This window comes from Bubalus kerabau, chromosome 22 (assembly GCF_029407905.1).
Source record: "Bubalus kerabau isolate K-KA32 ecotype Philippines breed swamp buffalo chromosome 22, PCC_UOA_SB_1v2, whole genome shotgun sequence".
Taxonomy (NCBI): domain Eukaryota; kingdom Metazoa; phylum Chordata; class Mammalia; order Artiodactyla; family Bovidae; genus Bubalus; species Bubalus kerabau.
In genome coordinates, this window is record NC_073645.1 from 15,082,886 (window position 1) to 15,194,594 (window position 111,709).

The 111,709-nt window shown below is 40.4% G+C and overlaps 1 protein-coding gene across 1 annotated transcript; it reads right to left on the reverse strand.

The window, feature by feature from the left end:
• Positions 1-5,762: 5,762 nt before the first annotated feature.
• Positions 5,763-102,696, reverse strand: HTR7 (5-hydroxytryptamine receptor 7). The gene is made up of 2 exons (XM_055560988.1): positions 101,720-102,696; positions 5,763-8,066 (listed from the first exon to the last, which is right to left on the reverse strand). The coding sequence occupies exons 1-2, from the start codon at positions 102,262-102,264 to the stop codon at positions 7,304-7,306; spliced, it is 1,308 nt and encodes a 435-aa protein (XP_055416963.1). The 5' UTR covers positions 102,265-102,696; the 3' UTR covers positions 5,763-7,303.
• Positions 102,697-111,709: the final 9,013 nt, after the last annotated feature.

Genomic DNA, 111,709 nt, shown 5'->3' on the forward strand with positions numbered 1-111,709 from the left:
TTTCTAAGGGGATATGAGCATCTAAGGGGGAAGAAAAAGTGCTATGACTCTTGTCGTACATTTTGTAACATCTACAAGTTGCAGAGGCCTTAATATATTTGCAAATCAGCTCCAGATAACCCATTTAGGAGTTCATTTTTTTTTTTTTTTTTTTTTTTTTAGGAGTTCACTTTTATAATATAGCCCCAAATGGCTCTATTCTCAATAATCCTTTCAAAATACTACTGCACTTGCTGTACCCGAAAAGAATAATGATAACTACAATGGGAAATGTCCTCCCCTTCAAACTTAGAAGGATGCATTACAGTAAACCATGTGTGCAGAGACCGAGAAGCCCCTCCTTCCTAGCTCCCTTCCTCCCAGGTTCACAGAAATGGCGTGAGTCAGGAGAAGTCTTGGCCAACAGCTGAAGAAAAGTCCCTTTCTCCTTAGTGCAGAGCCAAATCCCTCTAGATAAACGCCTCTAACTCAGTACCTTCACAGGACGTCTCAACTTACCAAACTACATCTCTGTGCTTGAGAGCTGGGTCTAAGAGGGTTCGGGGCCTCTGCCTCCCCGTCCTATTGAAAGTGCCTCCTCACGTGGCTGTCAAGACTTGATGAGTGAGTCTCCCTGGTGACAGGATCAGTTTCTCCATAAGACACCAACTCAATTTGTTCCTCACCCCCACCACGGTGCCTGAGGGGAAGCACCGTGCTCCGGCTTTGACCCACGGCTCCAGGCTGCTGGGTAGCTAGGAAAAGGCACTGAGAAGAGGCTGTGTCCCCCCCGGGGCTCCACACTTACTCTTGTCCCAGGGCCTCTGCCTCCTCCCCACAGAGGAGACTGCAGTTCCCCTGAGGCTCACAGCGGCTCATGAGCTTTACTGAATGCCACCAGGCTCCAGCACCATCTCTGAAGCTCCGCTTTCCTCACAACCTACCTGTTAGTTTCCAAATGTCCAGACATTCTTGGTCTCTTTCGTAGTCTGAATGCCCACCATCCTCGGGCAGGCCTCATCACTTTTACGTTGGTCTCCTACCCGTTTCCCTTCTCCTATTGTGAACTCCTATTTATCCAGTAGATCTTTTCTCACTCCAGCTCAAAAACCTTCATTTTTCTCCCCGCCCACTTTGCCCACATGCCCTCCAAGTTGACCCCAATCTACCCAGCTTCCAGGTCCTACTGAAGACACAGCCAAGGGTCTTACTGTGTCTCTGTCCACTTCTAAGTCCCTCTGTCCATACTGTCCCCTCTTCTTGGAGTAGTCCCCAACCCACCTCCACCCCTGCCATCCCTTAATCCTACTCTTTATTCAAGACCCACCCCAAAGATCATCTCCTTCATGATGATATTTCCTTCATCATGGATATTTTCTTCCTAAGACATCCCCCTGAGGCTTATTTTTCTTGTAGACATGTTTATACTACTTGATTTTATCTTGTGCTGTGTGTATTTACTGTTTATTAAGAAAACAAACAAAAATATTAGAAAGAAGCAAGTGAGGTCAATTGCCTGCCTTTCTTACTTTAAAGAGATGCTGCAAAGTTAAAATGTAGGCAAGTACAAAGCAGGAAGTGAACAAGTTATTATTAGTACTAATTGATGATTTAATAAAAATAAAGAGCTGAATTCCAGCTAGTCAATGATGAGGAAAATACTACTCAGGGGAAAGAAAATTAATGAAACAACCAACTTTTTGTTTGGCTTTGTCTTTAAGACAACATCCTACCACAGACATCCAGGGTTTCAAGAGCCGTGATGTATCTTCCCAATTTTCAACAGGACCCATTTCATCTTATTTTTTTTTATAATCACTCCTAAGTGATTCGAATCACTCCTAAGTGTTTCCTTGCCCATAAAGACAAGGCAGATTCACTCTGAATGCCTAAGCTTCAGTGCTCACCATGGAGCAGCATTCAGGACAAGAACTCAAGATGACCCCGCTACAACTGCAACCGTTAGGGACTGTAAGGGTCTCTTTGCTAGGAAGAAGGGAGAAGGGGAGGCAGAGCTACTTGAAAACAATACCATGAAATTTTTTTACACGGAAGTATTTTAGAAATTGCTGTTCAATATTGTTCACAGTAATGGTGTTGAAGAACAAAAGTCATCCAAATGTGACACTTAAAAGCCATTTTGCTTTTTGGCAATTCAAAGCAAATCCATAAATAAAGTCATCAAATTAAAAAAAAAAAAAAAGCCCCTGCTTCTATCACATTATCACATTTGGTTTTATATTATCAGTATTTGAATACTTGTGAAAAGGTGACAAAGACTGTAATTTAGGGTAGTACATTATAATGACCAGGGAAGTATTTATAGCCTTTTCCCTCTATTCACTCCCTAGCCAAGGAAGACTCCCGAGTGCCTGCCAGACTCCTGAGCCTCTCGTTATGCGGATCAAAAAAATGGGGAAATATTTGGAAGTAGCAATACACAGGCTAGTAGATTGTTTATAAAGGAAAGGAAGAAAGCTATTATATAGGAGGAAAAAATAAAGCCAAGAAGATGGAGTTGGGGCAAAAGTAAAAGAGACTAGAACCTAAGCAGCCAGGGGAGGTGGAGGGGTGGAAAGAGGGCTGGAGAGATTGGAAGGAGCAGCCCAGAGTCTCTAGGTTGGCCAAGAAATGTGTGTGCTAGAAAGACAGGGAGGGGGAACAAAAGCTTGTAAGATTTGCTGTGAGCTATGGACTGGATGCCAGATCATTATTCCAGAGACCCAGGTAGAGTTAGAGTTGATTTGGGTTCTCCAGCTGGTGTTTACTTGAATGCAGCTGTGCAGAGCATGGACCATAGGGAGAGTTCTGGTCACTAGTCATTTGCTAGCCACCACTCCCACCACGTCTACAGCCACCCCAGCCCACTGGCTCTGTGAGCTTCCAGAGGCAAGGACTGTCACTCATTTGTCCTTCTATCACTGCCATGCCTGGTGCCATGCCTTGTACAGAACAGGCTCTCAAATATTTTTGGAGAAAACAAGCCAATGAAGAGATGCCTGAGTTCCAACCTCTACCTTCTAATTCATTGCACATGATACCACCAAATCAGTCTCATGGTTTTGGTGACTCCGTTTTCCTTACTTGCAGAGATTTGGCCAATGGCTTCCTTCTGCCCACAGGAGGATTTCTGAACCTTAGCATTATGGACATTTTGGGCTGGGTAATTATTTGCTGTGGGGGCTGCCTGAGTAAGATAGGATGTTTAGCAGCATCCTCAGCCTCTACCCACTGCTAGGAGGTCTTCCCCTTCCCTATCTGAGAAACCAGAAACATCTTCAGACATTGTCAAATGTCCCTGGAGTGCAAATTAACCCTAGTTGAGAACCATTTGCCTACACAAAAAAATCCCTAAAATTTCTGGGGCTAGAATGGAAGATCCTTCATAATTTAATTTATTTGATCTTTCCATTATGATCTCTAAATCTCCCCTACAACAATGCTTCAGTCAGCCTGTCCCTTGCATAAAGTCTCATATTGACACCTCTATAAGAAATGTCCCCTTCATGAGGAATGCCATCTCTAGTCTCCTGTAGACATAAATGCTTTGACCCTCATAGTCATATTTGAGCCCATATCCTTTAGGAAGTATTCCCTGGTCAGAGGTAAGGAAATCACTGAGTTATTTTCCTCTCCTTTGAATCTTATAGCTTTTCCTGTCTCCAACTTTCCTTGTGTTCTCAACACAAAAGAGTAAATGAGCTTGTGTGTGTGTTTACATATAGTCTGTACGATAGAAACACATGAGCGATAGCAAGAAAGACATCGTATGTTTTCCGTATCCTCCTCAATGCTTGACACAGTTATAAACAAGAATTTAAAAATGAGTCCTCCCACATTGGAAGAAAAAAGAAAACTGCCTGCCATAGAATTTTTTAAATAGCAGCTATTCCAACTAATTAGAAATCTCCTAGAGTTAATGAATACTTAGGTCCATCATCCCAAATAATTTTAACATTCCATAATTCTAAATAAAATCAATAATTAAACATTTAAACAGAAAGAGATATAATGAGGACACAATCATTTTCTGAGACCAGGGGAGACCAAACTATGACTTGTAGGCCAAACCCAGATTGCCACCTGTTTTTGCAAATAAAGTTTTATTTGTATACCACCACATTCATTTGGTTACTTGTGTCTAGGACTTATTGCTCACTACAAAGACAGAAATAAGTATTTTCAGTGGAGACCATATGGCTAGAAAAACTTAAAATATTCACCATCTGGCCCTTCAAAGTGAAAGTTTACTGATCCTTGTCTTAGATTAACAGGAAAACTAATACCTAAGACTCCACACTAGCTAAAGATGCAAAGGCAAATATCTTTTGACGTTATATTAGCTGATTTAAATACTTTTATAAAAGTCATAGCAGCATGGAAGTTAAAAATACATTTGAACACAGATGTCCTGCACTCAAATTCAGCTCCCCATTTAAGACTTTGAAAAATTATTTGACCTCCCCAACAGAATGAAGATAAAGGAAACAAACCTCCCATAAAGTTTTAAGAATTTAAATGCCATAATTCACATGGAGTGCTTAGAAGAATATCTGAGAGTGAATCATCAATAAATGTGGGTAACTATTATTTTAAACTGAAAAACCTATTTGTATGATGTTTGAAAAATTAGCATTTTTTGAATTATGTGTGGATTATTAGCTAAAGTAATCGATAAAATTATCCCCGAGTTCTTTGACTGTGTAGAAGGAAAACTAACACAGTGGTGTTTTCTAGTTCAGCACCTCAGTGGTTCTTTCCTAGTTTCTACACTGGCTGCTTAACTGGACCCCCTGCCATCAGTCTTTTTATTTTATCTGCCCTTCTCACTGCTGCCAGAGAGACTTTCTTCGAACACATCTTTCAGCATGTTACTCCTGGGAACTGAAACCAACACGCTTTCCTGCTCCTGTGCTGAACAATTCTGGAGCCAGGCAAAAGAACCCAGTCCTTGTTACAGGAAAGAGTTGCTTCTAAAAGATAAGACTGCACACCAACTGAACTAGCTTACTCCTCGAGACTGACAGTTTGCTCATTAAAAGTGGTTTCACGGTCCTCACTCAGCTGTACCCACCAATCCAAGTTATCACATCATAAACTCTGCCCAGTCCTCACTTCTCTGCCCTAGCACTACCCAGCCCAAGCTCTCAAACTCTATCAATAACATTTGTTTATTTCTTCATCAGAGAAGTGACCAAGACTCCGTCAAGGAGGTGTCCTCTTAAACTGCAGTAAGTCTAATAAACTTAACTTACTCCTATTAATGGGGTTTTCTAAACATCTTCTTAGTGAACTAACGGTTAAAATCCCCAGCTCAAAACATCCACAAGCTCATTGCTACTATAGACTGAAGTCATCTGACAAGTAGTGCTACCCAATAGTTAAGAGCACATGCGTTGGGCTGATTCATACCATATCTACCACTCAGACTATGTAATCTTAGGCCACCACTTTATGTCCCAAGCCTGTTATTCCTCTGAAAACTGGGGGTGCCAGAAGCAACTAGTTTACAGGTAGAATGATAAACACCCTGATAGCATCTGGTAGGTACTCAACAATTGTTAAAAATTATTACTTGGATTATCTATTATGTGTCAGGCACTGCACTAGAGTCTACAAACAGAAATTTGGCTAAGACATGGCCCTTTCCCTGAAGGAATTTAGAACCTGGTCCTGGTGGATAAACACCAGTGGTTGATTCAGTAAGAATCTTATAAACCTGGAAAGATCCTTGGTAATATAGGTCGCTCATTGCATACATTCTGAAGCCAAAAGACTGTATTCTTTTATAATGAAATTTTATTTATTTTTTGATGCAACATGGGGAATTTCCCCAACCAGGAATCAAACCTGTGTCCCCTCCAACGGAAGTTCAGAGTCTTAACCACTGGACCATGAGGGAAGTCCTTGTAGTCTTTCGAAAAAGAAAATCTAATTTTTTATTATGAACAAGTTATTATGTACAAAACAGGGTATAGAATAGAAGTAAAAATAAATACCTGCGAAGCTATTTCACAGCTCAAGAATTAGCATATCTGTAGTCTTACAACTTTGAGTTCCTAGGACAGGAAATGATGATCTCTGGTTTCCCTTATCCATATTAGGGAGATGTTTCTGCCTCCTTCATCCTGGTGATGAGTTAGAGAACAAGCTGAGTTCCTTGAGGTTTTCAGAGTCGTCTGGTGGGTATCCTAGTTGGGAGCTCTGGAGTCTACCGTAACCCATGAGGGTACTTTGGGACCCTATTCCCCTGAGATAGCTGAGAGCACAGAGGTCTCCTTGGCCACCTTGATTACACATAAAAGCAGTCTAGTATATGGACAGCATCTGGAGGTAAGGTTCACATGATGTGGGATCTAGACCCAGAGGTACCACTAATCACTGCTTGATAGCTCACTCGCCATGACCCAGTTATGTCTTCTGTCAAAGGAAGGGACTGGCCACGATGACTGGGAAGGTCCTTCTCAGCTACAGTGGTCCAGGGTTCTCTGGCCAATTCCAAAGAACAAGGTTCAGTGAAGAGGGACACGTCTTGTCTCACATTCAACACTGATCTATTCTCTAACCAGCACCTTCTATTTCCTCAATCTAGTTTATTTCCCCTCAGTTTTCAAATATGAAAATGTCTCCTCTACCTCAAATTTAAAACAAGATCTTCATTGGACCTGATGACTTTGCTATGCTGTCTCCTTCCTTCTTTACAATCCCAAATTAATCCACATGTGTGTTATATTTCCTTACCACCATTGGCTCTTTGCGGTCCTTTTCCAGATTCCAACGTCCTATTGTAATTGCTTCTTGAAAAGTCACTAATTGCTTCCTAGACAAACTCAACAACTCTCTATCAGTTCCCAACTCCTAAAGCTGGGTCATACTTTCTGAAAACTCTGTATCTATCAAGACTTTGCTCCACCCTGGCATTTCCCCACACTAACCACTCCCTACTGCCTCAGACTACTTCTTTTCTCTTTACCAGATGTAAGAGTAATAGCAACTAAAATGATAATGTTACAAGAATTAGAGCTATAAGGACCTAAGGTGAATGTTATTTTCAGAGAAAGGAGGAAAAACATCACCTTCCTTGTCAGCCATGGCATCAATTGCGATTCATCAGCAAATCAGTCTCTTCTTCCAATCCAACTGAATACCTATCTTTGGCTTTTGGAACTCTATGGGGCGGAAGACTACAGTATCCTGGACTCAAATCTGATACACTTGGGAGAAAATAAGCTTGCTACTGGTTCTGGAAGCTTTCTGCCATGTGCTTCAGAAAGGAGGTCCATGAAAGGGTCGGGGGGATAGAAGGGAACACTGATAAATGGCCTTACAGCAGAAGCTCAGGTCTCTCGGGCCTCTCGGCGAGCTTCAGGGCCTCATGCATGCCTGCGGCCGAGAGTTTCCGGTTGATATTCCGGTACTGGCATTGGAGCAGGCTGCGGTAGGTGGTCCTCAGGTCCCGGTTGAAGAAGGCATATATAAAGGGGTTAATGAGAGAGTTTGCATAGCCCAGCCACAGACATGTCCTCTCCACCCACAGCGGGATGCAGCTGCAGGCGATGCCGCAGATGAAGGGCCTGGCGGTCGAGAGGAGGAAAAACGGCAGCCAGCACATGGTGAAGGCCCCGACGATGATGCCCAGCGTGGTGGCTGCTTTCTGCTCCCTCTTAAAGATGGAGATGTTTTTCCTTTCGTGTTTGAGGAGTCTCGAAAGGTTTGCACACTCCTCTACCTCCTTCTGGAGCTTCACCATGCCATTAAGGGAGATGACGCTGTCGGGCTCCTCCGGCCGGGGGAAGCCAGGGAACTTGTGTTTGGCGGCGCTCTTCCTGGCGGCTTTGTAAATCTGGTAGTACATGAAAAGCATGACAGACATGGGGATATAAAATGCCACTGCGGTGGAGTAAATCGTGTAGCCGAAGTCCTGGCTGATCAAGCACACCTTGCCATCGTTGACGTTCTGAGCCCAGCCGAAGAGCGGCGGTAAAGTGATGGAGGCGGACAGAAGCCAGACGGAGAGGATCATCTTGGCCATGCACTTCCCGTTCTGCCTCACAGGGTACGTCAGCGGCCTCGTGATACCAAGGTACCTGGGAGAGAAGTGGGAAGAGAACACATGACTGCCGTGATCACAGCTGATCAACTGGGGAGCACCACTAGGCTATGAACCCAGGAGCTCCCTTCCTTACAGTCCCTTCTAGGCAGGCATCTGTCTTCCCATTTCACAGAATGGTAAACTAAGGCTCTGAGAGGCTGTGTATTTTATTCCAGGTCACACAGCCAGCCAAAGGCACTGCCAGCCCTCAGCCTGAGCCCTCTGCCTATAATGCTGGGCCATGCTCTTTTCATACCTTGCAGCCTCTCACAGTCTGTGTGGTCAAGGAACCAAAGACTCAACATCTGCCTTCGCCCCATGACTGCTGCCACTGAAATCAGTCAGAAACAAAATGTCAAGCCTGGTGGGATGTTGCGATACACGCTCACAGGCTAGCCAAGGTCTACCACACTCAGAGATTATTCACCCACTGATCTCCGCTGTCTGAATTCAGGCCAGCTCTGAATTCATTTTCACTTCCCCTTTGCACTGAAATGAAAGCACTTCTCTAAGATCACAGAGATTTGTGAGATATTTAGGAAATCCTAGGGTTTGGGAATGGAAAGTAGCAAGTGATCATTTTTTTTTTTTTTTATCCCCAGAAAAATTCTCACACAAGAGTAATGTCCTAGAAGTAATCATTAGAAAATAAAAACAGCCTGCCTTGTCTTTCCAGTTCTAAGGAGGATCACAAGGAAAAGCGTAATTCTGAAAAATATGAGACAAACCCAACATTTCCTCTGTGCTTAGTTCTATACAGAGAATAAATATTTCTCTGTGTCTGTTATCAAGGATTTATAATGCAAGAGAGACTCAGCAAACAGGGAAAACATAGTCAGCAAGATGTTCTGCCAAATGCTTGGTAGCTTTCAGCTTTCCAAACCTGTTTTCTTCTCTATATTTAATGGTCTTAGCTTCTATTTGAGAAGGGATTCAAAGAGCACTTGATAAGCCAAGATAGGTAAAGCCTGGCCATTCTGTTGGTTTTTTCATATATATATATATATGACATATTCTTGAAACATCAAAAGGAAAGGTACAGAGAATGACCAACTTACCAACATGTTATTTCCTGAAAGTCTGTCACTTGACGGGTTGGAGTTTAAAAAATAATTATTTTTGTGCTAGAAATACCCTCACACGTTATGCTTGAATTATCTCACAAAAGTCGCTTTCATAATGAAAATTAGCATCAATGCAACTTACAATAATGCAAAATCGAACTATAGTAAAAAAAAAAAAAAAAAAGGCAGCAGCAGCCAGATTTGCTTATTCAGTGACAATATTCATTCATTCATCCCTTTAACAAATATCAACAGAGCTCCTTCTATATGCCAGGTGCCATTTTAAATGCTGGAAATATGAAACCAACGAAAGAGACACAAACCTTGAATGCAGGCACATGGGGAAATCCTGCAGGGGTGAACGGGACAACTGAGCTTGTGGTCATGGTAAAGTGACCCCTGACCCCTCCCCCCAAGCATGCAGGTGTCAGCGGGACCAGTTCTTCATCCTCACTCCTGCCTTCCTTTGTCCACAATAAAGCTAGCCCACCAGCACAATCTCTAGGGTTTTCAGCTGTAACTAGGATTGTGTTTTGCCTCCCAGATAGAATGAAGGATGAGAAGGTAAGGGGTTTACCTGAGAACTCAAGAGTGAGAGCTGAAAAGGGAGGGAAGAGAGAAAGGAGGAGGAAAGGAGGAAGATCAAGAGAAGGTTAGTGTGAAGTATCTTTGGCCTGGAGAAGGCACTGGCAACCCGCTCCAGTGCTCTTGCCTGGAAAATCCCATGGATGGAGGAGCCTGGTGGGCTGCAGTCCATGGGGTCGCTGAGAGTCAGACACAACTGAGCGACTTCCCTTTCACTTTTCACTTTCATGCACTGGAGAAGGAAATGGCAACCCACTCCAGTGTTCTTGCCTGGAGAATCCCAGGGATGCAGGAGCCTGGTGGGTTGCCGTCTATGGGGTCGCACAGAGTCAGACACAACTGAAGCGACTTAGGAGCAGCAGCAGCTTTGGCTTTATGTGGAAATGTCTGAAATTATCTGAGTTTTAAGCTATGGGGGAAAAGTTAAAAAAAAAAAAAGAAAAGAAAAGAAAAAGAAAAGGTACATAAGGAAACCCCTGAAGCAAGATGTTAGAACTGACGAGAAGCTTACAATCAAGCTCATCTGTGTCTTATGGCTGAATGCAGAGGTCCCACTAAAAAATAAAACCTCTCTCTGTCTTTGCTTTGGTTCAGGGGCTCTCGCCAAGTTTTTCCTGCTAAAACTCTTTTGCAGACCTCTCTTTTTGGACCTAGTTTTTGCCCTCTACCAACTCCTGTGGATGGAGCCTGGGCTCTTTCCAAGCTTCCCTAGGCAGCCTTTGCTAGGACTTGGACTTTGATCATCTCCCTTTGACTGTAGCCACAGGCATAAAATGCCAACCAAGCCTGGAACTGGCTTCCAGGATTATTCTATCAACCCAGGCTGCAGGTCCAATGAGAGAGATTAGTTCATATAGTTTCTTAGGTGGCCACCAGATGGCACTGTCAGACCATCTTACTGGGGGTTGGGATGGTGGGTAGTTGGAGCAGTAAGTGCTGGAAGGAGGAAGGAGGATTACTCATGACAAGATGAGAAATTATACTGTATTTGTGGGGTCATATAAAAAATTAGCAAGCCTGGAACTCACAACCTGGTGAACTCTAATTCTTGAGGAAGTCAATTCAGTTTTCCCTTCCATCCTTCACATTTTCATTACTTAAAAAGGAACTTATACCTTAAGGCTTAATTAAATCTAGCTTCTCTCTTACATTAAGTAATATCAAATCCACAAAGATTAATCCTGAGAGGTTAATTAATTGAGTATCAAAGGACATCTCAGAATATTAAATAATCTCATAATAACAGCATACTTACTCATTCTAATATATTTAGTCTGACTTTATTACATTTCAGCGATGAGGACTCAGTCCTTCCTGGATATACAAATTGTATTCCATAAACTTGCCTATTTTAGGCTCTATTCTATAATCACCTCAAGTAATGTTCTACAATAAGGGAATTATATTTTCTTCTTTAGTCTCCTGGGTACCATCTAAGACTTCTGAAAGCTAAAACCAACCAAAAGATGATTAGGAAAAAATATGAGTGCTCATTAAAGTGTCTGGAAATAAAATAAATAAACAAAAGTCAATAGCTTTCTAAAAAAGGATTAACAGAAAATTTCATGGAAGAAAATAATTTCATTCACAACAATCAAAAAATTAAAATATCTAGAAAAATCTTTTTAAATGATCAGGGCCTATATAAAAGACAACATGAAATGCTACTGATAGACCTAAGAGAATCCCTGAATCCATAAGAAAAAAAAATTATAAAAAAATCCAGTACTATAAAAGTGCCACTTTCCCTTCAATTAATGTAAAAATGTCATAGAAGTCTAGTTGAAAATCCTAGCAATTCTTTTGTTAGCTTGACCAAATGATTCAAGTTCATCAAGTAAGTATACAAAAGTAGACAAAATCCAGAAACAATGAAAAATGAAGGCATATTTATAAAAAATAGCATAAATCCACAGACATAAAAACTGAATAACTATTCAGAAATAAATAGATCAATAGAACAAGATAGATCCCAGAAGTATATTCAAAAGTATAAGAGAATTTAATATCAGAAAGTAAGTAATTTTAAATCGGAGTATAAGATTAGATATTCATGAAGTCTGACAACTGGCTAGCAATTGAGGTAAAAAATAAATCTGAATTATCTTTCTTCTTATTCAAAAATAACTCCCAGATGGATTAAAGATTATCATATAAAAAAATTAAACCCTAAGACTGCTACAAGGAAATACAGATATTTCTGCAATCCTGCCAGAGGTCATTATTAACCTTTGGATACAAAAGCTTGATATTATAAAATGATAATATAAGCTTGAAACTATTGATAAATTTTTGACAAAAATTTTACACAAAAATACAAATAAATAAGAAACATTTATGCACAGAATTAAAAGTCAAATGACAAACTTGCAGTCCAAAGAACAATAGATCAATATTCACAGATCTCTTACAGGTCAGTAAGAAAAATACAACCATCCTGATAAAAATAGTGAAGCAATAAAACACAAAAGAAATAATATTCTATAAGCACTTGGAAATATGTATAACTTCATTAATAATTAAAGATATGCAAATTTTAAAATAATGCTAGAATTTGGAATCACTTGTCAATTTTTAAGAAAGACAAAACCCGCCACAGGTATACATGTGTTCCCCATCCTGAACCCTCCTCCCTCCTCCCTCCCCATTCCATCCCTCTGGGTCGTCCCAGTGCACCAGCCCCAAGCATCCAGTATCGTGCATCGAACCTGGACTGGCAACTCGTTTCATACATGGTATTTTACATGTTTCAATGCCATTCTCCCAAATCTTCCCACCCTCTCCCTCTCTCTCAGAGTCAATAAGACACATGTATACCTGTGGCGGATTCATCTTGATATTTGGCAAAACTAATACAATTATGTAAAGTTTAAAAATAAAATTAAAAAAAAAAAAAAAGAGACAAAACCCAATATTGGGAAAATGTAAAAAACAAGTGCGCTTTTTGCCAGTGGGAGTTTCAACTGAGATAAAAGTTGGGGAAGGCAGTTTGGTAATTAATATACATCAGCATTTGTCTTTTAGCTCAGCAATCAAGACTTCTAGGAATCTGACTTACAAATATAATTGTACAGATGCAAAATGATTACTGTGCAAGGATATTAACTAAACATATAAAAAGAGAGGAGAAAAAAGATGCAATCTAAATATCTAGCGATAGATATTTTTTTGTGTGTAGGTACAGACACACAAAATGTGTAGGTACATATATCATGTTACCATTAAAAATTATGAGATACATATCTATTTATTGATATTAAAAAGCCCAACAAGAAGTGGATAGAAAATGATGACTAGCCCTAAAAGACAAGTAGTAGAATATCATATGTTGTATTAACCTGTTTATATAAATCTAGGTGTTTTCATGAGTGTGTGTGCATGTGTATATACTGAGATGTCTAGAAAAATATCTACCAAGATAGTAACAAGAATTTTAACTGAGTTTTGGAGATATAAAAATTTTTTCTCTTTGCTTTTTATGCTTAAGTTTTAACTTTACATAATTTTTTTAAAGTCATTTTAATTCTAAGAACAAAATAAAAGATCTAAGAGGATTCTGTGATTCCTAAGTCACATAAGTGATTTTGGCAACAGAGATAATCTGGTTTAAAAGTCTGACAATTAAATCTTAGATAGTTTCATTTGATTAGCTTTTCAAAAGTGTTTTATTACATTCATAAGTTCACACAAAGAATACAGAACTTACTGGCATCTAAAATCCTATAATTACTATATAAAGTAATACTGGTATTCATGAAAGTGTTTGTCCAAATTATAAACTGATCCTCCACAATCTTGTATAATACAAATCTTACCATCGGTGGGGGGAGCAGCCTAGATTGATTCTAAATATTCCCTTATATGCGTGGCTAACATTTGTCAAACTAACATTTTATGCTCACTGTTAATTAGAAAGCGGGGTGCTTATAAAGCCTTCAGAATTTTATTTTTAAATGCATACAAATGTGAAAGTACAGTAAATCTCAAAGACAAAGGCAGCAAAGTATTATATAATTGAGAAATGTATGCAATTCACATTAGGGATTCTGTTAAAATGGGGTTTAGAGAAAAAGAGGATTAGAGAATTATTATATACATGGAGAGGGATTAGAATGCAAATTAACTCTGCTGCCTGTCTTCCATTCAAACTGTATAGAAATTATAGATAATGGCTCTTTAATTAAATGGCTTCTCCTGAGTTTTGTTAATATAGAATAATCATCTATGGGGTAAGGAAACTGGGTAGAATTACCCTGAAATACATTGGTTTTTTGTTTTTGTTTTTGTTTTTTTGGAATGTTAGGCTTTAAGAAGGTCTGTACATTTAGAAGACCTCTCCTGTGAGACTTCCTTCCTTACAGTAAGTGAAATTCATGGCAATCTCCAGCCTATATCAGTGGTTCCCCAAATTATCAGATTATCAGAATCACCAAGAAGCTGTTGAAACACAGACTCCCAGGCTACCACCCAAAGACTCCCTTTCAAGGTCTGGAGACCCTGGGCACTTTATTTGGGACTGATGTTTCTAGTTCTTTATCCCATGTACTTTTAGAGTCATTGTCCCTCATTCAGTCACAAAGACTTTACATGTACGGTATGAAGGGCTTTATTGTTACTTTATATATCTCATCTTAATCGTGTGCATCCAGTCAGGTCCTACAAAATCATCATGAATCACATTTCCAGTATCTCAGCCATTAGTTCTATCTTTTAGAACTGTGCTAAATGAAAATAAGATAAGCATGGTTTTTATGTCTTGATAAAGTTGTAGATTTTTTTTAATGTATAATACACAGCAGAGTTTTGTAAAATCTTTCTGACATGAATTAAAAATAAATATTTTTTTACAATAAGAAATACATTTTCCACCATCACACAGTACAAATATATATACTGAGTTGGCCAAAAAGTTCATTTGAATTTTTTTCTTAAGATTTTTGAAAAAACATGAAAGAACTTTTGGGCCAACCCAATATTTATTTATGCAAATTTAAAACTGATGAATGCACATGTATGTACATCTATGAAGGTATATAGATACAGATGCATATATTTATATATATGAAATTCAAACAAAAGTTTTACTAAACCATACTTACCATTACAACTTGCAAATCACTCTCTTCTACTGTATGCTATCCAACTTCAGATTTTTTATACATGGTCTTAATGTACTAAATTGATTTCAAGACCCAATAATGAAGCACGTCCTGAAGTTTGAAAATTGTGTGTTAGTTGCTCAGTCGTGTCCGACTCTTTTGCAACTCCATGAACCATATAGCCTGCCAGGCTCCTCTGTCCATGGAATTCTCCAGGCAAGAATACTGGAGTGGATTGCCATTCCCTTCTCCAGAAGTTTGAAACTTACTGACCTCCAATAAACATGGAGAGGCATTAAAATATTATGAGTCATGAGGGAAATGCAAAGTAAAAGCATATTGAGATACACCAGCATGTATCAGAACAGTTAGAATTAAAAATAATGATGATGATGACAATAAGAATAATAAATTATGATGCCAAGGGTTTTGTGAAGATAAAGAACAATTCTGATTGTCATGCATTGCTGGTGGGAATGTAAACAGATGTAGTTACTTCGGGAAACCATTTCTTAACATCTTCTAAAGCTGAAATAAATATATGTGTGTATATATATATATATATATATTTCTTTCTTTCTCTATGACCAGCATTCTTCTAAGTATACAATGAACACGCATCAAAATAGGCATATAAGAATGTTCAAAGCAGTAGTAATGGTAATAAACCCAAATAAAACCAACCCATTCTGCATGAATAAAATAAGTACAGTTCTACGACAGGAGAAGGGGTACATAAACTGTGGTACATTTACACAGTGAATTCTATAAAACAACAAGAACGAACCAACTGCTATATCAACATGGATGATTCTCACAAACATAACTGAGCTAAAGAAGCCAAACTCAAAAGAGAACACAAGGTTCAAAAATAGTCAAGACGAGTCTACGGTGACACGAGCCGGAAGTGTCACTGCCTTGAGGGGAGAGGACATGCTCTGGAGATGTTCTGTTTCTTTACATTCCTACCAACAGTGCGAGAGGGTTTCCTTTTCTCCACATCCTCTCCAGCATTTATTGTCTGCAGACTTTCTGATGATGGCCATTCTGACCTGTGTGAAGTGATATCTCATTGTAGTTTTGATTTGCATTTCTCTAATAATGAGCGAAGTTGAGCATCTTTTCATGTGTTTATTAGCCATCTGGATGTCTTCTTTGCAGAAACGTTTGTTTAGGTCTTTTTCCCACTTTTTGATTGGGTTGTTTGTTTTTCTGGTATTGACTTGTATGAGTTACTTGTATATTTTGGAAATTAATCTTTTGGCAGTTGTTTCATTTGCTATTACTTTCTCCCACTCTGAAGGTTGTCTTTTCACCTTGTTTATAGTTTCCTTTGCTTTCCTTTGCAAAAGCTTTTAAGTTTAATTAGGTCCCACTTATTTATTTTTGCTTTTATTTCCATTACTCTAGGAGGTGGGTCAGAGAGGATCTTGCTTTGATTCATGTCATCAAATATTCTGCCTATGTTTTCCTCTATGAATTTTATAATTTCTGGCCTTACATTTAGGTCTTTAATCCATTTTGAGTTTATCTTTGTGTATGGTGTTAGGAAGTGTTCTAACTTCATTCTTTTACATGTAGCTGTTCATTTTTCCCAGTAGCACGTATTGAAGAGGCTATCTTTGCCCCACTGTATATTCTTGCCTCCTTTGTCAAAAATAGGGTATCCATGGGTACATGGGTTTATTTCTGGGCTCTCTATCTTATTCCATTGGTCTAAATTTCTGTTTTTGTGCCAGTACCATAATATCTTGATGACTGTAGCTTGGTAGTATATTTTATCTGTGTGTGTGCATAGATCCATTCATTTTTAGCCACTCTTTTTTACATTCTTTTCCCATATGGGTCATTACAGAGTATTGAGTAGAGTTCCCTATGCTATATGGTAGGTCCTTCTAAGTTATCTATTTCATCACCCTGATGCCAAAACCAGACAAAGACATCACAGAAAAAGAAAATTACAGGCCACTATCACTTACAAACACAGAGACAAAATTCCTCAACAAAATACTAGCAAACTGGGTACTTCCTGTTGGTTAAGAATCCACCTGCCAATGCAGGGGACACAGGTTCAATCCCTGGTCCAGGAACTAAGATCCCACATGTTGTTGCAGTTGCTTAGCCACTAAATTGTGTCTGACTCTTTTGCAACCCAATGGACTACAGCCTGCCAGGCTTCTCTGTCCATGGGATTTCCCAGGCAAGAATATTCGAGTGTTTTTTTTGTTTTGTTTTTTTTGTTGTTGTTTTTTGGCACCACCAAGAACACTGGTGCCATTTACTTCTTCAGAGGTCTTACTGATCCAGTGACTGAATCCACATCTCTTGCATTGGCAGGCAGCTACCACTGAGCCACCAGGGAAGCCCCAAGATCCTACATGTTTGGGGCAACTAAGCCCATGTGCCATAACTACTGAGCCAGACAGCCCTAGAGCCCACAGTCCACAACAAGAGAAGCCGCTGCAATGAGAAGACCATGCACCACAGCTAGAGAGCAGCCCCACTCACCACAGCTAGAGAAAGTCCGTGCGTGAAGAGCACACACACTGCCAAGAAAACTCAGCACAGCCAAAACTCAATAAACATCTTTTAAAAAAAATACTAGCAAACCGGATCCAACAATACATTAAAAGAATCATATACCATGATCAAGAAGGATAAAACTATCTTTAAAACGGGGTTCTACTATACTTTTAAACCATTTTCATCAGTGTGTCCAAGCTGTAATTATAGTTAAAACCAGTAAACAATCTAAATTCCCCATTCTGACCTTAGCATTGAAGAAAAAAAGTGAGCGGACAGGCAGGGACAAAAAAGCAACAAAATTCAACAAAATTTGGAAACCGTAACAAAAGCTTTTTCTTCTTTGAAAAAGTAAATTATAAAACAAGATACAAGTTTCCCTTTAAGGAGAGAATCAGACAATTAAAGCAAATCACTTAAAAGTACTTTTAAAATATTCATATATTGTTGCTACATAATTAATTACCACAATTCAGTAACTTAACACCAATTCGGCAGTTCTCACAGTTCTGTAAGTCAAAAGTCTGGACACAGTTCAACTGGGTTGTCTACTCATGGTTTCATCAGGCTGAAGTCAAGATGTTGGCTGGGGCTGAGGTGTCATATGCAGCTGAGAGTACTCTTTCAAACACATGTGGTTGTTGGTAGAATTCATTTCCCAGTAGCTGTAGAACTCACAGAGGTTGCCACCTTCAAGCATACCAGGACAGCAGTGGCTGCAGGTCTCAACCTGTTTGATCTTTAGACCCACTTTGAAAAGGGCTCACCTGATTAGAGCAGGCCCACTAACATTCAAGGGGAAGGAATATACAGGGCATGCACACTGGGACCCGTCTTAGAACACTGCCTCCACAGATACTTGGTCATAACAGAAGCTAAAGATACAGAAAATGTCCTACCACAGGAGTTCACCAAAGACCTATTTCCTACCTACTCAAGTTGAGACAAGCCTTCCAGTGAGACTAATTTTGTCTGTAGTCTATCATAAGGCAGTGCTTTTCTACTGAATTTTTCTGTCATTCAGTGCAAAAATATAAATTATCTTATTGTCAACTCATTTATTTAGCCACCTGTTATGTAAAACTCTCTATGTCATCTATTAAAAACTATCAAAGGAGATTTTTAAACAATTACGGAAAGTCATGAAAATGAACAATACGGGAGATCAATAGTGATCTTTACATTATGCCTACTGCTAATCACTACAGTTGTATCTGAACTTTATTATATAATCAGTTCAGTTCAGTTGCTCAGTCGTGTCCGACTCTTTGCGACCCCATGAATCGCAGCACGCCAGGCCTCCCAGTCCATAACCAACTCCCGAAGTTCACTCAAACTCATGTCCATCCAGTCGGTGATGCCATCCAGCTATCTCATCCTCTGTTGTCCCCTTCTCCTTCTGTCCCCAATCCCTCCCAGCATCAGGGCCTTTTCCAATGAGTCAGCTCTTCACATGAGGTGGCCAAAGTACTGGAGTTTCAGCTTTAGCATCAGTCCTTCCAAAGAAATCCCAGGACTGGACTGGTTGGATCTCCTTGCAGTCCAAGAGACTCTCAAGAGTCTTCTCCAACACCACAGTTCAAAAGCATCAATTCTTCGGCGCTCAGCTTTCTTCACAGTCCAACTCTCACATCCATACATGACCACAGGAAAAACCACAGCCTTGACTAGATGGACCTTTGTTGGCAAAGTAATGTCTCTGCTTTTGAATATGCTCTCTAGGTTGGTCATAACTTTCCTTCCAAGCAGTAAGTGTCTTTTAATTTCATGGCTGCAATCACCATCTGCAGTGATTTTGGAGCCCCCCAAAAAATAAAGTCTGACACTGTTTCCACTGTTTCCCCATCTATTTCCCATGAAGTGATGGGACCAGATGCCATGATCTTCGTTTTCTGAATGTTGGGATTTAAGCCAACTTTTTCACTCTCCTCTTTCACTTTCATCAAGAGGCTTTTTAGTTCCTCTTCACTTTCTGCCATAAGGGTGGTGTCATCTGCATACCTGAGATTATTGATATTTCTCCCAGCAATCTTGATTCCAGCTTGTGCTTCTTCCAGCCCAGCATTTCTCATGATGTACTCTGCATAGAAGTTAAATAAGCAGGGTGACAACATACAGCCTTGATGTACTCCTTTTCCTATTTGGAATCAGTCTGTTGTTCCATGTCCAGTTCTAACTGTTGCTTCCTGACCTGCACACAGGTTTCTCAAGAGGCAGGTCAGGTGGTCTGGTATGCCCATCTCTTTCAGAATTTTCCACAGTTTATCTATTATATATTATATAATAGACTCTGAATTTTCCCACCAAAGAATTTTCCCACTCAGAGAAATAGAAATGGCAAGGCAAAGAGGGAGCCCAAATTTACTAACAACAATAAAGGAAAGGATGGCATAAAACCTTAGCTAAGAAGTATGAAGATTACAGGAAGGAAAAAAATATATATAGAGAGAGTTATGTGACTGTACTCAGTTCAGTTCAGTTCAGTCACTCAGTTGTGTCTGACTCTTTGCAACCCCGTGAACTGCAGCACACCAGGCCTCCCTATGCATTACCAACTCCTGGAGTTTAACTGAACTCATGTCCATTGAGTTGGTGATGCCATCCAACCATCTCATCCTCTGTCGTCCCCTTCTCCTCCTGCCCTCAATGTTTCCCAGCATCAGGGTCTTTTCCAATGAGTCAGCTCTTTGCATCAGGTGGCCAAAGTACTGGAGTTTCAGCTTCAACATCAGCCCTTCCAATGAACACCCAAGACTGATCTCCTTTAGGATGGATTGGCTGGACCTCCTTGCAGTCCAAGGGACTCTCAAGAGTCTTCTCCAACACCACAGTTCAAAAGCATCAATTCTTCAGAGCTCAGCTTTCTTTCTAGTCCAACTCTCACATCCATACATGACTACTGGAAAAACCATAGCCTTGACTAGACGGACCTTTGTTGACAAAGTAATGTCTCTGCTTTTTAATATGCTGTCTTAAGGGGCTTCTAATCCCACCTCACACCAAGAAGCAGTACTGAAGAAAGAAGGTAAGTGAATAAAATCCTTAAAATTATGTCTGTGCATACTGCATGCTAAGTTGCTTCAGTTGTATCCAACTCTCTGTGACCCCAAGGACTGCAGCCCACCAGACTCCTCTGTCCACAGGATTCTTCAGGCAAGAGTACTGGAATGGGTTGCTGTGCCCTCCTCCAGGGGATCTTCCCAACCCAGGAATCGAACCCAGGTCTCCCGTACTGCAGGCAGATTCTTTACCATCTGAGCCATCAGGGAAACCCAAGAATACTGGAGTGGGTAGCCCATCCCTTCTCTAGAGGATCTTCCTGACCTAGGAATCAAACTGGAGTCTCCTTGCATTGCAGGTGGATTCTTTACCAGTTGAGCTACCAGGGAAGCCCAAAATTCTGACTAGTACCCTCCTCTTTGGAGAGAAGCAAATTGGGGTGATAAGAAACTAGTGTTAAAAGAAAAAGTAATGAAAAACTATCATGTACCAATTGTACACAATTTCAGCAAAGATTAGAGGGGCCACCATAATTTGCTTTCTTTTAGGACACTGGGATGAACTGGGACACACCAAGGTTTGGAAGGGGTAACCCTTAGCTAACTGGAAAGTGCTCAGGCACCGGACATGGATGAGAAGTCGAATAAAGAACAGTCCTCTATTAAAGGCCACACGTGACTGCAGCGAAGTCCACTCCCTTCGCTTCCCCCAACTCTACACCTTTTTCAGGCTACAGAGAAGTCGATACAGTAAATAGTGGCCTAAAGGATAAAATTAACTGAAATCAAATAGGAACGAATATCAAGAAGAGTTCAACCACATTGTGTCAGAAGAAACATTAAGTTTTAAGTAACCCATGAATGAGCAAGATGGGGGGAAAAAAAAAGAAAACACTACAGTAACTATATAAACATGTGACAAAAATAACCCCAGTGAAAGAAGCAACTGAATAGGCCCAAGACTGTTGAAAATCAAAGTTCAAAAAGAAAACACAACTCTCAGAATATAAGCCATTTTCCTACAAATACTTTTCACTGTGAAAGACCTTAACAAGTATATGTTATCACTAAAGCAGAGGCTCAAAGATGAGATTTTAAAACAGAACACAACACAAAAAGGGACCATAAGGTAAGGAAATAAACTGAGGTCAAAACACCACCACTGTAGATCTAATAGATTAATTAGAAGCAACTGGGAATAGAATAGAATAGATGGGGAACATGTGTACACCCGTGGCGGATTCATGTTGATGTATGGCAAAACTAATACAATATTGTAAAGTAATTAGCCTCCAATTAAAATAAATAAATTTATATTAAAAAAAAAAACACCACCACTGTAGATCTAATAGATAAATTAGAAGCAACTGGGAATAGAATAGACAGGCTTGAAAAGCTAATCAATGGCATGAAATAAAGGCTTGAGGTAATAATAATAATAAAACGCAGGGGGAAATTTTTATTCAAGCAATTAAAGAGACGATAACTAACATACAAAGCGAATATAACATAAAGATTACTTATGCTCCCAAAGAAAAGAACACAACAAATGTGAACAATAAAATGTAAACAGAGGTGCAATATGTACAAAGTATACAAAGATACAGGATATTTTCCTTAATGCAAGAGCTGAATGTTATGATCTAAGCAACACATAAAATAGTTGGAAGAAATGACAATTATTATCAAGAAGACCTATCCAAGTAAAGTCACTAAACTTCGAAACATGGGAAGATGTATGCAGGCATCTGGAGTGAAAAAAGAAACTGAAAAATATGCAAGGGGAAAATAATCGAGCTCATTCTCAACAGCACCATCCCGTAACAGGACACACTCAAAGATATCCAGAAAGATATGAATGTATAATAATATTATACCTGCTATTAAAGGCTATGAAATCAACAAGGATACTTTCTCAAACATGAAGACAATGGTGGGGGGCGCAGGGTGGAAATAGTTCCCTTTTTGGGAGGAAAACCACAATTCATCCAATCAAAAGATGAATCAAATTAGAGAATTTAGAACCATGATTCTAAACCATGGTTATCACTAAGCCTGTTTAAATGTAGAAACTAACACCTGTGGGAATTATATTAGAAAAACAGAATGTAAATTTTACAAAGTAAAAATAATATAAATCACAAGAACCGGGAGCTGAGGGAAATGGCATATGATAGAGTGTTAGAGTTCTAATAATGTCCACTCTCACAGTAGGGCACAACTAACATTGTCTAAAATTTTAACATAGAGTTTCTATAAATCCAGTTTCTTGACAGTTTTCATATTTTCCCTCATACTCTTCATACAATCTTTTAGGAACTACTAGCTCTGAAATTAATAAAGGTCTTAAAGGTCTTTTTTCTTCATTTCTTTTCTTTTAAATTCAAGTCAACTCAGTTTTAATATTTTGTGAAAAAAATGTATAACATGATTTCATTCTTAAAAGTTTTTATCTATCAACTTTCTATCTAGCTGCCTGTGGAGTCAGCCAATCAGAGAGCCAGCCATCTTTCTAAGTGGATATAAGAATAGACAACCCAGACATAAAGAACAGACTTGCAGACATGGGCGTGGGGGATGAGAGGGTAGGAGATGAGAGGGTGGGACGAATTGATACAGTAGCATTGAAACATACACATTGCTATATGTAAAATGAGATAGCCAGTTGAAATTTGCTGTATGACACAGAGAGCTCAAACCCAGAGCTCTGTGACAACCTGGAGGTGTCTAATGGTGTGGAGGTGGGAGGAAGGTTCAAGAGGAGGGGACAAATGTATACTTATGGCTGATTCATTTTGATGTATAGCAGAAATCAACACAATATTTTAAAGCAATCATCCTCCAATTAAAAATAAATATTAAAAATTAAAAAAAGAGACAGATCTAAAGTGATCCTCACCAAATGTTAACACGGGTTTTTTTCCCCTCTGCAGAGGGAGAGTTCAGATGATCTGTTGCTTTATTTGCATTTTTCATTTGTATGTTTTACAACTGCTTGAAATTTTTATAATGAGCACATTTAATTTTCACAAAATTAAATTATTTCTCTAAAATATACCAAAGCCTTTTAAAAAATAATGATTTCAACCAGTCGTTTCATTCACCCGCCGGTTAGTCTCTTAAGAATCCCTCCAGGAACTTGGCAAGTTTGGAATTAACAGCTAATTTAACCATATTCACTTTCTGAGAAATTTTGGCAAATTATCTGTTCTCTTTGAATTCTCACTAACTTCTTGGACTGTGAAGTAAATCGAAGAGGAAGCCAGTTCTAAGCATCCTAACACTATAATCTCCTAATGAGCCGTGGTGGACTACAGACGGCTACATATTCTTTGCCCCTCTCTCTTTGAGAGGTAAACTCTTCCCCTCTCCTTTATTCTGAGCTCTCCCTGTGACTTCTCTTTACCATCAGAGTGGGGCAAGTGATAAGGTGTAACTTCTGAGGCTGAGCCTTAAGAGATCTGCAGCTTCCACCTTCACTGCTTGGAAAACTCCGTCTTGGGAGTCCACTATGTTGCAAGGAGGCCAAAGCTACCCCTGTTAAGAAAATCAGTGCCATGTGGGGGAGCACCGGGGAGTCAAACATCTAAGCAAAGCCTTCCTGGACCTTTATTTCCAGGCTAGATAGCAGCTGAGTGCAGCCAAGTGCATAATCCCACATGATGCCATTGGGAGTCAATAACTACCCACGTTCCTGAAACAGGAAATTAGGAAGAATAATAAATGAAAATAAAGTTACAGGGTAGTTTATAAGGCAACAGTAGATGCCCCCAGGTGGTGCTAGTGGTAAAGACTGCATCTACCAGTGCAGGAGACATAGGAGGCACGGGTTTGATCCCTGGGTTGGGAAGATCCCCTGGAGGAAGGCATGGCAACCCACTCCAATATTCTTGCCTAGAGAACCCCATGGACAGAGGAGCCTGGTGGGCTACAGTCTATGGGGCTGCAAAGAGTAGGGCATGACTGAAGCAACTTAGCACTCAGCACAGATAATTGAGACAACACAACAATGCCATATTCATCTAACACGTGACCTTAGAAATTGGATTGGCTGGCAAGCACTTCATCTCATTACTAGGAATGAGTCTATCCAAGCACTTTGACGTGACATCTGCAGACCCTAAAGTGAGCCACAAACACCAGTATTTGAAGCAACTCTAAAATTCATTCCATGCTTACTTTGGAAACTTTGACTCCATCTTGACTGATTCATTTATTCATTCAAAAACTGTATCCTAAGTGTCTGCAGTACACCAGGTACTGTTTTAAAGACTAGGGATACAGTAGTGAATGAAACAGACAAAAATCTGTTAAATATGAAGCTGACAATCTAGCAAGGAGGTGAGGAGACAACTCCGAAATAAATAAGTAAAAACAGAGTCAGATAATTATGAGTGCAATGGAGAAAAATGAAGCAGTGGAGGGGAACAGGGTGGGATTGGGGGTAAACTGCAACACGGACTTGCATTGTGATCGCAACGTTGAAGCCCTTTCACCTCTGTCTCCCAGGGTGGATGTCTAGACCTCAGCTTTTCCTTGAAACATGAGATTGGTGTGTCCCTTTAGGATGAAGAGCACCATTATCTCAAGCAGGAGTTTCCTATGCAAGTTTTATTCAACAGAATCTAAACTCTCCCTGTGCAAGGACGTACTTAAAGAAGACGGACTGTGGGCCTAAGCTTTCTTCCCTCCTCTAAGGACTGGCATTTAAATTATTTCTCTCTCCCTCTAACTTTTCAAGACTATAGGCTTATTCTGTTCCACCTACAGGTATAAATGTATGGGCGGGTACATGTGCATCTACTGTGTATATACATTAATAATGTGTATGTGGAGTCAGTCAGTCACGCCTGACTCATTGTGACCCCATGGACTGCAACCTGCCAAGCTCCTCTGTCCATGGGATTTTCCAAGCAAGAACACTGGAATGGGTTGCCATGCCCTCCTCCAGGGGATCTTCCCAACCCAGGAATCTAACCTTTGTCTGTTGTATCTCCTTCATTGGCAGGTGAATTCTTACCACTGTGCCACCTGGGAAGCCCTTGTGTATATATTATATTCCATCTAATCCTCCATTAGTTCTCATTCCTTTTCACCCCAATTCTATGGAACACCTCTATCTAAACTGCTTTTATTTTCTACCCACCTACTTCCTTCTGATTCTCCCAATAATCTGGTTTCCAGCTGCATCAAAAGCTGCTGCTGCTGCTGCTAAGTCACTTCAGTCATGTCCGACTCTGTGCGACCCCATAGACAGCAGCCCACCAGGCTCCCCCGTCCCTGGGATTCTCCAGGCAAGAACACTGGAGTGGGTTGCCATTTCCTTCTCCAATGCAGGAAAGTGAAAAGTGAAAGTGAAGTCGCTCAGTCGTGTCTGACCCTCAGCGACCCCATGGACTGCAGCCTTCCAGGCTCCTCCATCCATGGGATTTTCCAGGCAAGAGTACTGGAGTGGGGTGCCATTGCCTTCTCCGGCATCAAAAGCAGTTTACTCTAAAAGGTTACCTCCCTTTTAGACAAGTCTAATTGTGTTTTTTTTGCTCATTTCTAGTAACTCTTGACTTCTTTCCTCCCTGAACTGTGATTGCAGACTGCCCAGTCTTTCTCCACTCTCAACTTCTGTGGCATTGCCTTCCCCACTTCTTTATCTTAGCCTGCATGGACAGGTACCATCTCTATAGAGTGGCTAGATGATATTCAATCTAAAGAGAAAATGAAACCAATCTAAACCTTGCATTGGAGAGGTCTGGTTTGAATTTTGGCTCTGTCCTTTTAATCAGCTAAAATACTCCAAAAAAGCAACTCAGCCTTCCTGAGCTTTCTATGCCTCATGCATAAGGAAGAGGAAAAGAGTATCTATCTTGTGATTCACTATGACAATTACATGAGAACAGGCATGTAATTAAAGCTTTCACCCCACTTTCTATCTAACAGACATTCATAATATATAGCTGACTTCCTTTCCTCCAAATGCCCTTTTAAAGAAAGGAATGGGCAAATAAGGTGATCCAGTAAGAGAATTAAGAGGATTACAATACAAAGATCTGAGAAAGGAAGTAAGACTAGAAGGTGGTTATTTCTACATACAACAGAGCATACAAGCACAGAGCAGGTATATGAGGAATTCATTGGTGTGATTGGTGGCCGGATCGGAATTGGTGAAATGGTGCTATTAGCGGTGAGAAGAAGACAGAAGCAAGAGAGAATGTTGAAACAGAGTAACTAGAACTTGAAAATGGTTTAGTAAGGGTGTGGGATGCTGTGTGTGCTCAGTCCTATCTGACTCTTTGTGACCCCATGGACTGACTACAGCCTGCTAGGCTCCTCTGTCCATGGGATTATCCAGGGATAAAGATAAAGGAGGAACTAAAGAAGCTCACTGATTTTCCTGCTAAGATAACAAGCAAAATGGTTAGCCAGTATGTGAGGTAAGCAGATCTCAATCCACTGTAATCTGCCCAAGAAGCCTCTGAGATGGATCTTGCTGGGATCACTGATGCTCTCTCTGGATTCCAAGGACATTTCTCCATTCTCGTCACCCCCAACAGCTCTGCAGCCCTCAGTGTGCACTCACTGCCTCCTTCTTGAAACTTTTTCCTTGGTTCAGTATTACTGCACTCTCCCAGTTTTCCCAGTCTTCTGCACCCTCTTGCCCACTCCTCTTTACCTCCCTGTCCTCCCCTAGCACACCTTTATGTTCTGAAATTCCACAAGGCTGGGTCCCAACTCGACTTTTCTTCTAATTCTAATTTCCTTGTTGTCTTCAACAATTACCAGTTCTTCAAAATCTCTACTGGCTGATGATCCCCAAATTCAAATCCCGAGCCCAGACTTCCCATGGAGCCCCAAACCCACAAATGCAACTGCCTCCTTCAGGTCTCTATTTTACTATCTCTAAAATATCACACTCACTTCTTTGTTCTACAGACTGTCATTAAATACTCTGTATGGGTCTGGCCCCATCTAGACAGGTCCAAACACATTAGCATCTCCACAAACTGAGCCTCCTTCTGTTTCCTCAACCTCATGAATCCACCTAAGGGTGTATGTAGTCCAGACACCTGGGAATGATCCTTGACTCCTCCTCTTTCATCATCCTGCTCCCAGTTATGAACACACCCTGCCCTATTTTACCTCCTCAGTACCTCTAAAACCTATCCACTTCTGTCTGTCTCCACTGCCCCTACTCTTGAATCACTCTCTCCCCACTGATTACTGCAACGACCTCTAAATTTGCCCTCCACATCTCTTCTCCTTCCTAATCCATTCTCTTCATGCATCCAGGGCAATCTTTTCTTTTTAAATTTTTTAATGTTAATTTATTTCATTGATTAAGTAACATCTTCACATACCTCAACATTTTAAATTAGGTGTATATTAAGAAGTCTTACTTCAAATCCCATTTCCATCCTCCTCACCCTCGTCTCATATAGGTACCACTTTTATTAGAATCCTGTGCACTCCTCCAGCTTTTCTTTGTACAAATGCAAGCAAGTAGAAATATGTGTTCTTACATGTAAGACAGCATACTGGATACAATATTTTGCATTTTTCACTTTAAAATATCTCCTGGGGATATTTTCACATGGGTGCATTGTGAGCTCCCTCATGTTTTTTCAGAGCTGCATAGCATTCCATTGTATGGCTCTGTCATAGCTTACTTATCTAGTAATCAATAAATAAAGGGCTTCCCTGGTGGCTCAGTGGTAAAGAATTCACCTGCCAATGCAGGAGATACAGGTTCGATTCCTGGGTTGGGAAGATCCCCTGGAGAAGGAAATGGCAGCCCACTCCAGTATTCTTGCCTGGGAAATTCCATGGACAGAGGAGCCTGGTGAGCTATGGACCATGGGGTTGCAAAGAGTCAGACACGACTGAGCAACTGAGCACAAATCAATAAACAATAGGATGAACAAATTCTGATGGCATCAACAACATTCTCACCCACTTTCTACCTGATACCCACACTTCAGAGGTGAACACCCAGGTATATAAAGGATAAAACAATTATAACATCTTGGTGATACGAACCCTAAAATTTAGTGGCCACCAGTCCTTCAGTTCACCTTTGAAGAAAAGAAAGGATGCTGATGACAAAGGCTGGTATTCACCCACTCACATGGCATAGAACTGACATTCCTTCCTACTAGCCAAGAACAGCCCCGTTATCTGGAGCCAAGGGCCCACTTCACTAAAGCCCTGCAAAGGCTGAGGGTGTGTGTCCCTGACACATCCTTGTAGAAAAGACAAGAAAACAAGTTTCCTTAATGTACTCCAAGTTGCTGCACTATTTGAATATGAACATCGCCTTACTCCTATGTTAAGAATATCACACATAGCAACCTAAAGCCATCAATATTCAAGTTTTTAAAAAGCATATAAAAATATGGCACCTACAGCTTTGGGGAAGACATATGTCTCTCTATTTAATACTTTGAAAACACCATTTCCCCTTAAGTGAATTGTATGGAAAGTTACAAATTAAATTTATTCTACACTCTCTTTTCTATTCATTATTGTTGATAATTGTTAATTAATTTGCCCATTTCCATTAATCTTCCCCCAAAGCAATCAGCTAGCAAGTATATTTAATCTTCCAAAGCACATTATGTATGCATATGAATGCATAATTTCAGTGTGTTTTCTTTCTGAACTAAATTGCTTATCTGATCTAGGCCTATCACAAATGTTCATATATTTCCACTGAAATAGAGTAGAATATAAATCAGCATGTACCAAAATGCATTTTCTAGTTTAAAGTTTTAAACATAATCAGCTTCATACGTTAGAACTAACTATAACCAAATTCGTACCTTAAAATAATTATGAGAACAACGAACAAAAGATGTTTTAGAATTATAAAATCAATGATATAATATATTCCAACTTAGAAAGTAATTTAAAAAATTAAAGTCTAAAATCCAAAGCAAAAATACAACGGTAATATCAGAACCAGCTAGCAAAAGACCAAATGCACCAGTGCTTTGAACAAAATGAATAAAACTGAAAATCCCCTTTGTAGACTGTGAAGTAAGAAAGAAATGAAAAGAGAGAAAATATTATATGGAAAGGTCAATAATTTTCTAAGTAAATTAAAACAGAAAACAAAAAATGAAGAAAAGCCCCTTGGTAAGAACCATAAATCATTATATCTTTAAAAACAGTATTTAGAAGAAATCTCAATTGAAAACTGATGATAAAATTACTATAAAATAATTCAACAACCTCCTAAATTCAGCGAATATTAAAACAAATTCCTAAAAACAAAACTCTCACATCATAACAGCACAATTTTATTCATATCTACTTAATACTACAGAATAGCAAATAGGCATCAGGTGTGTGGTTGTTTATTCTCTTAATCCTTTATTCTCATATTTTTAAATGGTTTCTCTTAAAATGGCATTATTCAATAGTTTGAAATAACAGTCAGTGTTAGTAATCTATATGAGCCATCACAGAGTCTAATTGCTTAGCTGTTGTCTTGTCCTAGGATACACAATATACAGCAGCAAAAGAGACCCTCCCCTTCCTTTCTCCTTTAGCACATTAACCACTAAAAATCCACCACAACTTTAGTCCAGAGGTTATTTTTATTCTTCTCTTCTTACCTTTAGTCCCATTTTACATGACAAGTCTCTTTGCATGTATGCGTGTGTGCTAAAGTCCCTTCAGTCATGTCTGACTCTGCGACTGTAGCCCACCAGGCTCCTCTGTCCATGGGATTCTCCAGGCAAGAACACTAGAGTGGACTGTCATGCCCTCCTCAACATGTCTCTTTACACTAAAGCAAAAACCTTTCCAATTAAATATTATAACTGACAAACTTACTTTCTACTTGTGTGGGGAAAGAATTATGTTTATTTTATACATGTGTCTACCCAGAAACCCACTCTGCATTATGTAAGGTTAATGAAATACGGCATAGTTTTTTCTTTTCTCCCCAGAATGATTATGCTGAAAGAATAAGACGAGCAAAAATAATTCTGCCTCATGTTTTCATAGCATTTGAATAAAACTGGCTGATATTTACTGAGCATACAGCATGCCAGGCTCTGTGATAAGTGCTTACACAGAGTATTGGATTCAGTTCTTACAACCCTAAATGGTAGGTATTATCCCCATTTTACAAATGAGGAAATTGAGGCTCAGAGAGGTTAACTTACTCTCCCAATGTCACATAATTATTTAATAAGTTCAAAACTGGGTTTCAAACATGGATTTTTCTCCAGATCCTCCTCTTAACCAATATATACTTTTCTACTGAGTCACTTACAAACCACATCCATATACCTGGTCTAGTATAATCCCTGTTTCCTGTTTATACTGGAGAATCAATGGCAGTCTTGTTGGAAAGAATTTAGAAGACCTGACTCTGACTCAGTATAGAAATTCCCACTTTGAGCATCTCTAGCTTTTAGTTAAACTCATATACTGACAGAGAAGTCCTAGCTGTTTGACAGAAACATCTACACTGCTGGATGGTCACAAGTGTTTAAAAAGTTCTATTAAGTCCAGAACAAACGCACTTTTTAATGGCTTTCCCTCCCCTCGATGGGTGTCATTCTTTCAGAGCAACTAAGACTAATTCTTAATCTTTTCCATATGACACCTATTCAAATAACTGTAGCCATTTGTGACCTTTTCACATCTTTCATTCAGTTAGGTCCTTTCCTTTGGAAATGACAGAACCCCAAGCAAAAATCAAGAGTAAGCAAGAAGGCACGTGTTGAGGTTTTGCTTCAGGCATGCCTCAATCCAGAGGCTCAAATGATGTCACCAGAATCTGGGTACTCTCCAACTCTCACCTCTGTATCCATCAATATGGCTTCATTCTCAAGTTCAGTTATGGCAATATGGCATTCCAGCAGCACCAGGGTTATATTTTGCAAGGATCAATCTGATTCAAAAGTATGTGCTCTCACCCAGCACGCCCAGAAAATGTCTGACTGTGTTTTTCTGGCCCAGATCAGTTCACACGTCCACCCCAAACAAATCATGCAGGCCAGGAAAAACACCCCACCCTCCAGGCGGGGGCATCCATTCCACCCAAAACACATGGAATAAGAATGGGGGCAGGGATAGCTTCCTGGACAAAAATAATAGCTCTTCCAGGCATCATCCTTGCTTTAGGTAGAATATGTCAGTTATAACATGACTACAGAAATGAACTCAGGACTTCACATGTACATGAACCAGCATGGATTACATGAAAAGCGGAATCATTGTTTCACATTTCTGTGCTATATTTATAATTCAAACTTATATAATGGTAACTGAAGGTATTTTTCCTTTGTTGGAGTTTTTTGTCCCTCAAGTCCTGAGTACTCATTTTGTGCTAACTATGCCTCTAGCCTACTCCTTCGAGAGATTCTACTTATTGTCACTTACTATGCCTTCTGTACCTTCATCTGACAGGTTTATAATTTGGAGGCCGCTTCACTTGAATTGTATTATAACATAAGACCAGTTAGATACATTTGGCTGCGGAGAAATTTTTTTTCAGAAAAATCAGCTCAAAATGGCCTAAACAATGAGAATGATTTATTATCTCCCCAAGCAAGAAGTCATGAAGTTGGCCGACTCTGAGATACTTAATTTGCCAGCCTGATGACATCAGTGGGGACTGCGTTTCCTTCCATCTTTTCACTCTGCCATCCTCAGTGTTCGACTCAGCAGCTCCAACGGTCAGGGTATGGCAACTGCCAACCCACGCATCACCCACAAACCAAAATCAATAGGACTCTGACAAACCATTTCTTCATGAGCACCTCTTTTTAAGAAATACAGCCTTCCCAGATGGCCTTCTCCACAGCCTTCTGCTCATGGCTTGCCAGCTGTGAACCATATCACGTATTTATCCCTAAACCAATCACATACAGAAATAGGAGACAACCACGAGTGGTTGAGTGAAACATGACCACATGTAGAAGAGAGGGTGCCTGAACAAAATAAGGTTCTTTTAACAAGGAAGAAGAGGGGATGAGCTCTGAGAGGTAGCAGAAAAAAGTTAAGATCAATCATACTCTCATCACCCCAGAAATAGATCTGATTAACATTGTGGCGTATCTGCTTCCAGACTTTTCTCTATTTTTGTTGCTTCTCTTAAAAGGTTTTCATTCATTCATTTGCTTGACAAATATTTATTGAAAATCTACTACTTCCCACTAGTGTTCTAGGCATTGGAGATATGGTGGTGATAAAGGCAAGGAAACAACTGGATACGGCTTCTCAGACAGTGTTAGGTGCCAGGTAGGTTAATTAAAAAGGGATAAAGAGCGAGGAGGGTGCAGTGGGCAAAGAGAGATGGTAAGGTGAGGACAGGACTATCTGAGCAGAGTTCTAAGAGAGGTGAGAGTGAGTCACATGAGGATCCAAAGAAGGTGAAGCCTAGATGCAGAGGTTCTGAGACCTCTGTCCATGAGCACTCGCCATGTCCAAAAGCCAGCCAAAGGACCAGAGTGGCCCCATCATCAGGTGAGTGAGTAGGGGAGATATAAGTGATAACATCTGGTCAGGAATGAGTCCTTACGGGGCCTGAAAGGTCCTTATGAGGCCTTTGGTTTTATTCTTGGTGAGATGAGAAAGCCTTGGAGAGCTGAGTGGGAGAGATGTGGACTGACTTACATTTTGTGATGTTTTCTCAGGCTGCTCTTTGTAGAAGAGACGGTGGACACAAAATTCTAGGAAGTAGACTTTTTCAAGAAATTCTGCAGCTTTTTAATGTCTTTTTTTCGCCTGGTTTGCAAGAACAATGCTGTCCACTCACTAGCTTTCTCCTGTATCTCTGACAGTCTCTTTCAATTTTCTGTTTTAGACCATACCTGGCCAACAGAAATATATGATGAGAGCCACAGATTTAAAGTTTGTAGTAAAAAAATGAAGTAAAAAAAAAAAACAGATGAGCTTGAATTTAATATTTTACTTAGCCCATATTTCCTAAATAAAATTTCCACAATCAACTAATACAAAAACTTTAATGAAATATTTCACAAGCTTTTCCTTGTATAGTCTTTGAAATCTAATTATATTTTATGCAGATAGCACAGCACAATTCTCACTAACCACGTGTGGTCACTGCTTACCATATTGGACGTGGAAGTTTGGGACAACAGTTTCTACTTGTTCTATATTCCTTTTTTTTTTTTTTTAATTTTATTTTATTTTTAAACTTTACATAATTGTATTAGTTTTGCCAAATATCAAAATGAATCCGCCACAGGTATACATGTGTGTATGTACACAGGTATACCTCCTGAACCCTCCTCCCTCCTCCCTCCCCATTCCTTTTAATGTATCCCTTACGCTATATCATACCTTTAATATCTGTGGGCTTAATTTCATGAATATTTAAATTTTAAAAGGTCTAGCTAACTTTAATACCCTGTATCAGTCAGATATGTTGGGTGGATCTTGTCTCATTTATTGTCTCTTTAGATTAACTTTTTATTTTCAAATATTTTAATTCAAAAACACACTTATACAATTGACTGCAGGCTAGTAATAGTTCACGATATTTACCTGAAAAAGGCAGAATGAATACTGACAACCTTTATATCCTTTCTGTTCTGTTTTGTTCAGCTGCTCAGCTGTGTCTGGCTCTTTGTGACTCCATAGACTGCAGCACTCCAGGCTTCCCAGTCCTTCACTGTCTCCTGGAGTTTGCTCAATTTATGTGCATTGAGTTGATGATGCCATCCATCCTTTAATTAACTGGATAAATTTTATTAACCTTAGAAAAGATGTAACTCTGATTTACTTTTTCTTTCTTTTAAGTTTATGTGGGAACTATGTTAATATCCTCACACATCACAAAATTGCATGCTTCCAAAAGTGCATTCCTAGTCTTTTAAAAATTCGAGTATGGTATTCAGTACATGGTACAGAAGTGGCACATAGTAGGGGATGATCAGCGTGAGATAAAGGACTAAGTGAATATACACAGAGCAACTCAGAAGGTACCAGGAGCAGCGGGAGGCACACTGCCTTGGGAAATGGAACAGATTCCCATTCGGTGTGAAGATCAACCACCACCAAGAATGACAAACTCAAGTTCCCTGCATTTGTAAATCTAAGAAGCAAAATCTAATGAGATTATGGGAAGTTATCTGACTTTTGGTTTGTTTCTTAGGTGGTGTTATGGTTGTTTGTCCCAGCAAGAAACAGGCATAGCCCAGAGCCCAGAGCATTATAGGATCCCATATGTCTCACTTTCCTGTCTCTCCTAAGAGTACCATTGGTTTGAGGAAAACAACAAGGACAATCAAAACTCCCTGAGAGTCCCTTGGACTGCAAGGAGATCCAACCAGTCCATTCCGAAGGAGATCAGCCCTGGGATTTCTTTGGAAGGAATGATGCTAAAGATGAAACTCCAGTACTTTGGCCACCTCATGTGAAGAGTTGACTCATTGGAAAAGACTCTGATGCTGGGAGGGATTGGGGGCAGGAGGAGAAGGGGATGACAGAGGATGAGATGGCTGGATGGCATCACTGACTCGATGGACATGAGTCTGAGTGAACTCTGGGAGTTGGTGATGGACAGGGAGGCCTGGCGTGCTGCGATTCATGGGGTCACAAAGAGTCGGACACGACTGAGCAACTGATCTGATCTGATCTGAATCTGAATGACATATGACACTTCAAATTTTAAAATTGTAATTTTATAAAATTTTATTTTCATTTTTCATATTGGAAATATGAGACCCACAGCATTGAAATAATATGAAAAGGTATGAATTCAAAAGTAAAAGTCTCCTTGTCCATTTGTAACCTTAATTTCTAATACTACTCTCCAAAGAAATTTCTCTAACAGTATATTCTTCTTAAAATTATCTATGCATACTATATTCATACATGTTTATATGTAATCTTTTCATAAAAATGAGATTATACTCTACATATTTTACAACTTGCTTTTTCCCCTTCAACACATACACTGGACATGTCTCTGTCAGTAAATATAAATATACTTCCTTCATTTTAAAGCTGAATAGTGAGAATAAGGAATTTAAGCCAAATCAATGAGACAAAACTTTCTGGAATTTCACTTTTAAATATATCTTTAAAAGAGAAAAAGAGTTTAAGACATTCTCTTGCAGAAACAATGGGAAAACTGAGCTCATATTCCACAGAAAAATCAAAAGACCTCAGAAGGGTAATATATGGTCAATACAATGCAACCATTCACCTTTTAACTGAAACTAAGAATCTGAGAAAGTTAAGTATTTTACTTTCTCTAAAAAGTGTGTGTGATTCTACCGGGGAAAAAAAAAGAATGATTTCAAATGTCCTTATTTCAAACACAGTTTTGTTACAAGGCCTCTTCTTTTATTTTCTCATAAGCAGAGAATCAGAATTGAAGTCCCTCCCCAACACTTCCCTGGTGGTGGCTCAGACGGCAAAGCATCTGCCTACAATGTGGGAAACCCAGGTTCGATTCCTAGGTTGGGAGGATCCCCTGGAGAAGGCAATGGCACCCCACTCCAGTACTCTTGCCTGGAAAATCCCACGGACGGAGTATCCTGGTAGGCTACAGTCCATGGGGTCGCAAAGAGTCGGACACAACTGAGCGACTTCACTTTCACTTTCCCCATCACTTAAAAGCAATATTCATGCATCAAACTTCACACATCAAATCAGTATTTTGCTGGGAAAACTCTCTCAGCAGTTCTTTGCCCACTGTAAGGTTCCTGGCAGAACACTGCCTGTAGCCATAGGGAGCACAGACAGCAGTCAAGCTGCAGCCTGCACCTCACTCAATGATTGTTCCCCCAGCCCAGCTCCCTGCTTTGGACATGTTCTTCTTTGGTGCCAGACCTCAGCTCTCTCCCTCTTCTGTCTGGGTTGGATCACACTGCATTCCAGGACCAAGCACTGACCTCTGGCTCTGCTCTGGTTTCCCCTTGGGAGGTTGATTCCTGCCATTCACGAGATGTCACAAATACAGCAAGGATGGCTTCCTCCCACAACCTGGAGAGGCTCCTGGATACTGGCACTAGCAGATCCATGGCACCTCCAACTCCATACTCATGAGCAGGAGACAATGCACCCATGCCCCACCTCCTCGGGTACCACACTGGCTGCTCTGCTTCTCCACAAGGACATGGCGCAGCTTCCAGAGAAGCCAAGTCAGGAACGTGAGTGCAAAGGTCAGGCTAACTGGGGTCACACCCAACTTCTAATTCGTAAGCTAGAGTGAGCCATTTTTAAAAATATTTATTTATTTATTTGGCTGCACTGGTTCTTACTTGTGGTATGCGGGATCTAGTTCCTTGGCCAGAGATCAAACTCTGGCCCCCTATGTTGGAAGTACAAATCTTAACCACCAGACCATGAGGAAGGTCCCTAGAGTGGGACATTTAACCTAAGACTTCATTAACTCACTGATAACATTGGGTTCGGAGAAGGCAATGGCACCCCACTCCAGTACTCTTGCCTGGAAAATCCCATGGACGGAGGAGCCTGGTGGGCTGCAGTCCATGGGGTCGCGAAGAGTCGGAGACGACTGAGCGACTTCACTTTCACCTTTCACTTTCATGCATTGGAGAAGGAAATGGCAACCCACTCCAGTGTTCTTGCCTGGAGAATCCCAGGGACGGGGAAGCCTGGTGGACTGCCGTCTATGGGGTCGCACAGAGTCAGACACGACTGAAGTGACTTAGCAGCAGCAGCAGCAGCAACATTGGGTTAATGACAGCACTTTCATAATATAGTTAAGTAAAATCTTATTTAATAAGATTAAATAATCCCTATTATGTATTGTGCTCAGTAAAGTTCAGTTAGGTAATAACACTATTACTGTGCTCAGCACAATGCATGAAGCTTAGTATATGCTTTCTAAGTATTGTGGAAATGACAATGGTGATGGTGATGATGATAATGATGAAAACAGTGATGGCAATGATGATGCAAGACCTCGCCAAAAGACTTTAGAACTACTGGCTTCCTAAATAATTAGCACAAAGAGCAAGAAGAGATTAAAAAAAGCCTTCTTAAATGAACAGTGCAAAGAAATAGAGGAAAACAACAGAATGGGAAAAACTAGAGATCTCTTCAAGAAAATCAGAGCTACCAAGGGAACATTTCATGCAAAGATGGGCACAATAAAGGATAGAAACAGCAAGGATCTAACAGAATAAGAAGAGATTAAGAGATGGCAAGAATATACAGGAGAACTATGCAAAGAAGGTCTTATGACCAAGATAACCACGATGGTGTGGGCACTCACCTAGAGCCAGACATCCTGGAGTGTGAAGTCAGGTGGGCCTTAGAAAGCATCACTACGAACAAAGCTAGTGGAGGTGATGAAATTCCAGCTGAGCTATTTCAAATCCTAAAAGATGATGCTGTTAAAGTGCTGCACTCAAAATGCCAGCAAATTTGGAAAACTCAGCAATGGCCACAGGACTGGAAAAGGTCAGTTTTCATTCCAATCCCAAGAAGGGCTGTGCCAAATTAGGTTCAAACTACCAGACAATTGCACTCACTTCACATGCTAGCAAGGTAATGTTCAAAATACTTCGAGCTGAGTCTCAACAGTACATGAACTGAGAACTTCCAGATGTTCAAACTGGATTTAGAAAAGGCAGAGGAACCAGAGATCAAATTGTCAACATCCACTGGACCAAAGAAAAAGCAAAACAGTTCCAGAAAAACATCTACTTCTGCTTCATTGACTACACTAAAGCCTTTGACTGCGTGGATCACAACAACCTGGAAAATTCTTAAAGATATGGGAATACCAGACCACCTCATCTGTCTCCTGAGAAACTTAAATGTAGGTCAAGAAGCAACAGTTAGAACCAGACTTGGGACAATGGACTAGTTTAAAATTGGGAAAGGAATACGTCAAGGCTGTATATTGTTACTCCGCTTATTTAACTTACATGCAGAGTACAACATGCGAAATGCCGGGCTGAATGAAGCACAAGCTGGAATCAAGGTTGCCAGCAGAAATATTAACAACCTCAGATATGCAGATGAGATACCACTCCAATGGCAGAAAGCAAAGAGGAACTAAAGAGCCTTTTGATGAAGGTAAAAGAGGAGAATGAAAATGGTGTGAAAAAGCTGGCTTAAAACTCAACATTCAGAAAACTAAGATCATGGCACCCAGTTCCCTCCCTTCATGGCAAACAGATGGGGAAAAAGTGGAAACGGTGACTGACTTAATTTTCTTGGGCTCCAAAATCACTTCGGACTGTGACTGAAAGTGAAAGTGAAGTTGCTCAGTTGTGTCCACCTCTTTGCAACACGATGGACAGAGGAGCCCACCAGACTCCTCTGTCCATGGAATTTTCCAGGCAAGAGTACTGGAGTGGGTTGCCATTTCCTTCTCCAGAGGATCTTCCTGACCCAGGGATCAAACCCAGGTCTCCCACATTGCAAGGCAGATGCTTTACCGTCTGAGCCACAGGGAAGCCCTCAGACTGTGACTGCAACCATGAAATTAAAAGATGCTTACTCCCTGGAAGAAAAGCTATGACAAACCTAGACAGCACATTAAAAAACAGAGACATCACTTTGCTGACAAAGGTCCATATAGTCAAAGCTATGGTTTTTCCAGTAGCCATGTATAGATGTGAGAGTTGGACCATAAAGAAGGGTGAGTGCCAAAGAACTGATGCTTTTGAATTGTGGTGCTGGAGAAGACTCTTGAGAATCCCTTGAACTGCAAGGAGATGAAACTAGCCAACCCTAAAGGAAATCAACCCAGAATATTCATTGGAAGGACTGATGCTGAAGCTGAAGCTCCAGTACTTTGGCCACCAGATACAAAGAGCCGACTCACTGGAAAAGACCCTGATGCTGGGAAAGATTGAAGGCAGGAGGAGAAGGGGTGTGACAGAAGGTAAGATGGTTAGATGGCATCACCGACTCAATAGACGTGAGTTTGAGAGAACTCTGAGAGAAAGTGAGGGACAGGGAAGCCTGGTGTCATGGCGTCTCAAAGGGTGGGGCATGACTTAGCAACTGAACAACCACAACTAATTAACCCCCTAGAATCATGCCCCATTAACTTTCCTAGATATCAAGGAATGAAATGCCTGGATCCTTCCAGAGGAAAGGCACTCTGACAAAGCTATGGCAGTGCCCTGAAATGGCCAACTACACTTACCCAGAATCCTCCAAAACTACAAGGTAAAGCCTTGCCACTTTCCATGTTCTTGAGGCTTCCAAGAGTCCATCTGAGGCTTGTACAATTTTATAACACTCATCCTGGAGCCATTTTTCCTCTTCCCACAAACCTGCCCAGTCATTCTGTATTACTTTTGTTCCTTGCTCATACTTTCGATGCCATATTTAACCTCTTTAAACACAGTAAACTTGGGTATCTCAGGTTCAGCATTTGATAATTACAGCGAAAGTCTACAGGCCAAACTGGGCTGTGTGCAGTGTCTGTTAGTAGTGCCTGGCTTCCGAAGGATTTGATGATGTGTTGACTGTGAGCCCGGGTTTACTGGGACTTTAACTGTAGGGAGTCTGTGAAGCCTGTGAGGAAGATGTGTTTCTCCAGGGGCCATCTGCATCCATCTCTGCCAGGCCAAGCAGCATTGTCAATCCAGGATCCCTTTACATCCAATTCTAGTTTGGGCTTTTGGTTTGTTTTTCCTTACACCTCAGGAGTAGTCCCCAGAAGTGCCTGCTTCTGGTTACAAATTCTTAAGAGAGACTTTACACCACACAGTGCCAGGGTTAAGAAAGGCAAATTTCCCTGCTAAATCCCTTGCAAGCCCGCACCCCCACAGGTCACTCTTTTAAGGTCCTAAATTCCAATGGTAGCTTCAAGCTCACTCCCCCATTCTGTAAAAGCCCTGGGTTTCTTTCTTGCCTCCAGAATGCAGTCTTTATAGACCAGGTTCTAGGTCACCAAAAATCAGCAACTATCCCATGGGAGGCCACCAGCTTCCATGCTGGTTTTCCTCTCTGCTTTCTCTACATTTCAGGATTATAAGCATTTCTCTCACTTTTTAGCCAGACCAGCCTCGTGATTTAAATGACAAATATTTTTCACATTTTATCCAGCATTTCTAGGGTTTTACATTAGATAAGTTTTACAAAATAGCTAGTCCATCCATGATACAACCAGGAATAGCCTGGATTTTAATCTGATGTTAAAATTTACTCAGTATTTTGTTTCCAGGGATTAGAATGACTTGTCTGCCTCTCCTTGTCATCTGCTTCAATAATCATGGTGTTCCTGCTATACTGTGAAGCCCCCATGAACTCACCTGTCTGAGTTGTCTCTTATTACCTCCTCTCATTTTCCATTAAGCTCTGGCTCTTCACCACGAATTTTCCCAACCAGGTCTGCCCACAGGAGAAAGGTTACTGCATAATTATTATTTTATTCTGTGACTTCAAGCAAGATTTCTAGGAAATTTAGTTCTTGACAGGTACCATAAAATTACACAAAGAAAGATGGGGATTAATTACATTCTCGTTAAGATAAGTCCTACTAAAGAGATGATATGGAATAGTATGGCACTTTATACATTATCTGTCATAAAATACACCACACACAAAACTATCTAATTATGTTTCCAACCACCTCAGGGATATAACTGTCTACATCCTATAATGCCTTCATTATCTTAAAATTAATCATGAAAGACTCTGAAAAGATTCACTAATAGCCCCTGCAAAACACCCCCATATTGTTCTTTCTCTGAAGCTCAAGTATAGGGATTTCAAGCCTAGCCTCTGAGATAAACAACCTGGGTCTGAGTCCTTACTCTGATCCTTAGAGGTGAGAGCCAACAGCAGGTCACTTCGTCTCTATGAGCCTCCAGTCCTCACTTACACAACAGAGATAACAGCTCCTCCTTTCTAGAACCACATCAGGGTTTAAATAAGAGCATTTATAAAAGCCTTGGTACAGTTCCTGGTACATAGGTTGCCTTCAATAAAAAAAACAGCTAAAAGAATGAATTCTATTACTACCTAGTTTTTAAAAAATACCCAGCATTCTTATAAATGGAGTAGTAAGCACAACTGGACCAACATCAGTAAAGTGTAAGAAAGCCAAGAGATTTGTTTAAGGACTGGAGATTAATGTGTGCTGACCTGATCACTCTTCTACTTGTTACTCTGTGGAGCCAACCCACTCTCCAAGATGGTCAGTCAGGAGAAAGCCTAAATTCAGGATCTGTAATAGCTGGTTGTGTGACTTGGTATCATTAGCACAAGTACATACAGTTCTATACTATTGCCCAGTTCATTTATCAGCTGTTCGTGCACTTGTCCACTCTGGGGCAGATTCAAGCTCCCAGCCACTGTACAGGCTGCTCCTCTGCCTGGAATATTCTGTGGTCTTTCTTGGGCTGCTGCTGCTGCTGCTGCTAAGTTGCTTCAGTCGTGTCCGACTCTGCACAACCCCATAGACGGCAGCCCACCAGGCTCCCCCGTCCCTGGGATTCTCCAGGCAAGAATACTGGAGTGGGGTGCCATTGCCTTCTCCATTCCTTGGGCTAAGTCCTACCTATTCTCTAGATACAAGGTTGGATGCCACCTCCTCCAGATTCTCCAGAGTTACAAAGTGCCCTGCTCAGAGTTCCTAGAGCATTTCCTCTTCACACCATTAACCACCCTGGACTATGATTAAATGCTCATGTGTTTGGATCCTCAGTAAGGTAAGATATATTAGGATAGGAAGCATGTTTTTCCTTGATCAGAACTAAATCCAAACACTAGTACAATGGCTGACAGGCATTAAATACTGGTAGGATGAATGAATGAATGAAACTTGACAAACTATACTAAAGACTTCTTTTTTCCACAGACATCATTTAGAGGTATTAGAAATATCAAAGGTGTTTGATCACTCAGGCAGTGATCATTAGACCTAAATATCTAACAGAGGTAATCAAACTGAAGAAATGGCACAGACATACACTTAAAACACTATCTTCTTGGTGAAAGCCAAGTAGAGCCTAAAGGCAAGAATACTTCACCAGGGGATCTTCCCAACCCAGGGACTGAACCTGCATCTCCTGCATTGGTGGGCATATTCTTTATCACTGAGCCACTATGTGGTACACAGTCACTAAATAAACATTATCTGAATAACTGAATGGAGAAGGCAATGGCACCCCACTCCAGTATTCTTGCTTGGAAAACCCCATGGACGGAGGAGCCTGGTAGGCTGCAGTCCATGGGGTCTCTAGGAGTCAGACACGACTGAGTGACTTCACTTTCACCTTTCACTTTCATGCATTGGAGAAGGAAATGGCAACCCACTCCAGTGTTCTTGCCTGGAGAATCCCTGGGATGGGGGAGCCTGGTGGGCTGCCGTCTATGGGGTCGCACAGAGTCGGACACGACTGAAGCTACTTAGCAGCAGCAGCAGCAGAATAACTGAATAGCACCCTTGCATTTTTCACTCATCAACCTCAACACTTTGCCTATGGTTAAATCGTTAACTTTCAGCAATCCACCTCCAGCCTTCATTTTGGGGATGTACTTTAAATAATACTATAGTTGATCTTTCTTTTTTTTTCAGTGAATATATATGGTATTCTATTAATTTCATTTAGGAGCTTTTAAAAATAATATGATGGTCCAGTGGTTAAAACTCCACACTTCCACTGCAGGGGGCATGGTTTGATCCCTGGGTCAGGAAGTTCCATATGGCATGCAGTGTGGACAAAAGATAAAATCAATCAATAAGCAAATATATATCAGGTGATCACTAATATTTTACTAGTATGTGGACAGGTGGTTTTCTTTTCATTAATTGTAGGATGAGGGCTTTTTAATTTTTTGTTTTTATTGAAATATAGTTGACTCACAATGTCGTGTTAGTTTCTGGTGCACAACAAAGTGATTCAGTGACACATTTTTTTCCATATAGGTTATTACAAGGAACTGAATATACTTCCCTGTGTTATACAGTCAGACTCTGTTGTTCATCTATTTTATATATAGCAGTTTGTATCTGCTAATCCCAAACTCCTAACTTTCCTCTTTGGTAACCATGACTTTGTTTTCTATCTCTGTGATTCTGTTTCTGTTTCATAGATAAGTTCATTTATGTCATGTTTTGGATTCCACGTATTAGTTGAGTTCAGTTGCTCAGTTGTGTCCGACTCTGCGACCCCATGAACCACAGCATGCCAGGCCTCCCTGTCCATCACCAACTGCCAGAGTCCACCCAAACGCATGTCCATTGATTTGGTGACGCCATCCAACCATCTCATCCTCTGTCCTCCCCTTCTCCTCCTGCCCTCAATCTTTCCCAGCATCAGGGTCTTTTCCAATGAGTCAGCTCTTTGCATGAGATGGCCAAAGTATGGGAGTTTCAGTTTCAACATCAGTCCTTCCAAAGAACACCCAGGACTCATCTCCTTTAGGATGAACTGGTTGGATCTCCTCACAGTCCAAGGGACTCTCGGGAGTCTTCTCCAACACCACAGTTCAAAAGCATCAATTCTTCAGCACTCAGCTTTCTTTATAGTCCAACTCTCACATCCATACATGACCACTGGAAAAATCACAGCCTTGACTAGACAGACCTTTGTTGACAAAGTAATGTCTCTGCTTTTTAATATGCTGTCTAGGTTGGTCATAACTTTCCTTCTAAGGAGTAAGCATCTTTTAATTTCATGGCTGCAATCACTATCTGCAGTGATTTTGGAGCCCAGAAAAATAAAGTCAGCCACTGTTTCCCCATCTATTTGCCATGAAGTGATGGGGCCGGATGCCATGATCAGATCCCTGGGTCAGGATGATCCCTTGGAGAAGGGAATGGCTACTCACTCCAGTATTCTTGCCTGGAGAATCCCACGGATGGAGGAGCCTGGCAGGCTACAGTCCATGGGTTGCAAAGAGTTGGACACGACTAAGCTACTAACACTTTTTTATACACACACACACACATATATACACATGCACACACACAAATATGTGCTTTCCTGGTGGCTCAGTGGTGAAGAACCCGTCTGCCAATGCAGGAGATGCAGGTTTGATCCCTGGATCAGGAACATCCCCTGGAGAAGGAAATGGCAACCCACTCCAGTATTCTTGCCTGGGAAACCCCATGGACAGAGGAGCCTGGTGGGCTGCAGTCCATGGGGTTGCAAAAGAGTCAGACATGACTTAGCAACTAAACAACAACATACATACATATGTGTGTGTGTATACCTACCTCTTCTTTATCCATTCACCTGTCAGTGGGCATTTAGGTTGTTTCCATGTCTTGGCTATTATAAATAGTACTGCTATGAACATATAGGTGCATATACCTTTTTGAGTTACAGATTTTTCTGGATATATACCAGAGGGATTGCTGGGGTATATGGCAATTTGATTTTTCATTTTTGTGGGAACTGACATACTGTTTTCACAAGTGAACTTATTTATGAAACAGAAACAGACTCACAGATATAAAGAACAGACTTGTGGTTGCCAAGGGTTGTGGGGAAGGATGGACTGAAAGTTTGGGATTAGCAGATGCAAACTATTATTTATAGAACACATAACTCTCCAAAGAAGCCACACCAATTTAAATTCCCACCAACAGTGTAGGCAGGTCCCCTTTTCTCCACACCCTCTCTAGCATTTATTGCTTGTGACTTTTTTTTATGCACCATAGCCCACCAGGCTCCTCTGTCCATGGGATTCTCCCAACAAGGATATCATGCTCTTCTCTGGGGGATGATCTTGACCCAGGGATCGAACCCGTGACTCTTACATCCCCTGCACTGGCAGGCAGGTTCTTTACCACTAACATCACCTGGGAAGCCCAGCTGATTCTTTACTCAGTCTTAAAATCAGGTTTTTTTTTCCCCTAACATTTCCTACTACTCTTCAAAGTACACTGTAATGCTTGATGGTAAGGACTGAGCTCTGAATACAAAGCCACACAAACTCCTCCAGGAAACAGTTGCTGGGCAGCCTGCTAAGCACCCAACATGGGAATGTTACATTCCCACCAGGCGTGGGCTTCCCCACTGAGATTCAAGTGACCGCTGATGCAGCGTTTCTGTGAAGAGCTTAAACACCACCTCAGTTCAGTTCAGTCACTCAGTCGTGTCCAACTCTTTGTGACCCCATGAACCAGAGCACGCCAGGCCTCCCTGTCCATCACCAGCTCCCGGAGTCCACCCAAGCCCATGTCCATTGAGTCGGTGATGCCATCCAACCATCTCATCCTCTGTCCTCCCCTTCTCCTCCTGCCCTCAATCTTTCCCAGCATCAGGGTCTTTTCCAATGAGTCAGCTCTTTGCATGAGGTGGCCAAAGTATGGGAGTTTCAGCTTCAACATCAGTCCTTCCCATGAACATCCAGGACTGATCTCCTTTAGGATGGACTGGTTGGATCTCCTTGCAGTCCAAGGACTCTCAGGAGTCTTCTCCAACACCACAGTTCAAAAGCATCAATTCTTTGGTGTTCAGCTTTCTTTATAGTCCAACTCTCACATCCATACATGACCACAGGAAAAACCATAGCCTTGACTAGATGGACCTTTGTTGGCAAAGTAACGTCTCTGATTTTTAATATGCTGTCTAGGTTGGTCATAACTTTCCTTCCAAGGAGTAAGCGTCTTTTAATTTCATGGCTGCAATCACCATCTGCAGTGATTTTGGAGCCCAGAAAAATAAAGTCAGCCACTGTTTCCACTGTTTCCCCATCTATCTGCCATGAAGTGATGGGACCAGATGCCATGATCTTAGTTTTCTGAATGTTGAGCTTTAAGCCAACTTTTTCACTCTCCTCTTTCACTTTCATCAAGAGGCTCTTTAGTTCTTCTTCACTTTTTGTCATAAGGGTGGTGTCGCCTGCGTATCTGAGGTTATTGATATTCTCCCGGCAATCTTCATTCCAGCTTGTGCTTCCTCCAGCCCAGCATTTCACATGATGTACTCTGCATAGAAGTTAAATGAGAAGGGTGACAATATACAGCCTTGACGTACTCCTTTTCCTATTTGGAACCAGTCTGCCCTTCCATGTCCAGTTCTAACTGTTGCTTCCTGACCTGCATACAGGTTTCTCAAGAGACAAGTCAGGTGGTCTGGTATTTCCATCACTTTCAGAATTTTCCACAGTTTATTGTGATCCACACAAAGGCTTTGGCATAGTCAATAAAGCAAAAATATATGTATTTCTGGAACTCTTTTGCTTTTTCGATGATCCAGCGGATGTTGGCAATTTGATCTCTGGTTCCTCTGCCTTTTCTAAAACCAGCTTGAACATCTGAAAGTTCAAGGTTCACGTATTGCTGAAGCCTGGCTTGAGAATTTTGAGCATTACTTTACTAACATGCGAGATGAGTGCAATCGTGTGGTAGTTTGAGCATTCTTTGGCATTGCCTTTCTTTGGGGTTGGAATAAAAACTGACCTTTTCCAGTCCTGTGGCCACTGCTGAGTTTTCCAGATTTGCTGGCATATTGAGTGCAGCACTTTTATAGCATCATCTTTCAGGAGTTGAAATAGCTCAACTGGAATTCCATCACCTCCACTAGCTTTGTTTGTAGTGATACTTCCTAAGGCCCACTTGACTTCACATTCCAGGATGTCTGGCTCTAGGTGAGTGATCACACCATCGTGATTATCTGGGTCATGAAGATCTTTTTCGTACAGTTCTTCTGTGTATTCTTGCCACCTCTTCTTAATATCTTCTGCTTCTGTTAGATTCCTACCATTTCTGTCCTTTATTGAGCCCATCTTTGCATGAAATATCCCTTGGTATCTCTAATTTTCTTGAAGAGATCTCTAGTCTTTCCCATTCTGTTGTTTTCCTCTATTTCTTTGCATTGATCGCTGAGGAAGGCTTTCTCTTCTCTCCTTGTTATTCTTTGGAACTCTGCATTCAGATGCTTATATCTTTCCTTTTCTCCTTTGCTTGTCACTTCTCTTCTTTTCACAGCTATTTATAAGGCCCCCTCAGACAGTCATTTTGCTTTTTTGCATTTCTTTTTCTTGGGGATGGTCTCGATTCCTGTCTCCTGTACAATATCATGAACCTCCGTCCATAGTTCATCAGGCACTCTATCAGATCTAGTCCCTTAAATCTATTTCTCACTTCCACTGTATAGTGCTAAGGGATTTGATTTATGTCATACCTGAATGGTCTAGTGGTTTTCCCTACTTTCTTCAATTTCAGCCTGAATTTGGCAATAAGGAGTTCATGATCTGAGGCACAGTCAGCTCCCGGTCTTGCTTTTGTTGACTGTATAGAGTTTCTCCATCTTTGGCTGCAAAGAATATAATCAATCTGATTTCGGTGTTGACCATCTGGTGATGTCCGTGTGTAGAGTCTTCTCCTGTGTTGTTGGAAGAGGGTGTTTGCTATGACCAGTGCGTTCACTTGGCAGAACCTTATTAGCCTTTGCCCTGCTTCATTCTGTACTCCAAGGCCAAATTTGCCTGTTACTCCAGGTGTTTCTTGACTTCCCACTTTTGCATTCCAGCCCCCTATAATGAAAAGGACATCCTTTTTGGGTGTTAGTTCTAGGAGGTCTTGTAGGTCTCATAGAACCGTTCAACTTCAGCTTCTTCAGCGTTACTGGTTGTGGCATAGCCTTGGATTACCGTGATACTGAATGTTACCACCACCTGGCTTCCAGCTAAACTACTGCTCATTCTTGGTCTTTCTGGGGAGAAAATTCCTCAGCACTTTCTGCACAGGTTTATCTCTGATCTGAACAACCTGTGTTTTCATTAAGATTACATAATTCAGAACAGCACCTGGAGGGACCATCTGATCTTTGCTTGGCATCTACCCACATACCCAACAAGCAGGATAACTGCCGTGGGGGCCTGCACACTCTGTCAATGCCAAATGGCCAAGGATGATTGCCCTGCCTTGGCTAAGGAAGACTGATCTGCTTCAAACATAGGAAATGACTGGTGAAACTTGCCTGCTGCTAGATACCTGTTCATATTTCTCTACGCAGGTCAGTGATCTTTTTCTTCCCATATACATTCCTCTTGGGAACTCTGAAGCTAACAAGGAGGCCAGCTGTGGCACCTGGGTTAACATTCCCATGTGTTTCTGTCCCTGACGCCATGACACAGGAACAAGCTAAGACATGATTGAAAAGATGGAAGAGCGATGAGATGGGGAAGACTGAGAAACTCTGACAGGGTCTAACTTCCCTTATTGTTGATTATTATCTGAACTTTTATTTTTAAACCACAAAGCCTTGAAATTCATGAATAATACAAGAAATCTGTAAAATGCCACTTTTCTGGAATAACCAGGACATTAAAATGCAAATTGCAGTTCCACACACAGCTGTACTCGATGTGACAAATTAAGCTCCTCTTATTCCTAGTCTTGACATTTACCTTCAAGATGTTTGTTCGATGTAGAGAGAAAGAGCAAGCAAGAAGCAGAGGAGAGGAATGGCCACAACAACCCCCCAGGAGGCCAGCCTCCATGAGATGCCCTCAGGGGGTGAAAGGCCTCCCTGGGACCCTCCTTCCCCCCCAGCAGAGAGCAAGGGAAAAGCCATCTTCTGCATTGTCACACTTTGTCAAGAAAACCTTCTCCTAAAAACAGCATTCTTTCATGATAACAATCCGTCTTCAGAATGAGTAGGACAGAAATCTAGAAACGGAGTAAACTGGAAAACTTATATGAGTCCCTGTTGGACCCCTAACTCCACACTTTGTTCACTCAGCTAGACTCACAAAGCCCATTCTCAAACCTTCCCTTCAGTTCAGTTCAGTCGCTCAATCGTGTCCGACTCTTTGCGACCCCATGAATCGCAGCACTCCAGGCCTCGCTGTCCATCACCAACTCCTGGAGTTCACTCAGACTCATGTCCATCAAGTCGGTGGACCATCCAGCCATCTCATCCTCTGTCGTCCCCTTCTCCTCTTGCCCCCAATCCCTCCCAGCATCAGAGTCTTTTCCAATCAGCTCTTCGCATGAGGTGGCCAAAGTACTGGAGTTTCAGCTTTAGCATCAGTCCTTCCAATGAACACCCAGGACTGATCTCCTTTAGAATGGACTGGTTGGATCTCCTTGCAGCCCAAGGGACTCTCAAGAGTCTTCTCCAACACCACAGTTGAAAAACATCAATTCTTTGGTGCTCAGCTTTCTTCACAGTCCAACTTTCACATCCATACATGACCACTGGAAAAACCATAGCCTTGACTAGACGGACCTTTGTTGGCAAAGTAATGTCTCTGCTTTTGAATATGCTATCTAGGTTGGTCATAACTTTCCTTCCCTTAGTAGTCAACATATTTCTTTAGGAGGAATACCTACTATGAGCCTGGAACACTTAGGATCCATCAGCAAATAGCACAGACCAAGCTCACTGACTGGGGGTGGGGGATGAAGAACCAACACTTCATCAGCTGCAGTGCTAAGTGTTTTACATAGGAGACCACCCAATCCCCAGGAAACGGAGGCACAGAGAAGGTATTTATCTAGTGAACTTGCTGGGATGTGAACCCCTGCACCCTGGACCAAGAATCAGCATGCTTATCCACTTCATTAGATTACCTTTCTCTATAGCCTTGTCCGGGCTTCCCAGGTGACTCAGTGGTAAAGAATCCACTTGCCAATGCAGGAGATGCAGGTTTGATCCCCAGGTCAGGAAGATCCCCTGGAGAAGGAAATGGCAACTCACTCCAATATTCTTGCCTGGAGAATCCTGGACAGAGGAGCCTGGTAGACTACAATCCATGGGGCCACAAAAGAGTCGGACACAACTTAGGGACTAAACAACAACAAAGGCCTCCTCCACTTGCTATTTGTCTACAATAAAGTGCAAACCTCCCAAGGACAGGGTCCACACCCTAGTTATCTTGGGAACCCACCACTCACAACCCATGTATAGTTTAGGTTGCATGTATCCTAAGTCATTTCAGTCGCGTCCAACTCTTTCTGACCCCAAGGACTGTAGCCCGGCAGGCTCCTCTGTCCACGGAATTCTCCAGGCAAGAATACTCCAGGGGATCTTCCTGACCCAGAGGTCGAACCTGCGTCTCTTGTGTCTCCTGCATTGGTAGGGTGATTCTTTACCACTGGCGCCACCCCAGTGTTCTTGTCTGGAGAATCCATGGACAGAGGAGCCTGGTGGGCCACAGTCCATGGGGTCACAAAGAGTTGGACACAACTGAGTTGACTACAAACAGCACACAGTGCCACCTGGGAAACCTTATGGATACTCAATAAATACTTACTGAATAAACAAATCTTCTATTACTACTAAATTATCCTGGAGCTACAACAGCAAATGTTAGCGCCATCTAGTGGAAAGAGGCCTGGCACAGGAAAGACTGCTATATTACGGAGTGGTTGACACCAATAGTCAAAGGTAGCCAAAGGTTATAGCAATTATCTGGGTGACACAGGAAAATGTCTTCATGTAGGTGCCTTGCCATCATCCTACAGACCGCTGGCACTTGATCTGATAACCTAATGCTAGTTGCCTACTATATAAAATTAACATTCCAAACCCAAATCAGATCAAGCCGTAGCATTTTTAAAGGATCAACAAAGCAGAACATTTTAAGCAGAATTCTTCTGAAAAACCCATGATCATGGACACAGCATAATAGGGAAGATCTCAAATTCTTATAGGAAAGACCTACAAACATGTATCTACAATATACGGTACTAACATTGCAAAAAGCAGATGACACCAATCATTTAGAGACCAAAAATTCAATTGGGTCCAGATATAAAGCCCAAAAGGGCTTCCCAGGTGGCTTGGTGGTAAAGAATCTGCCTGTCAATGCAGGAGACACAGGTTTGATCCCTAGTTCAGGAAGATGCCCTGGAGAAGGAAATGGCAACCCACTTCAGTATTCTTGCCTGGGAAATCCAATGGAGAGAGGAGCCTGGTAGCCTACAGTCCATGGGGTTACCAAGAATTGAACATGACTGAGTGACTAAGCAGCAGCAACATAAAGTCCAAAAAGAATATGACTGTTTCTGACCTCTACTCCTCAGGAACCCACTGTATATTCTTTTACTAAATATTAGCTAATTGTGCTATCAATTTATTAGTATAAAATAAGAATGAAGCCTCTATATAAACCAAATTGCATTTACCTCTTAAGACCTCTTATTAAAAACAATAGGAAAAGTAAGAATATTTTATTTTAATCTTATTTGCTTTTCCCCTTTGACAAAAAGTTAAAATAAAAAAAAAGAACAAAAGAAGTCAATGAAAAATGCAGGCAAACATTGTTATAGGCAAAAGTCAGAAAGAGTCTGTAAACTTTTAAGCCCCACTTCATAACCAGGAAAACTCCTATTCATCCTTCAAGACCTTGCTCAAGTGTCACATCCACTGTGACGTTCTTCCCTTCTGGGTCCCACCTACAGCTGCACACCCTCATTACTAAGATCCTCTGCTGCGACCCCATGGACTGCAGCCCACCAGGCTCCCCCGTCCCTGGGATTCTCCAGGCAAGAATACTGGAGTGGGTTGCCATTTCTTTCTCCAATGCATGAAAGTGAAAAGTGAAAATGAAGTCGCTCTGTCGTGCCCAACTCTTAGCAACCCCATGGACTGCAGCCTTCCAGGCTCTTCCGTCCATGGGATTTTCCAGGCACGAGTACTGGAGTGGGGTGCCATTGCCTTCTCCAACTAAGACCCTCTAGTACCTGAGAAATAACACTATCATATGATTCATATCACATCATATTATAACCATGACCTGACATCCTTCTCCTACCTTCCTCATGAAGTTTCTCCGTACATCCACCAGCTCTATAACTACTGAAACCAGAAGTAAATAATGATCATTTGAAACAAATATTATTTCTTTCTTCCTAAGCTATTCTTTGTATTATTACACAACAAAAAAGCTCTTGAAAATAGCATAAAGACACAGCAATTCTCAAGGCCTTTACCCTGACTCTCTGTTTGTGGGTTTTTTCCCCTATGTGGTTTTCAAAACTAATCCTGCTGACAAAATCATCACTGAAAATGTAAAATAGAAGAAATAACCAAGGACTTTGGTTTTCAATGCTATTTTTGTCTGTTCTGCCCACGATAAAACTGTGTCAGGAAGGACACCCCACACACATCAGTGCATCTGCCTGAACTGCAAAGAATGTGGAAAGGCTCACTAGGAACATCAAATCCACTTCATAAATCCAAGTGCCCAGACACGATCTGTCTCTTTAAATGTTCTTGGCAAATGTATGACTGAAGGTTAACAGACAATTAAGAATCTCTCTAGCTCCATGAAAATGATAAATAAAACAGAAAGATCAGCCTTGCATGATTACATAAAATCAGCTACAATTAAACAAAAATAAGCCACTGGGGAAAGCAGTGTGCTTGCTAAATGCATGTTACTCGTATACTGTGATAGTTAAATGTTTGGATTTGGAGAGATCACAAAGCCAGAATTTAAATCCATGCTCCGCCATTATGCCTCATATCTGTAAAATGGAAAGAATAAAATACAATCCTGGGTTTGTTATGAGCACTTTGCAGAGTGTCTGACATACAATAAACATTCAATAAATATTAAAAAGTTATCATCCTTTATCTTATCTCATTTATTTATTCATTAGTTCAAGAAAATAAACATTTAGTGCTAACACTAAATATTGTGCTGGAGACATTCATACATCATGGCAATTCCTATCTGGAAAAATGAAAAGATTTTATACTATGAAACTTTTTGATGCCAATATCTTTCATTCTAGTCATGTGAGTAATAAAACATGGCTTCCAGGGTTCTACAAATATCTGATTTAAATTTCATTGTGAAAATATCAATGATGAAAATATATCAATCATTTTTGGGAACTATGCTATAAAGCATCACCCATACTTGTGTTCTGTATTAAACTTTAACACAAAGCAGATCCCAAGTGACTTAATTTGTGCTGCCTTGTTATCTCTGCTTTCTTCTGGAGCCTTCATGATAAAGTTTCCTCATGGATATATTTGAACTTTATGGGAATGTGATGCTGATTAAGAAGATCTTTTCTTGTTTTGTTTCACTAAAATTCAGACCTACCCATGTCTACTCACAGAAAACCATACAAGCCAATACAGCACAACATATGTGTGTTCCGTTCAATTAAACGACATGATATATTCATAGGTATTTTTTGCCAAATGATGACGAATTAAAATAACCAAGGAACCCATTAATCGACTCTAAACTGAAACTTAACAATTACTTGCATGGGCTTGTTACCTAACTATGATATTAACTTGAAACAAGTACTTCCCACTCTTTTGAGTTACTGTAATAGTTAAATTGAAGAGCAAGCTATTAAAAAATACTACCATTTGCAATTATTCATCTGTGTGAGCCCCGATTTGCTTAATACCATGCAAAGAGAAAGAGAGTGTGCATGTACATGAGACACAGAGAGAGACACAGAATGAAAAGAGAGGGAAGATTAAATTGGATGCTTGTATTTATGTGACTAGAACTGTTTTCTATAAACAAATTTCACTGGAAGTTTATTATTGATAAATCAGCCTCATTGATCTTTTGGATGACTTTATAATAATCAAATGTCACAAATTCAAACTAACAGCTTATACTAACAAAATTCCCCTTTAATCTCTTCTACATATTTGAACCCTAGATGATGTTTCTTTTAAAAGAGAGGTTCAGAAAACTGTTCCAAGTGTTCTCTTTAGTGAGCCATTACCATAGGCCAGTAACTGTTATGTTCCTAGGTGAGACACAAAGAAAAATATTACCAAGTACCTGTCCACAAGGTTTAAATCTAGAAGAGACAGACATATTGACATTTACAATAAGGTAGTATGTGGGACGTGCCAACAAAGTAAGTGTGCAATTATATACAATACCTGGAGGAGTGAGGAGGCAGATTGGGGGATGATCAATTTCAACTGGAAAGTTAAAGAATTAGTATTTAATGAGTATTTAAGTTGCGCATTGAATATTGATTAGAATTCAACACAAAGATTAAACGGAAAGATTCAAAGGAAGAATGCTTAAGAAAAATGCATGATCCAGTGTGTATATATACATTTTTGTTCACGTCCACTGAAGGGAGGAGGGGAGGAGACAGAACATTCTGAGACAAGGCGAGCTTAAATTAAAATATGTCACAGCCCCTGAAACTGTACCTAGAATAAAGATGTACGTTTGGTATTTAACGTACATCTAATGAGCCAAAAGAGAAAATGTTTAAATTGAACTGTTGATATTGCCTTCCAGTTTTTTCTTTCAGCCAAGATACCATTATAATTTCCAGTAAGTTAAAGCTTGAAAATCCTCCTGTTTCTTGATCTTTCCTAACGATTTCTCACAAACATAAAAAGTATTCCAGTTTTTGACAAGAGTTTTATTTCTTCAAATTTTAAGTATCTGGTTATAGCTGCTCCATATAGTTCTTTGGTAGTTACCTGAGAAATCTCCAAGGCTGTCTTTGGTATAGTCTAAAAAATACATCATGAAATTAAAGAACTTTGAAAAAAGAAGAAACCATAAGATCAAGTAACTCAAGTTTCTCATTTTCAAAGGCATCTATAACCAATAAAAGTTAGACGATGCTGTTGAAATAATGAAATGAAACAGAAGGTGAAACCATTTTTTTTAACACAAAAACCACTAAAAAATATTTTTTTAAGTGTCACACAAGTTAACCACACAAGCTCTCAGCTCAGTTCAGTCGCTTGGTCATATCTGACTCTTTGCAATGCCATGCACTGCAGCACACCAGGCCTCCCTGCCCATCACCAACTCCAGGAACTTGCTCAAACTCACATCCACGGAATCAGTGATGCCATCCAACCATCTCATCCTCTGTTGTCCCCTTCTCCTCTTGCCTTCAATCATTCCCAGCATCAAGGTCTTTTCCAATGAGTCAGCCCTTAGCAACACATGGCCAAAATATTGGAGTTTCAGCTTCAGCATCAGTCCTTCCAATGAATATTCAGGACTGATTTCCTTTAGGATAGACTGGTTGGATCTCCTTGCAGTCCAAGGGACTCTCAAGAGTCTTCTCCAACACCATAGTTCAAAAGCATCAATTTTTTATGGTCCAACTCTCACATCCATACATGACTACTGGAAAAACCATAGCCTTGACTAGATGGACCTTTGTCGGCAAAGTAATGTCTCTGCTTTTTAATATGCTGTCTAGGTTGGTCATAACTTTTCTTCCAAAGAGTAAGTGTCTTTTAATTTCATGGCTGCAATCACCATCTGCAGTGATTTTGGAGCCCAAGAAAATAAAGTCTGTCACTGTTTCCATTGTTTCCCCACCTATTTGCCATGAAGTGATGGGACCAGATGCCATGATCTTAGTTTTTCGAATGTTGCGTTTTAAGCCAGTTTTTTCACTCTCCTCTTTCACTTTCATCAAGAGGCTCTTTAGTTCCACTTTGCTTTCTGCCATAAGTGTGGTGACATCTGCATATCTGAGGTTATTGGTATTTCTCCCAGCAATCTTGATTCCAGCTTGTACTTCATCCAGCCCAGCATTTCTCATGATGTACTCTGCATATAAGTTAAATAAGCATGGTGACAATATACAGTCTTGATGAACTCCCTTCCCAATTTGGACTGGTCTGTTATTCCCTGTCTGGTTCTAACTGCTGCTTCTTGACCTGCATAAAGATTTCTCAGGAGGCAGTTAAAGTGAAGTGAAGTGAAGTGAAAGTCGCTCAGTAGTGTCCGACTCTTCGTGACCCCATGGACTATACAGTCTGTGGAATTGTCTAGGCCAGAATAACGGAGTGGGTAGCTTTTCCCTTCTCCAGGGGATCTTCCTAACCCAGGGATCGAACCCAGGTCTCCCACATTGGAGGCAGATTCTTTACCAGCTGAGCCACCAGGGAAGCCCAGGGCAGGTAAGGTGGTCTGGTATTCCCATCTCTTTAAGAATTTTCCAGTTTGTTGTTATCCACACAGGCAAAAGATTTAGTGTAGTCAATAAAGTAAATGTTTTTCTGGAATTCTCTTGCTTTTTCTATGATCCAATGGATGTTGGCAATTTGAGATCAAATTGCCTACAGCCATACCAGATGGAAATAATTATAATTCTTGGTTTACACATTATTACAACACATTATCAACATTGCTCCATGTATGACTCTCTTTTTCATTTATTTTATTTATCTTTAAAAACACAGGGAACGGAGGGAGGAGCCAAGATGGCGGAGGAGTAGGACGGGGAGAACACTTTCTCCCCCACAAATTCATCAAAAGAGCATTTAAACGTCGAGTAAATTCCACAAAACAACTTCTGAATGCCGGCAGAGGACATCAGGCACCCAGAAAAGCAGCCCAACTCTTCGAAAGGAGGTAGGAAAAAATATAAAAGACAAAAAAAGAGACAAAAGAGGGAGGGACGGAGTTCCGTCCCGGGAAGGGAGTCTTAAAAAGAGAGAAGTTTCCAAACACCAGGAAACCCTCTCACTGCCAAATCTGTGCCGAGCTTTGGAAGCACAGAGGGCAACATAAAAGGGAGGGGAAAAAAAAATAAACAATTAAAAATCGCGGATTGTGAGCCCTACGGTAACTCCCCCAGCGGAGAAGCAGCGCGGACGCCTGCACACGGCATTAGCAAGCGGGGGCTGGGCAGGGAAGTGCGGCGCGGGCTGTGTCCCTTAGAGTAAGAATCAGGCCGAATGTCCTGAGCGCTATCTGAGCGAAATAATTTGGGCTAGCAAACCAGACTGTGGGATATCTACCACGCGAAAAGCCAGCCCTAACCTAAGACACCGCCAGGCCCGCGCACAGAACAAAGGACTGAACAGAGATAGCCGGCTGCAGACCTTCCCCCTCCGGTGACAGGCAGCCAGAGCCGGAAGGGGGACATCGCAGCCCCAGAGAGACACTATCTATAAAACTGTAAGCAGGCTTCTTTGCTAACTAAAACTTCTTGGGGGTCTGGACGGTCAACATCTGCCTGAGAAGGTGCGCCGGTTTTACACCCAGATAACCGAGTGGCGGGGAGGCGATAAGTCGCAGCATTGGCGCCTGCCAAACACCTCATCACCTGAGCTGCTCGGATCTGGGAAGAACACAAAACGCAGGCCCAACCGAGTCTGCGCCTCTGAGGACTACCCGAGTGCCTGAACCTGAGCGGCTTGGACCTGGGAGCTCAGCCCAGGGCCGGCCTCTGATTGTTCCCGGCGGAACAACCTAGAGCCCAAGCAGTGTGGGCAGGGAGGCTACACGCGCCGTGAGCGGGGGCAGACCCAGTGTGGCTGAGGCACTGCGAGCGCATGCCAGTGATATCTGTTTGCAGCATCCCTCCCTCCCTCCCCACAGCGCGGCTGAACAAGCGAGCCTAAATTAAAAAAAAAAAAAATAGTGTCCTCAACCATCCCCTTTGTGTCAGGGCGGGAACCAGACACTGAAGAGACCAGCAAACAGAAGAAGCTATAACAGAGGGAAACGCCTTGGAAGCTACAGGCCATAGATTAAAACCCTGTGGTTACTACGGATTACATAGGAAGGGGCCTATAGATCTTGAGAAATATAAGTCGGACTAAGGAACTGCCAAAAATGAACTGAACCCACAATACTCACAACAAAACCAGAGAAAGACCTAGATATATTTTTACTATTTTTACGATCAATCTTTCTTTCTTTCTTTTTTTTTTAATTAAAAAAAAAATTTTTTTAAGTCCTCTATTGTCCTTTAATTTTCACTTTTATAACTATTACTTTGCCAAAAAAAAAAAAAAGACCCTATTTTTTTTTTCTTCTTCAGCAAACTTCATATATATATTTTATAATTTTTTGACCGTGTTTTTTTTTTTCTTTTTTCTTTTTCTTCTTTTCTTTAACATTGTATTTTTGAAATTCCAAACTCTACTCTAGATTTTTAATTTTAGCCTTTTGATATATGTTATCAATTTTGTACCTATAGTTTTTTTCATAATTTCTGTGACTTTTTTTTTTTCCTCTGTTTCTTTCTCTTCTTCTTTTATATAACATCGTATATCTGCAATTCCAAACTCTACTCAAGATTTTTAATTTATGCTTTTTGGTATTTGATATCAATTTTGTACCTGTATTTTCTTTATAATTTTTGCGACATTGTTTTTGTTGGTTTGTTTGTTTTCTCTCTTTATTTTTCTTCTTCTTCTTCTTTTTTTTTTTTTTTTTTTTAACGTTGTATTTTTGAAATTCCAAACTCTACTCTAGATTTTTAATTTTTGCTTTTTGGTATTAGTTATCAATTTTGTACCTGTAGTTTCTTTATTACTTTCATGACCTTGTTTGTTTTTCTTTGTTCGTTTTTTCTCTCTTTCTTTTCCTTCTTCTTTTCATTAACATCGCATTTTTGAAATTCCAAACCCTACTCTAGATTTCTAATTTTTGTTTTTATGTATTTGTTACCAATTTTATACCTTTAAGAACCCAATCTTCAGGACCCATTTTTCACTAGTATACGAGATTACTGGCTTGACTGCTCTCTCTCCCTTTGGACTCTCCATTTTCTCCACCAGGTCACCTGTATCTCCTCCCTAACCCCTCTCTACTCTACCCAACTCTGTGAATTTCTGTGTGTTCCAGACGGTGGAGAACACTTAAGGAACTGATTACTGGCTGGATCTGTCTCCCTCCTTTTCATTTCCCCCTTTTATCCTTCTGGCCACCTCTGTCTCCTGCCTCCTTCTTCTCTTCCCTGTATAACTCCGTGAACATCTCTGAGCGGTCCAGTTGTGGAGTGCACATAAGGAAGTGACTACTGGCTAGCCCACTCTCTCCACTGTTGATTCCACCTCATCGCATTTGGGTCACCTCTAACTCCCTCCTCCGTCTTCTCTTCTCCATGTAACGCTGTGAACCTCTCTGAGTGACCCTCACAGTAGAGAAACTTTTCATCTTTAACGTAGATGTTTTTATCAGTGGTGCTGTATAGAAGGAGAAGTTTTGAAACTACTGTAAAATTAAGACCGATAACTGGAAGTAGGAGGCTTAAGTCCAAACCCTGACTCCAGGGAACTCCTGACTCCAAGGAACATTAATTGACAGGAGCTCATCAAACGCCTCCATACCGACACTGAAACCAAGCACCACACAAGGGCCAACAAGTTCCAGGGAAAGACATAACAAGCAAATTCTCCAGCAACAAAGGAACACAGCCCTGAGCTTCAAGATACAGGCTGCCCAAAGTCACCCCAAAACCATAGACATCTCATAACTCATTACTGGACATTTCATTACACCCCAGAGAGAAGAAATACAGCTCCATCCACCAGAACATCGACACAAGCTTCCCTAACCAGGAAACCTTGACAAGCCACCTGTACAAACCCACACACAGCGAGGAAACGCCACAATAAAGAGAACTCCACAAACTGCCAGAATACAGAAAGGACACCCCAAACTCAGCAACTTAAACAAGATGAAGAGACAGAGGAATACCCAGCAGATAAAGGAACAGGATAAATGCCCACCAAACCAAACAAAAGAGGAAGAGATAGGGAATCTACCTGATAAAGAATTCCGAATAATGATAGTGAAATTGATCCAAAATCTTGAAATTAAAATGGAATCACAGATAAATAGCCTGGAGGCAAGGATTGAGAAGATGCAAGAAAGGTTTAACAAGGACTTAGAAGAAATAAAAAAGAGTCAATATATAATGAATAATGCAATAAGTGAAATTAAAAACACTCTGGAGGCAACAAATAGTAGAATAACAGAGGCAGAAGATAGGATTAGTGAATTAGAAGATAGAATGGTAGAAATAAATGAATCAGAGAGGATAAAAGAAAAACGAATTAAAAGAAAAATGAATTAAAAGAAATGAGGACAATCTCAGAGACCTCCAGGATAATATTAAATGCTACAACATTCGAATCATAGGGATCCCAGAAGAAGAAGACAAAAAGAAAGACCATGAGAAAATACTTGAGGAGATAATAGTTGAAAACTTCCCTAAAATGGGGAAGGAAATAATCACCCAAGTCCAAGAAACCCAGAGAGTCCCAAACAGGATAAACCCAAGGCGAAACACCCCAAGACACATAGTAATCAAATTAACAAAGATCAAACACAAAGAACAAATATTAAAAGCAGCAAGGGAAAAACAACAAATAACACACAAGGGAATTCCCATAAGGATAACAGCTGATCTTTCAATAGAAACTCTTCAAGCCAGGAGGGAATGGCAAGACATACTTAAAATGATGAAAGAAAATAACCTACAGCCCAGATTATTGTACCCAGCAAGGATCTCATTCAAGTATGAAGGAGAAATCAAAAGCTTTTCAGACAAGCAAAAGCTGAGAGAATTCTGCACCACCAAACCAGCTCTCCAACAAATACTAAAGGATATTCTCTAGACAGGAAACACAAAAACGGTGTATAAATTCGAACCCAAAACAATAAAGTAAATGGCAACGGGGTCATACTTATCAGTAATTACCTTAAACGTAAATGGGTTGAATGCCCCAACCAAAAGACAAAGACTGGCTGAATGGATACAAAAACAAGACCCCTGCATATGTTGTCTACAAGAGACCCACCTCAAAACAGGGGACACATACAGACTGAAAGTGAAGGGCTGGAAAAAGATTTTCCATGCGAATAGGGACCAAAAGAAAGCAGGAGTAGCAATACTCATATCAGATAAAATAGACTTTAAAACAAAGACTGTGAAAAGAGACAAAGATGGTCACTACATAATGATCAAAGGATCAATCCAAGAAGAAGATATAACAATTATAAATATATATGCACCCAACACGGGAGCACCGCAGTATGTAAGACAAATGCTAACAAGTATGAAAGAAGAAATTAACAATAACACAATAATAGTGGGAGACTTTAATACCCCACTCACACCTATGGATAGATCAACTAAACAGAAAATTAACAAGGAAACACAAACTTTAAACGATACAATAGACCAGTTAGACCTAATTGATATCTATAGGACATTTCATCCCAAAACAATGAATTTCACCTTCTTCTCAAGCGCACATGGAACCTTCTCCAGGATAGATCACATCCTGGGCCATAAAGCTAGCCTTGGTAAATTCAAAAAAATTGAAATCATTCCAAGCATCTTTTCTGACCACAATGCAGTAAGATTAGATCTCAATTACAGGAGAAAAACTATTAAAAATTCCAACATATGGAGGCTGAACAACACGCTGCTGAATAACCAACAAATCACAGAAGAAATCAAAAAAGGAATCAAAATTTGCATAGAAACGAATGAAAATGAAAACACAACAACCCAAAACCTGTGGGACACGGTAAAAGCAGTCCTAAGGGGAAAGTTCATAGCAATACAGGCACACCTCAAGAAACAAGAAAAAAGTCAAATAAATAACCTAACTCTACACCTAAAGCAACTAGAAAAGGAAGAAATGAAGAACCCCAGGGTTAGTAGAAGGAAAGAAATCTTAAAAATTAGAGCAGAAATAAATGCAAAAGAAACAAAAGAGACCATAGCAAAAATCAACAAAACCAAAAGCTGGTTCTTTGAAAGGATAAATAAAATTGACAAACCATTAGCCAGACTCATCAAGAAACAAAGGGAGAAAAATCAAATCAATAAAATTAGAAATGAAAATGGAGAGATCACAACAGACAACACAGAAATACAAAGGATCATAAGAGACTACTATCAACAATTATATGCCAATAAAATGGACAACGAGGAAGAAATGGACAAATTCTTAGAAAAGTACAACTTTCCAAAACTCGATCAGGAAGAAATAGAAAATCTTAACAGACCCATCACAAGCACGGAAATTGAAACTGTAATCAAAAATCTTCCAGCAAACAAAAGCCCAGGTCCAGACGGCTTCACAGCTGAATTCTACCAAAAATTTAGAGAAGAGCTAACACCTATCCTGCTCAAACTCTTCCAGAAAATTGCAGAGGATGGTAAACTTCCCAACTCATTCTATGAGGCCACCATCACCCTAATACCAAAACCTGACAAAGATGCCACAAAAAAAGAAAACTACAGGCCAATATCACTGATGAACATAGATGCAAAAATCCTTAACAAAATTCTAGCAATCAGAATCCAACAACACATTAAAAAGATCATACACCATGACCAAGTGGGCTTTATCCCAGGGATGCAAGGATTCTTCAATATCCGCAAATCAATCAATGTAATACACCACATTAACAAATTGAAAAATAAAAACCATATGATTATCTCAATAGATGCAGAGAAAGCCTTTGACAAAATTCAACATCCATTTATGATCAAAACTCTCCAGAAAGCAGGAATAGAAGGAACATACCTCAACATAATCAAAGCTATATATGACAAACCCACAGCAAACATTATCCTCAACGGTGAAAAATTGAAAGCATTTCCTCTAAAGTCAGGAACAAGACAAGGGTGCCCACTTTCACCATTACTATTCAACATAGTTTTGGAAGTTTTGGCCACAGCAATCAGAACAGAAAAAGAAATAAAAGGAATCCAAATTGGAAAAGAAGAAGTAAAGCTCTCACTGTTTGCAGATGACATGATCCTCTACATAGAAAACCCTAAAGACTCCACCAGAAAATTACTAGAACTAATCAATGACTATAGTAAAGTTGCAGGATATAAAATCAACACACAGAAATCCCTTGCATTCCTATACATTAATAATGAGAAAACAGAAAGAGAAATTAAGGAAACAATTCCATTCACCATTGCAACGGAAAGAATAAAATACTTAGGAATATATCTACCTAAAGAATCTAAAGACCTATATATAGAAAACTATAAAACACTGGTGAAAGAAATCAAAGAGGACACTAACAGATGGAGAAATATACCATGTTCATGGATTGGAAGAATCAATGTAGTGAAAATGAGTATATTACCCAAAGCAATCTATAGATTCAATGCAATCCCTATCAAGCTACCAACAGCATTCTTCACAGAGCTAGAACAAATAATTTCACAATTTGTATGGAAAAACAAAAAACCTCGAATAGCCAAAGCGATCTTGAGAAAGAAGAATGGAACTGGAGGAATCAACCTACCTGACTTCAGGCTCTACTACAAAGCCACAGTTATCAAGACAGTATGGTACTGGCACAAAGACAGAAATATAGATCAATGGAACAAAATAGAAAGCCCAGAGATAAATCCACGCACATATGGACACCTTATCTTCGACAAAGGAGGCAAGGATATACAATGGATTAAAGACAATCTCTTTAACAAGTGGTGCTGGGAACTCTGGTCAACCACTTGTAAAAGAATGAAACTAGAACACTTTCTAACACCATACACAAAAATAAACTCAAAATGGATTAAAGATCTAAATGTAAGACCAGAAACTATAAAACTCCTAGAGGAGAACATAGGCAAAACACTCTCTGACATACATCACAGCAGGATCCTCTATGACCCACCTCCCAGAATATTGGAAATAAAAGCAAAAATAAACAAATGGGACCTAATTAACCTTAAAAGCTTCTGCACATCAAAGGAAACTATTAGCAAGGTGAAAAGACAGCCTTCAGAATGGGAGAAGATAATAGCAAATGAAGCAACTGACAAACAACTAATCTCGAGAATATACAAGCAACTCCTACAGCTCGACTCCAGAAAAATAAATGACCCAATCAAAAAATGGGCCAAAGAACTAAATAGACATTTCTCCAAAGAAGACATACAGATGGCTAACAAATACATGAAAAGATGCTCAACATCACTCATTATCAGAGAAATGCAAATCAAAACCACTATGAGATACCATTTCACACCAGTCAGAATGGCTGCGATCCCAAAGTCTACAAGTAATAAATGCTGGAGAGGGTGTGGAGAAAAGGGAACCCTCTTACACTGTTGGTGGGAATGCAAACTAATACAGCCACTATGGAGAACAGTGTGGAGATTCCTTAAAAAACTGGAAATAGAACTGCCTTATGATCCAGCAATCCCACTGCTGGGCATACACACTGAGAAAACCAGAAGGGAAAGAGACACGAGTACCCCAATGTTCATCGCAGCACTGTTTATAATAGCCAGGACATGGAAGCAACCTAGATGTCCATCAGCAGATGAATGGATAAGAAAGCTGTGGTACATATACACAATGGAGTATTATTCAGCCATTAAAAAGAATACATTTGAATCAGTTCTAATGAGGTGGATGAAACTGGAGCCTATTATCCAGAGTGAAGTAAGCCAGAAAGAAAAACACCAATACAGTATACTAACGCATATATATGGAATTTAGAAAGATGGTAACAATAACCCTGTGTACGAGACAGCAAAAGAGACACCGATGTATAGAACAGTCTTATGGACTCTGTGGGAGAGGGAGAGGGTGGGAAGATTTGGGAGAATGGCATTGAAACATGTAAAATATCATGTATGAAATGAGTTGCCAGTCCAGGTTCGATGCACGATACTGGATGCTTGGGGCTGGTGCACTGGGACGACCCAGAGGGATGGAATGGGGAGGGAGGAGGGAGGAGGGTTCAGGATGGGGAACACAGGTATACCTGTGGCGGATTCATTTTGATATTTGGCAAATCTAATACAGTTATGTTAAGTTTAAAAATAAAAAAAAATTAAAAAAAAAAAAAAAAAACACAGGGAACACCATGAACACACCATCCATCCCAAGAGCCCATGATGCAGACTATCATATCTATCTGTGGACATCTTCCTGTTTCTTTCTCTGCCTTCCATGAGAAGACTCAATGGTCAGACTTGAATCAAGGACGATCAGTAGTAGCATTTGGATAGATGGAAAATAAAACACAAATATGAATAAAATCTTGAACAAAGTGCAGATACACAAAAAAAACTAGAACTAGGAGGGGTTGGGGGGGGGGGGAATACAAAGACCTCTGCAGCTGAAATAATAATTTGTGGAAGGACTTAAGAGAAAATGCATCTATGGGTAGAGAGCTCTAAATGCCAACTAAGGGGTCTTAAGCTTATCCTGAAGACAGTGGGGAGATTTTCAAAGGGAAAATGAATGATCAAAGTAGTGTTTGGGGAAAGTTGGCAGGATAAATAAAAGCCAAATAGACTGAAGGGAAGGAAACCAAAGTCAGAAAGTTCAGAGTTGTGCAAGGAAATCTCACGGTAAATGATCACTGGCCAACATTCCAACAGCAGCCACTCTCTGCTTCCCATAAAAATACCCGCTCCTCATGAAAAATAGATATGACTTATAAAATTATTTATGTGAATAATCAAACTATTAACAAGAACCCTCAGACTATCTTTTAAAATATTCAACAAGACATAGCTTAAAATAAACACATCTATTTAAAAGCACAGAGAGTTAAAGGATAAACAGAGGCAAATACTAATTTTAAAAAAAGCAGATGGCCATATTAATTTCAGATGAAGTATACAATTCAGCTGACCTGAAATGTCTACAGGAAAATATAAATTTCACAGATTAACCCCCCAAAGAAGTAGACTAGTTAATAGTCTACTAAATAGACTAGTTAGTAACCTACTAAATAGACTAGTTAGTAGTGAAGGAAATTAAAGGGGAAAAAGAGGCTCCAGAACCAGATGTTCTAATATGGACAAAAAGATGTAAACCTATCTAATTCATTTTATAAATCTAATATAATTCTAATATCTGAAAAAAAAAACTAGCTCCATTTAAGAACAAATTGTTGATATTAACTTCAGACCAGTTTCATGTCTTTAATTTTAATAGGTGTTACATAGAGTCTGTTATCTAATAGGCACTATGCTAAAACACAAGAAAAAAATACAGTCTCTATATTCCTAAGACTTATAGTCTAGCCAGTAAACAAGTAGTTATTAGTGTTATGGGGTAGATATAAGATATATAAAAATTACAAAAAATACTGACAAACATTTTGAAATAAACTAAAAGAGCCACTCATAATGACCAGAGTGGAGGTTAATACCAGGAATGCAAGTACAATGTTCAGAAATTTATTTATATCGTTGTGTATCAACATATCTAATATATATTAGCATATATACAAGAAATTTACATTAAAAAGCATTTTTAAAAACTCTTTAAAAACAAAAAATAGTATCAGCTCATGATTACAGTTCAGTGTATACTATAGCTTCTCACTTAGTCACCGATTCCTTGATGTATAAAGAGTGTTTTTTAAAAACAGAGTTGGAAAGCAAGAAGAGGGTACTTTCAGTGAACCAAAACTCACATGGAATCCCTTAAAGACAAAAAGTACATGCATGCATACTAAGTCATTTCCAACTCTCTGCAACCCCATGGACTGCAGCCCACCAGGCTCCTCTGTCTATGGGGTTTCCCAGGCAAGAATACTGGAGTGGTTTGCCATTTCCTCCTCCAGGGAATCTTCCCAACTCAGGGATCAAACCTGTGTCTCCTGAGGCTCCTGTATTGGCAGGCTGATTCTTAACACTGAGCCAAGTAGACTGGATCAGATTTAAAAAGGAACCACAGTTCAAAATGCGCTGAGAAAAATGACTGCTGAAAAACAAAGGGGAGCTTCTGGGACTGCTCTAAGCTAGGAAGCAGGACGGATATAGGAGGGGGATCCAGGGCAACCGACAGTGTGATTTGAGTGGGGACAGTTATCACAGTACAAACAGACATGCAAATTTGTCACTCTCCACTTACCCCTGTGCCCCAAGCACTAACTAGTAGGACAGCCCACCTGGAAATGCATCCTCCCCTCCTCATCATTACTTGGGCACTGCGGTGAAAGAGACACCATCGGCAGATAAGCAGGATGAGCCCACAACGAAGAACCACAAAATCTTTTAGGGGAGAACCAAAATCAGCAAAGTGAAGCACCAAACTCAACAAAACCTAACAGAGGAGGAATTATTAGAACAAACACGGAGAGACTTGAAAAGAGGTATAATTTTTAAAAACATAATTAATAATCCCAAAATGATCACACAAGATATTAGTCAATAAAAAGTAAAAGTCTGTATAGAAATTATATCTTAGAAATGTAACGGGAGATTTGTTTTCTCAAAATGAGTTAAGTAATTCTAAGCTCATCTAGAAGAGTAAAATACTTAGATGATATTAGCCAAGGAAATAAGTGGTCTCATCAAATAATAAAAAATTAAAACAGCAAGATACTGGCATAAGAACTGATAATCAATCAGATATAAAAATGCCCAGAAACAGACCTCAATATGTATTAAAGCTTTCTATAACAATGAAAATAATGAAAGAATGGAATGTTTAAAAAAAATCCACGAAATAGCTAAAATAAATCACAAATATTTAAATTATCAAAGGATACATAAAGACATCTTAAGCAAAAGTGAAACCTAAGAAATAAAAGAAGATAGATTTAACTGTACTAAAAATATCACCAAAAATGAAAAGCAAATGATAACTCAGAAAAATATATCTGCAACACATATGACAAAAAAGGGACTATCCTCCAAATGTAGAAAGCTCCTATGAGTTAAATTTTAATTAGTATAGATGTTGAGATACAAAGAAAAAAGATTCTTTGAATATTCACCATCTTAATGATACATATCTCTAAGTTGCAAAAGCAAGAATTTTATTTCCTTTGTAATTTTTTATATGCCAAATTTTCTACAATGAACAATTTTATAATCAGAAATAATTAGAAACAAAAGTTATTTCTAAATCAATAAAATGAAGAACACACAGGCAAAGACAATTCACAAAAGAACAACAGAAGGCCAGTTAAGATGCAATAAAATTGGACATTACTAATCAAAAATGCAAAATGAGATGCTATGTTTGTTTCTTAAAATGTCAAACTTTAAGTTTTTTTAAAAATGATACTACCAAATGTTGGCAAGAACGCAATGAAACATGTACTTCACATACTCTTAGTGGTGAAAACCAGACTGGTATAATCTTTCTGAAGAATGTGACAATATATGCCATAAATATTAAAAATATACAAACTCATACTTTCTACTTACAGGAAATTAGCCTGAGAAAATAATCAGAGTGGCAAACTGGTATTTTCATCACACTCTTTAATAACGGTCAAAAATGACAAATAACCTGAAATATATCAACATATATATATATAATATATATAAAACAAAATAAAATTATGGTACACAATTATGCAGTCTCCAACAGATACAGTTTTTTAAAATGACTTAATTGTGGGGTAACTGCACTCAAAACAATGTTAAAAGAAAACAACAAAACATAAAATTCTATCTACAGGGAGAATTTAAAATGGTACAGTCGCTATGGAAAATAGTAGGTAGTCTGTAAAAAAAAAAAGGAATTAGCAGACGAATGGAAAAGAAAGCTGTGGTACATATACACAATGGAGTATTACGCGGCTATTAAAAAGAATACATTTGAATCAGTTCTAATGAGGTGGATGAAACTGAAGCCTATTATACAGAGTGAAGTAAGCCAGAAAGAAAAACACCAATACAGTATACTAATGCATATAGATGAAATTTAGAATGATAGTAATGATAACCCTGTATGTGAGACAGCAAAAGAGACACAGATGTATAGAACAGTCTTTTGGACTCTGGGAGATGATTTGAGAGAATGGCATTGAAACATGTATATTATCATATGTGAAATGGATTGCCAATCCAGGTTCGATGCATGATACAGGATGCTCGGGGCTGGTGCACTGGGATGACCCAGAGGGATGGTATGAGGAGGGAAGGGGGAGGGGGGATCAGGATGGGGAACACGTGTACACCTGTGGGGGATTCATGTCGATGTATGGCAAAACCAATACAACATTGTAAAGTAATTAGCCTCCAATTAAAATAAATAAATTTATATTTTAAAAAATAAATAAATAAATAAATTTAGGGGGAAATAAAATAAAACATGAATTTATTTTAAAAATAATAGATAAAAAAAGAGACACTGAAAAAAAAAGAAATTAAAAACAGAATTAGCATATAACCCATAAATTTCACTTCTGGATATACACCCCCAAAAAACAGAAAGCAGGGTCTTGAAGAGACACGTGTACATTCATGTTTAAAGCAGCATTATTCACAGTAGCTGAAAGGTGGAAGCTACCCAACAGATGAATGGATCAGCAAGATATGATATATACATACAATAGAATACTATTCAGCCTTAAAGACGGATATTCTGACACAAGCTACAATATGGAAGAACCTTAAGGATTTAATGCTGAGCAAGAAAAGACAGTCACAAAAAGACAAACGCTGTCTGATTTCCATTAATATGTGGTAACGAGAGTAGTTACATTCATAGAGACAGAAGACAGAATGGTGGTTATCAGGGGATGAGCGGAGAGAGAAATAGAGAGCTATTTACTGGGTACAGAATTTCACTTCTGCAAGATGAAAAGAACTGTACAGTTTAGTAATGGTTAAGACTAAATTTCAATAACCTCAGACATGCAGATGACACCACCCTTATGGCAAAAAGTGAAGAGGAACTCAAAAGCCTCTTGATGAAAGTGAAAGAGGAGAGTGAAAAAGTTGGCTTAAAGCTCAACATTCAGAAAACGAAGATCATGGCATCTGGTCCCATCACTACATAGGAAATAGATGGGGAAACAGTGGAAACAGTGTCAGACTTTATTTTGGGGGGCTCCAAAATGACTGCAGATGGTGACTGCAGCCATGAAATTAAAAGACGCTTACTCCTTGGAAGAAAAGTTATGACCAACCTAGATAGCATATTCAAAAGCAGAGACATTACTTTGCCAACAAAGGTTCGTCTAGTGAAGGCTATGGTTTTTCCAGTGGTCATGTATGGATATGAGCGTTGGACTGTGAATAAAGCTGAGCACCAAAGAACTGATGCCTTTGAACTGTGGTGTTGGAGAAGACTCTTGAGAGTCCCTTGAACTGCAAGGAGATCCAACCAGTCCATTCTGAAGGAGATCAGCCCTGGGTGTTCTTCGGAAGGAGTGATGCTAAAGTTGAAACTCCAGTACTTTGGCCACCTCATGCGAAGAGTTGACTCATTGGAAAAGACTCTGATGCTGGGAGGGATTGGGGGCAGGAGGACAAGGGGACGACAGACAATGAGATGGCTGGATGGCATCACTGACTCGATGGACGTGAGTCTGAGTGAACTCCGGGAGATGGTGATAGACAGGGAGGCCTGGTGTGCTGCGATTCATGGGGTCGCAAAGAGTCAGACACGACTGAGTGACTGAACTGAACTAAACTGAAGACTAAATTTTATGTATGTGCACTGTACTACAATTTTTTAAATGGGGGAAAAAATTAAGCCTGAACCCACTTTTGAAAGACATTGATACGGAAGAGAAAAAGAAAATTATCACCTCCCTCGACCATCTCTACTACCACTGTTTTCTAAGGAGACTGATGGTATAAACAAAAAGATTAAAAGTTATCTGAGCAATAAATATTACTAATAAAATAATATCCTCCATAAGATACAAGAAGTTTAGGAAATGAAGCAAAAAGCAAGAGAGAAAGGAAAAGATATACCCAACTGAATGCAGAGTTCCAGAGAACAGCAGGAGAGAGAAGACTTTCTTAAATGAACAATGCAGTGAAGGAGAGGTAAACAACAGAATGGGAAAGACTAGAGATCTCTTTAGAAAATTGGAGATATCAAGGGAACATTTCTTGTAAGGATGGGCATGATAAAGGACAGAAAAGGCAAGGACTTAACAGAGGCAGAAGATATTAAGAAGAGGTGGCAAAAATACAGAAAAACTGTTCAACAGGTTTTAGTGACTGGGATAACCACGATGGTATTGTCACTTATTTAGAGCAAGACATCCTGGCACATGAAGTCAAGTGGGCCTCAGGAAGCATTACCACAAACAAAGCTAGTGGAGGTGATGGAATTCCAGCTGAGCTATTTCAAATCTTAAAAGATGATACTGTTAAAGAGCTGCACTCAATATGTCAGCAAATTTGGAATATTCAGCAGTGGTCACAGGGCTGGAAAAGTTTTCATTCCAATACCAAAGACAGGCAGTGCCGAAGAATGTTCATACTACCAGACAACTGCATTCATTTTGCATGCTAGTAAGGTTATGCTCAAAATCCTTTAAGCTAGGCTTCCACAGTACATGAACTGACAACTTACAGAGGTCCAAGCTGGGTTTAGAAAAGGCAAAGGAACCCAAGATCGAATTGTCAACATTCACTGGATCATAGAGAAAGCAAGGAATTAAAAAAAAAAAAACAAAAAAAAAAAAACCTACTTCTGCTTCACTGACCATGCAAAAAGCCTTTGATCTGTGTAGATCACAACAAACTGTGGAAAATTTTTAAAGAAATGGGAATGCCAGACCCTGTTTCCTGTCGCCTGAGAAACCTGTATGTGGGTCAAGAAGCAACTGTTAGAACCTTACATGGAACAATTGACTGGTTCAAAATTGGGAAAGGAGTACAACAAGGCTGTATATTGTCACCTTATTTAACTTATATGCAGAGTACATCATGCAAAATGCTGGGCTGCATGAATCACAAGCTGAAATCAAGATTGCTGGGAGAAATATCAACAACCTCAGATATGCAGATGATACCACTCTAATGGCAGAAAGTGAAGAAGAACTAAAGAGCCTGTTGATGAAGGTGAAAGAGGAGAGTTAAAATGTTGGCTTAAAACTCAACATTCAAAAAAACTAAGATCATGGCATCTGGTCCCATAAATTCATGGCAAATAGAAAGGAAAAAAGTGGAAACAGTAACAGATTTTATTTTCTTGGGGTCCAAAATCACTGCAGATAGTGACTGCAGCCATGAAATTAAAAGACGCTTGCTCCTTGGAAGGAAAGCTATGGCAAACCTAGATAGCGTATTAAAAAGCGAAAAACTTTGCCAACAAAGACCAATATAGTCAAAGCTACGGTTTTTCCAGTAGTCACATACAGATGTGAGAGCTGGACCATAAAGAAGGCTGAGCGCAGAAGAATTGACGCTTTTGAACTGTGGTGTTGGAGAAAATTCCTGAGTGCCCCTTGCAAGATCAAACCACTCAATCCTAAAGGAAATCAGTCCTGAGTCTTCTTTGGAGGGACTGATGCTGAAGCTGAAGCTCCAATACTTTGGCTGCCTGATGCGAAGAACTGACTCACTGGAAAAGACTCTGATCCTGGGAAGGACTGAAGGTGGGAGAACAAGGGGATGACACAGGGTGAGATGGTTGGATGGCATCACTGACTCGACGGACGTGAGTTTGAGTAAGCTTCGGGAGTTGGTGATGGACAAGGAGGCCTAGCATGCTGCAGTCCATGGGGTCACAAAGAGTCAGACATGACTGAGTGACTGAACTGAACTGAAAACTCCATTACCGAAGAGAATTTACAATATGTTATAAATGGCTTCTAAATACTTTGTGTAAGTGGATTCTTCTAGGAAAGCTCAGAGAAGAGGCTGAGTGGCAGATGACATCTGGGTTATATAAGAAACATCTAAGAAAAAAGACTGGAAGGATACCTCCTAACTGTCCATGATGGTTATTTCTGGATGGCAGAACTCCTGGTGGATTTTCTTCTTGTTCATATGTATTCATTTACGTATTTTCTAAACTTTCTACAAACAGTATGGGGGGAGTTATTTTTCAGTGGTTGTTTTGGAGTACAGTAAAAAAAAAAAAAAAAAAAAAAAAACAAGGGAGAAGTGATGAGCATGAAAGAAAGGTTAAGCAAGAGACATGCTGTGTGAAAGACAAACCCACAGGATTAGGGCTAGGCCCACTGAGGAACTTTCTCTTTTTTGCAGTTCATTCATTTTCTGATTCACTGTTCTCATACATATTTATCAAGATTCAAAGGACACCAAAATGAAGAAGATTCAGTTCTTGCCCTCAAGCAGCCAGTTCTTACAGTCAGTTCTTACTTACAGTCAGTTCACCATAAAGGCAGAGGAGAAGAACTGGACAAATGCTACACATGAAGGATAAACTGTAAAAAGAACTAGAAATCTTGTCAAAGTACCAACTGGAAGCTAGGATGGAAAAATGCTTGGAATTAGTATAAATCAACAGATGCGAGATTCCGTCTTAACTATCTGAATTATTCCACTGAGGAACAAAAGCCCCATAGAACTGTGGAGAATGTATCAAGAAAGATGTGCCCCTAAGCAAACTGCCCCAACAGTGCATGTTCAGGCAGCTAACAATTTGATAAGTATTTTTGAATGAAATCTTTTAAAAATAATGTGTATGCTGTTTTTGCATCCCGAAAGAGAATCTGCAGAACAAAATCAAATGTTTTCCTGATGACTCAACGTCACCATGAAAAGAATCAAGTATTGAGCTGCCTGCGACACAGCTATGCCCTCAAAAGCTACTGGGTTCTCCAGGATTATTTCCTCCATACTGCGTCCAGGTTTCTAGGTTTTTCTCCTTCTTGTATATGTTTCCAGCAGCTTTTTATACCTTTTATCTTAAATACATTGAATTTTAGAGCTGGAAGGGAACTCAGAGATTAAGCAGTTTAACCCACTCATCTCACAAGAGGAAACTGTTCCCTCCTTCACTCTAAAGTTCTGTCTCCAACTTGGTGACATTTTAATGCTCCTGCTGTGACTAACACCTCTCCCTTTTCCGATCTTTCTGCCTCTGACAACTGGGAGGCCAGATAAGCAACCCTATTAGAATGATACCAAAAATAGCCATAATCGAAATGGAAAAAAATATTCTAAGAACACAAAGTCTGACTTTTACCATTGTTCTCTTGGGCCATACATTGTGGGAACATGGAGGCCTCTTTTCTATTCTTCAGGTTTGGTGAATCTGTTTACAATATGAAACTGAAGGTTTCCAGGACTGTCAAATGATGAATGCTCATCCTCTAAAAAGGAGGACTTCTTCCCCTTATGAACTGTGTGGACTTGAGTAATTATTCTGAGCCTAGGTTTGCTCACATGTATAAATGGAACACAGAAGAGGAAATAGCAACCCACTCCAGTATTCTTGCCAAGAAAATCCCATGGACAGAGGAGCTGGACGGGCTTCAGTTAATGGGATCACAAGGAGTTAGACAAGACTGAGCATCTGAGCACACACACACATAAAGGAAATAAAGTTTACCCAGGACAATAACGAATGTATGACATGAAGTCACATACTTCAATGAGTGCTCAAAAAATGGGACGTGCTCTTGCTGTGTCTCCCTACTTTTCCTTAAGCAGCACGAGAAGGAATATTTGCTAATGGACATCTTCATTTTCTGCAGCAGCTTCAGGACCTGAGTACAATCCTGCTCAAAGCAAAATGGGTTCTTCACAGGGCTTCTCATGTAGATACCATTAGAATCACCTGGGGGCTTGTAAAAGGCGTGCTGCTTACACATCACCTGCAGATATTCTGATTGGATTGGCCTGGGTTGGGGCCCAGGTAGAAGTTCTTTTTAAGAAGTCTCCACATGATTTTCACAGGAGCCCAGGTTGTGAGTTAATGCTCCAGAGAAAAGCCTTGAGCTGTGCTAAGCCTCCATGCCTGTCTGTGTGAGATCAGGACCCCTAAAAGCCCACTGTTCACCGGTCAGACCTTGGATTGGACCCTTTGCATAGACAGCTATAAAATTTGCCTCCTAATTTCATTCAAGTCTTTGGTCAAATGTCTTCATACTGGAAACGAATGGAACCCAGACTACTCACTAAAAAGGCATTCTGCCTTGCTTCACCATGTTTCAATTTGCTGCAAAGCACAAATTATTTACTACTACACTTCTTAGTCTATGTGTTATATGAGTCCCTCCACTAGATCCAAGGTTCTTTGAGAACAAAGATTTGGCCTGGTTTGTTCCATTCGCAATGCAGTGAACAGAATCCATTCCATATTAAGTGCTAATCAGTATTTGCCAACAATATGTGAAAAAAATGAATTACATACTACTTAGAAAATATATGGATGAGAGAAAATATCTGCAAAGTATATAACTGATAAAGAAAGGGCTTGTATCTAGAATATATAAAGAGCTCCTACAATTGATAATAAAACCGCAAACAACTAAAAAGTGGGGAAAAGTTTTGAATAGACATCTCACCAAAGAAAATACACAACTGGCTAATAAAATGCTCAAACTCAGGACTAGGTAGGAAAACACGAATTTAATGACAACAAAATTCCACTAGAAACCTACTAAAGTTGCAATAAAATGACTGGGATGAACATAAAGAAACTGAACTCCCATTCGTTGCTTTTGGGAGTGTACAGCAAACATCTTGGAAAATAGTTCAATCATTTCTTAGAAAGTTAAATATGTTTAACTCTGACTGTAATTCCACTCATAGTTATCTTACCCAAGAAAAATAAAATCAATGTCCACATAAGGACTTACCACTATTTATAGTAGCAAAAAAAAAGTGGAAATATTCCAGATGTCCTTCATTGTTAAGTGAATAAACAAAACACAGTATATACATAAAATAGAATACTGTTCTGCAAATACATGTGTATGTGTGTGTGTATAAAAGGAATGAGCTACAGATACATACTACAGTATAAATGAACCTCAAAAATATATTATGCCAAGTGAAAGAAGAGAAGTACAAAAGACCACATATTGTATGATTCTATTTACATGAAATTAAAAAAAAAAACAAATCTATAGATACTGAAAGCAGAGGACTAGTTGTCTAGGAGTGGTAAACGGGAAATAAGGGCATATGGAATTTGGAGATGTACTGAAAATTTTCTGGAACTGGATTGAGGGGATATATTCACAACTCCATAAATTCACTCAAAATCACTGATCTGTGTACTTATATTGGGTAAATTTTACAGCGTGTAAAGTCCTTCACTAAAGCTGTTAAACAATAACAATGACAAGACGAAATAAAAACCACCACGGAAATACATGTTCCTTCCATTCCCTCCCAGAAGATCTCTCCCACTCCCTTTTCATTAATACTGCTTCTCTCTCCACTATGGCAATCAGACATGCCTAGGGCTGCGGACCCAAGTCAATAGGGATCTTCTGGGTTTGGGACCTTGTCTTTGAATAGCATACCCCGTTCCCCCATAAATCTCCCAAATAGCCAGTGATTTGTTGATAATTTTGAATCACAACCCTAAATAGCACCATTAAGGCTTAACCTTTACTTCTGTGGTCCACCCATTTTGAATTGTCCTCTTGGTTCCCATGCTCACTTGTCCTGGACGGTAGCTTTGGTTTAGCCTTATTCCTCAAAGCATACACCTGAAACAAGAACCCTCCACTCCATCCCAGATCCTGGGCAAAGAACCTCCTTTAGATCAGCACCAGCTAGTTTCCCACTACTTCTGGGGAGGAACAGAGTTCATGCAGTATCTCACAAGCTAAAAGGAATATTCCAGGAAATCCCATCCTCCTTCAAAAATGAGGACCCTTTTTATATAAATGTCAAAACATTTTTCAAACCCACATTTAGTAGTCATTGTACTTCTAGTATCAGTTGACTGAAAAAATTCAGAATGACACAAAGGTATGATAGCTTAAATGCTCTTAAGTAAATTTGCATTTTATTAATCATAACTACATCTACATTAATCAGGAAGGAAAATTTGCTATTTCAAAAAATAGGGAAGTACTCCAGGTACTTCTGCATTCTGAGAAAGGGAAGAATTCATTTCTGGGGGAAAATGTCATTGTTTTGCTTAGAATGACACAGCCTCTAGGTCATGAAAGGGAAGGCTCTAGGCTAAAACTGATGAGAGAGAGGCTAAAGAAAAATAAATTGCTCTACGTAATAAAACAATACAGCTATTTTAAGCTGTTCCTAGGTAGCTTAAGAGAGTAATGGCTTTCAATTTTGTTTTTGTTGTTGGGGGTGTGGGCAAATAGGGAAGGAAAGACTCCCAACACATTGAAAGAGATGTTGGGGGAAAAAAAGTTGATAAGAAGAGGAAATGAACTTGAATCAGGCCACTCTTATTTGGAGCAAGAACCTGGAGGCTGATAGAACAACTCGACCAACAAAAGGGGGATATCCACTGAAGGAAATGCAGTTCCTGACCATTTTCTTGAGTTACTTCTTTAGAATCATAAGAACTACAAGTGATTTTACAGATACTGGGCAAAGATCCCAAGCATCTAAACCAGGAGATACAAGGATCAAAAGTCAACATAGGCCCCACAGTCCTGCCAAGTCTGGTGTTTCAAAGGACAGTTGTAACATCCTAACACTATAGTAAAAGCAACAATTTCCACAACTTACAAAAAAGCACTCTTGCATAAACATTTTTATTTTCACCACCAAAATATCCTATGAGAAAGGTATTACAACTCAACTCTATAACAGGGAAATTGAGGCTCAAAGAGAATGAAATGATACTTATAGTTAATAAGGAATGAGAAGTAAAAGAAAAGCCTTTGCATTCCAAAAGCAGTGCTCTTTCTACATCAACACAGGTATGGAAAAGGAGTAAGAAAATAAAAGGACATCGATAAAATTCTAATTAATTTTATCAGATTTCAGTAGCCAATACAGAACACCTGAGAGGTCAAAGAATGAAGCACTGCTCAAGACAGATTAGATGCTACTGCTAACTTTAAACCACTTCCCACTCAACAATATGAATATTCATTAATTTAATAATTAAATACTTACTGACTTTTTATCTTATGCCAGTGCACTGACTAAAGTGAAGTTTCAGTAATTATAACTTGAACACTGTTCAATAATTGTTATCAATAAACGGTATAATGATATTCTTCCCTTGATGGTGAAGTGAAGTGAAAGTTGCTGAGTTGTGTCTGACTCTTTGAGACCCCATGGACCATACTGTCTTCCTCTCTTCCCTGGTGTCTCAGCTGGTAAAAAATCTGCCTGCAATGTGGGAGACCTGGGTTTGATCTCTGGGTTGGGAAGATCCCCTGGAGAAGAGAACGGCTAACCACTCCAGTATCCTGGCCTGGAGAATTCCATGGGCTGTACAGTTCATAGGGTCACAAAGAGGCACGACGGAGCGACTTTCACTTCACTTCGCTTGATGGTAAGAACCTGATTCACTGCCATATTGGTTTGTGGATGTCATAAGCTGATGATGCCTTTCTTAAAAGAACAAACAGTGTTTACCCTGAAAGACATTAATTACGCTGAACACAAACCATCTGCCTACACTGCTTTTAAATTTGTAACCAGATAAACACGGAAGCCCATTCGTGACTTTTTTCACTCTAGACCACCCAAGGTAAGACAAAAGTCATAGCTGAGAAGTTGCCCAAGTACAGCTGAGCAATGACGCAGGTCAAAGTCATCACAGGAGGATGTGAGCCAGCAAAACCGCCCTATTAACAAAGGAAATAAATAAATAACTTCCTCATGTTCTGCCAGTCACTGTCTTTTGTCACTGGAGTCACTAGACAAGAAGTCAGCCCAGTGTGCCTTCCAAGTTCTGGTTCTGCCACTTGGTCAGTTTCTTCAACACTTTCTCCGTGCTTCAGTTTTCTCTTTATAGAATGTAATGGTTTAACTACATGATCTCTAGAATCCTCTGTCAATCAGCAATCAGCAAGATACAGACTGTACACTCAAATTAGGATAATTCAAGGAGACTATCTACAGAGGGATGGGCAGGAGGTAGGGAAAGTACAAAGGACAGAGAAGCCACAGGAGAATTGCCATCTCGGGAAAAGGCAGGAAGACAGAGGCAGTTACAGGACAGAAGGAAGGCGTGTAGCAAGGGCCACCGTGAGATGAGCAGCGGCCCCATCACAGGGTACAGTCAGTGCCAGGTGACCACCCTGCAGAAAGGGCTGGATCTCCCTTTCATGTCCTTCACTGGACTTGCTGTTGGCTGAACCCAACCAGGAGCCAAAGAGCACATCCATTTTCCAGGGAAGGAAGAGACTGGAGAAGGATAGAGAGTAAGACCTGGAGACGGGAACCAGCACAGCTCTTTGAAGTTTTAACACTCGCTGATTCTGTTTGTCTGGCACTTTGAGGGGACAACTTGACCTCGTTTGACCACTGACATGCCAAACCTGGACCTTCTGGGCAGTCGGGAATGGGTACAGAGCAACATTCCCAACAAGGTCAGCCCCTATCCTATCCCTGTACAGAATATTTCCAGGTCCTGATATCATGCTCCTAGGTGAACCCTGAAGGTCCAGACATGTTATTTGATTTTCATCTTTAGGAGAGAATACGTAATCTAAAAGGAATAGACCATATTTTCCATCTACTTCTTTGTGAAGCATAAGAGTTAAGATACCAACGCTGAAATAACATCAAATCAAACCCAAGTTTGATTCCAGGTTCTGATTCTGGGTAACTCGATTAAACTCTCTAAGCTTCTCCTTGTTTGTAAAATGGGGATAACAGAACCTACCATGTGACTGGGAAGATTCAGAGACGGTCAGCATGTAGCACAGGGCCTGAGTGATACAAGGCAACCTTTAGTCCTTCACTGGGTATTTATCTAATAACGTTTCTTGGGGAGTTGTTAATGACTATTACCTGAGTTATTTTCCTCCTCCTTCATTCTGACTCTGAAGGACTCCTTCAAATGACTTTCTAGGGTTCCCAAAATGCCAACAATCAATCACAGATTTTTACTGAGGCTACACATTAAACGAATTTGTTTGAAGAGTTATCACCTCAGACAAGACAAAATGAATAGCTTTCAGAGGAAAAATTGTTCATTTTGAAATCATAAATCTTACACATTGAAAACAAAATCAAACCCAAAGAAGATATAAATCAGTCATCACATAATACCATTGAAAAATATAATTTAGAAAAAGGAAACTTGGATTCTATCAAAGGGATTCATTTTGTCCAGTGCCTTTAATGACTATATAATCCTATTTTTTAAAACCTTGGGGGACTTCGGCAATTATCTATAGAAACACAAAGATACCATAAGGATGGATAAAAGATCACTGTACAACAGAATGTGACCATACAAAACATCACAAGTACAGCAAACATCAGGTTTTAGATATCTAGCTGGGGCGTAGACAAGAAATAACTAAAGACAATATTCTTGACACAGAAGCCAAGATTCAAAGACTTCACAAGTGAGCTGTACATGCTCATCTGGCCCATCCACACTTCCAGACTGTGTTCTTAGTCCTAGGCACAGGAAGAGGCTGAGGGTGAGCAAATCCTATTAGTCTTCCAGATACTGCTTCTGTTTTTGGAGTATCCAAGGTCTATTGGGGAGGTAGACTCATAAACAACCATCCAGAGAGCATGATGGACATGGTGCCATAACACAAATCAATATGGGAACATAAATCCAGGGGGAAGGAGAGTCAAAGTACTGATGGCTTTCTATACATTAGCTTTGGGTATGTAACAAACTAATCTAAAACCCTATGGTTTAAACACTAGCCATTCATCCAGCTAAATATTTGGTGGGTCAATGGGCCTGTCCTGGGTCAAGCAAGTTCGGTTCATCTCAAGTGGGTTATCTTATGTCTGTGTTCAGGTGATAGGTCTGCAGGTGCCTGAATAGTTTTGCATGACTTCATTCACCTGACTGGTAACTGGCAGCCAGGGAACTCGGAGGCCTAAGCCATGGGTCTCTCGTCATCCAGACGGGGCTCCTTCACATAGGTCCCCAAAAGCAGCAAAAGAAGGCAAATTCTAAGTCTCTGTATACATCATGTTTGCTGAAGTCCCATCAGCCAAAGCAGAAAAGAAGATCAAGCCAAGAGTCAGTGTGGGAAGGGCTGTACAGACACACTTGAAAGGCACATAGCATTGGGAAGAACTGGGAGCCATTTTTATCATCTATCACAAGGCTACCCACAAGCAAAATTTGAGGGGAATGTAACAGTCTCCAAGGAATTCACCAGGGGAGGAGCTATTCCCTGCAAGAAAATCAAAACAGGAACCAGCATGGAAATGGAAAAATGCACCACAGACCCACCAAAAATGGATTAAGAGAGGTTCTGGAGGCAAGGTTAGACTTCATCACTTGATTTCTTTTTTGAGGAAATTTATTTGAAATATTCATGGCTGTAGTGGATCCCATCATACTGTCTCCAGTGTCTAGTCTTGTCCCTGGGGCTTGGTAGTTAACCCACTAAGGCTGCTGGGAATGTTTATACAATATATTCTGTAGGCAAAAACCTCATTACCTGACCATCCTTACAGGGAGACCCTAAAGAAAAAACAACCTGGAAATGAAATCCACAGCATCTTTGTAAGTCATGAGAAGCAGAGCTGTGCCTTCAAAGACATAGAAAAAATGCACCTGGTAGCTATAATTAGGTCCCCACTCAAGGGAGTAAGGAAACAAGACCCACCAAAGCAGAACTGAGTCATAAATCTTGTGGCTTCTATGTCCCTCTTTCATTTTCCCTCCCTGTTTCATACTTAATGTCTTAAATAGTCACAAACAGTCTTAATGTGTGTGTCTTAAATGACACAAATATTCAACTTTCCCCAGCTTCATTCATTTATTGATTCACTTATCCAGAAAATACTTATTAAGACCTTTCACATATCAACAGAAGCTGGGAACAGACAGAGATTTAAAAAAAAAATGTCTCTGTCTTCAAGAATGTAGCGTTTGGGGTGTGGTGGACACAGAAATACAATCAACTACATTTCAGCCTTATGATCATAGAGAAGGAAGCTCAGAGTGGTAAGGGGGAGTCTGGGAGGGGCATCTAAGCCAGACCAAGGTGTCAGGGACAGCCTCCTAGAAACCAGGCCATGTTAGCTTCGTCATGAAGAACACATGGGAAATAAGCAGAAAAGAGGAGGGCATTCCAGGCAGAGGAAATAGGATGTAGTGAGACATGAAAACACAGGAAGACATGGAGAAAATGGAAGCAGCCCCGATACTTCCTGTGATACACAGGAGGTACACAGAGAAAGGACAAAAGCAGCAAACAGCTAGGATGTTATCTGGGGAGTGATGGTGCGTCACAAACGCTCCTCTCCCCATTATCTAAAACGTTATATAAGGTACCAATTATTGATCCTTCCTGGCTGACCCACTGAGCGCAACTCGGCATGACTGAATTCAAGTCCCTGACTTGCCTCAAGCAGCATCTGAACTAAATCATGGAACTGACTTTGGCCCCTATTTCTGGCATCCTTGGACAGGTGCGCCGGCAGGCTAGCACTCCCTGAAGCCTCATTAAGATCCCATATAGACTCTTCCTGAAGCAAAGTTGATTTACTTTTTCCTTTTAGGATGAAAGAGGAGAATCAGAAAAGTCAGCAGTGAACCTTCCCATTCAAACAACTCTCCAATCCCAGAGAGCTGCCCTGGGTGGCTGATAGAACTCAATTCTCTAGCACATTAATATTATTAATATTAACATTACTAACATTAATAATAATAACTGCTTTCAATCAGTGGGTATTTTATGTAAGTCAGGCCCTTGGCTAAACCTTCATGTATATAATCTCATTTATACCTCACATTAACTCCATGGAGATATTTCTATCATACATGAGAAATGAGGTTTAGAATTAAGGTCTAGTAACTCACAGTTCAGTTCACTTCAGTTGTTCAGTCATGTCCGACTCTTTGCGACCCCATGGACTGCACCACATCAGGCTTCCCTGTCCAGCACCAACTCCTAAAGCTTGCTCTAACTCATGGCCATCGAGTTGGTGATGCCATGTAACCATCTCATCCTCTGTCGTCCCCTTCTCCTCCTGCCCTCAATCTTTCCCAGCATCAGGGTCTTTTCCAACAAGTCACTTCTTTGCATCAGGTGGCCAAAGTATTGGAGTTTTAGCTTCTGCATTAGTCCTTCCAATGAATATTCAGGACTGATTTCCTTTAGGATGAACTGGTTGGATCTCCTTGCTGTCCAAGGGAATCTCAAGAGTCTTCTCCAACACCACAGTTCAAAAGCATCAATTGTTCAGTGCTCAGCTTTCTTTATAGTCCAACTCACACCCATACATGACAACTGGAAAAACCAGAGCTTTGACTAGATGGATTTTTGTTGGCAAGGTCACAGTTAGGTCACAGTTAAGACCTCTGTTGGCAAGGTCACAGTTAGGAGTTACAGAAATGGAACCTTGCTTCTGACTCTGGCCCTTCCCCAGTTCTATGGAAATCCTGGTCTAAACAACCAGCATCTCTGACCTTTCCTAACCCAAGCTCCCCTACTCTACTCCCAAGTTTAGCAGACTCATTTATTCATTCAAGGATATTTTTGCATTCCCACTAGTGTACATGAGCCTGCAGAAAATGAATCAGACACAGTCTTGAGCCTAAAGTGTTTCTACTCTAGTAGGATATTCAATAAGTCCATTGATCCATTCATTCAATTAATATGATTAAGCACCCACTGTGTGCCAGAAACTCTGTAAGCACTAAGAAAAACAGAATTTAAGACACACACATAAATAATTATCATAAGGGTCACTGCAGCAGATACAGAGTTGAAATGCAGGTTTCCTGACTCTGAAAGCTAACCTTCAAAGAGCTGATTCCAGTCATTGCCTCTACTTCCTTCTCAATCTCTCTTCACTTCGCTCCGTGTGGGCTTCCATACCACTTTCCCACTGAAACCACTCTTCTTAGGATCACCAGTGACTTCAAGGTCACCCAATTGACTGGCCATTTTGCTAGCCTTATCTTACAACTGTTTTTGACACAATTGATATTCTATCTTGTCAAAACATGTTTCCCTTAATTTCCATGATGGCACTCTCCAGATGTTCCTATTTCACTGACCGTATCCATGTTTTAAACTGTGCTGGCTCTTTCTCTTCTCTTTACCTCTAAATGTTTTACTTCCCTAAGAACTAGTAGCTGGACCCCACCCTATGGCTTTATACATCATTTCCAATGATGCTCAAATTTAGATCTCCAGTTCTACTTCTCTCTGGAATCCTAGACTCTTATATCCAAACGTCTATTGATATCAAAACAGAACTCTTGGAAATGCAAATCAAAACTACAGTGACATATCACTTCACACCAGTCAGAATGGCCATCATTAAAAAGTCTACAAATAACAAATGCTGGAAAGGGTGTGGAGAAAAGCGAACCCTCTTCACTGTTGGTTTGGAATGTAAATTGGCACAGCTACTATGGATAACATACAGACATTCCTCAAAAAATCTAAAAATAAAGTTGCCATATGATCCAGTAATCCCACTCCAGGGTACATTATCTGGGCAAAATCATAATACAAAAACAATACTATACACATAGCATACAGTACTGTTCACAATAGCCAAGACATGGAACAACCTGAACGTCCACCAGCAGATAAATGGATAAAGAAGATGTGGTACATACAGACAATGGAATGGTACTCAGCCATAAAAAAGAATGAAATAATGCCATCTACAGCAACATGGATGGACCTAGAGATTATCATACTAAGTGAAGTCAGAAAGAGAAAGACAAATACCAAGTGACATTATTTACATGAGGAATCTAAAATATGGCACAAATGAACTTATCTATGAAACAGACATGAAGAAGAGACCTATGGTTGCCAAGTGTAAGAGGAGAGAAGGAGTAGGGGTTTAGGGTTGGCTAGATATGGTGGCAGCCCACTCCAGTACTCTTGCCTGGAAAATCCCATGGACGGAGGAGCCTGGTGGGCTTCAGTCCATGGGGTTGCTAAGAGTCAGACATGACTGAGTGACTTCACTTTCACTTTTCACTTTCATGCATTGGAGAAGGAAATGGCAACCCACTCCGGTGTTCTTGCCTGGAGAATCCCAGGGATCGGGGAGCCTGGTGGGCTGACATCTATGGGGTCACACAGAGTTGGACACGACTGAAGCGACTTAGAAGATACAAACTAGTATATGGATAGACAGCAAGGTCCTAGTGTATAGCAAGGGGAACTATATTCAACATCCTGTGATAAACCATAATGGAAAAGAATATGAAAAAGCATGTGTGTGTGTGTGTGTAACCAAATCACTTTACTGTACAGCAGAAATTAATACATTGTAAATCAACTATACATCAATAAAATAAAATGAATCACAACTATATAAAATGAAACAAACAAATAACAGAATTGTTATTTTGTTCCATTGATCTATATTTCTGTCTTTGTGCCAGTACCATACTGTCTTGATGACTGTGGCTTTGTAGTAGAGCCTGAAGTCAGGCAGATTGATTCCTCCAGTTCCATTCTTCTTTCTCAAGGCTGCTTTGGCTATTCGAGGTTTTCTGTATTTCCATACAAATTGTGAAATTATACGCACCTATGGACACCTTATCTTTGACAAAGGAGGCAAGAATATACAATGGATTAAAGACAATCTCTTTAACAAGTGGTGCTGGGAAAACTGGTCAACAACTTGTAAAAGAATGAAACTAGAACACTTTCTAACACCATATACAAAAATAAACTCAAAATGGATTAAAGATCTAAACCTAAGACCAGAAACTATAAAACTCATAGAGGAGAACATAGGCAAAACACTCTCCGACATAAATCACAGCAGGATCCTCTATGGCCCACCTCCCAGAATATTGGAAATAAAAGCAAAAATAAACAAATGGGACCTAATTAACCTTAAAAGCTTCTGCACAACAAAGGAAACTCTAAGCAAGGTGAAAAGACAGCCTTCAGAATGGGAGAAAATAATAGCAAATGAAGCAACTGACAAACAACTAATCTCAAAAATATACAAGCAACTCCTACAGCTCAACTCCAGAAAAATAAATAACCTGGTCAAAAAATGGGCCAAAGAACTAAACAGACATTTCTCCAAAGAAGACATACAGATGGCTAACAAACACATGAAAAGATGCTCAACATCACTCATTATCAGAGAAATGCAAATCAAAACCACTATGAGGTACCATTTCACACCAGTCAGAATGGCTGCGATCCAAAAGTCTACAAGCAATAAATGCTGGAGAGGGTGTGGAGAAAAGGGAACCCTCTTACACTGTTGGTGGGAATGCAAACTAGTACAGCCACTATGGAGAACAGTGTGGAGATTCCTTAAAAAACTGGAAATAGAACTGCCTTATGATCCAGCAATCCCACTGCTGGGCATACACACTGAGGAAACCAGAACTGAAAGAGACACGTGTACCCCAATGTTCATCGCAGCACTGTTTATAATAGCCAGGACGTGGAAGCAACCTAGATGTCCATCAGCAGATGAATGGATAAGAAAGCTGTGGTACCTATACACAATGGAGTATTACTCAGCCATTAAAAAGAATACATTTGAATCAGTTCTAATGAGGTGGATGAAACTGGAGCCTATTATACAGAGTGAAGTAAGCCAGAAAGAAAAACACCAATACAGTATACTAAGGCATATATATGGAATTTAGGAAGATGGTAACGATAACCCTGTACGTGAGACAGCAGAAGAGACACAGATGTATAGAACAGTCTTTTGGACTCTGTGGGAGAGGGCAAGGGTGGGATGATTTGGGAGAATGGCATTGAAACATGTATAATATCATATATGAAATGAATCGCCAGTCCAGGTTCGATGCAGGATGCTTGGGGCTGGTGCACTGGGATGACCCAGCGGGATGGTACGAGGAGGGAGGTGAGAGGGGGGTTCAGGATGGGGAGCATGTGTATACCTGTGGCGGATTCATATTGATGTATGGCAAACCAATACAATATTGTAAAGTAATTAGCCTCCAATTAAAATAAATAAATTTATTTTAAAAAAATAATAGAATTTTTGATTTTTACCACCAGTTCTGCAACTCTCTTATTTGGGCAACAACATAACCATCAATTGAGCTGCTTGAGCCTAAAGCACAAGGTCATCTTTTATCCTTCTCTGTCATCTAATCCCTCAGTCTGTTGGGTTATTCATGTCCAACTCTTTGCAACCCCATGGACTCAGCACGCCAGGCTTCCCTGTCCTTCACTATTTCCTGGAGTTTGCTCAAACCCATGTCCACTGATGCCATCCAACTATTTCATTCTCTGTTGCCCTCTTCTCTTCCTGCTCTCAATTTTTCCCAGCATCAAGGTCTTTTCCAATGAGCCATCTCTTTGCATCAGGTGGCCAAAGTATTGTAGCTTCAGCTTCAGCATCAGTCCTTCCAACGAATGTTCAGGATTGATTTCCTTTAGGATTGACTGGTATGATCTCTCTGCTGTCCAAGGGATTCTCAAGACTGTTCTCCAGCACCACCATTCAAAAATATGGATTCTTCGGCACTCAGCCTTCTTTATGGTCAAACTCTCACATCTATACATGACTACTGGAAAAACCATAGCTTTGACTACAAGGACCTTTGTTGGCAAAGTGATCCCTCAGTTAGTCCTGTCAATGTACAGCCCAGATGTATCTCAAATCCTTCCACTTTTCTCCAACTTCACTCTTTTAATCTTCTTTTAACTTAACAATTACAGAAGCCTTCCCATTGGTCTCCCAGCTTTCACTCTCACTCCTCTCCATTTTATTCTCCACAAAGTAACCACAAGGAACTATTAAGACTATAAATCAGATCATGTCACCCGAGACTTCAAACTCTTCAAGGGCTCCACTTTATTTCGAATAAAATCCACTCTCTTTACCTGCCAAACCTCAATACGACTGTGACCACTGCTCTACCGTCATCTCCTTCTGGGCTTCCCCTGGGGCTCTCTACTCCAGTCACACTGGCCCAGGGCCTTTGCACCAGCTGCTGCCTTTGCCTAAAATGCTCTTCCTCCTGATCTTCTCACAGCCAGATCCATCACATTACTTTACACCTCCATGTATATGTCACCTCCTCAGGATCACCCACTCTAACACATTATTCTGTTCTAATTTTTCATCTGGCACTTATCACTAATGAATCAGTGTGCATGTGTGTATGAGGCTTTTTTTAGTTTATCTGTTCCTTATCTATTTGTTATTACTCAAATATAAAATTCAAGACAGCAAAGGCCTCATGTGCTTTATTTAGGATAAACAAGAGTAACCAATGAAGACTAAGTAATCAATACTGAAGATGTGAATAGATGAATCCCCTAGGATTCCCTTAACTTAAAAAAGGGCAATTTTTCTATGTTAAGAAATTGCTATCAGAAGACTATCACCTTTGTGACCCCGAAAGGAACAGAGTGGTAGAAGCCTGCAGCCTTCAGAAAACTGTCAACTATGAAACTGTGAGGCAATCTATTTTTCAAAACAGGAGGTTCTGCAAAGACTTCTCTTGAGAATATCAGAGACGTCTTCAAACCAAATGTATAGAATATACATTTCCCCAAAATAAAATTCTGAAATATTCAGGCAGCTGGGCTGGATTGATGATAGATAGCTTAAAGCATGCCATTTAAGTCTCCACATGCCTGACTATAAATATTGATAGCCCCCGTGAGGTGGATGGTTCTGCCTGATGTTCCAGATAAAAGAACCATTTGGAAGGAAGAAAGCTATCCAGCTGCCTCCCTTTGACAGAGTGGGAAATATTATCAGAATGCCCAGAAATACAGAATTTGAATCAGAACAGAGGCCAGGATGAAAGTGAGAATACAAACTGGCTAAACAGGCAAAAATAAAGCTCCCCAAATAGATGCACTGGAGATGCTCCCCCGAAGGCCCACAGCTGCCCAGCCCCCGGGGGCTGGCATCCTGTACTTCAACAGGCAACATCAGAAGCATGAGCACGTAGGTCTGACCTCGCAGCCCTCATTTTGCAGCAGTCTTAACAAGAATTCTTCAGGCACAGAGAGGATACTCAAAAACAGACCATAGAGTACTGGGGGTTTTATCGATGGAAGTGCTCAAACCACCCAATTGTTTGCAACCAGAAGCTATGTGATTCACGAATCCCTTCAAGAAAGGTCATACCACACAGGGATTGACTGAAAAGCAATATGTACAACCTAACTTTTTAAAGGTACAAATGTTCTGGTATGTGAAAAAAATAATTTATGCTCAACTAGATAACCTCTTGAGGACGAGGCTGTGCCTTTATACACCTTTGTATCCGACACTACTTAAATACCCAGTAGGCAAACAACAAGGGTTTGCTTAGTAAATAAACGTCACCTTCACCATCTCCTCTAACCTGCTTGCCCATGTACCCTCTACCTGTTACCTTCCCTCCCTTTCTTATTCTGTCTCTCCATCCATATCAACTCCCACTTACCTACCCCTCTTTTTACCCTCCCCCTTTACACACACACACATACATACTTGGCCTCTTTGTTAGGGCCTCTTGCTCAGATTCCAACTTAAATCTTTGAAGGGAAGTGCTAGTTGCTTCAGTAGTGTCTGACTCTTTGTGACCCCAGGGACTGTAGTCCACCAGGCTCTTCTGTCCATGGGATTCTCCAGGAAAGAATATTGGAGTGGGCTGTCATTTCCTTCTCCAGGGGATCTTCCTGATTTAGGGATAAAACCCAGCTCTCCTGCATTGCAGGCAGATTCTTTACCATCTGAGCCACAAAATGGATCTTAATATTCCATAATATTCCACAGTGACCTCACCTTAACTGTAACCCAAGAGTTAATGGATGCACTGGAATGAGGGAATGCCCTGGATCAATTAGAGAAAAATGTGCCAGAACACGTCTGGTCACTGTCCCTGTCTGAACAGCAGGAGAAAATACCTTCTATTACTTGGCATGTTCAGAAATGATGTTCAGAAAGCCAATACCCCTCTGGGCCTCAAAAGAGGGGGACTCACCCCCCGACAAATGGGATTCACAGCTTTCCTCCTATATGCTCTTGGGCAAGCTACTGCACCTCTCTCAGCTTCCCTTTCCTCATCCAGCAGGAGCAGTGGGCATGAGAGTGCCCACAGAGTGGTCATGGGAATGAAATAAGTTGTACCACATTAAGCTCTTGGCACTGGGCCTGGCATGTACTATGCACTCAATAAATGATTCTGTAACCATCAGTTACTGCGCTCCCCACCTTGGGTACCACCGTCATGCCTGACACCTATGGCTTTCCTTCTGGGTTGCATTAGCTCAGTCAAAATATGTTTTATTCATTGAAATAGAAAGGGTCTGGGATTTTTGTTTCATTGTGCCTGCCTTTTCACCCTGCTTCATGGCACAGCAATGGTGATAATAAAAAGCTGACTCCTGGGCTCTAAGCTGCTAAATTTTTTGCATCACTAGGGCTTTGTTTATGTCAATGTTCTGCACATGTGTGGAGAGCAGAAAGTGACTCACCAGTTTACTATGCCTTAATGGGAGGACCCCTCAGGACTGTCCACACTGCTTCTGTTTCATCACACAATCTCCCAACCCTAATTCGATTTCCAAAAAAACTTCCCCAAGAGGAATATTTCATAAGAAGCTAGAGAATAAGAAGGCAAGGCCAGACACTTGGGAATCAGAGGTACCCACCTTCCCTCTCCTTCCTTCCTCCGTCAGTCAATCCATATGGATTAACTGAACACCTACTATGTGCCACGTATTATGCTGGGGGCAGGGCGCACAGTCTCCAACAACAGAGATCTTGGTCCTGCCATGTCTGCTATATGGACAATCCTGCAAATCATGAATCCACTACAGTTAATTTAAAACCGGTAATTACAGACCAAGGTGAGTGCAAGAAAGAAAAACTGCAGGGAGTTATAAGACTAAGATAGTCTGGGGATTCTCAGAATGCTTCCATGAGGCAATAACATCTAGTCAAGGACCTGTCTGAACAGTGATAAGAATTAACTCGCCCAAGAGGCACATACGAGTGTCAGGGTGTAGGGTGGGGAATAGGCAATAAAAAAACTTGTGAAGTCCCTGAACAGCAAAATGTGAAGGAAGTCAAAGAAGCTCAGAGTTGCCAGAATATGGGGGGAAGAGAGACAGGGGGAGGGAGAGAGATGATCTATAAGATAGAGAATTGAATTGAATCAAACCAAATCTTGGGTAGAAGTCCACAAACTCCAGCAGCATTAAATCTGGTCCCTGCCTGTTTTTGTATACCAGCCCCCATCAGCTAAGAATGCTTTCATATGTTTTAATAGTTGAAAAAAATAAAAAGAATAATATTTAATAACATTGTGAAAATCATATGAAATTCTAATTGCAGGAGCTATAAATAAAGTTTTATTGGAACACAGCCATGCCTGTTCATTTACATACAGTCTACAGCTGCCTTCATGCTACAGAAGCAGAGCTGGGGAGTTGCAACAGAGACCATATGGTACACAAACCCAAAATATTTACTATCTAGCCCTTTACTGAAAAAAAAAAAAAAATGCCAACCCCTGATCTAGTAAGATACACAGAAATCAGATTACAAAATCGTTTAAATTATATTAAAAATTTAGCATCTTATCCCCAAAGCAGGGGAACTCATTAACCCACTAAAGAGTCTGAAGAGGAGAACAGCATAATTCAGTAGTGCCCAAACCTGGCCGCACACTGGACTAACCTAGGAAGCTTCCAAAATATAATGCATAAGTTTTTCCCCAGTGTTGCACATCAGCTGGACTTGTGCATGGCCTTGGTATGGGTTTTGGAATTTTTGGAAGATTCCAAGGTGATTCTGATGTGCAGGTAACTTTGGGAACCATGGATAAAATCACATCTACATTTTTATAAGATCACCCTAACTCAGGGCTTCTCCTCTGGCTGGATACACATTAGAATCACCTGAGGGATATCTTCAAACACACTGATGCCCAGGCCCACTCCACATCAGGATCTGTAGAGACGGACTCCGAGCCCTGATATATTTAATTGTCCAGATGATTCTAACATACAGCCAGGGTTACACACTTTGTTATCAATGTGTGGCAAGAGTAGATACAGGGAGAGTCCTGGGTGGCTACTTCAAGGGGTCCAAGTTAAAAATGACAGAGACTTGGGTTGAGTTTCTGGTCCTGGGAGTGGGGAGAAGAAAAGTGAAGGGACAGTCAGTAGGATCTGGTGATGGGCTGGTGACAGTGAGCAGTTGGGTGGGAAATTTCAAAGGTGATACCTAAAAGTCTAGCAAAGAAAATGGGTGCAGCCTAATGCCATTTACTGGGATGGGAACCTTGTAAGAGGAACAAGTTTAGGGGGTAAGAACATTAGTTCTTTATTCTGACATCTTGTTGAAAGAGAGGATACCTATGATGGAGTGAAGTCAGATTGAGACTATAAAGGAGGCTGGGGTCAAATTACAAAAGGCCTTGAATGCTATATTTACAATATCCTCCTCATTCAGCAAGCAATGGCTACAATGTAGTAAAGGAAGGCATAAGGGCTTTTGATTCAGTTGGTGTTCTTGCCCTATGCAGTGTATATGCTTCCTCAGCTTCCTCATCTACAAAATGGGATTGGAAATGTTCATACTCTGTCTCCTATACCTTTGGCCAGCAGACCTCAATGACAGCAGGGGCCTCAGTAAACACCCTTACAAAGGTGTTATGTAGATTAAATGAGATATTATGTGTAAAGTCTCTATGAAGTTATGTAGCACAGAAGGCCCTTATTCCTAAATGTCCATTCCAAGAGGAATGGATAAAGAAGATATTGTACACACATACAATACAGTACTGTGCTGTGTTGTGCTTAGTCGATTCAGTCATATTCAACTGCTTGCGACCCCATGGACTGTAGCACGCCGGCTCCTCTGTCCATGGGGATTCTCCAGGGAAGAATACTGGAGTGTGTTGTCATGCCCTCCTCCAGGGGATGTTCCCAACCCAGGGATCGAACCCAGGTCTCCAGCATTGCAGGCGCATTCATCTGAGCCACCAGGGAAACCCAAAAATACTGGAGTGGGTAGCCTATCCCTTCTCCAGGGGAACTGCCTGACCCAGGAATCAAATAGGGGTCTCCTTCATTGCAGGCAGATTCTTTACCAGCTGAGCTACCACCTGGCCATAAAATAGAATAAAATAAATAATTCCATCTGCAGCAACATGGATGGGTCTGGAGATTACCGTACCAAGTGAAGTAAGTCAGAAGGAGAAAGATATACACCATAAGATATTACATATATGTGGAATCTAAAATAAGACACCAATTAACTTATCTATGAACAGAAACAGACTCACAACAGACTTGGGGTTGCCGAGGGGGAGGGAGAGTTGGGGAGGGATGGAGCGGGAGTCTGGGATAAACAGATGCAAACTATTACATATAGAATGGATAAGCAACAAAAGGGGCTACTGCACAGCACAGGGAACTATATTCAATATTCTAAAATAAAACAGAATGGAAAAGAATGTTTAAAAACAGTCGTCATTATTCCCAAAGGAGAATGGCACAGTGACACCTCACAATGATGCTTCAGGAAATACACAGAACATTAGTGTGAAGGATACACACATAAGAAACGGGCACTAAGATTTAGAAGATGTGACAGACGACGTAACAATATCTGTTCAACCAATAGTAAGAAGTCAGGGACATGCAATCCGGTAGAGTCCATAACCCTTCAGGGTCCCGGCAACCTTCCCTGTACAGTTCTCCTCCTCCTCCAGCGTGGCCCTGGTTGTCCCTCTAGCCACTGTACTCACTCTCCAGTTGACAAGATGGAGGAAAAAAATACAAAAAAGGGTTCTATCAACTCTTAAAGAATATACACATGCTGAAAATTAATTTTAGAGATGATCAAGGATGACTTCCTTCAAAGAGAAAGGGGATCCAGAGAAGCCAGACGGCACCCTGCACTGCTGACTGCAGCAGAATTAAAGCCAAGAGCAGAACTCAGATCACTGAGGCGAATGAGTCATGGCGCCTGGCGAGGAAGCAAGGCTTCAGCCAGACACCAGTCAGAATTAAAGATTGTGGCTCTTGCAAATTAGCCAGAGGAGTTCCTGTAACTGTGGACAATCCAAAGACGAGCCCTGCCCTCACACGTGAGGCTGAAAACCACCAGATGCTGACTGCATTAAAACAGTAACTGCATCTGCCCAGATTAACCATACATTCAATGTAAATCCTGAACACCTCACAAGATGTCATCAAATAAATACTTCTGTCCCTTTAAAATACAGATGTAGGAAGTTGCCTAAAATATACATGGATATTTTCATAGTAACTTTTAGAGAACCCTCAAGATACCTAGCCTGTATCCACCTCTACAGGCAAGAGAGAAAACATTACGCCATATCAAAAGCATGCCTCTCTGATCATCATGTTTCTTCCCACCTAGAAGTAATTAATCACTACCCTTGTTCTCATGATGTATATTTCCTTCCTTTTCTTTATATTTCCATTTCTATGTATCTCCAAATAATGTTGCTTGTTTCTATTTTCACATGAATAGAATTACATTATATGTGTTCTTTTTACTCTGTTTCTTCTGCTCAGCATCATGTTTGTGGCTTCAAAGCATTATATTCATGGGTGAAAGGCCACAATGTCTAAAATTTGAGTTAAAATACTGTGAGGAAGGAGTTGCAAAGTAAACATTAAATACTTTGTGATGGATAGATTAGGCTCTTTATACTAGACTCTTAGCTCTTACATTTTAAGTTTCAAAATATTTATAATAAAAATTTGCTTAAATTACTTTGTGAGATTCCTTTTACTATAGCAATTTTCATTGCTGTATAGCAACAGTTTTCTAAGTAAGGTCTCAAAATCAAGAGCATCAGAATCATTTGGGAATTTGTTTGAAATGCAAATCACTAGGTTCCACCCCAGACTTACTGAATCAGAAGCTCTTGGAATGAGGCCCAGTAATCTGTGTGTTAATCAACCCTCCAGATAGTTCTGATGACACTCAAGTTTGATAATCACTACTGAATAGTATTCTATTATGTAAATGCTCCACAGCTTATCCATTCTACTATTGATACATTTATATATTAATATATTTCAAATTTGGGGGTTTCAAATTTGTGAATATTATAAAGTTTGTACAAGACTTTTGGTGACAAGAGTCTCCCTGACATATACCTACTGCTTCAATAACAGAATCGTAGGGTATACATATTAATATTACCTGATAATGCCAACTATTTTCAAAGTGGTTCACCAATTCACGGTCCCACTAGTAATGTACGAAGGTTCCCTCTGCTCTACATACTTGCCAATATTTGGTATTTTTCAGATATTTTCACTGCTGCCATTTTAGAGGGTTAAGCATGTTTAAGCTTTCCAAGTTGGGATTAAAAAACATGTATTAGGGACTAGAACTCCAGACATGGAATCATAGTATTGCAACTATATTAGTTGGTGGATCTGCATGGAATAAGCCTGACATAGAAAGAATCTGGCATGATAGAGAAACTGAAAAAGGCCAATATGATTATACTACGAAAAGCAAGGTGAAATACAGTACAAAATGCTGTTGGAGGTAAGAGAGGAACAAATCAGGGACCCTGTAAGCATGCTGAAGACTTTGAATTATATTTCTAGTGAAACCAAAAGCCAATGAAGGTTTTTAAGCAGGAAATTTACATGGCTATATTTCTACATCTGTATATTTAAAATCTTTCAGGCACACATCCAATTCTCCCTATAATGGAGTTGCTTAATGCTTCCGACTATGCTTCTGCTAAAAACAACTAGAATAGCTGGATAAAGCACAAATACATACACACACCTGCTTAAAGGCATAACAGAGTTTTTGAGACAACCAGTAATCGAGGGGACAAACCCTAGCGATAAGGGAACCACAAAGAGATGAGCCAAAATTCTGCAGTCATTCTTTCCCTTGGGACATTTGCCTGAAGTAGGGGAGGGGTAAGGGGCTGAGGATCCAGGCAAACAGCCTCAACACAGTTGCTATTAAGAGGCAAAAATACCAGAAGATATTTCAGCAGTCTCTTGAGGAAAGAAAGACAAAACTTAAGAGCTCTGAGATGCCAAGATCCAAATAAAAAAGAAGCAGAAAACTAAGCCCAGCACTTGGCTGGTATTCCCCTCTAGACATCTGCTCAGTTCTAAAGCTGTGCAGGGCAGGAGGCTAAGAAGCCAAGGAGAAGGCTCCCAAAAACACTTTAAGCGAGAATTTTGATAGTCTCACACTGCTGAGGAGAGAAAAGACGTCTGGACTAGCCAGGGGGAGAAGTCACTGAGAACACCCTATGCTCTTAGCTGCAGTTCCAAGAAGGCTACAACCTAGAAAGAGGCATCGGCAAGTGGCACACACAGCTTTATCAAAACTAAAACAATGCCTATGGTCAGCTAAGTCACTAGCTGGATTATAATAATCAGTCCCCCAATGTGCATGCCTGGAAGTTTTTTCTCTGGAGATAAAATCACATACAACATTCACAATTTTTCATACAAAATGTTGAGTATACAATCAAAGTTAATTAAACATGCCAAGACACAAAGCACAAACCCAGAGGGGTAAAAAAAACAGATCACAGACAAAGAAACCACAAGTGATTCAGGTATTAGAGTTAGTAGGAAAAGAGTCTAACTATGATTAATATATTCAGAAATATAAGAAGAAAGCGGAAAAATTCATAAAAGGCAAAGAATTTCATCATAGAGTTAGAATCAATAAAAAGAATCAAATGCAAAAACTAGGATCAAAAATAATTTCTAGTACCATTAAATTAAAACTACTGAGCAACATATTAGACATAGCAGAAGAGATGATTAATAAATAAGAAGGTAGGTCAAAATTCTTCAAAGCTGAAGCACAAAGAAAAGCTAAAATGGAAAAGAAAGAAGAGTGTAAGATACACTTGTGATAAAGGAAAAAGACCTAAATTATGTAAATTTGAAGACACAGAAGAAGAGAGAAAGAAGGGGCAACAAAAGTATTTAAAGAGATACAACCAAGTTTGAGATAGCAATGCACAAACACAAAAGTTACTAAGAACTTCATCAGGGTTGACAGCAAATCTACAACAGAAAATAATCAATAATGCCAAACCTAGGGACATCATAAAAAGATGGATAAAAACTAAAGGCAAGAAAATCCTAAAAGTAACCAGAGGTTAAAAAAAAACACAAAGCTTCATAAAAGTATTAATAATGTTGGTTAATGACTGACTTTTCAACAGAAAGGATGGAATCCTGAAGACAATGGAATAAGATTTTTAAAGTGCTGGGAAAAAACCTTCAATATATTAATAGAATGACATACTTAGAGAAAATATCATTCAAAATGACAGTAAAATTAAGATATTTTCAGATAAGTAGAAACTGAGAGGATCTGTCAGCAATAAACCCTCACTTTGAAAAAATGCTAATAAAAGTCTAATGGGCATAAGAAAATGATCCCAGATGAAGGCATGGTAATGTAGGAAAAAAATAAAGAACAATGGAAAAGGTAAACATGTAAGAATGAATATTGATTGTTTAAAGTAACAATAAAAACTCTAATACATTTTTAAAATGTGTATTGTAGATTAAAACGCATCTATAAAATGAAAGATGTGAGAGGGTATATAAAATTAAAATGCAATAAGGTATCTTATTATCCAGAATTACATTTACCCAAAAGAAACGAAAATATGTACACAAAATGATTTATACATTATATATTTATAGAAGCACTGTTAGTGAAAGGCTTCCCAGGTGGTGCTAGTCCTAAATAATCCACTTGCCAATGCAGGAGATGCAAGAGACATGGGTTCAATCTGTGGGTTGGGAATGATCCCTGGAGTAGGAAATGGCAACCCACTCTGGTAATCTTGCCTGGAAAATTCCATGGACAGAGGAGCCTGAAAGGCTACAGGGGGCTTAAAGATTATAGTCCATGGGGCCGTAAAAATTCAGACACAGCTGAGCACACACACACTTACCCAATTCCTATATCCATGGTTAGTGACAGGTACAAACTGAAAACAATTCAAATGTGCATCTACAGGTGAACTGATAATCAAATTAAATGGAATACCACTTGGGAAAAAAAAGGAACAAAATGCGGACAGACTAAAAACTCCTGACGAATCACATACACAGGTTTAGAGTGAGCAAAAGATGCCAGGTTTAAAAGTATACAGTATACTATTCCATTTTGTGAGGTTTTGACCAAGAGAAACTAGTTTATGATGCTAACAATCGGGATAACTGTTATCTTTGGAACTAATATAAACTGGGAACGAGTAAGAAGGGACCTCTGGCTGGTTAATAATGTTCCACTTCTTGATCCAGTTACATTCATGGGTTCACTTCATGGAAAGGGATCAAGCTTCACATTTAGGATTGTTCATTTCTCTATATGTATTTCCAACAAAAACAGAAAGTTACACACAGGACAACAAGACTGTATCAACCACTAAAATATAGCTTGACCAGTATCATCAATACACATGTTACTCCCTAATTATCCCCACCCCCACCCCACTAGAGATAACTACTCTCATAAATTTGGTGCTCATCATTCTTCTGCACTATCTTATATTTTGACTGCTTATATATAAGTTCACCTAAATAATATATAGAATTGTTTTGCATGTTTTTAAACTTTATATAAAAGATCATTTGATTTCTGTTTTTAAGAGATCATTCTAAAAATGGCACAAGGAAACTTCGTAGTATGACAAAATATTCTATACATTATTTGGAGTGTTGGTTAAATGTGTAAAAACATTTGTCAAAGCACATCAAAATGTACATTTAATATCTGTGCATTTCACTACAGGTAAATGTTACCTCACTTAAAACCACTTTTTAAAAAACAAATCATTCTAGCATTTTCATAGGCAATGGATGAGAAGTGAAATCAGGAAGACCAGTTAAAATATTATGGTAGAACTGGTGAGGGCCAAACTCATCTCTCTGAGAAGTAAGGAACTAAAGTCAGGTTGTGGTCATAGTTCTTTCAACAGCTTAACTGTGAAGTGAAGGGCTTCCCAGGTGGTTCAGACAGTAAAGACCCTGCCTGCAAGGCAGGAGATCCGGGTTCAATCCTTGGATAGGGCAGATCCCCAGGTGAAGGGAATGGCAGCCCACTCCAATATTCTTGCCTGAAGAATCCCCTGGAGGAGGAGGAGTCTGGTGGGCTACAGTCCATGGGGTCACAAAGAGTCAGAGACAACTGAGCAATAATCCCTCCACTTCCCACTGTGAAGTGAAGCAGTGACTGGAGGGAGGGATGAGTCCAAAGAGAAGTTCTCAAAAACGGAAGATTAAGCCTGACTCTATTGAGAGGCAACACAGAAGACAAAGGCGAGATGAGGGGTTAAGGGTTGAGTCCTCCAGAAGGTGAGAGGGGATGGTATGGTCTGGTCTCTGCTGGGACACAATGCCTTCTTGCTTTTAACTAGAAGGAAGTAAAGGGTACAGATGCAGGAAAAATTGTTTGGTGATAGACAAAGGAGTTTCCATTCAATGGCTGCTACGTCTTCAATGATCATGGGTCATTACCGATAAAGGGTGGAGACTGGAGTATTGAAGCTTATGAAAAGGGGCATGAAATTCCATTGGAAAAGGCTGGGAAAGCATCCCAACATGGTGGGGAAAGGTTAAGAAAAAATCTAAGGTTCTATTTTGCAAGGTTAAGTGTCCGACAGGTATCCAAATCAAAAACAGGAACATTATTATTTATCTTTGCCTATGCTTCATGAAGGTTAAGAAAAAATCTAAGGTTCTATTTTGCAAGGTTAAGTGTCCAACAGGTATCCAAATCAAAAACAGGAACATTATTATTCATCTTTGGCTATGCTTCATGAAGCACAGTGTAACAAATATTAGGTACATGAAAGAATGAACGAATGAAGATTAAATCTTTTCATATTTTCTTAGCACCTTTTTATATTGTTGGCCATATTCTATGATGGAACTGAAGAAAAAATAGAAATAATGTACCTTAGCAATCAATCGCTATCAAACGCATTTTCCTGTTCCTCAGTTTTAGTTCTGTTTGTTCTTGGAAGAAAAACAATACGTGTCTTCCAATGTTACAAATTCTTCATTTTATCAAAAAATGACGTGTTCATCCTCTAAAACAACTGTTCAGCAGAATTCACCAATGGGGCAATTTTCATTAAAAAAAAAAAAAAAGAAAACCTAAAAGATAAACTCTGCATCCCTATATTAACACAACTTGTGCCAATCATAAGGATATATGTAGTTGAAGAAGAAATTAGAAGCTCTTGCCAAGAAGGATTAACCTGTCTCTGTATTGGAGATGTTCCTGCTGCTGCTAAGTCGCACATGCATCATGAGTAAAGAAAGCCTTTAGCTTGTGTACAGGAATCTCAGGGTGACCCCAGCAAACAATAAGCACACTGTGCCATTTGTTTATCGTTTATCAATTGTGAAATTGAAAACAAAGATTATAAATGCATTACTTGCAGTCGAAATTATTTTTATTACACTAAGCTCCATTGAAAAGGGCTCCATTCATACAAGAAGCACAGTTTTGGCTGGATGAACAGTCAGATTTTTACACTTATAATTCAAGCATACACTTACTACGTATATTGAGTGCACTCTCCGAGTTCCTGTTGCCACAGTCAGACTATAAATGCGTATTTGCGGTCATGCTTAACTACAGTAATTCAGAACTTCAACTGTCAAGTTTGGAGCTAATATTCTCACGTAGGCAGTTCATGTTCTACTCTTAAAAATAATTCCTTGTTTGCTATCGGAAGCTCCTAATATAATACACAAAATAGCAGGATCAATTTTTTTTAATAATCTATATCTTTAACTAAGTGTACTTTTTTCCCTTAAAATACCCCCTTCCTTCAGTAACTATAAACCCTGGTGAAGCAGTAAAACAGCAGAACATATTAAATATATACAAAACACACACAGAGAAAACAGCCCTGTTTACAGGGAGGAAAAGAAGGAAAATCTCAGTTTTGTGCTAACTATCCTTTGAGACATTTTTTTAAGTGTGGAGGCACCAATTATTTCTCCTTTGCTGGAAGGTCTACACATTTAAAGGTTCCGTAAGTCCACTAAGAAAATAAGCAACTGTTTCTCTGTATCATTAAACACAACAGGATACCAGTCCTGTGCCGATTTTAAAACACTAACAAAATTCTAACTGTGAATATTAAGATTTAACATTTCAGTTTCAAGAGAAGCAAAGAGTTGTTTTGTCTACAAAGAGCATTAGAACCATACTCCAAATTGTCAATTGCACAATATCTCTAGCACTGAAGGCTAGCTCCATTGCAGAATCTTATACTGCTAGAGTCTGAAGAAACCTTGCAGGTCTCCTATTCTAATCTGACACCCAAGACAGGAATTTTTTCCTCAGCATCCCTGACAGATGGTCAATCTCTGTTTCAATTACTCCAGTGGGGGAGTTCTCAAGAGAATATTCCCAAGGGATATGATGAAATGCTAGAATCAACCATTCAGACAGGGAGTACAGCTCCAGTAAGCCTGTAGATATAGACAGCGTTGCCAGACACTAAAACCAGACTTCCAAAAGAAAGTGATTCAGAATCAGCAACGTTAAGACATATAGACCCCCCAATCCTGGGACCAGCCTAGGTCTTTTTATTGGCCTGGGAAGTAGCCTCTACAATCTGGGAAGCAAGGTGGCTTTTCTCCTGCTGATTTCTTAAAGAACTGATTCTTTCAGGCTCACAGCAAGGGTTTGTTAGCCTCAGAGAGGATCAAATTTCTTCCTTCTGAAAACCAAGCCAGGGGACCCCCCTGGTGGAATTGCTAATGCTTAAAATACTCCTAACTTTGGTCTTAAAATTCTCACTACAACAAACCAGGGCATTTCAAGCTCTTCTTTTAAAGATATATACAGGCTAAGCTGTAACTGAAGTAGCTTGGTTGGTGTAGGGTTGACGTGTGGGGGTTGATGGTTTAAGCGCAGCCCTTCATCCCGCCGTGAAGTCTGGTTTATCTGACAAGGAAAGGCGAGCGCGCGGGGCTAAGCTGCTAGCACACCCCCTGCCGGACCCCGTCACAGGGCTGCCCGGCCCTTACCTGTCGATGCTGATAACGCACAGGGTCATGATCGAGGCCGTGCAGCACATGACGTCCATGGCGATAAAGACGTTACAGAAGAAATGGCCAAAGATCCACTTGCCCCCAATAAGGTCGGTGACGCTGACGAAGGGCATGACCGCCACGGCCACCGAAAGGTCGGCCAGCGCCAGGGACACGATCAGGTAGTTGGAGGGCTGCCGGAGCTTTTTGACGAAGCACACCGAAATCACCACCAAGCAGTTGCCGGCGATCGTCAGCAGCGTGATGAGCGTCAGGATGGAGCCGATCACAACTTTCTCGGCTCTGCCGTAGTTGATCTGCTCCCAGCAGCCGGAGGTATTGTCCCGCGGCGCGTCCCGGGTGGGCCCGGGGCTAGCCGTCACCTCCACGACCCCGTGCAGCAGGTGAGGCGCCCAGGAGCCCGCGACCGGGCCGGCGCCGTCGGGGCTCAGGTCGGGCAGCCCGCGCCCCACCTCCGGCAGGAAGAAAGAGCGGAGGTGCCCGTAGAGGTCCGGGCGGCCGCTGCTATTAACGTCCATCATCGTGCCGCTGTGCGCCGCTGCCCATGGAGCCGGCGCCCCCGCCACGCGCTGCGGCTGCCCGCCCGGGGGCTTCACTTAGCCGGTTCCGCTCCGCTCGGCCCAGCCATGAGGCCCGCGCTGACCGCAGGGGGGCGCCCCGGCTCGGCCTCACGGCTCCGCACGTCCCGGTCCCGCAGCCGCAGCGGACAACACGGGAGCGCGGCCGCCCCGGGGACTACTTGCAGGAGGCGTCTCCAGCACCCGACGGATGCCCGGGACGCGCGGGTTCGCTAGCCGGCGGGCCGGGCTCGGCTGACCGCACCGCAGTCCGCAGCCCGTAGCCGCCGCGCCGCTCGGCCGAGAGCGCCCGGGAGGCAGCGGCAGAAGTTGCGGAGTGCGCCCCGCCCCTCGCGCCCGCCGCCGCCGCCGCTCCCCTGCGGCAGCCACGCCGCGTTCCCGTCGCCGCCGCCGCGTCCGGCCGCTGACCGCGCGCCCCGGGATCCCGGACGGGCTTCCCCGGCTGGGCAGGGGCCGCCGCCTCTTCCGCGCCTCCCCCAACCCACTGAGCGGGGGGAGGCGTTCCTCGCGCCTCCCGGGATCCCGAGCCGCCTCGCCCGGGGGATCTTTCTTTCCGCGGGAGGCTCACACGCCCTCCGACAGACCCGAACCCCCTTGCACTAGTAAAGATAGTTTGGTGGGGGAGGACGAGGGAGCCAGCGGATGTCCGGACTCACTGCAAAATGAAGAACCTGGGGAGGAAATTTTTTTTTTTTAATCTTAATTTTGAAAAAGACAAAAACAAAACAAAACAAAACAACTTTCTGAGCACTCTACCAAGCAACAGATAATTTCCAGTTCTTATTTTGATCCCTGATGGGAGAAAGCGAAGATGAAAAAAGAGAAGCAGCTGAATGGGGGGGGGGGGGGGGCGGTGGATGGTGAGAGCTCAGATGGAGACAAGGGACAGCGAGGGACGTCTTAGGGTCCTGGCACCTAGGAGGAACTACTGGCTCTGGAGAAGGGCCTTCAGAGAGCTTAAAAAACCCATTGTGACAAAACCCCCAGGCGTATAGAAACCAGCCTTTCCCCTCTGAATATAGACCTTGGCTATATTCAGACTTCAGAGCCTATGTTCAGACTTTAGAGCCTAATATATTGAAGTATTCACAGCCTAATATATTGAAATGAGGGCTAATTCTCCATGGCGTTCTGGAAATCTTGCACATAAGCAAGGACCGCTTTTAACGTTCTCCAGAAGAATCCTGGAGACGTATGTTGATTTAATCCCTATTGCTTAAAATCCCCTTGGTATTGAAACCCAGTCAGGGTGGAGCTGGTTTTTTTATTTGTGAGACTTATTTCATTCCATTTTGTTCAAATATTTTACCGGAAGCTAGCAGTGATTTCTTTAAAGACCCTTAAAAATAAGCAAATCTGTTTTCTAGTTAGGCCCTGCTGCTGCCGCTGCTAAATCGCTTCAGTCGTGTCCCCGACTCTGTGCGACCCCATAGACTGCAGCCCACCAGGCTCCCCCATCCCTGGGATTCTCCAGGCAAGAACACTGGAGTGGGTTGCCATTTCCTTCTCCAATGCATGAAAGTGAAAGGTGAAAGTGAAGTCGTTCAGTCGTGTCCGACTCTTAGCAACCCCATGGACTGCAGTCTACCAGGCTCCTCCTTCCACGGGATTTTCCAGGCAAGAGTACTGGAGTGGGGTGCAATTCCCTTCTCCGAGTTAGGCCCTAGTGTATCATAAATAAGAAGAAAGGGAACAGAAACCTCAAAATGTACTGATGTGAGTGCTGGGTTGGGTAACACTCTTCCATTCTACAAGGTTTTTCATTTATCCTGTTTTTCCAGGTAAGGAAACATAGTTGCTACTTCAGTCAGCTGGTAATAGGTTTCCAACCAGGTTATTCTGATTACTATGTTCATATTCTTCCCTCTAAACATTCCCCAAATTTTTTTTTAAGTGAAAAAAAATAAATCCCTAAATCTTGGGCCAATATTGACAGCTCTTTCACTACTGTGAACCTGTCAGGAGCTCTCCTCTGTTTGGGGTAGGTGGATCAGTACACTCAGAGGAAGAGTGAAAGGTACTGTTTCATAGTTAAGAGGATGGGTGAAGAAGTGTCTTCAACCTTACGTAAATTAGTATTAAACGTAATTTCAGACAAAAGAAAAGTAGTTTGCAGTTGGAAGGCACCTGCAAAACCATTCTCTTCAATGCAGAGAGGGAAGTAGAGGCTGGGACAAGTGACTTGTTCAAGATTATTGGTGACTACAATGAAACAGATCAGGTTTTTGGTTTTGTGGTTTAGAATTGTCTCAAGGCCTCGTAAAAATTCCTTAATGTAGTAAATTTCACACGATATCCTCAGCTTTTCTCATTTTGACTTTTCAACTCATTTTGGCTTTTCTTACTTTTTCCTTCTTGAGAACTCTAATCAGGGTCACCTTACTTTCTGTCTTGGCTCTTTTAAGTAATATTCTACATTAATTAATTATACAAAGAATCTGAAAAGCAATATTCTATATTTGAATCTACAGTCAGTATAATTTGCCACTTATACTCTGGCCAGCCCTTACCCAGCCCACTTAGGTTTCATAGCAGCTTCTGACGTTTTTTGCTTTTGTTTTTTTCATTGTAGACATATAAATGCACCAAATAATCGGTAAAATAGTACTTTCAAATTTACTTCCTCTTCCACTTTCAATATAGCATTAGTTCCAAACTCCCCTTTTTATAGAGAAGTCACCTCTATTATATTATCCCTGGTGATGGCTGAGTGTATTTCCTAAGAGTTGCTAGGTTTTTAATTTATAAGCTGTCACAATGCATAAACACAGTTATCGAAAATCTCAGCCTCTGCAGCATTGCTTATGTTGAGTTTAAATTTCATCTATCATTGTATCATTCCAAAATCCAGACAGAGCAACCTGGAATTCTTTCAGTTTGCCTCTAACCTTGACTAAATAATCATATCTTAATAAAAATGCTAAAATCTCATTTATTCTTTTCCATAATTTTCTCACAAAAAAATGCTAAAGATACAGCTTCACAAAATGTTCATTAAAATACCTAACATTCACCTAAATGGGTTGTTTTGCCCTTGGTTTCCTGGGGTTTTAAAATCCATATCAGGGTGTTGTTGCCTTTCCTTTCCTCCTGCCAACCTACTCTGGCTGTTATTTTAGAGACAATAAGAGAAGTGTTGGCATTTAAATCAAATCATGTCTTTAGTTTTTATCCCTTGTATTTCTTTCATTAAAAAAATTTAACTCTGCTAACTTTAAAAAGTACCAGTCCTTGTCTAGACTCTCATCTCCTATAACAGCATTTTCCTAAAATTGTCAATGAGGGCACCTGAAACGACAGCTTTCTGAGGCTTCCAACTGGCAATCTCCTGCTCTCAAAACTGCTCTGGGGGAGGACAGAAGAGCAGCCGCATCCTACAATAGGAATTATCATCTTTTTATAAGCTCTTCTTCCTGTAGGTACTCATCTGGCTCATCTAAATGCATGTGCTTAATCACATCTCTGCAGACCCACACATATCCATCTGGAGAACATAAGCTTAGGAGAGTTTATTTTCCCATAAACCAGCATTCTCTGATAGTCTAGATTTACTTTAAGAAACACAAGTAAAAATAAGGCTTTCTATGCCATAGGATTCATTGGCAACACACTAGTTGTTAAGCATACTAACGTCATGGTGACTGAGGCTCCAGTAATTTCCAATGCCCGATGCTGTCTTCCTGCAGGGTTACTCTTGCACATCCCCAAAGCTTCTCAACTGCTTACTTGAACATCCAATTGGCTCATTCAACTGAACTAATTGTCTGGGTGTTGTCCCCAGAATTAGACCAGAAAAGGCTAGGAAAACAATGCTTAGATGGGTATTGTGCTAAGATTAGTATATGTAAATAATCAAATCCTACCCTGTCAGGCTGTAGAGCAGTAGCACAGAGAAAGAACATACATCCTAGCAACAGTCAACACAGATATTGGGAGGCCCCATTGGAATAAAAGCAGTTAGTCTGGAACATAAGAATGTCCCCTTCTCTGTGACAGGCCCCCTCACCGTGACTAGTCTCATCCTTTCTAGGTGCTGAAGGCTCTTATGGCACTTTTTTTCACATCTTTATTATAGCACTTACTGCTGCATTATGCTTTTATGTTTAGGTGACTGGATTTTCTGTCCAAGTGAGAACACCCCAAAGATAAAGATATTTCCTTATTTCCTCCACATACTGCTGCTGCTGCTAAGTCGCTTCAGTCGTGTCCGACTCTGTGGACCCCATAGACGGCAGCCCACCAGGCTCCCCCGTCCCTGGGACTCTCCAGGCAAGAACACTGGAGTGGGTTGCCATTTCCTTCTCCAATGCATGAAAGTGAAAAGTGAAAGTGAAGTCGCTCAGTCAATAAATGGCTGTCAAATAAATTGAGTGTAGAAAAATGCCTTATAACCAAGAGTCGTTCATGATTTAAAATCACTCCTCAGCCTAAAAGTGAATGGTGAGTTTTGTTTTGATTCAGATGTATGTCTTTTAATTGTGATACTTTCATTTGCATTTTCACTTAATTCTGACTAGAAAAAAATGTAATTTTTTTCCATTGGTTCCTTTTGTTTAGAAAATTTTCATTCTCTTTACAAAGCAAATGTAACCTTTAAATTTTTTCCTCAAAAACAACAACAAAAAATATGAAGAGAAAATCAGAGAACAGATAAATCCAAAAACGCTCAATTATTTTCCTAATTACTCAACTTTTTCTTACCAGGACCATCTTGAAATGTAAGTGGTACATGCACACCCTCTAGTGGTGAATTCGTTCCTCATACAAATTCCACACAGAGCTTCAGTGGAAAGCGTCAGCTTCCATGGGCCAAACCTGAAGGATTAAAAGAAAAATTAAGTTCCTTAACTTAAAGAAAAACAGATAATATAAATATTCCCTCATTGATTGAGTCAACATTTACTGACTGTCTAATACATCCCAGATACTGTTTTAGAAGTTCTTTTTTAAAAAGGACACAGCAAGCTGGAGATCCTGTTGGACATCCAAGTGGAGGTATCAGATAGTAAGATACGAAATCAGGAGACAATTTCTCCAGAAGAGTAGATAGAGAAGAAACCTGAGGAATTTACCCTAGGATGGATGCTCCAACATCCTGAGGTCAGGGAGAGGATGAAAGACCAACAAAAACCAAGGAGAGACCCTTGAGTTAGGAGGTGAACCACAAGAGATTGGATGCTCCAAGTCAGGGGAAGAAGATGCATCAAGGAAAATAAATTGATGAACTGGATAGAATGCCAAGAAAGGAAAGAACTATTCCAGTGGAATAAAAGTGGACTAGAATGGGTTCAAGAGATCAGGAGAAGAGAGAAAATGGCAATTGGGAGGGCAGACAACTTTTGTAGCAGTTTCATTCAAAAGAGTAACAGGGAATTGGGCAGAAGCTAGAGGGACATGTGATATTTAAAGACAATCAGAAAAGAAAAATAGGAAAGTCCTTCTTTTAAAAATTGATAGGATGCACCTTATTCCACATTTTCTACTCTTCTGTATAATTTTAGTAATCCTTCTATAGTCTTCAAAATAATATGTGAAATGAAAATTCCCATCACGTTCATGTCCCCATTTCCAGGCAAAATTATCCTTGGTCCATTCTTTCAGTCATTCAATAAACATGTACCAACTATATATTGTGTTCAGTGCTGAGGATGAATAATTAAGACAAATTCTCCATTCTGCAGATGTTCACTACCTGGTGAAAGAGACAGACTAGATACAGTGCAGTATGAAAAGCCTCATAGGTATGAAACAAAGATGGAGCCCAGAGGAAAAGGGCATTGGCAGTTCTTGGGGGGACCAAAGAATTCACAGAGCTAACATTTCAGTGCAATCAGAAGTCTAATCAATAGACTGAAGGACAGGGGGGTGCAATGCTGACAGGTGTTCATAACTATATGGAAGACTTGCCATAATATTTCATGTAAAATGCATTGGAAACAGCAAGGGTAGACTTGTTGGGAGGCAATCATAAAGAATCATGTGTGTCCAAACAATCAATGCTAGAGAAGGTGTGGCAAGAATGGAACCTCCCTACGCTGTTGGTGCAAATGTAAATTGGTACAGCCACTATGGAGAACAGTATGGAGGTTCCTTAAAAAGCTAAAAAAAGAGGTACCACATGACCCTACAGTCCCACTCCTGGGCATATATCCAGAGACAAACATGATCTGAAAGGATATATGCACCCCAGGGTTCATTGCAGCACTGTTCACAATAACCAAGATGAGGAAGCAACCTAAATGTCCATCAGCAGAGTAATGGATAAAGAAGATGCAGTACGTATACACAATGGAATATTACTTAGCCATTAGACAGAATGAAGTAATGCCCTTTGCAGCAACATGGATGGACCTAGGCAGTGTCATACTGAGTGAAGTAAGTCAGAGAAGGAGAAATATCATATGATATCCCTTATATGTGAAATCTAAAAAGAAATGATACAATTGAACTTACAAAACAGAAAGAGACTCACAGACTTAGAGAACAAACTTATGGTTGCCAGGAGAAAGGATAGTGGGGATGGGATAGTTAGGGAGTTTGGGGTGGATCTGTACACACTATTATATTTTAAATGAATAAATAACGAGAACCTGCTGTATAGCAGGTGGAACTCTGGTCAATGTTAGGTGGCAGCCTGGATGGGAAGGGAGTTTGGGGCAGAATGGATACATATACAAGCATGGCTGAGTCCCTTTGCTGTTCACCTGAAACTGTCACAACATTGTCTGTTCATCACCTATACCCCAACACAAAGTAAAACATTTGAAGAAAAAAGAAATGGTGCTACCACCTCCCCCCAAAATAGAATTGCGTGTCATGCAAAGAAGTACGAACGTTGCTGTGTGCTCATATGGCAGAGATCAGAGAGAGTCATGTTTCTTCTTGTAAGGGCACTAATTCCATCCTGAGGGCTCCACTCTCATGACCTAACCATCTCCCAAAGGTTCCATCTCTAAATGTGATGTAAATACATCATATTTGGGGTTAGAATTTCAGCCTATGAATTTGCAGGTACGCAAACATTCAGTTCGTAGTACCTGCCTTTTAAATAAAATATTTTGCAATGATAGAGGAGAGAATAAATAGATATATAAGTGTATGCATGCTTAGTCACCACTGGATCAAAAATATAGTAGATGCCTTTATCTACTTCTAACAAATATGTTTTCATTTTAATATGTTTAAATGTAGATTTGAGATCAACTGAATATTGTCAGTAGTCCCAACTTACATGTAACATTTTGAAAGTGAAGTCGCTCAGTCGTGTCCGACTCTTTGCGACCCCATGGACTGTAGCCTATCAGGCTCCTCCGTCCATGGGATTTTCCAGGCAAGAGTGCTGGAGTGGATTGCCATTTCCTTCTCCAGGGGATCTTCCCGACCCAGGAATCGAACCCAGGTCTCCCACATTGCAGGCAGACGCTTTACCGTCTGAGCCACCAGGGAAGCCCAACATTTTGAAGTAAGGGCTAAATACATATATTAGATAGTATATAAGATGATGGATGGATGTACATGTGAGTATGTCTGGTAATATTTACATAAAAGAATCACCATGAATGTAACTACTATAAACGCAGACTGATATAGTTTGTCAACTCAAATAATAAAAGTAGCATAGCTGCAATGACATAAGTTTTTGAAAGGGGAACAACTCTTCTGGTTCTCTTATATATAGTTCCAACCAACTCTTATAGGTCCAAGCAAAGCAAAATACAGTCTTCCCTTTATTTACACAATAATTATATTTGTGGAAAATTCTGTACATATAAAAATTGCTGTGCTTTTATATGTAAAACCTATTCAAGGTCTAGGCTTAGGTAGTGATAAGCAAGCTTTATCCCATGTGAATGTCTGGCAGGATATTCAAAAATCGTGCAAGATGAGGGACAAGTGTTCATTACATGATACTCTCATTCGCTGCAGGATAGTTAACATCTCTGGCCCCTTCCTACTCTAAGCTAGTGTCAACCACCTCACTTCTCAAGTATAGCGACAATGATAAGCTTACAACAACAAATTACTATGATGAGCAAAAAAATTACACAAATTTTCAAATCCCTCCCCACCCTGGCAACGTTAACTGAGAGGTAGAATAGAGTGTATGAACACTGTTGTGGATCATTGATTTAAAAAGTGTTCATCAGATGAAAACAAGGACCTCCTGTACAGAACAGGAAACTACATTCAATATTGTGTGAAAAGAATATGAAGAGGAATGTATGTAAAACTGAATCACTTTGCTACACAGCAGAAATTACCACAATGTTGTAAATCAATCATACTTGAATAAAATAATTTGAAAAAATAACAAAGGGCTCAGCAAACATTTTCCATAATTTATATCAGATAGTAAATATTGGGGGTTTTCTGGGCCAAGATGCAGAATTGAGGCTGTTTAAATAGCAAAACTTCCTTTTGTAGTTTAAAATTACATTAGTGACATTAATTGAAGAGGGCAAATTAAGAAGTATTAGCATAAAGTTTCAAGGTTTAAATCAGAGCACCCTTTTTGGATCAGTCTTCAGCTCCACAATTTACTGCTGCACTATGAGATTAGACCATAATTTTCATATTTGGAAACCAATTTCTAGGCCAAAAATGAGCTTAATTATTCCTAGTCAGATGAGTTTCCCCAAAACAAAATTTTGCTATACATAAACAAATCAGATTATATGATTTTTCAAAAGGTGGGGAGAAAGAGTATTTAAAGGGGTGATAGCATGGACCAAAAGAACCACATCTGGCCCAGCCTCCACTGGTAAACCAAGATGGAGACTTTTTTTCTTGACAGCATTAGTAAAGTAAATTTCTTTCAGCAGTTCACAATTCCCTCAGCATCCACTATATGCACTGCAGCTTTTTGGAACACAGATTGTGTGGGTTATGGTTAATTACCATGGCTATTACTTGTATAGTTTTTAAGTTTAGAGCTCAAAGTGGTTCTGATCTACGGGACAATAAATTGGCTAAAATTCTGCCTTGACAAAATCTTGTCACATTGTGCTTAGGTTTCTTGAGTCTGATGTTAACACTGACCCCTGCAGGAGTCCCATCTGTAGTCATGGTTACCAATTCTGACACATCTACTTTAAAATGGTCAAAATTTCTCTCCATACACAAAAATAAGCCACTTCCTAATGATGTGCCTCATTTGGGCAGCATTTTCAAAAGACATTTGGTCATATCAAAATTCTCAACCACACCAATAGCTTTTATATATCTACTTACTTATCAGCTGTAATGGAATATGCCAGAAATAACCTAGCTTTTTCATGCAATTTACCCTGAAAGTTCTAAGCTATATTTCCAACATACTGAAAATAGACTTTTAGTTGTATTTGTCTGTGAATACTAGTTTCTGTTTAGGACCTGCTCTTTCTTGTGC

What these genes read in the sequence shown, in the direction of transcription:
- HTR7 (XM_055560988.1), bottom strand. Translation starts at nt 102,264, where the DNA reads ATGATGGACGTTAATAGCAGCGGCCGCCCGGACCTCTACGGGCACCTC. An exon ending in TGCGTTATCAGCATCGACAG is followed by an intron (nt 8,067 to 101,719) that starts GTAAGGGCCGGG and finishes CTTCTCTCCCAG; the next exon opens with GTACCTTGGTATCACGAGGC.